The following is a 144,179-nucleotide window of genomic DNA, read 5'->3' on the forward strand; positions in this document are numbered from 1 at the left end:
GAGTCGCCTGGGCCCGTCAACAGCGACATTGGACTGTTGATGACTGGAAACATGTTTCCTGGTCGGACGAATCTCGTTTCAAATTGTATCGAGTGGATCCATGGACCATACATCTCAGCAGCGGACTGTTAAAGCTGGTGGTGGCTCTGTCATGGTGTGGGACGTGTGCAGTTGTAGTGATTTTGGACCCCTGATATATCTAGATCAGACTCCGACATGTGACACGTACGTAAGCATCCTGTCTGATCAACTGCATTCATTCATGTTGTAATATTTCTGGCTTAGTCAGCCATCATATTAGGCTCCAAGAAGCTGATCCCAGAGCAGTGGAGATGCAAGAAGTATATAGATGACGAAATGTGGTGTGAGGTACATGTGACAGATGTTAGATTCGGTACCATTCCCGTGAGAAAGACCGCCTGCATAATGCTACTGCTCTGTGATTGGCTGCTGTGGTCGGAGTAAGGGCGCCAAAACCTTAAAGTACAGTTACTATTATTAGTTAAACTACTCATTGGAACGACTTCGCTTTTTAATATAAATATCTCTCAACAGCTGACTATCAATAAGTCATTTTAGAATTATTAAAAGAATTTAAATCAAAAACAAAAGACTAACGAAATTGCAGACGAAGCACTTCGGAAGCAATCGCGTCACGCCTTTTCTGGTATGGCGCGTGAAGGGTTTCGGGCTGTTAGTCACTCTGGATTAGGCATTCGAGGATGTGTTTCAAATTTTTATTGAAGTTCCTGTTCGTCACTCTGGATTAGGCAGTCGAGATGTACAGTCATGTTGTCTGTGGCAGGATGTGTTTGTCATTGTATCCAGTATTAAAAGATTCACTCCGGTAGTCATGAGGCACAGACACGTGCCACAAATAGTGTAAAGATACATTTTCGTAATCATTGTGTTTGATCATGTACTTTGCTGTATCAGAAGGTGTTGTATTAAGATCATGTAGTCTTCTCGTGTGGCTATATTAAAATACGCGATTGGCATCCCAAAGAAGTGATACATTATTTCAGAACAGAACCTCGCTAAAAGTCAGTTTCAGCCTCAAGGTACAGAATCTACGACCTGCTTGCTGTTTTCTGCGCTGGGGACATGAACTTGAAGAAAGCAGGTTAGTGAACAGTAACAGAACCTTCGTATTCAACACAGTGCAGTGGAAACAACTAGGCGCCCTACGAGTACTGTATGCACAGAAAAAATGTGCTCAGTGACACGTCATCTGCAGTATTGCAGAGGAGGTAAAGGAGGATGATCGTTATTAACACCAACAATCAATTCATTCTTCCGTTCTTGCCGTAATGTATGATATGCATTCCGACGGACTGGGGCAATTCCAGCAGGACAGTGCGACACCCGCACCCCCAGAATTGCTACAGAGTGGATCCGGTAACACTCTTCTGAGTTTAAACACTTTCACTGGCCACCAAACTCCCCAGACATGAACATTATTGAGCATATCTGGGATGCCTTGCAACGTGTTGTTCAGAAGAGTATTCCACGCCCTTGTGCTCTTACGGATTTATGGACAGCCCTGGAGGATTCAAGGTGTCAGACATTTGTCGAGCCCATGCCACGTTGTGATGCGGCACTTTGCATCCTCGCGGAGGCCCTACAGGATATAAGGCAGGTGTGCCAGTTTTTATGATTCTTCTGTTGCTACTTCGACGTATCCTTAACATTGTCTACAAACACCAAATCTGCTCAGCATACGATCTGCCGTTACTAAATCCTACTCGATGTTAATATTATTAATTCTTTCCTTTCTCAGACGTTATGTCTGGTTAAAAATGGAAAGTGACGCGGACCTTGATCAAGCGTGACTTCCTTTTATCTGTACGGTATATGTTACATTGCATTTAGGAACTTTCGGGTAATTGAACATGTATCAATAATTACAGATTTCTGTAGTTGTATATATACTTTTAGATGTAGCTGTATTGCGTTGATGTACAGGTGGATATTGTGTGGTATGACTCCTGTAGCTGATAGTATAATTGGTATAATGTCAACTTGATCCTAATGCCACATGTCCTTGACTTCCTCAGCTAGTTCGATGTATTTTTCAATTTTTTCTCCTGTTTTCTTCTGTATATTTGTTGTATTGGGTATTGATATTTCGATTAGTTGTGTTAATTTCTTCTTTTAATTGGTGAGTATGATGTCAGGTTTGTTATGTGGTGTTGTTTTATCTGTTATAATGGTTCTGTTCCAGTATAATTTGTATTCGTCATTCTCCAGTACATTTTGTGGTGCATACTTGTATGTGGGATTGTGTTGTTTTATTAGTTTATTTTGTATGGCCAGTTGTTGATGTATTATTTTTGCTACATTGGCATGTGTTCTGGTGTATTCTGTATTTGCTAGTATTGTACATCCGCTTGTGATGTGATCTACTGTTTCTATTTGTTGTTTGCAACGTCTGCATTTATCTGTTGTGGTATTGGGATCTTTGATACTATGCTTGCTGTAAAATCTGATGTCTATTGTTTGATCCTCTATTGCAATCATGAATCCTTCCGTCTCACTGTATATATTGCCTTTTCTTAGCCATGAGTTGGATGCGTCTTGATCGATGTGTTAGATGATACGGGTGCTTGCCATGTAGTGTTTTCTTTCTCCAATTTACTTTCTTTGTATCTGTTGATGTTATGTGATCTAAAGGGTTGTTGAAGTGGTGATGAAATTGCAGTTGTGTAGCCGATGTAGTTATATGAGTGATTGCTTTGTGTATTTTACTAGTTTCTGCACGTTCTATAAAGAATTTTCTTAAATTGTCTACCTGTCCATAATGTAGGTTGCTGATCCGATTTAAGAAAGATTCTGGTGGCTCTAATCTGGTCAGACCAAATATAGAAGCAAATAAATACAAATTACTAGATCTAGTGTATCTAGCAGATTGTAGATCGCTACTCATGCTGTAGTTTCCAAATAGTGGTTGTTAAAGTGACAAAGAAGATTCCCCGGATAAAAATGTCGTCTTTTATTCATGAACCCAACACATGCACAAATACTAAGTGCAAGGGTAAAAAATCGCGCTCTCAATTATTTATTGTTTCTTAAGGAGTAATCTGATTATCATTGATCCTACAAACAGTTTCTCTGTTTGAATTGTAGTCAATTCTGGTGCAAAGGGCATGCTTTGTTTTTGTTTACAGTCCAGAACACTTTCCTACAAAGGAGCTGAGAACGCAAGATTTTTATAAAACGTTGCATGCAACATGGCGCTAACAACGCTGAATCGAAGTTCGCGAAGTAAACTCAACTTCTGGAACATGAAATAATTCTACTAGAACGTTGAAAGTAACTTCTCGCTTACGAAAACACGTGTATGTTGTGAAAATAATTGTTGTGGAAAGAATGGTCATGCTGATGGCCCACGATGGTAATTAACTACCGCTACTGCGCGGTATAAGTGTACCTACCCTAATGCATTTCAAACACAAAAATTCGTTTGTAATTCATTTGATAGGAAAATGAGGAAAACGACACACAAGTAAACGCAAGAGTCATTTTATTCGTATCCCGTCTGTTGTGACTGACAACTCGCGATTTTTCACAAACACAACTTTTATTTATCTAAGTTCAAAAGGTTTATGACTGAACATACAAACGAAAGGTAACAATAACGATGCCCATAAAAGTCTCCTAATTGATACAAACAAAAGTTCACTTCTAATTCTCCACAAAGGTTCATGGTAACACACACACACACTAGTAACAGTCCAATTCCGAGACGAAGACGTAATCTTCAACGGTAGCAGTACACGAGGTCGGCATCCGGCGTGAACTGAACTTCCGGCTGGTTCTAGCCCCTGTATAGCTGTCTCCAGGCAATTAGGTTTTGGCGTAGTGATATTTCCCGCAAGCCGTGGCTCGGAATGTCCGTTTCCATCATCTTGCATGTAAAAAGCCGGTGTTTAATATGGTGCTTTTGGTACGCCTTGGGTATAAACCACCTCGTCCTCTGTGGTGTAATATGGGTTGCCGTCCCTCAGGGGCTACCTTGGCTCCGATATAAAACCGTCGTTTCTCAGTTCCTTCAAAACTTGTGGAGAGGTATTCTGTCTATGCCACTAAATGAAAGACAATTTTTGCCATACGCGTTTCTTTTCTTTTGTTCGTTAAGTGTCTTCAGTTGCCTTTAATACATGTTTGTGTCATGTATATAATGATTGCGATACATGGTAGTTACAAAAAATCACTATATTATTTTTCTGTTGTTATTCTCTTGTTTTTCAGGCTAGAAACAACTTTTGCAGCACAATTTCCGTGAGGTTAAATTATGATTTGTTATTGCTTAAGAGTTTTGATGTTTTCAATCCACGTGTGTCGCCCTGGAGATGTATTTATTCGGTCTGCATACTGATGATGGCAGATTTCGGCGTTTAATCGGCCACATTTATTTCAGCATTTCATTTCCACTTTTGATAGTGTGTGGAGTGTGTGTGTGTGTGTGTGTGTGTGTGTGTGTGTGTGTGTGTGTGTGTGTGTGTGTTTTGTTTGTTATTGTGTTAGTGGCTAAGACGGTCAGTGAGTTATTGCTTATACTGACATGATCGTTAACTATTTTCTTCTTTAGTGTAAAGGCTCTATGTAAATGAAAGTTTTCCTGTCATGTCAGGAGCTTTTTCATTGTAATTACGCACACTAATAATTATAGTGTCGTGTTCCATGTCCAGGTAGGTGTTCGGTAGAGGCAGATTGGCTGTATTATCATTTCTACATTCTTATCACATTTAAAGAAAAATGAAACCAAGCAGAGAACAGAAACATCACAAAATCCACAAACAAGACAGAGAGTGCAGTACACACAAAAACACCAAATAGCAACGTGTATAACAGGAATAAATGGCATACTTTAACATACAAGCACGAATCAAGACATAGAATTGCTAATGTACTAAAATGCAAGGATTACTGATTGTTTACAGAACAAGAAACACACACCAGTCAAACTTACGAACAGGAATAGACAAACCAGATAAATACCATAGAGCAGCGATGTACTACTTAGAAATTCAATAATGTGCCTCAGTGTATTTGGAAATGACAGGTAGAAATAAACTAGGTCAAAAAAACATACAAGAAGCCGAAAGTACGAAAACAGCCACTCTACTTTTATCGAAACCTGATAAAATATGGGCATGAACCAGACATGGAACAGGACACGAAAATTAGTAGAGTGAGAAATTAAAACGGATCTCTCTTGACGTTCTATTAAAACTTGCATATACAAAGAGCCCTTGCAGTGAAAAAGAAAATATAAGCAATAACTCTGTGATCTTCGTAGCCAACCCCGGATCTGCGATATTCCGGAAAAGGGACCAAAACTTGATAGTGCCCACCCCCTCCCAATCAATCGTTTGAGACAGGAAGTAAAATTTAAAAAAAAGCATAGATTTTTCAAAAATACAATAATTTTGTAGCGCAGCTCCTTCTGAAGGGTTTGATATGTAAAACATATATATTTTAGGAGACCTAAGACATGTTATTCGGTCTTAAGAGTGTGCCAACTTGCAGTGCCATGTTTCTTCACACAGTGTTCATCTATCGCACGTCCCTGTATTCCGCTGTGTATAATTCACCCGTGAATATTTTTTAATAGAAGCCAACAAACCTATTTCCAGGACAGTGGAAATTAAAATTTCCTCTGGTGCCTCTCCTGCTCCCAGTCAGTCGGTTTGACGTCGGATCCCCTTTAAAAAATTCACAACTAGTATTTGGTGGGATTATTTATGACCGGGAGAATAACGACTCTTCAGTAAATTTGCACTCTTTATTGCCTGTTAGATAAGAACTTTCTCTTTCGTGTGACATAAAATTAAAAATAGGAAATACAAAACCAGTAAAGACATGCAAGACAGTAAAAATTTTTTCATTGCTTAGGTCCCAGCATTTTTTTCTCTCTAACCTTGCTACAGCTTTATACGGCGTGCGTTCCTGTCTACGAAAGAACTTGTTACCTCGTCAAAGATCGTCAAACGTTTTGGTAATGAAAAATCAAAATGTCGTCTAATACTAAAAAAGCTGTTAGCACGAATGGTACCCAAGACTAGTGTAGCTTCTCGATTTCATTACATCTACACTCCTGGAAATTCAAAAAAGAACACCGTGAATTCATTGTCCCAGGAAGGGGAAACTTTATTGACACATTCCTGGGGTCAGATACATCACATGATCACACTGACAGAACCACAGGCACATAGACACTGGCAACAGAGCATGCACAATGTCGGCACTAGTACAGTGTATATCCACCTTTCGCAGCAATGCAGGCTGCTATTCTCCCATGGAGACGATCGTAGAGATGCTAGATGTAGTCCTGTGGAACGGCTTGCCATGCCATTTCCACCTGGCGCCTCAGTTGGACCAGCGTTCGTGCTGGACGTGCAGACCGCGTGAGACGACGCTTCATCCAGTCCCAAACATGCTCAATGGGGGACAGATCCGGAGATCTTGCTGGCCAGGGTAGTTGACTTACACCTTCTAGAGCACGTTGGGTGGCACGGGATACATGCGGACGTGCATTGTCCTGTTGGAACAGCAAGATCCCTTGCCGGTCTAGGAATGGTAGAACGATGGGTTCGATGACGGTTTGGATGTACCGTGCACTATTCAGTGTCCCCTCGACGATCACCAGTGGTGTACGGCCAGTGTAGGAGATCGCTCCCCACACCATGATGCCGGGTGTTGGCCCTGTGTGCCTCGGTCGTATGCAGTCCTGATTGTGGCGCTCACCTGCACGGCGCCAAACACGCATACGACCATCATTGGCACCAAGGCAGAAGCGACTCACATCGCTGAAGACGACACGTCTCCATTCGTCCCTCCATTCACGCCTGTCGCGACACCACTGGAGGCGGGCTGCACGATGTTGGGGCGTGAGCGGAAGACGGCCTAACGGTGTGCGGGACCGTAGCCCAGCTTCATGGAGACGGTTGCGAATGGTCCTCGCCGATACCCCAGGAGCAACAGTGTCCCTAATTTGCTGGGAAGTGGCGGTGCGGTCCCCTACGGCACTGCGTAGGATCCTACGGTCTTGGCGTGCATCCGTGCGTCGCTGCGGTCCAGTCCCAGGTCGACGGGCACGTGCACCTTCCGCCGACCACTGGCGACAACATCGATGTACTGTGGAGGCCTCACGCCTCACGTGTTGAGCAATTCGGCGGTACGTCCAACCCGGCCTCCCGCATGCACACTATACGCCCTCGCTCAAAGTCCGTCAACTGCACATACGGTTCACGTCCACGCTGTCGCGGCATGCTACCAGTGTTAAAGACTGCGATGGAGCTCCGTATGCCACGGCAAACTGGCTGACACTGATGGCGGCGGTGCACAAATGCTGCGCAGCTAGCGTCATTCGACGGCCAACACCGCGGTTCCTGGTGTGTCCGTTGTGCCGTGCGTGTGATCATTGCTTGTACAGCCCTCTCGCAGTGTCCGGAGCAAGTATGGTGGGTCTGACACACCGGTGTCAATGTGTTCTTTTTTCCATTTCCAGGAGTGTTTTTTGTCACTGTTTGTTAGGTAAAATGAAATAGGCCTTTCTAATATTGGTGCTCCAATATTGTACACACGCCAAATAAGCGAAACTGTTTTGGCACAAATGGTCATTTATATGTACTTTATTTACAAAAATAACAGGACAGAACATAATTCCCGAAGTACCAATACCAAGTGCCTGTCAGGCCTACAACAAGCAAAAAGTTTTATGTTAGGAAATAGTTTCACATTTAATTCGTACGCTCCTGCTTCTCAAATACGAGATCGAAAAGCAATAGCATGGAATTTTTATATAAATTTGGAATCGTCATATTCTTCTATATAACTTGTGCGATATCCAAGGTTCTTCTCCTTCCTCGTTCTAACAAACAATCTTGTTATCACTAATCTGTAAATATCCCTGTCATTGTCAAACCTTATTCTCCGGTTAACTTTACTAACCCTGCCAGAATCACAGGGTCATTTCTCTCGTGTTTATTCTCCAGGTAGGCGTTATTTCCGCGGTATTCCGAGAATAGAATTTATAGCGGCTGCTAACCAGCTAGTTGACAATAGGTGGTGTAGCGATCTGACGAAAATTTTCTGTCATACTCGTAATTTCATTTTCTTGGATTCACTGAGAAGATAATATGTACTCTTTTTTACCTGTTATTCCTGTTAGTCGTTTATTTCACCCCGCTAGTCTGAGTCTATGGATTTCGCTGGTAATTATAACAACCATCATCATTCGAACACCCAATAACCCACCTAAACAAACAGTGACTGGAATTCACCCGTTCTGGTTTATTCGGCACAATTCGTGTAGCCTCAGCCCCTTTCCTCTGCGGGAAAGCTTTTTATTTGTAGATGAGACAGGGATTTCCGTGGCAGAGGCATCAGGTCCACAAAGAAAGCATTAAAAAACCAACTTATGATTCGTTCACAAATCAACTCCGAATGAGTTCAAAAATGTTCAAAAACCAACTGGGATAGTTTTCAAAATTGTGTGAATAATCGATAGGTCACTGTGGGCTGGATGCTTGGCGCTTTGTTAAATAAGGTTGCTTTCTTCAGGAATATGAATTTAGCGCCCACTGTAATTGCCGCCCGCAGCAGGTACTCCGGTTTGCACCCCCCTTTCGCATTAGATTCTGGTCTGATCTTCACCAAGAACACATTAACAAAAAAGAGATTTAACATATGACCTCACTAAATAAAAGAACTAATCTTCCTCTCTCTCATTCTCTCTATCTGTCCCTCTCTCTCTCTCTCTTTCCTACTCAGTCACATAAACACACACACAGCAAGTCTCGCACCACATACAGAGAGCTCAACAGAAAAAAAAGACAAAGGATCAAACCATAACGACAGTTGGCAACACCAGTAAACACACACACATTCAGTAAATATTAGAATAGTATGCAGTTGAAAAAACGTCGAGAATCGCTCATCTGGCGTATATAGACCTAGTAAACGCATCTGCAGGACGTCACACATGGATTACCAAGATCATAAATCGTAACACCTTATGATAATTTAACCTCGCGAAAACTGTGCTGCATAAGTTGTTTACAGCCTGAAAAACTACAGAATCAGATTAGGAAACGTAATATACTTATTTTTAACGAACATGCAGAATGCTGCAGATGGAAAATAGGTCTGAAACCTGTTTTATAAATGAAATAAATGGTTGCAGCTCTGTCATAAGATGCTTTGAGAAGTATCTTTTCTCATTTCTTGATGGTAACTAGTTTCGGACACCTGTGTCCATTTCAAACCAACCTTATCGTAAGTGTGAGAATACAGGCGACAGCATATACACAGAAACTACCCCTGCAGTGATGATCAAAGCAGCACTGGGACCGATTCAACAACAATTACAAACGAAAAAAAGAACTGTATGGACAGCTTCTGTACATAGGCTATCGTCTGTACTGTCACACTTATAATACGGGTAGTTTGAAAACGGACACATACGTCCGAAAACAGTCACCATCAAGAAATAAAAAGAGATAGTTCTCAATGCAACTTATAACGCAGCTACAACCATTTATTTCACTTATTTGTAACATCTGTCCCGCACATTTATTATATATAAAAAACAATCACGTATTACACGCCACTGAAGGTAATTCACAAATAAAAGAAGCGAAACGTGTGAGGCAAAAAGCGAACTGCCTTTTATGTAGTTGCAAAGTCAGAATACACCTCCATGAATAAATTCATCTCATGATTATTTAAACCCACAAGATACAAACACTTTTACAAACGACGTAATAAATGATGCCACGAAAGCTACTTGGTGCCCATAGCTGCTATAAGACAAAGCCCTCAGTTATCTACGAGTTATTCGTGACACCAAATTCCAGAAATCTTTGGTGAATGGAAAACCCGTGTGCTCAAATTGATTGCTAATCCGTTAAACCATATGAAGAGAATAGAAACTGCCGTAGGTTAATACTACCCGCTAGTACCACATCGTTAATCATGCCGCTTCCGTACAAAAAACCCTTCCTCTTCCAATATGGCTCGCAAGCTCGCAACTGTAGAAAAATAATAACTTCTCCCCAGTGCATACACATGGAGAAACAGTGTGTATAATTCTCAGCGAAACTTCACTTACACAAACCCACGACAGCGTTTGTACATCACAGAATAATTAATGCTGATTAATGTGTTAAACACAACACGTAAATATAGGACAGAAATGAAAGAAGAAACGCTAATTGGTATGAACTGTACCAATAAAAATGAATTTCAACTTATCGAGAAAACATAACTGTTTTAGTAAGACAAAGAACCCCAGATCGTTACGAATTAGCAAAATATTATCCGCATTCGGCCGCGAAACGGTCTGTGTCAACGTTCAGACCAGTCATTCTGGATTACTGTTGCTGACCAACCACGAAAGTGTGCAAATTGAGCAATGCGTGAAGATTCATAATGAAAATCAGTTAAAAATCATTCAGTGCCGCACTTAAGTCAATTCCATTATTGACAGAAGCGGAAAAAGTAGGCAGTAACATGTATTAAATTCTACAAAAGTGTCATATTGACATCCACAGTATAGATTAAAGGTAGCGATAAAACGTATTGGGGCCGCGAGAATTTCTTAAAATTGCTTTGCTGATATTCTACCTGCCTCCATCGAGATTAGAACCGAAAACAAACCAGACCTTCCTTTCACTACACTAGCAGACAACCCAGGCAAACAGCCCTCTATTATTACCCCTGACATGAATAAGCCGGCAATTTCGCAATGAAAATGGCAAAATGAACTGCCATTTTTTGACCTTTCACTTAAACGTTCTTTACATAAACGGCCGTATCTTTAGATTGCGTTGACATAGAAGCTCACATTTTTTACACCACCAAGTGACCGGTTACCGCAAGAAGTGCGATACATCTCCGCTTATTATGTCTACCCGTTCTCGAGGTAAACGGGTTTTAAGGGTTGGGTAGAGCGATAGACGGTCAAGAAAGTGAGACTAGTAGGGTTCCGTTTTTACCGGTTTAGGTAACGAACTCCTAACAACGGAAACAGCTACGACAGTTACTGAAGATGAGGGCTGCATAAATAACACCCCCTGCTCTTTATTCGAAATGTTCTAGTTGCAGTCGATACATCAGCATATTAATCGTAGCTACGCTTTAGATCCAAATCACGTTTACAAGAATGCAAATAGAATCCATTACACGTGGTAATTCACATCCCAGTATTTATGCCACCGCGTTTTAGAAGTGCGAAACACTTCGGCTAATGAACATTTTCTGGCTGTGGCGAGCCAAGTGGAGAATTCTAAACAGTGTAGAATACGTTTGGCAGCTATGTAGCCGTTTATTTTCTGGGGTGGTGCAGAATTATCCTGCTAAATTTACTCCCTAATAACAGTATTTTGTTATTTCGATAAACATCCCGAATGACTGTCACATAAGCGGTAACATAAAAGTAGACAATTCATGTTTTTGAGTCGAGAAAGCTCTATGCAACAGAAACTGAAGTTCATTTTGCCATTTTCATTGCGAAATTGCCAGCTTATTCATGTCAGGGGTAATAATAGAGGGCTGTTTGCCTGGGTTGTCTGCTAGTGTAGTGAAAGGAAGGTCTGGTTTGTTTTCGGTTCTAATCTCGATGGAGGCAGGTAGAATATCAGCAAAGCAATTTTAAGAAATTCTCGCGCCCCCAATACGTTTTATCGCTACCTTTATTCTATACTGTGGATGTCAATATGACGCTTTTGTAGAATTTAATACATGTTACTGCCTACTTTTTCCGCTTCTGTCAATAATGGAATTGACTTAAGTGTGGCACTGAATGATTTTTAACTGAATTTCGTTATGAATCTTCACGCATTGCTAAATTTGCACACTTTCGTGGTAGGTCAGCAACAGTAATCCAGAATGACTGGTCTGAACGTTGACACAGACCGTTTCGCGGCCGAATGCGGATAATATTTTGCTAATTCCTAACGGTCTGGGGTTCTTTGTCTTACTAAAACAGTTATGTTTTCTCGATAAGTTGAAATTCATTTTTATTGGTACAGTTCATACCAATTAGCGTTTCTTCTTTCATTTCTGTCCTATATTTACGTGTTGTGTTTAACACATTAATCAGCATTAATATAGTCTTACAAATTAAGGAAAACAGTCTAAAAAAGTTCAGATAGTTTGTCAATTTCACGCATGTGCATAGTATGTTGGTAGCACTTCGTCGCCTTGCCTGTTATGCTGTGTAGCAGACTTTAAAGCCGTGCGGATCAGCATAACGAAAAGTCGAGGGGTCTCGCTCGTTTTGTCCACGACTGTATATAACGGTCAGTCAGGCGGAAGGGTGGCAGTGAGGCTATCTGAACATGAAAGAAGCTGAATGGTAAAGAACAAAGATTTAAATGTTGTCAATAATCTTTTAAAATAAATCCATTTATATGACGCAGAATGTGAAGTTTTACATTCTGTTACAGAAAGCAGATAGTTATTTCTACTATAAATATTGGAACCCAACAAACACATGACATAAAATACCAGCGCAGCATTAAATTAACAGACTCAGCCTCTGTTTGCCCTTGTGTTAAATTAAGTTTTCATTACAAATACTGGATTCGTACCATAAATTCATTTTGGTTCGCATAAGCGGTTAAATATATTTGCGCATAATTATTTTCCCCCTTTACTTTAGTTTACGTAATTGATTTTTTTTGTGACAAAGGCTGTAATGTACTTATACGTAAAAATTCTATGTCATTTTGTTATCTTCTGTACAACATCTTTGTACGTCGCATATGATGTTTATATCTGTTTGCGATATTCAGTTATCACATTAAGTAGGTCAGAGGAACAGAAAGCCGGCCGGTGTGACCGTGCGGTTCTAGGCGCTTCAGTCTGGAACCGCGTGACCGCTACGGTCGCAGGTTCGAATCCTGCCTCGGGCATGGATGTGTGTGATGTCCTTAGGTTAGTTAGGTTTAAAGTTCTAAGTTCTAGGGGCTGATGACATAGATGCTAAGTCCCATAGTGCTCAGAGCCATTTGAACCATTTGAGGAACAGAAAGTCGGTTCGTAACCAAATCAATATAATATTGCAGAACATTAGAAAGGTTTCTTTTCCCTTTTGAACAAGAACACAATGATACATCAGATTACTTTATTTTATTAATTATCCAACTTTGATTTTTATTTATTTCGCAAAACTTGCCCAACTTATTTAATTTGGACTGCAGAATGATTTACGAAATATGTGTTGTGCAGTGTTGCGCTCGGTGTAAAGAAGATGGTGCACGACTCGACCCTAGCACATTAGCGAGCAACGTACATTCGCTCACCGGTGAGACGCAATTAGTTTGGCTCTTCTGCGAAAAACGACTGTACTTAAACGGTACCGTCCCTTTCAGAAGGGATTATATGCAGAAAATTGTTTTTGTTATGCTGTGTATGTGGCACTTGCGGGTCTAGATGTTAGGATGAAGGCAATATGTGTATTGTTTGATCTAACAAAAGCATTCAGTTGCATGGACCATAAAATACTTAAGCTTAATTTGTAACATAGTCGGATTAGGGAGAAAGCTCAGCAACTTTCAACTTGTTTTATAGTCAGGTTTATACTCTATTTCCTTTCCTCTGCTGTGTTTCTTTCTACCCTGGAACTGAGTTCTATGGGCCACTTTTATCTTCCCCAGCCTGTGTATGTCAATGATTTGCCATTGCTCTATTTCCTGGTGAAAAGTATTATTGTGAATGACGTGTAAAGTATTATAAATGATATAACTAACAGGTTAGTGCGTAGCGTTAGAGCGTGTCTCTCAGAGAGCATTTTAACGCTTGCATATGACAAAGGGCAATGCATAAAGTTTCTGACACGGAACTCTTACAAGACAGAAATATTACTGTCCGGAGGTTGTCAAACAGTCAGTGAAGTCAATCATTTTAAATTCTCGAAGCTGAACAGCTGAGCGTGGGTTGATAGCTTTTTTGATAGTATCACGTTCAAGACCTTGCGCAGAAACTAAAGTATACTACCTTCACTACAGGTGAGAAATATAATGCACCCTTAACATATTTCTCATGGTCTTTGAATGTTGATTTCCATTATAACGTTCAAAACAGGGTACTATCAGTAAAAAGCAGTCTGGGTGAGGACTAGTTGGAAAAGGATATCATGTAGAACAAAATTGGAATTTTACCAAAACGTTAAAGCAGTCAGGCACGAGCTACAGAAGCTCATTAGAAACAGTTCTGTAAAGTACTTAAAAATGTTATTAGGGAGGCAAAGAGTATGTGCTACACAGATAGAATAGCTCATTCACAGGACAAAATTAAAACCATATGGTCAGTCGTGAAGGAAGTGTCTGGCCAGCAGCATAAAGCTGACTTTATTAAGTCAGTAAGTATTAAAAATGTTTCTGTTACTTATAAATCAGATGTGTGTGCAGTATGCAACAATCACTATCTGACCCTAGCTGATGAATTTTATCTCAGCCTAGCTGATGAATTAAATAAAAACTTAGTTTATGCAGGGAATCATATAACTCTCTTGGAAAATGTCTTCCAGATACAGACATCTGAAATACTCTTACTTGATACTGATGAGGGGGAGCTTGAGTCAACAATTAAATCACTGCTGACAGGACTGTCATGGATATGATGGAGTATCAAGCAAAATACTAAAGTAAATTGCTGCATATGTTAGCCGTATACTTAGAAATATTTGTAATTCTTCCTTTAGGAATGGTAAGATTCGTGAACGATTAAAGTTCACAGTAGTAAAACCACTTTATAAAAGGGAGGAAGGTATAATGTAGACAGCTTTACACCTATTTCTGTACCATCAGTGTTTGCTAAAATTACTGAAAACGCTGCGTGTGTGAGGATAATTGATCATTTCATTTCACATAATTTGCTCTCAAATGTACAGTTTAGTTTTAGATGTGGTTTAACAACTTAAAATGCTATATTCTTTGTGAGGTACTGGATGGATTAAACAAAAGGTTTCGAACGCTAGGCATCTTTTTTGATTTAAATAAGGCGTTTGATTGTGTTGATCACAAAATATTGGTCCACAAGATAAACCGTTATGGAACACGGAGAGTAGCTCGGAACTGGTTCACCTCTTACTGTAGCAACAGACAGCAAAAGATCTTTCTCCACGTTATTGACAGCGGCTATGGTGTGGCGTCCAAGTGGAATATGGTTAAATGGGGTGTTCCCCAGGGTTCAGTAATGGGGTCACTCCTGTTCCTTTTTTATATAAATGATACACCTTGTAGTATTACAGCTGATTCTAAAAATTTTTGTTTGCTGATAACAGTAGTTTGGTAGTAAAGGATGTTGTGTGCAACGTTGCCACTGTTTGAAATGGTGTAGTTCAAGACGTAAGGTCATGGTCTATAGGAAATAAGATAACGTTAAATCACAGTAAGACTCAGATTTTTACAATTTCTAATATGCAATTTTAAAAAAAAGCTGACCTTTTAACTACACAGAAATGGCATCTGATTAATGAGACAGAACAATTCAAATTTCTCAGTGTTCAGATAGATAGTAAACTGTCATGGAAAGCCCTGTTTAGTATCTTGTTCGAAGAATCAATGCTGCAATTTTTACTGTTATAACAGTGCCTGTGGTAAGTGACATCTCAACACGAAAAGTATTCTTCTTTGTTTATTTTCATTCCGTTATGACGCATTATACTTGGGGTAACTCTTCCCATTCTCAAAGGGTAGTTTTGGATCAGAAACGGGCGTTTCCGGCAATAAATTGGGTAAGGTCGCGAACCTCTTATCGACCCTGTTTATTAGTCTGGTTATTCTAACATTGGTCTTCCAATATGTCGGCTCTTATTGACAATACCAACTTATTCACAAGAACTAGCACCTTTCATTGGGTTAATGCTAGACAGAAGCCCGATATGCATTTGGATCGCTTGTCCTTGATCCTTTTACAGGAGGGTGTGCTGTATTCTGCTGCATCCATTTTCTGCAGTTTATCACAAGAATTCAAAAATCTTAGCACTAATTCATACGCTTTCAAATCTCACTGAGGAGTTTCTTTGTGGGTCACTCCTAGTGAGGTCATACAAACATACAGCTTGTCGTCTTTTAGGTTTCATAAACGTTTTTTTTATCTGTTATTACTTTCATGTTGTAGTGTCATGTACTGAAACGTTCCCCGACCATAAGGATCTGCTCCTCAGTTTGGTTCTGAGCAACTAGAAGGTGTAAAATGAAAATAAAAAGTAATGCTCTCCATTGTATCTCACAAGGAAAAACGAAGGACTGTCTGCTGTGCTTACTTTCAGCCCATTATCTCGTATGGTGTTACATTCTGAGACCCCTCTATGCACTCACCAAGAATATTCCTAGCTCAGAAGGGAGCGATCATTTTGGTCTGCAACGTCATTTAGCGAACATCGTGTAAGTTGTTGTTTAGAGATCTCAGGGTTCTAATTCGGTAATCCCTATAGAGATGTAGCAGCATGGGATTTGCTGTCGCCAATATTAACTCATTCAGAAGGAAGTGCAACATATAGTTCGTGAACATCAGACAGAAAAACGGTTTGTACTTGGCAACATGTCCGCAAGCATTACAGAGAAAGGTGTGCACTGTTCACCAGGTTTCGCTTTTAGTAGCTTTCCAGTAGAACTGAGAAAAATTAAGTGACAACCACATCACCCAAAAGCCAGAAAGGTTTCCTCGTGGCAAAGTATTTTTGAAACTTTCTATATGATGTGTTATTCATCTGTACACTATCTTTTTACGTGTTTTATTAATTCATTAATTAATCACCTCCATCTACGCTCCGCACGCCACCTTACGGTGTGTACCGATGTGTACCGCTGTCACTTAACCGGTTTACAGTTCCAGGTGGAAGAACGATTCTTGATAGGCCCCCGGGTCGGTTCGAATGTCTTTGATTTCATCTTCACGGTCTTTTCATGAGATATACATAGAAGGAAGTAACATTTTGGTCGACTCTTCTAGAAACGTACGCTCTCAGAACTTTAACAATAGACCACACCGTGATGCAAACACTTCTCTTGCATCATTTGCAACTCGAGTTAGCTGAGCATCTCAGTGATGCTTTCGCGCTTACTGAATGAACCTGTAACGAAGTGTACTGCTCTTCTTTATATTTTCTCTAGTTCCTCATCAGCCCTGTGTGGTACGGAATACGGAATGACGACGGTTTTGTGAGTTACTTCATTTGTTGATGGACTACGTTTCCTAATGATTCTTGCAACGGATATCACTCAGGCATCTGCCTTATTCACAACTAATTGTATGTGTTCGGTTCATATCAAGTCGGTCCGTATGCGTATTCCTAGATATTTTGTGGCAGCTATTGCTTCCAGTGACTGTTCTGCAATTGTGTAATTGTATACACAATACGTTGTATTTCTTCATATTCACAGTCAGGGCCCCTCCCTGATCAAGCATCCACCTTCTGCAGGTCTTCCTGCATTTCGCTACAATTTTCTAGTGTTGTGACTTCTCTATAGACGACAGCATCATACGCGGCAAGCCTAATAGAATTTTCGTTGTTATCTGCTAAGTCATTTACATACATTGGACAAAGTAATAGCCCTATAACATTCCCCCGGGGGAAGGCCGAGGTAACCTTTCAGTCTGAAGACTTCTCCCTATTCAGAATCACATGCTGTGTTCTGTTTGAAGGAAATTTTTCAGTTCAGTAACACAGCCCTTTTTCATCAGTTTTCGAATTAACGATCAGTGAACTATGTAACGACTCTTTCCTACGTAACGACTCTTTCCATGATCAAATAGATGACGCTGGCATGGTCCCACGGAAGACGATAAATGAATAAGGAAATAATATGAAGATTTTTTGTCAGGAGTACTCTTCGAAATCTTCAGTTGTTCTGATGAATGGCGAATCGCGGTCCGAGGACTTTGGGCTACATTCTCATTTACTGTGGCACTATTTGCAGCAGACTGGGGGTACAACGTCACTCTGGTGTCTCAACAACGACATCTGAAGCAAATTCGTCAAACTGCTCAATTACGTTTCGAACTGTCGAAGAATGGAGTACGTTTCGCTATTTTTGAACTGTCTCTAAAGACCTTTACCTGTTTCACTAAACATTGTTAAGTTCACCAATACGTTTTTCTGTCAGTATGTGTAGGTTAATCTAAGGAACTACTATAGGAATTCTGACAGTTATCATTTACGGATAGACTGATTCCGGAGGAAGGTTTTTCTGCATAATTTATTACCTCTACGCGAGACAAATCGTCCGGCCGTTAACATTTGTGTGCCACCAGAGAGAGGCCTTAGCGGGTCGCTAGTTTGTAGCAAGTTTTGGGAATGACAAGCCATTGTTCTACGTTAATGCAATGCTTCTAGAGCTCATATGAGCGATAGAAAGCATTACCAAGCTGTCGGAATGCAAATCGGGCAATTTAAGTTGTCAATTCTTTTTGGGAAACCCTAAACGTATGAGGGTGAGAGACAGAGAGTTGGGGGGGAGGGGGCGGGGGAGGTGGGATGTTGATTAATATGTAAGAATCTTTCAAAATCACAAACACATATCACACCATAACTTTTTTTTCTTTGATTAACTCGCATGTTACTGAATAGTCCATTTGATGTCTTTTGAAGTGGGAATTTGCTCTACCGGAACTACTGAATGTTGGAAAACATTTGCACGCGGGTTCGTACCCGATGCTGGAACGGTAATTTAGAAAACGAAACCGATGGCTGCCTAGCGTGAGTTCGGACGCAGAAAAATTGGTGCTGACCGGAATAGTGGCAGGCATTAAAGCGATGCCCACCGGTAACGGCCGGAATAAACTGCCAGACACATTTCCGGCGGAACATACACGCTTTTTCCCGCCTTTGCCGGATTTTTATTGCTACCGAATGAGATTATTAATCTCATGGCCGAGCTTACAATCCCATTTTTCACGGCCTCGCATATTTCACCCGTCTTTGCCTCCGCTGCTTGTTCGGAAGACAGAAAACAGGCGTGCGTAACTAAACAAAACTGAAAATAAGCCTGGATGGAGAGCGAAATAAAAACAAAATCGCAACGCGACTGAAAACTCGTAATGACATTAACTGCTGGGATGATGCAGGTTAAATCACTTCCGCGGATGAAGCATGCCGAGGTAATTATTCACCAGGGACAGCGGGTTCCGCAGCCACCGTGTGATGGGAAATTCGACCTCCGCGCAGGCGAAGCTCGCGCTGTTATTTTCGCCAGTGCGTGTTGCTGGAGGCAACTGCCCGAACTCAGCCTGCAAGCGGGAGAAACATATCCCTTTAGCCAATCGCAGAGAGAACGGCAAGCGTAAGGGTGTGAAATATCTGAAGCTGTAGTACTGGTATGTAATTTCGTCTGTACTGCGTGAAGTGTCAAGCATACGTTGCAACTGCCCACCCTAGCGTTAATTGCCGGCTATCTGCTACCATTAAGGACACTCATCAGCGCACTTTGAACAAGCCAAGCTAATGGCCTGTCCAGCCCTTCAACGTAGCTACGCTCTGCAACATGACAAGGCCATTCACTTCTATTTCGTAAATATTGCTTCAGCGTGGTAGGTGGATGATTAACAGGATGCTACGGAAGGGAATGATTAAACTTTCAGTATACAAGGTGCGACAATAAAGTAACGAGACTGATTTTCCTTGCAAGATGTGGCGACCCTGCAGGCTTGTGTAGGCACAATATCTTCGACATTGTTGTATAAGCTGTTTTTAGTCCAAGTGGAACATCGATGCAACTATTCAGTCGTGAGTTATGCTGTAATAAGTTAACATGTGTTTGTGTCTCTCGTCACGGAAATGGAACCGCATAATACTGTACAAAGCTATGCCATTTCTTTTCGCGTCAAATTGCATGAAATGCGACGACAATTTACGGTTAGCTTCAGAAGGCTTTTGGAGAGGAGGTTATGTCAAGAGCTCAAGTTTCTCGTTGGCATAAAAAGTTTAGTGAAGGCAGAACGAATGTTGAAGATGAAGACCGCATTGGACGACCATCAACCTCGCGGACGGATGTCAACTTGGCCAGGATGCATGTTCACAAAGAGTGGACAAATACCTAACCAATATTACTATAAAGAAATTTTAGAATGAGTTCGTAAAAGAGTTCTTCGTGTCCATGCCAACATTACCGATAGTTGGATTCTGCATGACGATAATGTGCCATCCAATACTGCTCTGTCAGTACAGCAATTTTTAAGCTCAAAACAAATTTCAGTACCACCACTGCCACCTTATTCACCAGATATCGCTCCGTGCGACTTTTTTTTATTTCCAAGAGTCAAAACGGCGGTCAAGGGACACCATTTTCAAACAACACAAGATGTCCAAAAGGCTGTGACGAGGGTCTTGGAGGATATTACATGAGATGAGTTATAGAAATGTTACCATCAATGGCAGAAGCGCTGGAAAAAGTGTGTGCAATCAGAATGGAACTACTTTGAAGGAGACAACACTAAACTTGACTAAAACGGTACCAACATTTTTTTCACATCAGTCTCATTACGTTATTGTCACACATCGTACATTTATCACAGATTCAAGAAGAAAGTATGTTACACGGATGTGGATTCGGAAGGGCTTTTTCCGTGTTACAAAGATTCTTCTTTACAATTTTTCATATTACACAAATAATTTGAAATACTCAGGAACAGAATGTACCAACACATTACTCCTATATTGCTCGTAACTGTTTCATAGAAGAAATGTTATGATCCCCTTCGTTATCACACACACACACACACACACACACACACACACACACACACACACATATATATATATATATATATATATATATATACATATATATATATATATATATATATGATAGCGTCTACTCTCGCAGGCATACGTTCAATCAGGTGCTGGAAGGTATATTGAGGAATGCCAGCTCATCCTTCACTGAGTGCTACACTGATGAGAGGTATCGATGTCTGTCGGTGAGGCCTGGCACGAAGTCGGTGTTCCAAAACATCCCAAAGGTGTTCTATAGGATTCAGGTCACGACACTGTGCAGGCCAGTCCGTTACAGGGATGTTATTGTCGTGTAACCACTCCGCCATAGGCCGTGAATTATGAACAAGTGCTGGATCGTGTTGAAACGTGCAATCGCCATCCCCGAATCGCTCTTCAACAGTCGGAAACAAGAAGGTGCTTAAAACATGAATGTAAGCCTGTGCTGTGATAGTGCTACGCAAAACTACAAGGGGCGCAAGCAGCCTCCATGAGAAACACGACCACACCATGTCACCACTCCCTCCGAATCTTACTGTTGGCACTACACACTCCGGCAGATGACGTTCACCGGGCATTCGCCTTACCCACATCCTGCCATCGAATCGCCACATTGTATACCGTGATTCGTCACTCCACACAACGTTTTTACACTGTTCAATCGTCCAATGTTTACGCTCATTACACCAAGCGACGGGACGTTTGTCATTTACCGGTGTGATGTGTGGCTTATGAGCAGCCGCTCCACCATGGAATCCAAGTATTCTCTCCTCCCGCCTAACTGTCATAGTACTTGTAGTGTATCCTGATGCACTCTGGAAATCCTGTGTGATGGTCTGGACAAATGTCTGCCTATTACACATTACGACCCTCTACAGCTGTCGGCGGTCTGTGTCACTCAACAGACGATGGCGGCCTGTACGCTTTTATGCTGTACGAGTCCTTTCACGTTTACCCTTCACTGTCACATCGGAAACAGTGGACCTAGGGATGTTTAGGCGTTTTGAAATCTCGCGTACAAATGTATGACGCAAGTGACACCCAGTCACCTGACCACGTTCCAAGCCCATGAGATCAGCGGAGCATCCTATACTGCTCTCTCACGATGTCTAATGACTACCGAGGTCGCTGATATGGAGTACCCGGCAGTAGGTGGCATCGCACTGCACCTACTATGAAAAACGTATGTTTTTTGGGTTTTCGGATACTTTTGACCGCATAGTATATAGTTGCCCAGAATGTAACGCACCACAATTTTTCTTCTACAATTCTTTATAGAACATAACGAGAATTACACACACGAAAGAATGGTGTTTCATCTACACACCCTATTTTTCCACGCAATCTCTATCCCGTTCTATGGCCCTCCTACAGCGCGTGTATGCCCTGTCGGTACCAGTCCTTGTTCTGGTGGTGGAGCCAGTGCTTCACTGTGTGAATCACCTCACCGTCCTCAAAATGTCTTCCACGAATGGCATCCTTTAATGGCCAAAACAAGTGGAAGTCAGAGCAGACTAGGTGAGGTGTGACAGCCATGGATGGTCTCCCTGACCGCTGCAAATTGTGGAGCTCCACCAAACCGCCTTCTGATGACCCCAGCCTCCGTGTTCAGAGCGGCTAACTTTGCTCTTGTCGACAGCAGATGCTCCATAGTCTTCGCATAAGCGTGTGTGAAGTTTCCTCATAGTTGCTTTCTTTGCAGTGATGAATTCAATGACTCCACGTTGCTTGAAACGTACATCACATATAGAAGTCATTTTGAAACTTTGCTGCGGCTAGGCCATCTGTCGGAAGTGACGGAAACTTGGCGCGCTCACTCAAGAGACTTGAAATGATACATGAATATATATATATATATATATATATATATATATATATATATATATATATATATATATATGGAAAGTAATGCCATTTTTTCGTATGGCTCAACGTCATGTTATTCAACTGGGCAACTGGACTTCTCTTCGGTGAACTGCGTCTGCATAGGCAGTTATTAAAATGGGAAAAGGTGACATACCAATTAAAGGTAATCGGAAACACGTTGCGTTGATGGATAATCTCTACATCATTAAGAGATAATAGCTAAATTAGAAAAAAAGCTGAAAAGTTCGTGGTCCATCTGGCATTCGTTACCATGACGTTTTATTACCAAGCTCACTCCTTACCACTTTCTTTTATTCCTCAAGAACGGCAGCAACAACGTTTATTTTACAATGAAATGTAAGGTGACAGCTAACTACAGTCATCAGTCAGAGCATTTACAGAATGATAAATAATATCCAGTCTTTAGCAGTAGCACCTGGAAAATATTTAACAATGTCATCCATTCGAGATGCATCTTTACTGTCACCTTCAACAGGTCGCAGTTCAGCATCCATATGTTCTTCTTCTGTAGCAGGAGGTACCTCTTCATCAGTATCCAGACCCAACTAAATCATGATATATGCTGCTTAGTCTCCTCCAGAGTAAATTATGGGGACAATAGAGCCGTCCCGAAGAGGAACATCGCTTAGTCCTTCACTGCCTTGTCATTTTCGTCAGTTTCAGCCTTTAACAGCATCCTTTGTAATAGACACCACGTGTTTGAGTTCTGTTCTTGTATCTGCTGTACCACTGATTAATTTTTCATGTGTGACCTATGACGCAGGCAAGGGTCGGGAATGCGTCAGAGGCATCGGTTGGTTGGTTTTTGGGGAAGGAGACCAGACAGCGTGGTCATCGGTCTCATCGGATTAGGGAAGGATGGGGAAGGAAGTCGGCCGTGCCCTTTCAGAGGAACCATCCCGGCATTTGCCTGGAGTGATTTAGGGAAATCACGGAAAACCTAAATCAGGATGGCCGGACGCGGGATTGAACCGTCGTCCTTCCGAATGCGAGTCCAGTGTCTAACCACTGCGCCACCTCGCTCGATGTGCGTCAGAGGCATCGGGAGCCTTTATGCGGCACTCCTGGAGCTTCATGGCCCAATCCCCCTCCACGAGGATGTCACGTGTCCCTAACCTATACCCACTCTGTTAAAGACAGCTCAGAACATGTTACGCGTGTATCTTGTCCTGGTCCTGGTACTTAAGTATTTTTTCGAATTCAATTTCCATTTACATTTTGTATTCAAGACGTTCATCACTTCCATTACTGTTAAAGTGTAGCTTGTATATTCATCCATTAACAAGTTCACTGTGTTATTTTCCGCCTGAGGATAGTAACTTCCATCTGGTCTGTAGAAAATATAAGTCGGTACAATGTTTGCGGAAGTTGTTCTTATTTGAGCAATTGTCTCCATGGTCAACCCCCAGTTGATAATCCGATCTCCACACGTAACCGATGAGGCACATTGTCAACAAGGTTGCATTTACTGCCGAGGTTAGTGCCACTTAAACTGAGGACAGAGAGGCGCTCATTAGTGTTGATGATGTTATTAACTAATTTGTATCATGCTGTTCTCACATCAAACGAAAGAACATTACTACCTATGTTTCGCCAGACTAAATTCCATCCTATTCCAGTGTATGTTGTATCTATATTATTTTTCCTTTCGTGTCCCCTCCTTTCTGCTAAATTCGCTATTGTTGTAATGTTTTTGGATTTTAAAAGCTTTTTGCTGAGACAGCTTCGTCCAAGATTAAATTCCCTATTGTGTTAGTTTAAAATTTATTATTTGTAAATGATCAGCTGTTCTACACTTCGGGCCTGACAAGGTCGTATAGTTTAGCTGTAATGTAGCCTGGATTGTTACACATTATGCTCGATGTACGTTTGACATATAATTACATCGCTTTAGACTTGTTGTGGCTTTGTCCCATTTGTCCATTGTTCAGATACAATTTTGCTATCTTCACAGGCACTCGAAACAATTTCGCTTTCCTTAACAAATTTGCTAAGGGGGACTTGATCGTCTTCTCCAAAATTTACGGGATGGGGATAAACTGTGTTATGTAGTAGGCCTTGGATAAAAGATACGTGTTGGTAAATAGTATTCTCCGGAACTAGTGTACGCTACATTGACAATTTCAATCAAAACTCCCTTGATTTTCCTTGGCACCTTTCGCCAATTTATTGCCAATATTCGTAAAAGGGTGGTTGTCGATGCTATTCCTGTAAAAGGGTAGTTGTCAATGCTATTCCAAGAGCCTTGTGCTCATCAACGCTGTTTGCCCACTCAACATGCATAGTTAGTAAGTCCTTTTATATTCAGAACAGAGGCATTGAGAAAGGGCTTCCTTTGGTAAGCCCCTTCTTATTTCTTTTTTTTTTTTTGACATTTAACGGAGATGTGTGCAGTAACAAACACTGCCATATTTGTTATGATGTCTATGGTTTTGGCAGGAAGTCCATTGTGTCTATTAGGTATTTTGATTAATTTTATCAATCGCCTTATGGAAGATTGAGGAAAGCAGCCCACATTTTGTGTCACCTACCTGTGTTAGCGCAATGAGGTAAAAAGTGCAGTTTGTAAACTCGTTCTTCTAAAATCACAGGTCTACTGTTGGTCTATGTGTGGTATAAAGCTCTTATTAATTAATCGAGCTGCAATTTTACAATCTGAATTTAATTGCGAGATCGGCCGTAGCTGTTTATTTTTTGGAACCTCTGTTCTTCGGGATCAACAGTATTTTCATTGTATGAACTCTGCAGGCAGTGGATTTCATCGACAGTTTCGGTGAAATTGTCTCCTATTAGGTTCCAAAATCGTTTATAGAATTAAACGGGCAGTTCGTCAGGTCCTGGACATTTCCTGCCGGGAGAACTCCGTTTGAGTTCCAGTATACTCTTGGTGATGTTGGAAGAAATGTTCTGTTCCTCATCTCGCGATATTCGTTGAAGGTGTATTCCAAAGAACTCATCATATTCTTCTTAGTTTATTCCCCCTATGCTTTTATTTGCATGATGTCTTTTAATCTTGTTGGCGCTGCATCTGTCTGATTGTCGAGGTCCCTTAGCACACAGTAGTAAAATTCTATAATGTGTTTCCTTTCTCTGGTCTTATCTGTACTAATAAATATTAAAACTTTCCTTGACTTCGGTTTCACCCTTTGATCCCATCATTCTATCAGACTTGGAAAATTATTCAGTGAACGGAGATACGTTTCCCATGCTCATCTTCTAAATCTTCTTGTTACAATAACTATATATTTAGATTCCACTAGCTTCTTACTCTTCGGGTGGGGTGTGGTGTTAAATTTACGCTGGTTAATAAAGCACTGTGGTCGGAAAAGCTACCGGGGACAGTTTCTGCTTTCAACACTCTTCCTGCTAAGTTTCCCGACACGTATGTTCTGTTAATCCTACTACAGAAATTCGAAACAATATGAGTGAATTTCACGATTATTGGGTATTTTATTTCCCACTCATCTTATAGTTTAAAGTCAACAGCATGACCTCTCATGCTAGTTGGGTAATTGAAGATGGGAATTTGATCCTTACGAGTCAATACACCATTAAAATCTCCCAGAATATAACAGGGCTCTTGCAGTCCTGTGAGTCTTGCCAGACGGCACATATAAATTGACAATAGTAACTCGTGTTTTATGTATTCCGATACCTCGCCCTGATTCTAATTTATGAACTTTGTGTAAAGGAATACCTTCTACAACTAAAATGGCCCGGCCATCATTCGTTTCAATGGCCATATGGTAAAAACGAACATAACCGTGAAAATTTACTTGTGGGGTCACTACTTCCTGCGGGAGAGCAATGTAAGTCGCTGAATCATATAGGAACTGCATCAGAGCAGCTCTTTTTACAAGCAACTGTATCCTGTTGATGTTTAATGTGATAATCGTATATAACTGTAACACTGAAGAGTGACCCATTTTTTTAATCTATCATTTCATGCCATTCCATGCCGGATCCGTCTTGAAAACCCGACGAGAGACATCCGTCCCGGTTTGCATTTGAACCTTTCTTTTTACTCTTCTTACGTTTTGCGTTGACACTGGAATTCACCGCATCTCTGCACTGTTACTCCCCGAGCAGTTATCAGAGTAGGGGGGTGGGGTGTCGTTGAATATGGTATGTCGTGTGCCAGCATCTCGTCTGCCGTGCTCGGAGCATACGCAGTTTGCAAACATTCTTCCGATGTCCAGTCGCTTCTGCGGTCACTGACGTTTGCTGCTTGTTTGTTATAGCTGTAAAACTCTGCTTGATCTTTATGAGATTTGGGCGGTAACGTCGCCCTTTGTTGACAACTCTGGCTACTTGCCATATTCGATTTCTGTTGCAACCGCAGGTTAGTCTGTTTGCGTTGACTGACATACCAGTACTGCAGTTCGGGGTTGTGACATCAATGGGGACCGCGCATTGCCAGCTGCTGGCGGGTTCAGGACTAAAGAATGGGGCTGTGACGTCGCCTCAAACTTTTCCATTCATGGTGGCGTATTCGATTTGTCTACAGATTTAGTTGACTCTAATTTAGAACTTAGCTTACAGTACTGTCTCAAATGATTTTTTCCAATATTGTTTTCTGAACGTCGTCTACTGCATTCAGCGACAGGTTGATTTCCTCTTCATCTGTGCCACGTCTCTTGTTAGTGACTATACTACTTTTAACAACTGAACTGTCTACAATATATTTCCTAAGTAAAGTTGGAAATGCATTTCTCGTGATGCTGGAACCTCTCACGTGTTATAAATTGTTCTGCAATGCAAACACACTCCTTGGACAGTTTTGCTGGAGAGGCCCGCTTTTGTTACATAAGTGACAAATCAAAGTCTGTCCATTGTAAATCACGTGCACCTTGTAACCACAGACCAATACATGAGATGGGATATTTTGTTTGGCAAGATTATCAACAGACCTAACGCCACCAAAGTATTGCAGTCTATGTTGGCTTGATCACTGTTCATTACGAATTTGCTTGATTTCTCCATAATTAGATAATACGCCTTTCAAGTAGCAGTTTTCTACCTCAGGGACAAAATAAACACTCTCATCTGTTTATAATCAACATCAGAATTTGAAATGGTAATTGTACACACCGAAGTGTCATGACAGCGGAATTCAGTTTTTTTTAAATTTCTGTAAAACCCGTTCGAGCACTAACGGGGATAGTTTCACAGGAAAGCAGTACTGATCCGAGTCGTGATAAGCAGCGTGCGACTGATCCGAAGTAATGCCAATAAAATCAGCGCTACGTCATGCATTTCCAGTGAAGTCGGTTGAACATTACTGGTTGCTTATCAAATCCAAATCCATAGAGCGAACAGAAATTCTCAACTTCCAACTATAACAGCACGGCGTTTGAATCGCCACAGCTGGTCCGCTCAGCACGACTGCAAAAGCTGCTATTCGGGTCCCAGGCAAACAAAACTTTTGTGTCAAATGCTTGTCGAAAGGCTATGAACGACAATGAACACCGCTTAAAGTTGAACTGTCTGTAATATATTTAAAATTACTGCTGAGAGCGAACCAAGCTACGATCTCTGTCTACATTCCTGTTCACTATAACAGCACGCCAGACTCTGATTTTACTCCCGAAAATAACATCTACATTTCAATAAGGAATCTGAGCGACATTTTGCTTCTGGTAAATGTCCACATACTTGGGAGTTGAAGACAGTGAAAAATTTTTGTTCAAGGATATTCTCCGATTTTACAGTTGCAAAAACGTTAAAAAAAGATCAGTGCAGGGCAGGAGAGGCAGAAGAACACATATGCAAACGTTACAAAGAACACAAATGTAAATATTTGCAACTGAATACGTGAATAAATTCTCGAAACACGTTGTGTTATGCATAAGAAAACGAAATTGCTGTAGTGCTCGGTTATTTAAATCATCAATGACATGTTGCAGGATTCACCGGAAATATCGATTATGATGCATCTTACTAGGTTACAGTTTTTGTTGTTGGAAGATACGACATAGCTTGCAATGGACGTGGTGTGCAAGGATGACAAGTGCTGGCCTTCATTTTCTGTCACACATGTCGTCGAACTCAAAGGAACGTAGCAGAGCACACCACAGAATTCCATTCCTTCTTTTTTCTGTCATACGGCCTTGCTGCAGCTCTAGAACTTGCAGGATCTGCCGCGTCCACAGCTGATAGAAATGGTAGCAGTACGGCCAATTTCGGGGATAATGTATTTCTTTCGGGTCCTAGAACCACATCAGTCACTCGGCCTAGTGTAGTTCATCCTCTGCGGGCTGGGTGCAGCTATAGTGCATGTGCGTTCAGGGCAGCAACACGATGTATGGTGCTAGCACGCCGTCTAACTAGAGCAATCGGACGCGAGCGTTGGCACGGCGGTAGACTCAATGACTGCTTTGCACTGTCCTTCAGCGGCCCTCCAAATATACCACAACGTTACTTGAGATAGCTCAGATAACTATTCCGCCAGACAGTGAAAAATCCGTGTTATTTATATTTTCCGATTTTACAGCTGCAATAGTATAAAGAAAAAGTAGACTCCTCGACAGAGAAAAGGTACAGCAGGGGTCAGGGGAGGAGGAAACGATATAAACTTCACACGCTAAGACAGTATGTTAAGTTATTTCAGATTTACAAAGAAGGTGGCAGTACGAACCAAGGTATAATACGACGTTGCACTACCTCTGGCGAGGACACATGCACCGTTTCAGTTGAGAAGGGTGCCATATAGCCGTTGTACCCTCTCCCGACTCTCCCGAGTCAAGCTGGCCCACCATTGTGGTAACTGTTGTTGTTGTGGTCTTCAGTCCCGAGACTGGTTTGATGCAGCTCTCCATGCTACTCTATCCTGTGCAAGATTCTTCATCTCCCAGTACCTACTGCAACCTACATCCTGCTGAATCTGCTTAGTGTATTCATCTCTTGGTCTCCCCCTACGATTTTTACTCTCCACGCTGCCCTCCAATACTAAACTGGTGATCCCTTAATGCCTCAGAACATGTCCTGCCAACCGATCCCTTCTTCTGGTCAAGTTGTGCCACAAACTTCTGTTCTCCCCAATCCTATTCAATACTTCCTCATTAGTTATGTCATCTACCCATCTAATCTTCAGCATTCTTCTGTAGCACCACATTTCGAAAGCTTCTATTCTCTTCTTGTCCAAACTATTTACCGTCCATGTTTCACTTCCATACATGGCTACACTCCATACAAATACTTTCAGAAATGACTTCCTGACACCTAAAACTATACTCGATGTCAACAAATTTCTCCTCTTCAGAAACGCTTTCCTTGCCATTGCCAGTCTACATTTTATATCCTCTCTACTTCGACCATCATCAGTTATTTTGCTCCCCAAATAGCAAAACTCCTTTACTACTTTAAGTGTGTCATTTCCTAATCTAATACCCTCAACATCACCCGACTTAATTCGACTACATTCCATTAAGCCCGTCTCACACGGAGCAAGATTCGCTGTAAGTTTCCTTGCTGGCTTGCGCGGCGGCTACCTTGCGGGCTCCGTCGTCTGCTAGCGGGCTACCTTGCTGGGAACCTTGTAAGATTTCCAGGATAGGTCCGGTGCTATTTTTCTTGCAAGGTTCCCTGCGTGCTACCTGCGTTGGCCAGTCATGAGGCGTTTCGTTTGTGACGTCAGACGCGGAAAGCTTGGGCGGGAAGCCTTTGTTGATAGTTGCTTTTCTGCTGTTGTGAGGTGCGGTAGGAAGTTCTTATAATTATTAAATAATGGCACCGCAGTGGTCCAAGGAAGCGATTGAAACATTGATATGTACTTATAGGGAAGAACAGAGTCTGTACGTCGTGAAAAGCGCAAACTATTATACTAAACACTTGCGGGCAGAAGCATTCGAAAGAGTTGCAAATACTAACGCATCCATTCGTATGAAATTTGCAAAGGATGTACGATCTTCTATCCTATAAAATAAAGTCGTATATAACAGTCATTATTGGTATATTTATAAAATCAAACAGTAATGAAATGGTGATACTTTTCAAACAAAAGTAGGTGTTATGCGAATTAACCTCAACTCTTTATGAAGCATGGAGAGCACACCTTTTTCCAGCGTTTCTCCTCTTAATACAGTTTTTCGTCCATTCTTTCTTTCTTCTTCTCTCATTAGCATGCATTTCTCCATCGTTTACCACCAAAACAGCTAATAATGCCAGTTTGCTCTGAACATCTGTACCTGAAGCAGCCATCTTCGTTCGATACAACATGCATCCGATCACAACACAACTAGCTGCCGATCTTGCACCGTGGGAGAGCTTCGTCATGGAAGATAGCCGGCTCCTTCCCTGCAAGCCGGCAGGCATGCATGCCATCTCGCCAACTTGCGGCGAATATTGCTCCGTGTGAGACGGGCTTTAGCCTCGTTTTGCTTTTGTTGATGTTCGTCTTATATCCTCCCTTCAAGACACCATCCATTCCGTTCAACTGCTCTTCCAAGTCCTTTGCTGTCTCTGACAGAATTACAATGTCATCGGCGAACCTCAAAGTTTTTATTTCTTCTCCATGGATTTTAATACCTACTCCGAATTTTTCTTTTGTTTCCTTTACTGCTTGCTCAATATACAGATTGAATAACATCGGGGAGAGGCTACAACCCTGTCTTACTCCCTTCCCAACCACTGCTTCCCTTTCATGTCCCTCGACTCTTATAACTGCCATCTGGTTTCTGTACAAATTGTAAATAGCCTTTCGCTCCCTGTATTTTACCCCTGCCACCTTTAGAATTTGAAAGAGAGTATTCCAGTCAACATTCTCAAAAGCTTTCTCTAAGTCCACAAATGCTAGAAATGTAGGTTTGTCTTCCCTTAATCTTCCTTCTAAGATAAGTCGTAAGGTCAGTACTGCCTCACGTGTTCCAGTATTTCTACGGAATCCAAACTGATCTTCCCCGAGGTCGGCTTCTACTAGTTTTTTATCATTCGTCTGTAAAGAATTCGTGTTAGTATTTTGCAGCTGTGGCTTATTAAACTGATTGTTCGGTAATTTTCACATTTGTCAACACCTGCTTTCTTCGGGATTAGAATTATTATATTCTTCTTTGAAGTCTGATGGTATTTCACCTGTTTCATACATCTTGCTCACCAGATGGTAGAGTTTTGTGAGGACTGGCTCTCCCAAGGCCGTCAGTAGTTCCAATGGAATGTTGTCTACTCCGGGGGCCTTGTTTCGACTCAGGTCTTTCAGTGCTCTGTCAAACTCTTCACGCAGTATCACATCTCCCATTTCATCTTCATCTACATCCTCTTCCATTTCCATAATATTGTCCTTAAGTACATCTCCCTTGTATAGACACTCTATATACTCCTTCCACCTTTCTGCTTTCCCTTCTTTGCTTATAACTTGGTTTCCATCTGAGCTCTTGATGTTCATACAAGTGTTTCTCTTATCTCCAAAGGTCTCTAATATTCCTGTAGGCAGTATCTATCTTACCCCTAGTGAGATAAGCCTCTACATCCTTACATTTGTCCTCTAGCCATCCCTGCTTAGCCATTTTGCACTTCCTGTCGATCTCATTTTTGAGACGTTTGTATTCCTTTTTGCCTGCTTCATTTACTGCATTTTTATATTTTCTCCTTTCATCAATTAAATTCAATATTTCTTCAGTTACCCAAGGATTTCTACTAGCCCTCGTCTTTTTACCTACTTGATCCTCTGCTGCCTTCACTACTTCATCCCTCAAAGCTACCCATTCTTCTTCTACTGTATTTCTTTTCCCAATTCCTGTCAATTGTTCTCTTATGCTCTCCCTGAAACTCTGTACAACCTCTGGTTCTTTCAGTTTATCCAGGTCCCATCTCCCTAAATTCCCACCTTTTGGCAGTTTCTTCAGTTTTAATCTACAGGTCATAACCAATGGATTGTGATCAGAGTCCACATCTGCCCCTGTAAATGTCTTACAATTTAAAACCTGGTCCCTAAATCCCTGTCTTACCATTATATAATCTATCTGATACCTTTTAGTATCTCCAGGGTTCTTCCATGTATACAACCTTCTATCATGATTCTTAAACCAAGTGTTAGCTATGATTAAGTTGTGCTCAGTGCAAACTTCTACCAGGCGGCTTCCTCTTTCATTTCTTAGCCTCAATCCATATTCACCTACTACGTTTCCTTCTCTCCCTTTTCCTGCACTCGAATTCCAGTCACCCATAACTATTAAATTTTCGTCTCCCTTCACTATCTGAATAATTTCTTTTATTTCATCATACATTTCTTCAATTTCTTCGTCATCTGCAGAGCTAGTTGGCATATAAACTTGTACTACTGTAGTAGGTGTGGGCTTCGTATCTATCTTGGCCACAATAATGCGTTCACTATGCTGTTTGTAGTAGCTTATCCGCATTCCTATTTTCCTATTCATTATTAAACCTACTCCTGCATTACCCCTACTTGACTTTGTGTTTATAACCCTGTAATCACCTGACCAGAAGTCTTGTTCCTCCTGCCACCGAACTTCACTAATTCCCACTATATCTAACTTTAACCTATCCATTTCCCTTTTTAAATTTTCTAACCTACCTGCCCGATTAAGGGATCTGACATTCCACGCTCCGATCCGTAGAACGCCAGTTTTCTTTCTCCTGATAACGACATCCTCTTGAGTAGTCCCCGCCCGGAGATCCGAATGGGGGACTATTTTATCTCCGGAATATTTTACCCAAGAGGACGCCATCATCATTTAATCATACAGTAAAGCTGCATGCCCTCGGGAAAAATTACGGCCGTAGTTTCCCCTTGCTTTCAGCCGTTCGCAGTACCAGCACAGCAAGGCCGATTTGGTTATTGTTACAAGGCCAGATCAGTGAATCATCAAGACTGTTGCCCTTGCAACTACTGAAAAGGCTGCTGCCCCTCTTCAGGAACGACACGTTTGTCTGGCCTCTCAACAGATAACCCTCCGTTGTGGTTGTACCTACGGTACGGCTATCTGTATCGCTGAGGCACGCAAGCCTCCCCACCAACGGCAAGGTCCATGGTTCATGGGGGGTTGTGGTAACTAGTTCATTGATATCCTTGATACTGGCACTAGGACAGATTTGACATCCGAGCTGGTCCCACAATTGTTCTATTGGGGGCAGGTCTGGGGATCTTACAGGGTATGGGAGTACCTCTAATTCAAGCAGACATTTCATAGATACGCGTACCATGTCCGGACAAGCATTGTCCTGCTGAAAAATGTCACCAGTGTTCGGTCGCATAAAGGATAACAGATGAGGACGCAGGATATCCGTGAACCATCGTTACACTGTCACGGCTTCCTCAGTCACTACCAGCCATGTCCTGGAGTCATTTCCGATAGTTCCCCTCACCATTACACCAGGAGTAACACGGCGGTGCCTCTCAAAAAGACTGATGACCTTAGCAGTTAAGTCCCATAGTGCTCAGAACCATTTGAACCTCTCCAAAATATTGGAAGCATGGTACTTCTCCCCATGTCATCGTAATACTCGTCAACGTCGCTCATCCAGGATAGTATAGAACTGCGGTCCATTGCTGAAGACAATTCGAATCCATGCATCGGCAGCCCATGTTTCTCGCACACGGTACTTCAAAGGCCGCCTTTTTTGTTGTGGTGTTCACGGCGGGCTGTGCATGGAACATTAATTCCATAGTCCATCTGCTGCTAATCCCCGGAGATTGACGCGGCTTGACACAGAATGTGCCTAGCGTCCGTTCCTTGGTCTCCATTGGCAGGCGCAGGTGTGAAGGTGTTATGATATGCCTGGTTCATAACAACGTACCCTTCATTGTGATGGTCAGATTTGGTCCACCGGAATTTTGATGAGTCTGAATGTCCTTAGGTTTGTATGCAGTCCGACATCTCATTCAAATGCTATACATATCTAGGTACTGCACAATTCGTCCAGGCGGCCAAATGGACACCCACAATGAGACAGTGTCTCAAAGATTAACCGACAACTCCGTGACCTTCACAGTGTTGCATTCTCACGCTGTTGACGCCCCTAAATGGCTTACCAGGTCTGAAAACAACACTAAAACCGGATTAATGTACTGTGGTGGCCGTTATACGTACCATAGGGAATTTTAACTCTCCTTTAAATAACCACGTGTGTACGTATACGAACTTTCATTGTCATGTGTTCAGGTGTTTCACTTTTTTCCTCGGGCAGTGTAGAGACGTCACTATAACGGCACCACTACCATGAGACATGGAATCAATCTCACCTTCACCAGCATTACATGAAGTATAAAAGGTGATTCAGGAGGAATAATAAATATTTTGGGGAGTGGTAGTATATACTAATTCGAATGAATCATTCTATATGACATTTATCCTATTTTTGTCGGTTACCGAGATTCAACCGCTATTATAGTCCTAGAAGATGTTAAGGAGATGCAAATGATTAAGTTAGAAGTAGGTTTTATAAGTTCTGCCTCCGACTTCAATAAACCTTAGAATTCTTGACAACATCACGTGTAACTGATATGAGGCCATCTTAGCATTCTTTTACGAGGGCAGTACCATTCATGAACATAACGAACAATTAGTCTCTTGTTTACTTTTTGTACAAATGCATGTTTTCACGGCGATATATATGAGAGAGCGAAGTACATTGGAATACTTTTCATATTTTGACCTCTAACCAGCCCTGTAATGGAAGTTAGATGTATTTCTATATTAACTATTTTGAAACGGCATCATCACTACTCACTGATGAGGCAAAACATTATGACCACCTGATTAATAGCTTGTTTGTCGTCTTTGGAACGAAGTACTTCACTGATTCTGTTATAAGGGATCTGACAGTTTGTTGATAGGTTTGTGGATGCATGTGGCATTAGACGCCTATGGACATGCCATGTAATTCACCTAAACAATGGGCTGCTGATCTGCACTCGATGGTGGCACCCGATAGCGTCCCAGATGAGTTCCATAGTATAATAGGACGACCAGAGCGGGTGACGTGGTCAGTGTTGTAGGGCGTCGCTGGGTAAAAGAAGGTAGCTGTTTCTAGCAATCTCCCTCTTCATTGTTGGTTCCTCGAATACATTTTCCGGTAGCTCAGCCCAACCACTCGTGTCGTGGTGGAGACGTGCTGATGCGTGCAGCCCGAGGAACGCAACGCCATGCTCGTTCAGCGGCTGTGCAGGTGGTAGGAGGTTATTGGCATGAGGCCCAGCCTAGCTCGCATCCTGCAGACACTGCAGCTCGTGACGACGCCAGGAGTCGCCGGTGCAGATGGGGGCAATGCCCTCTGCCGGCCGGTCCTCGGGGATAGCGTCACTGATGATGACGACGTAACAGCGAATGAACGCCCAATCGGTTGAACCGATGCTGACGCCCACCTCTGAGGCCCTTAAATAGTGCAGACCGATGCTGAACCCGCTGGTTACGCCGCGCTGTGTTTATTAGAATGTTCTCGATGAGTTGGCTAACGCAACCGCGCCACACGCGGCCCGCGCCTGCGTAATTCTGCTAATGCTGCGTTCTGGCTGTTGATGGCAGCCATGCACGTACACACATGCCGACGCTCGTTGCAAACCTGTGTCACCTGCATAACGTGCCGGCCTGCCTTCATCCGCCGTCTGCCATGAGGCTGGCGCATTGCGCACTGAAACACACTAAATCACAATTTCTCACAATATTTCCTAAAAATACCCCCTTGTCCTCTACAATAGGATTACATCAGGTGAATATGATCTTCGAGACATTACCTGTTTTCACTATAATGCTCCTGAAAAACCTGTAGCATAGTTCTGGCTCCAAACCCTGTCGGAGGTTCGAGTCCTCCCTCGAGCATGGGTGTGTGTGTTGTCCTTGTGTAAGTTACTTCAAGTTTGATTAAGTAGTGCGTAAGCCTAGGGACCGATGACCTCAGCAGTTCGGTCCCACAGTCTTTACCATAACTTTCCTTTCCGGCTCCAAGATACAGGCAGTTCACTGCTGAAAGATGACATCGCCATCGGGGAAGACATCAAACATGAAGGGATGCAGGTGGTTTGCAGCTGTCAGCATGTCTTCGATTGCTACCATGGGTCCCATGCAAGAGTAGAAAAATGTCTTCCATAGCATAGTTATTGCTCCCACCAGCCTGGGTCAGTGGCGTGCAGCAGGTTTCGCGTCGCCGTTCACCTCGATAATGGCGTTTGTGGAGACGATCATCGACCTAGTGTAGCATAAACTTGATTCACCCCAAGAGGCGACACGTTTCCATTGATCGAGAGTCGAATGCCGATGGTCCCGCACCCAAGGCAATCATAATTGACGATGTCGTTGGGTCAACATGTGAATACGTAGGGGCGGTCTGCCGCGGAACTCCGTGTTCAATAGCGTACGATGAACGGTGTGCTCCGAAGCACTGGAGCGCGCACCCGCAATGTGCTCTTTCTGCAGAGAACGCCACAGATCACCATCAGTCCTCCTTTAAGGGGCTCCGGAAAGGCTCAAAATCATTAAAAGTTCAATTTTTACTTTTTTGCGTTTTCTGAATCTGCAGACTATTACCTTTTAATAGATATATAATTTATTCAATTCCGAAGACTACAACTATTTTTAAATTTTTTTTGAAATGTGTTCTACATGGGCGTGACCCACTGTGGCGCTGTTAAACTGCTGTCAAATGGTGTTATTATTAACGTCCGTGTTCATCAGGTACATTTTAGTGATGTGAGATAAAGTATGTGTTGTGGCTAACCTGTGATGGTTCAATATATATCGCTGGTGTGATTGTCGATTGTTTCATGTTTATTTACTCTGTCGTTATCTCGAAAATATTCGTAATTAATTCTGTTTCTTGAGTCTCTGTTTTGTTGAAGTATAATAATGAGTAAAAGTAAAGTTATTAGAAATCCTCTGAAGGCTTTTAAGAAAAGGAGAAATGTTGGAAAGCCAAAGGTATGTGTTGTTACTGTAAATAATAACATTCTAACATGGTACGAGCGATGCTTGCTTTAGACAAGGAACGCCTTCGGGCTGCAGACAGGGCTGTAAAGAGTCTAGAAATACAAGCAAGAGTAAACAGGAGGAAAAACAAGAGGAAGCTGGAGGAGGAGTTTGCAGAGGATGAAGATAATCCATCCTATGGACCTGGAATGCACTAAAAAGTTAATCCAATCTTTGTCGCTCGATTCCCAAAACTTTTATTTTCTCATACTATTTACATGTTTTCTAAGGATCTTCCAAACATATTTGTTTCAAACTTTCAGTAAATGTTACACAGTACCTTCTGCATAATTTAACACAGCGTTTTTCCAAAAAACTGTATATTTTTGAATATATAAATAAAACATTGCAAAAAAATGTTGTGAATTTTCATTACAATTGAAAAAAAATAATCTATAATAACTGAACTAAAATTTTGTAAAATCCCTGTGTTAAGTTGTAGCCCATATTCCAATAAATATTCTGTAAAACGTTCAACTTCCTACCTAAAATACTTTGTGAGGAAAGATGTAAATTATAAGCGTTATTTTAACATTGTAAGTATAGGGCGTTCCGGAGCCCCTTAAAGAGCAGACAATCCTCCGTACACCACGTTCTGTGAAGAGTCGTGGACGTCCAACGATTTAGCGCCTAGTGGTAGTTTTACTGTCATTCTACCTCTTTCCACAGATGCTCACGACAGTAGTACGTGAACGTTAGGCCTGGTTCGCCGTTTTCGAGGTACTCTTCCACTCTTCCACTCTTATTTGCGTAATAATAATCTGCCCTTTGACAAAGTCGCTTATCTCAGTGGATTTTCCCGTTTGCAGGGTGAGGCCCCATCCGTCTCTGCTGCGCTTGCACAACTTTCATTGTACGTCAAGTGCTCGCAACGTAATAAGGCGTCATGCAGTCTCGTGGTAGGTGGTGGCCACAATATTTTGGCTTATCAGTGTATGTGCCATCAGTCTTTTTCTGAAATTGCAAAAGGTGCTCCGCAAACATTGGGTTTCTCTAAAAGTGAAAAACTTGTAAAGGAGAGCATGTTCATGTACTGAAGGACCAATATTCTACTCAAAATCAAAAAGTGATTCAATCGAAAATATAAAAAGTGTATTGAATAGTCTTGTATTACATTATTACTCTATTACACACGAATAATTTCTCTGAATAGACAGCTGCAGCCTGTATGAAAGTGTCAGCGTCACTTCATTTATTACAAAAATACTTAAAGCATTTCCTTTCGAGTTTAAAAAAGCTTATAGAGTTACTAATACTCCATACACTGGATATGGTCATGCTGTTTACCAAAGAGTTAAGTACGAAAGCTCAAGCCAGGTGAAACTGGCGACGCATCTGATGTACGATACATTTGTGACATACATTATTATGACAACGTCATTACTGCCTACAAACAATCATCATGACTACGCGTCGGTAAGCGTGAAGACTACCATTATCAATGTTTAATCCGTCATCTTCTCCATCTTTGCACTCCGTGTTACTTACCTTCAACTCTAATTTCTGTGTGGCACATCAGAAATATTCCTTATCATAAACGTAAAACTGTCTCTGCACGATTACATATAACTACCACGTTCTGTAACTGATCTTCTGTATCAGGAACCCAACTTTGGATTAATCTTCTTCAAAATATCAGAGACATTAAATTCCTTTCAAACTTCAAAAGACAGCTAATATTCCACTTTCTATCACAACAGCTGCCTCCCCCATATAACAGTCTGCAGCTCGCTCTCTTTAATCCCACATTCATACAATTTTCCCCCTCCATCTGTCGACAGAGTTCTCTGTTTAAGTTCTGTTCTTTCTTACAGCCACTGATACTGTATTTTCTACCCTCACTTCTTTCCCTACCTTTTTGGCTTATGATAATGCTTCACATGGCTTCAAACGTGGTAAACTAATATATGTCATACTTAATGCCCTTTACTACTACTATTAAAGTGTCATTATTATTATTATTATTATTATTATTGTTATTATAAATAATAAGAATATTATTATTAACCCTGTGAAAGATTTGTAATATTTTTGGTATGTGTTGTTGCTGGTCAGATGTAAAAGTGGATTTTACGGCCATAACCTGGTGAAGCTATATAAGCATCGCATAAATGAATAAAACAATCAGGAATTGAAGTCAGTTTAAGAAAAACTGTTACCAAAATTCAGTTATAAGTCAAACATATTTTGAAATAGACGCTTTTGTGAAATTCATACAAATCTCCATTTTCAAAACAGAGAATGCGGTTATGGCATTAATGAAACTCAATTAATTTGCAAATATCAATTGTTTCATGGTGGAAGACCTTCTTCAGTTTATATAGGGGGTGCACAACCGATCAAGTAAGGTTTAACCGTCCACACGTTTTGTAACTCATTTTAAACACACACAGAACTAATCACCATAAAAGTCTGTAACTGAAGAATTGGCGATAGCCTCTAAACAGCTTTCAAATATTATGCAGCACTTAAATACGTAGAGATCGTAATATTTACAAACCTATGCGCAAGACACAGCCTCGTGTCTTACAGCAACAAAAACTGTACATATTACCGGAGACTGCGTTTCGTGTTTTATACTCTACATTCCTTCTTGTGATTCTAAAATCAGTAACTCAAGTGAAACACCAATCAGGGAATGTCATGTTTTAGTAGGTACAGTGTAGTCTAGTTACAACACTCTCCCCTAGCAATAAATCATTCTCGAGCTACCAGCCTCGTAAAATGGTTAAAAACCCGCGAATCTTTTGGTTGAGTGCTTCACGACCATTTTCGAGTGCCGCTTGCGTGTGGTTGCTGTTGGCCTCCTTTTATAGCCAAAGTACCGCCTTTGACGTCACTGGACTCCATTCCAGCGCAATATCAGGTAATGTTTTCGTTGTAGGAACACCAGGCCTCTTCAACCTGCCTATGGCTCTTGCTAAGCCTAGTTGCTTTTATTGGTATATCGATTACACAATAGTTGTCTGTGCTTATGAGCGTGAAAAGCTGTGAAAGATTTCGGACCACATGAACAGTATCACGTGCACATAAAATTACCTATGCAGGTAGAGAAAGACCGTGCCTTGCCCTTCCTTGACGTCCTTGTACACCGAAAAGCAAATTGGAGTCTCGCTGTGAGTGACGCTGTGACCAAAAGACCACACGGGTCGATATCTTCATGCTAGCAGCTACCACAAAGCAGCAAAGTAACTTTCTGTTCTGAGGGCCTTGGCACATCTAGTGGGAGCCATTTCAAATGCTGAAAATCTGCTGGAGGAACCGAGCCGCTTATGGAAGGTGTTCAAAGAAATCGGCTACAACAACTAATAAGTTTCATAAGCTATTTTTCCAAAGACACGTAAGCAGAGGACCTATATGGAGAAAACTATGAATCTTGTGTTTTTGCCGTTCTGCGGTTCGGTAACAAGAAAGATTAACCAACTCCTAAAGAAAGATAAAATCCATACAGTATTTAGGCTTCGAGCAAAAATTCGTCAGCGTATGATGCCTTTGAACGCCAGACAGATATTTTGTACACTATTGAACAGTATCGTGTAGAACAGGAGAGGTATCTCCTCCTCCGGTATTTCGAGAGATTAGCTGTATCAGAATATGATCCGGAAAACGAACATCGAATTTTATTCGACTAACCAGTGGATTTTCATCGGACCATCAGTGTCACAGCTGCAAAATAGTAACACGAATTATTTACAGACAAATGGAAAAACTGGTAGAAGCCGACATCGGGGAAGATCAGTTTAGATTCCGTAGAAATATTGGAACACGTGAGGCAATACTGACCTTACGACTTATCTTAGAAGAAAGATTAAGGAAAGGCAAACCTACGTTTCTAGCATTTGCAGACTTAGAGAAAGCTTTTGACAATGTTGACTGGAATACTCTCTTTCAAATTCTAAAGGTGGCGGGGGTAAAATACAGGGAGCGAAAGGCTATTTACAATTTGTACAGAAACCAGATGGCAGTTATAAGAGTCGACGGGTATGAAAGGGAAGCAGAGGTTGGGAAGAGAGTGAGACAGGGTTGTAGCCCCTCCCCGATGTTATTCAATCTGTATATTGAGCAAGCAGTAAAGGAAACAAAAGAAAAATTCGGAGTAGGTATTAAAATCCATGGAGAAGAAATAAAAACTTTGAGGTTTGCCGATGACATTGTAATTCTGTCCGAGACAGCAAAGGACTTGGAAGAGCAGTTGAATGGAATAGACAGTGTCTTGAAGGGAGGATATAAGATGAACATCAACAAAAGCAAAACGAGGATAATGGAATGTAGTCGAATTAAGTCGGGTGATGCTGAGGGAATTAGATTAGGAAATGAGACACTTAAAGTAGTAAAGGAGTTTTGCTCTTTGGGGAACAAAATAACTGATGAGGGTCGAAGTAGAGAAGATATAAAATGTAGACTGGCAATGGCAAAGAAAGCCTTTCTGAAGAAGAGAAATTTGTTAACATCGAGTATAGATTTAAGTGTCAGGAAGTCGTTTCTGAAAGTATTTGTATGGAGTGTAGCCATGTATGGAAGTGAAACATGGACAATAAATAGTTTGGACAGGAAGAGAATAGAAGCTCCCGAAATGTGGTGTTACAGAAGAATGCTGAAGATTAGATGGGTAGATCAAATAACTAATGAGAAGGTATTGAATAGAATTAGGGAGAAGAGATTTGTGGCACAACTTGACTAGAAGAAGGGATTAGTTGGTAGGACATGTTCTGAGGCATCAAGGGATCACAAATTTAGCATTGGAGGGCAGCGTGGAGGGTAAAAATCGTAGAGGGAGACCAAGAGATGAATACACTAAGCACATTCAGAAGGATGTAGGTTGCAGTAGGTACTGGGAGATGAAGAAACTTGCACAGGATAGGGTACAACGGAGAGCTGCATCAAACGAGTCACAGGACTGAAGACCACAACAACAACATCAGTGTCAGTTACATTCGTTATTGATACCGCCATGAGTGAAAGTAGCGTAACAAGTAAACAGTGTTAATTGCACTAATCAATGTTTTGTAATCACCCAAGGAAGAATACCAATCGCATACTTTCACCTCTTTCTCGAATTCGCTGTAAATGACAAGGATAGAGGCCTTACATGTGGGAAACTGATACGAGTGTGCTCGTTGAAGGACTGCCTTCTGCCAAGTGAATAAATTCTACTTCGTCCACACTCCCTTCAGATCGTCTACCGCATTCTCTAAAAGCAGTAGCAGCGTTTCCACGATACATCACGTACACAAATACCGCGGTGACACACTCAGCATTTGTAAGTAAGTGACACATTCTTAAACGACACGCCAGAACTGGACAACAAAATAATCAAGGTCAGACCTGAAAAATTCAGTTACGTAAACTCAGGCCGAACATCAAGAATAGAAGTTCAAAACAATAATAACAATTGATAAACGAACTCATTAGGAAAGTAGGCAACGCACATCAGCACCACAGAATCAGCGAAGTCTCGCTGCAGTCGGTAACAACGAATGGGAGAAGACATATCTCTCTCTCACCACAGCAGCATCCTCGCACAGAGTCCAGTACAGAGCCGAGTTTGGAAGCACGCTGCCCCAGTTCGTGACATCAGCGGAAGCAGTCAACATCAGCGAATAGGTCTGAAGAGCTATACAAGGACCAAATGCGAATGTACTTTTCTACATGTTAAACACTATACGTCTAGAAAACGATTTGTTAAATAGCGCATCAGGTGATGCCTTAATAGTCATTGACAGTCGTAAATTACCAAGCACTTCAGTGTAAAATGTTTGTATCACGTTAAGTAAAATCCATTTATTCATTCACGTAATAAAGTTAACAAATATTTCACGTCAAATAAAACTATATGGTTCCAGAGACCTTTTCGAATAAGAACATCCATGACGTATTCATACAGACCGAAGAGATATGCAGACTGAAGAGACGAATGAAAATTTGTACGAAGGCCGTGGGTCTTCTGCTAACTGACAGCGGCTGAAATGCGAAGATGTGAATGGGAATCTGGAATGAGAAGGGAATTGTTATACGGTAGTTCGTGCAGATGAGCAAAGTCACAGTGCCAGGATGGCGTAGTGATGAGCTCATCTGGCTAGCGAGCAGAAGACACGGGCTTGAATCCTGGTGTTCGTACAAATTTTCATTCGGCGCTTCAGTGTGTATAAATAACATTTCATATGCTTTAATACCAATAAGATAGCACCCAGAACAATTAAAAGAACCCACAGTTATAACCGGACGATTGTAGTTTCGTTTGGTCATATCATTTGTAACCAACTGTATCTCTGTTACCAATAAGCACTGGATACTATACTTACACTACTGGCCATTAAAATAGCTACACCAAGAAGAAATGCAGATGATAAACGGGTATTCATTGGACAAATATATTATACTAGAACTGACATGTGATTACGTTTTCACGTAATTTGGGTGCATACATCCTGAGAAATCAGTACCCAGAACAACCACCTCTGGCCGTAATAACGGCCTTGATACGCCTGGGCATTGTGTCAAACAGAGCTTGGATGCCGTGTACAGGTACAGCTGTCCATGCAGCTTCAACAGAATACCACAGTTCGTAAAGAGTGACTGCCGTATTGTGATGAGCCAGTTGCTCGGCCACCATTGACCAGACGTTTTTAGTTGGTGAGAGATCTGGAGAATGTGCTGGCCAGGGCAGCATTCGAACATTTTCTGTATCCAGAAAGGCCCGTACAGGACCTGCAACATGCGATCGTGCATTATCCTGCTGAAATGTAGGGTTTCGCAGGGATCGAATGAAGGGTAGAGCCACGGGTCGTAACACATCTGAAGTGTAACGTCCACTGTTCAAAGTGCCGTCAATGCGAACAAGAGGTGACCGAGACGTGTAACCAATGGCACCGCATACCATAACGCCGGGTGATACGCCAGTATGGCGATGACGAATACACGCTTCCAATGTGCGTTCACCGCGATGTCGCCAAACACGGATGCGACCATCATGATGTTGGAAACAGAACCTGGATTCGTCCGAAAAAATAACGTTTTGCCATTCGTGCACCCAGGTTCATCGTTGACTACACCATCTCAGGCGCTCCTGTCTGTGATGCAGCGTCAAGGGTAACCGCAGCCATGTTCTCCGAGCTGATAGCGCATGCTGCTGCAAACGTAGTCGAACTGTTCGTGGAGATGGTTGTTGTCTTGCAAACGTCCCCATCTGTTGACTCAGGGATCGAGACGTGGCTGCACGAATCGTTACAGCCATGCGGATAAGATGTCTGCCATCTCGACTGCTAGTGATACGAGGCCGTTGGGATCCAGCACGGCGTTCCGTATTATTCCATATTATGCTAACGGTTATTGGATCTCGACCAACGCGAGCAGCAATACGATAAACCGCAATCGCGATAGGCTACAATCCGATCATTACCAAAGTCGGAAACGTGATGGTACGCATTTCTCCTCCTTACGCGAAGCATCAGAACAACGTTTCACCAGGCAACGCCGGTCAACTGCTGTTTTTGTATGAGAAATCGGTTGGAAACTTTCCTCATGTCAGCACGTTGTAGGTGTCTCCACCGGCGCCAGCCTTGTGTGAATGCTCTGAAAAGCTAATCATTTGCACATCGCAGCATCTTCTTCCTGTCGGTTAAATTTCGCGTCTGTAGCTCGTCATCTTCGTGGTGTAGCAATTTTAATGGCCAGTAGTGTATGTACTTCGCAAACCACCGTAGAGTGCATGACAGGGGGTACGTACCACTGTCTTTCCTGTTAGGGTCTTTTTCCGTTCAATTTACGCATGAACCGCGACAGAATGGCTGCTTTAAATGCCTTTACGTGTATCTGTTTCAATTGATCTAACCTTGTCCTCATGAGTCGTATGGGAGCAATACGTAACTGGCTTCAGTATATAATTATGGAGTAATAATTTAAATCGGTTTCTTGGAACTTCTTAAGCAGACTTTTTCGGAATAGTTTACTACTATTTTCAAGAGTTTGCCAGTTCAGTTTTTTCAGCGTTTCTGTGACATTCTCGCAAGGGGCAAAACACGTGACTATTCTCCTTGCCCTACGTTGTATAAATCCAATATTTTCTGTTAGTCCTACTAGGCACAATTGAGCAGTATTCTAGAATGATTTACATGTAGTCTGCTTTGTAGACCGGTTGCATTCCCCTATCATTCTACCAATAAACCGAAGTCTACTACGTGCTGTACCTACGACTGAATCCTCGTTTTCATTCCGTTTCATATTCCTAGAAAGTACTACAACCAAGTGATTCTATGAGTTGACCGATTGCAACTGCAACTCACTGGTAGTTATCGGACACAATGACTTTTAGTTTCGTGAAGCGCACAATTTTACATTTCTGGAAATTTGCAACTAGTAGTGCAACGTTTTACCGCTTTGAAATCATAATAGGATCTGAATAAGTAGCTTTACATCTTGTGTTGGGTATTGTTGTATTGTTCATAACTGTATCTTCGGCAAAAATTTGGGGTTACAGTTACTACTGTTCAGTAGGTCATTAATATACGACTTGAACAGCAAAAGCCCCGACACACTTCTCTGAGGCACACTCGAATTAATCTCTAGATCTGTCGGTGACTCTACAACCTAGATAAATCATTGGTCTTTCCAAACAAGAAATCCTCAATCCAGTTACAAATTTTGCTTGATACCACATACGATCATACTTTCAGTAAATGTTCAAAGTCAAATACTTTTAGAGATATACTGCATCTACCTGAATTCCTTGATCCAAGGCGACGGTTCAAACCAGCGTCCAGTCATCCTGATTTAGGTTTACTGTGATTTCCCTAAATCGCTTCAGGATGGTTCCTTTGAAGGGGCACGACCGACTTCCTTCACCATCCTTTCCTAATCCGATGGGGACCGATGATATCACTGTCTGGTCCCCTCCCCCAAATCAATCAACTAACCATTTTTAAACTACGGAAACTTGGAGCCCTGTTGCCGGCTGTTCTGGACAACGCATGACCGCGAATGCTTTGCCTACCGGAGATCGCGATGTATGTGTGAAACGACAACTATAGCGCTGCCCGACAACCGAAGAACATCAACAGGGCAATCCCACGGCCAATAGGAGCGCGTGGCGCCAAGTTTTCGTAGTTTCAAAACGGTGTGTTGTCGGCCTATACAACATTAGTAATCTTAGTTCCTACAGGCATCAGCTATCCAGGGTTAAAATTTCGTGACAATTTTTCTCCACCCTGTATACGTTGCCATCCCTTGTGCCTCTTTCTGGCTATATATGAAGGCTAAACCCTGGAACTACGATAGGGATTTTGATAAGGTTCTCAGTGATAGATATATTGATTCACAAGTACGGTCGGTGTACATGATTTATAATCATTCCGTGATAATTTTCTGAACTATGACGAATTACCGTCCTCCGCAGCGGTTATTTTGGTCCGCGCGTGAAGGCTGCTATCAGGAACTACTGTATGGAATTTTACACTCGTGGCGGGAGTGACAGTCCAGTCAATAAATGAACGGCCGCGGAGCCTTTGATGTGAGGCGCGCTTTGTTAGCGGTTTGCAATGGAGCAGTCCGATACTGCACGCATGCAAGTGGCGTATGCTGCTTAAATTGTTTAAATTATATGGAAATTATGAGATTCACTTACCTAACGTTGTCCTGTGATTTTGAATCATAACTCTACGCAGAGCTCCAAAAACAAAATTGGCGCTAAGCCAGACAAGTAATGCATTCTGCTGATGTTGCATCTTTGAAGATAACGAGATGCTGCTAGAGTACGTTCCGGTCCAGCATTGTCATCGACTAGGATGGATTTGTCACTGACTGCACGTCTGTTGGAGCCATACAATCTTATGTAGGACCTCTTGGAGATTTTGGGGACCAGTCAAATTGCCGTAGATGGGAATTAGAGCTCTCCGCCATCCGTCATTACTGCCTCCCAGAACGCTACACTTCCACCTGCGAGCGGATAGACTTTCTGAACGTATCGGTGTTCCTGATGTCGTCTAGCCCCTCTCCAAACCCTAACAGCCGCGCGGAATTAGCCGAGCGGTCTTAGGCGCTGCAGTCATGGACTGTGCCCTGGTCCCGGTGAAGGTCCGACTCCTCCCTCAGGCGTGGGTGCGTGTGTTTGTCCTTAGGATAATTTAGATTAAGTAGTGCGTAAGCTTAGGCACTGATGACCTTAGCAGTTAAGTCCCATAAGATTTCAACCACATTTGAACATTTGAAACCCTAACACGTCTAGTGTCCGGGCGACAAACCAATCCTGGTCCCGTCAGCAAACGTGACATTGATCCATTCTGCAATGGTCCAATATTGATGTGTAAGAGCGCAGACACTTCGACTGCATCGGTTCCGCTGGTTCAGTACAAAACATCTTATTGGTCTACTGGAATGAAGACCACACTGATGTAATCTCCAGCGCACTGTTTGGTCTGAGATACGAATCCCTGTTGCCGTCCGCCCCGATAGCCACCTTCAATAATTGTGCTTGGGTAGCTCACATGGTAGAGCACTTGCCCGCGAAAGCCAAAGGTCCCGAGTTCGAGTCTCGGTCCGGCACACAGTTTTCCGGCATGGTAGCTCAGCGTGTTCGGTCAGAGGGCTAGCTGCCCTCTGTAATAAAAAAACTGAGGTAATGGATCAATAACGAATTGAAACGGGTGTCTTTCGACGTCCACTCCGAGCAGATGTAACGAACGAAAACTAACAAATTGAGATTTAAAAAAAAAAAAAAAAAAAAAAGATAGCGGAATGGTCAGCGTGGCGGACTGCGGTCCTAAGGGGCCCGGGTTTGATTCCCGGCTGGGTCGGGGATTTTCTCCACTCAGGGACTGGGTTTTGTGTTTTCTACATCATCATTTCATCCTCATCCGGTGTGCAGGTCACCCAATGAGGCGTCGAATTTAACAAGACCCGCACCCAGGCAGCCGGACTTGCCCCCTCAGGAGCCTCCCGTCCTATGACGCGAAATGCTCATTTCCATTTTCCATCCCTCTTGCCCCGTTGATATCATTTCCAATATTTCTGGCATTTGATGTCGGACGCCTGTGAGCCGACAGGAGGAAACGAGCCGCATAGGTGTTGTCATACGAGGACGACCACTGCGATGTCTATCATTCACATTTATCATCTCCCTGTACTTTCTCCACACCTTAGACGCACCACCTTGAGTCACACGTAACCGATTGGCAGTATCTTTCTATGGATGACCTGAAAGTAAGGCCACTATCCTGACTCTATCAAAGTGCTGTATGCTTCCACTTGGCCTGTTACTGCACTGCTGAACAGAAACTGAATGAAGCTTTGTTGATCCTGGACTGCTCGCAGTGTGTCGCTGCGGCAGCCGTGTGTGTACATGACTGTTAAAAGGGCCACAGAGCATGCCAGTAGTAAGCAACCCCCAGTATATGGGATCTAACTGGAGAATGCAGCCGGCCGCTGTGGCCGAGCGGTTCTAGGTCCTTCAGTCCGGAACCGGGTGACTGCTACGGTCGCAGGTTCGAATCCTGCCTTTGGCATGGATGTGTGTGGTGTCCTTAGGTTAGTTAGGTTTAAGTAGTTCAAGTTCCAGGGGACTGATGACCTCAGTTGTTAAGTCCCACAGTGCTCAGAGCAATTTGAACCATTTTTAACTGGATAAGGCAAGACGTTCCTAGGTCAATGAGACCGATAATATCGTAGATTACATTTGTTGATTTGTGACGGTACTGATCGGTACGTTTTTGTAACTATGACGAAAAATATTCAGAACTGCAGATTTTGAAATGTGGTACTATAGAATTTTATTTTTCACCTGTACAAACGCAGATCAGCGCTAAAACAACGTTTTAAGAAATCTGAATTTAAAAACTCTCCCCCTCTTTGGAAGGTCACAACACTACCGTACACTGCAGCTTCCCTTTTCACAAATTAAGAAATATATATGTATAAGGGAGTACGGTACGATGATTGAAGGTAAGGAAGTGTCAGTTTAAATAAATTAAACGTAAAAGAGTATTAGCACATTTAAAGAGAACTTTATTCCCCACATCTCTGTAAAAATGGGTCAGGTCGTACTCTGTACTTAACATCAGCAGCTTAAGGTGTCCGAAGGGGTGAGGGCAAGGGGTGGTGCGAAGCCCCCACGCAGCGCCGTGTTCTGTATTACTGGAGGGGATCAGGCCGGCCCGGTCGCCTGGTGAACAAGGCGTGCAGCAGGTAATTGGGCTGGATCAGCCGGCGGCTGTCAGCCCTGTTAGCGGGGCTAGAGTTAGCGCAGCTGGTAATGGGGCATCGTTAGCCGCCATTACCGACACCCGAGTGCTGGCCCGTCTTCAGCCACGGCCACCGTCACAGTAGTGTGAACTAGTAGTGACTGGAATCTTCATAACTAACCCAAGCTGCTGACAGTAACTTCTGTTTCCTTCCACATCACACCTGAACTAAGGGTGCGTGGTTAAGCCAACTGTCCGCGACAAGCGGGAAGTCCGTGTCGAGTCCCGGTCCGGCACAGATTTTCATCTGTTCTGAAATATTCTACGGCTGATGTTGAATCATAATAGCAGTTTGTGAGTCCTTTCGTGATTATTGGTGCTGAATGTGTGGTGTATCCATCATGTCGCTATCACATGTCCCGTGGGATGTATTCCTAAGATGCAGCAACATACATGTCAATGACCTTATATACCTATGACTGTTTAGAGCACGGGTGGGCAGTCGGCGGCCCAAGCACTGTATCCGGTCTGAAATGGAGTTCATTACAGACCGCGGAGAAATATCCGGGAGAGAAAGCAAGACCATTACACTGGAATCAGAGTTTGATCTGGTTTAGGATATTTCCGCTGACAATTGGCTCCTCTCGGGTTTGGAAGTTATGCGTGGACCACTAAATGTTTTGCTTCCTCTTCACATTCTGAATCCTGATTCAATACCGTTGGATTTGGAGAAACACATTTCCAGTCCTGACACGAAGTTACGGTCAATATGCTCTTTTGAGTGTGGACTTCATAGGGAACAGCACACTGTCTCGAAGGGGAGCAGGAAGAATTATCCTCGGCCGGCCGCGGTGGTCCAGCGGTTCTAGGCGCTCAGTCCGGAACCGCGGGACTGCTACGGTCGCAGGTTCGAATCCTGCCTCGGGCATGGATGTGTGTGATGTCCTTAGGTTAGTTAGGTTTAAGTAGTTCTAAGTTCTAGGGGACTGATGACCACAGATGTTAAGTCCCATAGTGCTCAGAACCATTTGAACCATTTTTGAATTATCCTCGCTTCTGGATCAGTGCTGATAACACACACATAGATTATCTCTCTCTCTCTCTCTCTCTCTCTCTCTCTCACACACACACACACACACACACACACACACACACACACACACACACACACACACATATATATATATATGTACGACTCGGCAAGCGAATGGTAACGAGATGGGGAGCCATTAATATCAATTGGGGGCTACTCTGCGAAGAAGGTAGAGCTGGCAGAGGCTGCAAGTAAGATGGGGTTGGACGTTTTAGCTGTTAGTGACATTCGGGTAAGGGGTGAGAAAGAAGAGGAAGTGGGAGAATACAAGGTCTACCTGTCAGGAGTCAAAGCAGGAATAGCACAATGGGGTGTAGCGCTTTACATCAGGAAAGAAATGGAACCCAGCGTAGTTGCAATAAGGTATGTAAACGAACGACTGATGTGGATAAATTTGACAGTGTCTAGCAAGAAAATTAGGGTTGTGTCAGTATGTTCGCATTGCGAAGCAACAGATCAAGATAAGATGGATAGTTTTTATGACGCACTCAGTGGTGTAGTTGTTAGGGTAAAGGAAAAGGACAGTGTTCTGCTCATGGGTGATTTTAATACCAGGATTGGAAATCGAACAGAAGGGTATGAAAAGGTTATGGGTAAATTTGGAGAGGATATGGAGGCCAACAGGAACGGGAAACAACTCTTGGATTTCTGTGCCAGTATGGGCTTAGTAATCACAAACTCCTTTTTTTTAAAACATAAGAACATTCACGGGTATACTTGGGAAGGCAGAGGAAACAGATAAGTCATTGACTATATAATAACAGATCAGGAATTCAGGAAGGCTGTGAGGGACGCACGTATATTCAGGGGATTCTTTGATGACACTGATCACTATTTAATCTACAGTGAAATTGTTGTTGTGAGGCCGAAAATGCACGAGGGCAGGTCCATATGTAGGGGATAAGAGTGGAGAAACTTCAGGATAAGGAAATCTGGCACAAGTACATAACAGTGAACTCAGAAAGGTAGTTATTTGAATGTAGTCAATTACAGTCATTGGAAAAGGAATGGACAAGGTACAGGGACACAGTACTAGAAGTGGTTAAAGAATGTCTTGGAACAGTAGTGTGTAAAGGTAGGATGAAGCAAACAGCTTGGTGGAATGACACAGTCAAGGCAGCCTGTAAAAGGAAAAAGAAAGCGTATCAAATGGCTACTTACTAGAACCCACGGAGACAGAGGAAGTTATGTTGAAGAAAGAAACAAAGCCAAACAGATAATTGCAGCATCCAAAAAGAAATCTTGGGAAGAATTTGGAAACAGGTTGGAGACTTTTGGTCAAGCTGCTGGAAAACCATTCTGGAGTGTAATTAGCAGTCTTCGAAAGGGAGGTATGAAGGAAATGACAAGTATTTTGGACAGGTCAGGGAAACGGCTGGTGAATCCTGATGATGCCTTGGGCAGATGGAGGGAATATTTTGAAGAGTTGCTCAATGTAGGTGAAAATACGATCATTAATGTTTCAGTTTTCGATGTACAGGAGGAGGAGGAGGAGGAGGAGATTAGTGTTTAACGTCCCGTCGACAACGAGGTCATTAGAGACGGAGCGCAAGCTCGGGTGAGGGAAGGATGGGGAAGGAAATCGGCCGCGCCCTTTCAAAGGAACCATCCCGGCATTTGCCTGAAGCGATTTAGGGAAATCACGGAAAACCTAAATCAGGATGGCCGGAGACGGGATTGAACCGTTTCGATGTACAATGGGATAGTAATGATGATGGAAATATGATCACATTTGAGGAAGTGGAGAAAATGGTCAATAAACTGCAGCGCAATAAAGCGGCTGGGGTGGATGAAATTAAGTCGGAACTCATCAAATACAGTGGAATGTCAGTTCTTAAATGGCTACCCAGGATAATTGAAATGGCGTGGGGGTCTGGACAGGTTCCATCAGACTGGACGAAAGCAGTAATCACACCAATCTTTAAACATGGAAACAGAAAAGATTGTAACAACTACAGAGGTATCTCTTTAATCAGCGTTGTGGGTAAAATTTTCTCAGGTATTGTTGAAAGGAAAGTGTAAGTATTAGTTAAGGACAAACTGGATGAAAATCAGTATGGGTTTAGGCCTCGTAGAGGTTGTCAGGACCAGATTTTTAGCTTACGGCAAATAATGGAGAAGTGTTACGAGTGGAACAGGGAATTGTATCTATGCTTTATAGATCTAGAAAAGGCATATGACCGGGTTCCTAAAAGGAAGTTAATGTCTGATGGTCTGTTCTACGAGATTATGGAATAGGAGGCAAACGTTTGCAAGCAATTAAAGGTCTTTACATAGATTGTCAGGCAGCAGTTAGAGTTGATGGTAAATTGAGTTCATGGTTCAGAGTAGTTTCAGGGGTAAGGCAAGGCTGCAAACTGTTTTTACTTTTGTTCATATCATTTATGGATCATATGTTGAAAACAATAGATTGGCTGGGTGAGATTAAGATATGTCAACAGAAAATAAGCAGTCTCGCATATGCAGATTCGATTGAAAGTTTGCAAAGTAATATTTTAGAGCATCAGAAATGTAAGGGCTAAGGTATGAGGATTATCATCTCCAAAACGAAAGTAATGTCAGTGGGAAAGAGATAGAAACGGATTGAGTGCCAAATAGGAGGAACGAAGTTAGAAAAGGTGGACGGTTTCAAGTACTTAGGAGGCATATTCTCAGAGGATGGCAACATAGTGCAAGAAATGGAAGCGAGGTGTAGCAAAGCTAATGCAGTGAGCGCTCAGCTACGATCTACTCTCTTCTGCAAGAAGGAAGTCAGTACCAAGACTAAGTTATCTGTGCGCCGTTCAATCTTTCGACCAACTTTGTTGTGTGGGAGCGAAAGCTGGATGGATTCAGGTTACCTTATCAATAAGGTTGAGGTTACGGATATGAAAGTAGCTAGGATGATTGCAGGTACTAGTAGATGGGAACAATGGTAGGAGGGTGTCCACAATGAGGAAATCAAAGAAAAACTGGGAATGAACTCTATAGATGTAGCAGTCAGGACGAACAGGCTTAGATGGTGGGGTCATGTTACACGCATGGGAGAAGCAAGGTTACCCAAGAGACTCATGGGTTCAGCAGTAGAAGGTAGGAGGAGTCGGGGTAGGCGAAGTAGAAGGTACCAGGATTCGGTTAAGAATGATTTTGAAGTAATAGGCTTAATATCAGAAGAGGCACCCATGTTATCACTGAATAGGGGATCATGGAGGAATTTTATAAGGAAGACTATGCTCCAAACTGAACGCTGAAAGGCATAATCAGTCTTAAAATATGTAGGGTGGTCCATTGATATTGACCAGGCCAAATATCTCACGAAATAAGCATGAAACGAAAAAACTACAAAGAACGAAACTCGTCTAACTTGAAGGGGGAAACCAGATGGCGCTATGGTTGGCCCGCTAGATGGCGCTGCCATAGGTCAAACGGATATCAACTGCGTTTTTTTAAATAGGAAGCCCCATTTTTTTTTTACAAATTCGTGTAGTTCGCAAAGAAATATGAATATTTTAGTTGGACCACTTTTTTTTGCTTTGTGATAGATTGCGCTGTAATAGTCACAAACGTGTAAGTACGTGGTATCACATGACACTCCGCCAGTGCGGACGGTGTTTGCTTCGTGATACATTACCCGTGTTAAAACGGACCGTTTACCAGTAGCGGGAAAGTTCGATATCGTGTTGATGTATGGCTCTTGTGATCAAATAGCCCAACGGGCGTGTGCTATGTATGCTGCTCGGTGTCCTGGACGACATCATCCAAGTGTCCGGACCGTTCGCCGGATAGTTAGGTTATTCAAGGAAAAAGGAAGTGTTCAGCGACATGTGAAACGTCAACCACAACCTGAAACAAATGATGATGCTCAAGTAGGTGATTTAGCTGCTGTCGCGGCTAATCCGCGGAACAGTAGCAGACAAACTGCGCGAGAATCGGGAATCTCAAAATCGTCGGTGTTGAGAATGCTACATCAACATTGATTGCACCCGTACCATATTTCTATGCACCAGGAATTGCCTGGCGACGACATTGAACGTCGTGCACAGTTCTGCCACTGGGCACAAGAGAAATTACGGGACGATGACAGATTTCTTGCACGCGTTCTATTTAGCGACGAAGCGTCATTCACCAACAGCAGTAACGTAAACCGGCATAATATGCACTATTGGGCAACGGAAAATCCACGATGGCTGCGACAAGTGGAACATCAGCGACCTTGGTGGGTTAATGTATGGTGCGGCATTATGGGAGGAATGATGATTGGCCCCCATTTTATCGATGGCAGTCTAAACGGTGCAATGTATGCTGACTGCCTACGTAATGTTCTACCGATGTTACTAGAAGATGTTTCACTGCATGACAGTATGGCGACGTACTTCAAACATGATGGATGTCCGGCACATAGGTCGCGTGCGGTTGAAGCGATATTGAATAGCATAATTCATGACAGGTGGACTGGTCGCCGAAGCACCATACCATGGACTGCACGTTTACCGGATCTGACGTCCCTGGATTTCTTTCTGTGGGGAAAGTTGAAGGATATTTGTTACCGTGATCCACCGTCAACCCCTGACAACATGCGTCAGCGCATTGTCAATACATGTGCGAACATTACAGAAAGCGAACTACTCGTGGTGAGACGAATGTCGTTATACGTTTTGCCAAATACATTGAGGTTGACGGACATCACTTTGAGCATTTATTACATTAATATGATTTTTACAGGTAATCACACTGTAACAGCATGCCTTCTCAAAAAGATAAGTTCACAAAGGTACATGTATCACATTGGAAGAACCGAAATAAAAAGTTCAAGCTTACCTTCGTTGTGTATTTTAATTTTAAAAAATTTACGTGTTACCAGCTGTTTGCCTAAATTTGTGAGCCATATGTGACTATTACAGCGCCATCTATTATAAAGCTAAAAAAGTGGTCCAAGTAAAACATTACTATTTATTTACGTACTACACAAATATGTGATGGAAAATTGGGGTTTATGTTTAAAAAAACCCAGTTGATACCCGTTTGACCTATAGCAGCGCCGCCTGTCGGGACAACCATAGCATCATCTGGCTACCCCCTTCAAGCTAGACCAGTTTCGTTCTTTGTATTTTTTTCGTTTGACGCTTATTTCGTGAGATATTTGGCCCGGTCACGATCAATGGACCACCCTGCATAATATATATGCTACAAATCGATAAATCGATAGATCGGAAACATTGATAGTAGACGACTATGGCACAGAAATCAGAAATTATCGGATACTTTTGAAATATGCCGATCTGAACAACTGCAGTAGGGTACCAGTCACATCGGTTCGTCATTCCATAAACTTAATGTCACGGACGCTATGGGTTTGACTTTATGCACCACGAACGCTGCTATCGCGTCACATGGCGGGGCAGCCCGCGAGCTTAAAGTAAGTAAATGAATCAGCCCCACGGGTCACCAGAGGTTTCCCAGGCCTGATTTAGGGTTTCATCAGTAACACAGGGACTGTCGATGTGAGTCTTGAAAATCCCCTACCACACCATGACAGACATTTCGCTCAAGCATCATGGATTTTCTACTGTCCAGCAGCTTATATTTTGATGAATGAAAGGTCATTGTTTGCCAATAATGCTTCATAAGTAAACCAGCTCTTGCATGTAAACACTGCATAACTTCGTAGTTTTCGTAGACACCGTTCGCAGAAATACAACTGATTCTGTAAGTCACTGACATGAATCTGGTGACTGAGCGAAAGGCATTGGAATGCAATGAGGTTTTCGTTGATAGTCTGTGGCTCTTCTTACGCCCACATTCAGGCTGTCTCAGAGTGACATGCGGACTGTTTGTCACCGCTGCTAAAATGTTTGTTGCATTTCTGTTATCTAATTCCAGAAATAATTTTTACTCTACAGTGGAGTAGTGGTGCGTAGAAATATCCAATCGGATTCAGACTATTAAGATTACCAGGATACGAACCTGGGACCTTTGCCTTTCGAGGAGAAGTGTTCTACCGTCTGCATTATCCAAGCACGATGTATGTCCCGACCTCACACCTTTACTTCCGCCAGTACCTCATCTCCTGCCTTCCAAACTTAATAGGAGGTCTCTAGTATTACTTGCTGGACTAGGAGTCTTGGAATGAAGGATACGAGGTGACAAGGCGTATGCACAGCGTGATGGATGGTTCCCAAATTGAATTTTCAGTGTGCAGAGGTCTCTGCGCTCCTCTTAAGTTTCGTGGAAAAGATTAAAACTGTGTGTCGGACTATATTCGGGTCGCCGTATGGCAAATACTTTTAGTCAACCAGGAAGTTTCTCTCATCGGTTGCATTTTTTGTTCTTGGCGTATTTTATTCTCCACACTTACAATGTCTGTATTTTATTTCTTATGTTTGCAACGACCGATAGCTAGGGTTTGGTACGATCAGGGTACCTTTCAGCACACGACCACACCATTGCTCGAATCGTTTCGCGTCAATCGGCACCAATGAAAATCGTATTTTTGTTTTCGACTATCTCATACATTGTGAAACTCTGAACAACATTAGGACGAAGTTGTTTGGTCACTACAGAATCGTAGCAGAGAAGGACGGGCTTCGAACCTATGGGTAAACACACAGCAATGCCTAAGTTACGTGTTTCCATACATTTCATTCAGTAGAACAGGTGTTTCTCCAGTCTGCGAGACACAGCTTGTCAGCGCGTTTATCTTAATACTGTTTGATCAAGTTCTACACGTGTTATTTCACTTATATATTCTTCGAAGAGTATTTAGTTCTATTAGATAAAATGTAGGTGTCATAATTCGGCAGATATAAACTGTAAAAATTATTTGCTTGTATCAAAAGCTCCATCATGTTTAGTCGGAGAAGCGTCACCCCGTATTGGGATGAACCTTTATCTTGTTCTGTTACGATTCGAAAACCTTGATTGGGAAATAAAGTGTAATTTTTTTATTACGTTTAATCTACATCTACAAGATTACTCTGCAATTCACATTTAAGTGCTTGGCAGAGGGTTCATCGAACCACAATCATACTATCCCCCTACCATTCCACTCCCGAACAGCGCGCGGGAAAAACGAACACCTAAACCTTTCTGTTCGAGCTCTGATTTCTCTTATTTTATTTTGATGATCATTCCTACCTATGTAGGTTGGGCTCAACAAAATATTTTGGCATTCGGAAGAGAAAGTTGGTGACTGAAATTTCGTAAATAGATCTCGACGCGACGAAAGACGTCTTTGTTTTAATTACTTCCATCCCAACTCGCGTATCATATTTGCCACACTCTCTCCCCTATTACGTGATAATATAAAACGAGCTGCCCTTTTTTGCACCCTTTCGATGTCCTCCGTCAGTCTCACGTGGTAAGGATCCCACACCGCGCAGCAATATTCTAACAGAGGACGAACGAGTGTAGTGTAAGCTGTCTCTTTAGTGGACTTGTTGCATCTTCCAAGTGTCCTACCAATGAAACGCAACCTTTGGCTCGCCTTCCCCACAATATTATCTATGTGGTCTTTCCAACTGAAGTTGTTCGTAATTTTAACACCCAGGTACTTAGTTGAATTGACAGCGTTGAGAATTGTACTATTTATCGAGTAATCGAATTCCAACGGATTTCTTTCGGAACTCAGGTGGATCACCTCACACTTTTCGTTATTTAGCGTCAACTGCCACCTGCCACACCATACAGTAATCTTTTCTAAATCGCTTTGCAACTGATACTGGTCTTCGGATGACGTTACTAGACGGTAAATTACAGCATCATCTGCGAACAACCTAAGAGATCTGCTCAGATTGTCACCCAGGTCATTTATATGTCCCAGGACGCTTCCCTGGGGAACACCTGATGTCACTTCAGTTTTACTCGGGATGATTTGGCGTCTATTACTATGAACTGCAACCATCCTGACAGGAAATCACGAATCCAGTCGCATAATTGAAACGGTACCCCATAGGCCCGCAGCTTGATTAGAAGTTGCTTGTGAGGAACGGTGTCAAAAGCTTTCCGGAAATCTAGAAATACGGAATCAACTTGAGACCCCTGTCGATAGCGGCTATTACTTCGTGCGAAGAACGATGTTTTGTGAAGCCATGCTGATTGCGTGTCAATAGATCGTTCCCTTCGAGATGATTCATAATGTTTGAATACAGAATATGCTCCAAAACCCTACTGCAAACCGACGTCAATGATATAGGTCTGTAGTTCGATGGATTACTCCTACTACCCTTCTTAAACAGTGGTGAGACCTGCGCAATTTTCCAATCTGTAGGTACAGATGTATCGGTGAGCGAGCGGTTGTATATGATTGCTAAGTAGGGAGCTATTGTATCAGCGTAATCTGAAAGAAATAGGTATACAATCTGGACCTGAAGACTTGCCCGTATCAAGGGATTTGAGTTGCTTCGCAACCCCTAAGGTATCTACTTCTAAGAAACTCATGCTAGCAGCTGTTCGTGTTTCAAATTCTGCAATATTCCATTCGTCTTCCCTGGTGAAGGAATTTCGGAAAACTGCGTTCAATAACTCCGCTTTAGCGGCACAGTCGTCGGTAACAGTACCATTGGCACTGCGCAGCGAAGGTATTGACTGCGTCTTGCCGCTTGTGTACTTTACATACGACCAGAATTTCTTCGGATTTTCTACCAAATTTCGAGACACTGTTTCGTTGTGGAACCTATTAAAGGCATCTTGCATTGAAGTCCGTGCCAAATTTCACGCGTCTGTAAATTTCAGCCAATCTTCGGGATTTCGCGTTGTTCTGAACTTCGCATGCTTTTTCCGTTGCCTCTGCAACAGCGTTCGGACCTGTTTTATGTACCATGGGGGATCAGTTCCATCTCTTACCAATTTATGAGGTATGAATCTCTCAATTGCTGTTGCTACTATATTTTGAATTTGAGCTACATCTCGCCTACATTTGCATAGTCAGTTCGGAAGGAATGGAGGTTGTCTCTTAGGAAGGCTTCTAGTGAAACTTTATCCGCATTTTTAAATAAAATTATTTTGCGTTTGTTTCTGGTGGATTTGAAAGAAACGGTATTGACCCTAGCTACAACGACCTTGTGACCACTAATCCCTGTATCAGTCATGATGCTCTCTATTAGCTCTGGATTGTTTGCGGCTAAGAGGTCAAGTGTGTTTTCGCAACCATTTTTTCGCGTGGGTTCGTGGACTAACTGCTCGAAATAATTTTCGGAGAAAGCATTTAGGACAATCTCGGAAGATGTTTTCTGCCTACCACCGGTTTTCAACAAGTATTTTTGCCAACTTATCGCGGGAAGGTTGAAGTCCCCACCAACTATAACCGTATGAGTGGGGTATTTATTTGTTACGAGACTCAAATTTTCTCTGAACTGTTCAGCAACTATATCATCGGAGTCTGGGGGTCGGTAGAAGGAGCCAATTATTAACTTAGTTCGGCTGTTAAGTAAAACCTCCACCCATACCAATTCGCACGGAGTATCTACTTCGACTTCACTACAAGATAAATCACTACTGACAGACACAAACACTCCACCACCAATTCTGCCTAATCTATCTTCCCTGAACACCGTCTGAGACTTCGTAAAAATTCCGACTGTTCCTTGATCCAAGCACGTCCAGTATTTGCCATGCACCCTTTGATATTGCAGCCCACTCCGTACTTTCCCGAGGCCTTCTAACCTAAAAAACCGCCCCGGCCACGCTACCCGTGTAGCCGCCAACTGAATGTACCGTTTAACGACTATTGCAATTAAACACTTTATTTAGGATTATAAGCACAACATTAATATTAATGTAGAATAAAGCGCTTGCACAACTACATATGAAATTCTGGCGACCTATGTAGAGTCGAAAGTCGAGTATCAGGTTAGCGGATTTTATTTACTTTTTTCTTGTGTGTGTGTGTGTGTGTGTGTTTCTCATGTCTGTCGGGTGTTGGAAAATGAGTAATGAGATGCGGAATCTGATGTATCGGTAAGTTAAATTCTTTTATACGTTGACATTATACACTACTGACCATTAAAATTGCTACACCAAGAGGAAACACAGACGATAAACGGATATTCATTGGACAAACATGTTATACTAGCACTCACATGTGATTACATTTTCACGCAATTTGGGTGCATAGACCCTGAGAAAACATTACCCAGAACAACCACCTCTGGCCGTAATAACGGCCTTGATACGCCTGGGCATTGAGTCAAACAGAACTTGAATGGCGTGTACAGGTACAGCTGCCCATGCAGCTTCAGCACGGTAACACAGTTCATCAAGAGTAGTGACTGGCGTAATGTGACGAGCCAGTTGCTCGGCCACCATTGACCAGACGTTTTCACTTGATGAGAGATCTGGAGAATAAGCTGACCAGGGCAGCAGCAGAACATTTTCTGTATCCAGAAAGGCCCGTACAGGACCTGCAACATGCGGTCGTGCATTATCCTGCTGAAATGTAGGGTTTCGCAGGCATCGAATGAAGGGTAGAGCCACGGGTCGTAACACATCTGAAATGTAACGTCCACTGTTCAAAGTGCCGTCAATGCGAACAAGAGGTGACTGAGACGTGTAACCAATGGCACCCCATACCATCACGCTGGGTGATACGCCAATATGGCGATGACGAATACACGCTTCCAATGTGCGTTCACCGCGATGTCGCCAAACACGGATGCGACCATCATGATGCTGTAAACAGAACCTGGAGTCATCCGAAAAAATGACGTTTTGCCATTCGTGCACCCAGGTTCGTCGTTGAGTACACCATCGCAGGCGCTCCTGTTAGTGATGCAGCGTCAAGGGTAACCGTAGCCATTGTCTCCGAGCTGATAGTCCATGCTGGTGCAAACGTCGTCGAACTGTTCGTGCAGATGGTTGTTTTGCAAACGTCCCCATCTGTTGACTCAGGGATCAAGACGTGGCTGCACGATCACTTACAGCCATGCGGATAAGATGCCTGTCATCTCGACTGCTAGTGATACGAGGCCGTTGGGATCAAGCACGGCGTTCCGTATTACCCTCCTGAACCGACCGATTCCATACTCTGCTAACAGTCACTGGATTACGACCAAAGCAGAAATGTCGCATACGATAAACCGCAATCGCGATAGGCTACAATCCGACCTTTATCAAAGTCGGGAACGTGATGGTACGCGTTTCTCATCCTTACACAAGGCATCACAACAACGTTTTACCAGGCAACGCCGGTCAATTGCTTTTTGTGTATAAGAAATAGGTTGTAAACTTTCCTCATGTCAGCACGTTGTAGGTATCGCGAGCGGCGCCAACCTTGTGTAATTGCTCTGAAAACCTGATCATTTGTATATCACAGCATCTTCTTCCTGTCGGTTAAATTTCTTGTCTGTAGCACGTGATGTTCGTGGTGTGGCAATTTTAATGGCCAGTAGTCTAATTTGGCTGCATTTGCGTCCTAAACGAGTAAATTATTTGTTGAGCCATGACGCTCAATACTGTGGTTGTTGCATGCCGCTGCTATGTCTGAACCCAACAAACTGTCTTTCGATGCAAGATTGTTGATATGTAGAGTCATTGTTATTATATCCACACCATTTTCTTGCTATGCTTGAAAGATACTTGCGTATCTATCGCTACATAGATCGACCTGTCGATGACCTATGATTGAGAGTATTCAGAAATATTATTGTAAGTAGGCTGTTTAGGTTTTTATATTGGTAACGCCACGTAGCCCTCTGCATGAAACTCACTGGCTGTGCTGTGTGCAGTCTGTTGCTGGGTGACATTGTTGTAATATTCGCTATTGCAGTGTTGGGCTGTTGGCTGTTAACAGCGCGTAGCGTTGCGCAGTTGGAGGTGAGCCGCCAGCAGTGGTGGATGTGGGGAAGTGAGATGGCGGATTTTTGAAAGCGGATGATCTGGACGTGTGTCCATCAGAAACAGTACATTTGTAAGAATGGATGTCATGAGCTGCTATATATATATATATATATATATATATTTATTATGATTTTTGAACACTATTAAGGTAAATACATTGTTTGTTGTTAACCAATTAAAAAAATAATGAATTACTGTGCTGATAATCCGCTTACACTATTTGATTTTCAAACAGGTCAGCAAAACTGAACGAACACAGACATTTCGCTCTTTACCTATTCTGATCAACACTAAACTGACACACAATATTTTTAGCGCAACGTTATCTGACTTTCAATAATCCCTACAAAAGAATGGCCCTGACTAACAATAACCTATACCTTTCACAAATCATTTACCTCACAAAAATCTTCGTTAGTCGAACTACTGCAATACAGCGAGCGCCAATACTGCCAGCTAAATAAAAGATTCAAACTAATGAAGGCACTAACTACTGATAGGCATAGTTAGCAAATAAAAGATTTTGATAGAGAACAAACAATGTATTTACCTTAATAGTGTTCAAAAATAATATATATATATATATATAGAGCAGTTCATGACATCCATTCTTACAAATGTACTGTTTTTGATGGACACACGTCCAGATCATCCGCTTTCCAAAATCCGCCATCTCACTTCCCCACATCCACCACTGCTGGCGGCTCACCTCCAACTGCGCAACGCTACGCGCTGTTAACAGCCAACAGCCCAACACTGCAATAGCGAATATTACAACAATGTCACCCAGCCACAGACTGCACACAGCACAGCCAGTGAGTTTCATGCAGAGGGCTACGTGGCGTTACCAATATAAAAACCTAAACAGCCTACTTACATAGCCCCCATGCTCCCCACAAGAAATTTTACAAATTGTTTTGGGCAGTGGCCAATACAGATTTGAAAACATTTTTCATAATTACAATAACTAATAAATCAAATGCACACACTTATTGATACCATGTTGGTCAAAATCTAAAATATTCTCGCAGTCCATAAAGACAGTCCTGGTCATTCATCACAGTAAAATTGCAGTGTGTTTTTTTTCCGAGGTCTGAGCAGTAAAAGAAAATGCACACGGAAATAGTGGATTTCCATGCAGTCTTGAACAAGTAATGTTGTCCTTCCAACGGAAAGACAGTGCTGACTCTTGACATGCAGACAGGTAATGGGCCACAACAGAGCAAACCCACAGCAGAGTCATTCGAAGTTTTGAAGAACATTGGTAGGTAGGTCATCACAGACCAGATCCACTATAGTCTTGGTAGAGAGTATGGTATTGGTGGGCCACCATAGGTGCCGACACACTGCAGTCCTTGTAGAAATAATGGTATTGGTGGGCCATCAAAGATGCAGACCCACTTTAGTCTTTGTAGAGACGGCCAGCAGCCATCTGTTGCGACTGTGCAGGTGCACAATCACCATCGAAGAGTCAGCCTACTTACAATATTAATGCAGTAGATTTTCACGATTTAAAGATGCGATTTACTCGGGTGTGAGGACAATACCCAATAATAACGAAATGATACTCACTCGCATCCTGACTTGCACAGCAAAGACCAATGTGGAACAGAAGCGCACGTACCTGAAACATAACGACAGAAACGGAATTAGTCACATGGTTCTGAGATTAAAGACTGTTCCACGACTATTTATGCTGATAAAATTATCTCGACCTTCCAGTCGTAGCAATTGCTTAAATACCCACAAGCTTTTGGCGGAGTGTTTGTGGGCCATTGTCAAGTGGTGACAATGGCCGAGGAGCATTTGGCCAAAAACTCGTGGGTATTTAACCACTTGGTGCCGCTGAAAATTTGAGAAAACATCAGATATGGTATGTTACATATTGTACACATGTTTACATGTTCTCATATACGTTCTTGCCAAAATCTGACGTTAGGATCAACTGATATTACGGAGAAATGCAGTTCCAGTCTCCGTTCAGCTGTCGGTAATTAGATTCGTTTTCCCTGAATCATTACGGTGGTATGAAGACACCTTTAACAAAGTGAAAGTTGATTTTTCTCCCTCATTCTCGTCTACCTGAACTCGTGCTTTCTCTCCAATGATCTCAGGAGTGAGAATTTGTTCTGCAGTTTCACAGCAAAGGCGCCGAGAGCAGCATCATCGGACCAGTGAAATTCGTCACCGAATTATCTACATACGCAACTGACCATTAAAACTGCTACGCCATGAAGTTATTCTTGTTGTGCGCATTCAGTTTGTTACGAGGACAACACTGCTAAAAAAATGGCTCTGAGCACTATGCGACTTAACTTCTGAGGTCATCAGTCGCCTAGAACTTAGAACTAATTAAACCTTACTAACTTAAGGACATCACACACATCCATGCCCGAGGCAGGATACGAACCTGCGACCGTAGCGGTCGCTCGGCTCCAGACTGTAGCGCCTAGAACCGCATGGCCACTCCGGCCGGCAAACACTGTTAAATTTGTAGGTTATTTGTATTCAGGACGGCTGTAACAACGCTTCAGACCTGGTTGATCATCGAGTCAACCTGAACTTGGGTGGCAGGTATAGGTATGTCATGATGTGCTGCTCCAAGTGTATCGCGGAGTTCATGGATCACAGTTCCTGCCTAGCGGTGGTGTGGTCTGTCTTGGGAATCCATAAACAGATGTTTTCGGAGTGTGACAGATCTGGACAACGTAGAGGCTAGGGGGCCAGTCGAGCAGCCTCTGTATGGTCGATCAGGAGCGGATGGGGAATTGTGGTCCTGCAAATTCTTGTTGAAAGACAGCGGCACGGGGAGGTGAAAGATAGGCACTGTCAACGTCCTTTGCACACCAGAAATGTAACGGCAGCATTCCAGATTATCTGATTTCAGAACCAGAAGTGATCGCGTTATGTACTCTATCGCATCCCACACAGTAACGCAAAGTGTTGGGCTTGTACGATGATAACAAATGCAATATGACAACGTTAATACACTCCTCAACGCCTCCACATGCAAATACGTCAATCTTCATGCTGTGCCCAGACCAAGGATTTGTCTAAAATGATGACTTGGCGTCTCTACTTTGTCCAGTCTTGTCTTTAGGTGCATCGCTGTCTGCTCCAGTCACTGTGCTGTGGCATTAAGGTAGTGGTTCCAAACGTTTCTGATGCCATTACTCCTGAGTGGAGTCAGTCATTAAATAGTGCCCCTGCCCCCCCCCCTCTCTGTCCACACCACCACAACTACCTTCAGAAACTAAAGTTTAGAACGAAAAAGAATTTTCTTTGACCACTTCTATTTTTAAAGTCACAAATAATAATTGATGTTTAGTTTTCTACGTGTTTTATTAAACTACGGACTAATGAGTGAATAACACAGTTCATAATGTGTATTTCTAACTACTTTTTTCTCAGTGCATTGCATGTGATACCTACACCTCCTTCTCAGAAGAGAAGGCTAACTATTCACATTGAGAATAGACACTTGTTGTAAATTATGTATTCTCGGTAGGTTTCATCTTCCTATTGACACGTGCTTCATCGTTATCGTACACACCTGCATCCCCGCACTCCCAAACAAGTAAAATCCGTACGCTGTACTTACTTACTGCAAATCACATGATTGCTGGACTCCTTACTTTTGAAATGAAGGAGGCTATAAAACCCTGTTTTTCAACATGATCTCCGTTTTTAATGCAACGATCTTACGCCGCCGTACTAGGAGGGCCTGTGCGCTCGATGGTACATCTACATCTAGATGTACGACATCTACGTGATTACGCTGCTATTCACAATCAAGTTCCTGACAGAGGGTTCTCTTCTGGTCGACGTCGGATCCAACGTGTCCTCCCTATCACCCACGTTCTGTTTCCCGCGGAGAGCATCCTTCACTGGGCGTAACAGGTGGAAGTAGGAAGGGGCGAGACCTGGGTTGTTGGGTGGTGGGGGAAGAACAGTGCAACGAAGTTTAGTGACCTCCACTAGGGTGTGCAGACTTTTGTGAGGTCTTACGTTAACATGGAAAAGGAGAAGATCGTTTGCATTTTCGTGTCGGAAAATACGCTGAAGTCGTTTCTTCAGTTTCCTAACGGTAGCACAGTGTTGCCCAGAGAGGATCTTTGCAATATGAGGGAGCACATCAAACAAAATAAGCCCTTACGAGTCCCAGAAGACCGTCACCTTGACCTTACCGGCTGAGGGTACGGCTTTTAACTTTTTCTTTGGGTGAGATATGGCGTGGTGCCACTCCGTACAGTAACCTTTTGTATTCGATTCGAAGTGATAAACTCATGTTTCACTGATAGTAACGATTTTGGACAAAAGAGTGCCACTATCAGACTCGTGATGCACAGACGGTCCTTCGCTCCTCTTTATGGTCTCCTGTTGGGCGGACAGGAACCCAGCCAGCACATGCCTTTAAAAACCCCAATTGGTGATCGAGTGTGTCAGAACTACCGGCAGAGGCGTCCAGCTGAGCAGCGAGGGGTGTGATTGTGACCCATCGATCCCCTCGAGTGTCCACGCGTTCCAATCCGCCGGAGTCACAGCTTTGTGCGCGACCTAGTTGGAATGTGACAAACACCTCGGCCATCGACTCACCTTGCTTTTGTTCATTAGCGGGTCTCCGTAGACATTCTGCAATCGCCTATGAATATCTGTGATGTGTTTTTTTTTTTCACCAAAAGAAACAGCTCTATGCTATTAACGCACCTTCGTTGGAGATGCCATTTTAAAGGCTATGTAAAGCGCCGCCACGCACCAGAACTTCATGGAAGTGAAGCGGGAATATTACACAATTTAACACAACAAATTCCACGGTTTTTTCAACAGAAACTGACCGAGAAAAAGAATGTAGTATCTCTTATTGAAAGCGCATCGCATGTATGACCTGTCCGCCGTATAATAGCCAATATACAGGGTGCAACAGTGTAGTAGCCAAAATACAGGGAGAACATTAAGAAAAACGGATTCCTGACTGAAAATGGAGGAAAACAGGTCCTACGAACATATTTCCGGAAATGCTATCTTGCCACGGCAGACTGCGCCGACATATTAATTATTCTGTGAGTACGTGCCTTGGGTTCCTTAAGTGCTGCAGGCTGTGCGATTGATTTATCTTATGTAAGCAGTAGAATGATCCAGTATTCATGTTGGTAACAAGCCGATATAGTGTTTGTGTACGGTCAAGTAGATTGAAACGGTCGAGAGCCAGCACGGCTACACTAAAACAAGCCGGCCGCGGTGGCCGTGCGGTTCTAGGCGCTCCAGTCCGGAGCCGCGCTGCTGCTACGGTCGCAGGTTCGAATCCTGCCTCGGGCATGGGTGTGTGTGATGTCCTTAGGTTAGTTAGGTTTAAGTAGTTCTAAGTTCTAGGGCCTGATGACCACAGCAGTTGAGTCCCATAGTGCTCAGAGCCATTTGAACCATTTGAACACTAAAACAAACACCCTCACAGACACCAACCACATCACACAACGTCTCTAACTCTTTTTTGGTATTTATGTGATCATGTGTCCTCTCAGAGAGGTGAACATGCAGGGAGTGCGTATACCAGATTTGGAGGACAGCGTTCTATATGATATTGAGACGAACCCTAGTACAAGCGCCAGGCAAAGGGCTCCGCAGAATAGTGTAAGCCGAAGTACGATTATGTGTAGCATGCAAGACAAGCGCTACTATCCCCATCACGTACAATCCCTGGGAGGCCACTATGACCATCTGTTGTGACGTGGATGCGATGCAGCTCTGTACTCTGTTCTGGGACGATTTGTTGTCGCACGCACAACGTCCTTTTCCGGACACCTGTTCATAGGACTTTTTTTCTATTTCCAGTTGGAAATAAGTCCCTGCTGTTTGTTGATTTTATTAATGTTCACCCTGCATAGTTACTGTCTAATTGTCTCCAGGATAATAATGAAGCAATTCCGGGTTTATTTTGAGAAATATCTACGACTTCGAGAAGGCATTTTCATGAGATGTCTAGGGAAATATCATTTACACTGAAAAGCCAAAGAAATTGATACATCAGCCTAATATAGTGCATCGCCCACGCGTGCACGCAGAAGAGTCGCAACACGATGTGTCTGAAGTACTGCTAGAGGGAATTGGAGCCGTGAACCCCGCAGGGCTGTCCATAAATCCCTAAGAGGGAGTGGAGATATCTTCTGAACAGTACATCGCAAGGCATCGCAGACAGCATTCATGTCTGTGGACTTTGGCGGCCAGCGGAAGTGTTTAAACTTAGAAGAGTATTCCTGGAGTGACTCTCTAGCACGTTTGGACGTATGGGATGTCGCATTGTCCCGCTGGAATTGCCAAAGTCCGTCGGAACGGTTCAAATGGTTCAAATGGCCCTGAGCACTATGGGACTTAACTTCTGAGGTCATCAGTCCCCTAGAACTTAGAACTACTCAAACCTAACTATCCTAAGAACATCACACACATCCATGCCCGAGGCAGGATTCGAACCTGCGACCGTAGCGGTAGCGCGGTTCGCGACTGGAGCGCCTAGAACCGCTCGGCCACTCCGGCCGGCCAGTCGGAACGCACAGTGCACATGAATGGATGGAGGCGATCAGACAGGATGCTTACGTACTTGTCACTTGTCAGAGTCTTACCTAGACGTATCAGGTGTCCCATATCACTCCAACTGCACACGCCTCACACCGTTACAGATCGTCTACCAGCTTGAACAGTACCCTGCTGACATACAAGGTCCATGTATTCATGATGTCTCCATATCCGTACACGCCCATCCGCTCGATACAATTTGAAACGAGACTCGTCCGACCAGGCAACATGTATCCAGTCTGCAGCAGTCCAATGCCAGTGTTGAGGGGCCCAGGCGAGGAAGAAAACTAGGTGCTGTGTAGTCACGCGTGGGCCTTCGGCTCCAAAAGCCCATATCAATGTTTCGCTGAATGGTTCACACGCTGGCACTTGTTGATGGCCCAGCATTGAAATCTGCAGCAAACTGCGGAAGGGCCGCACTTCTGTCACGATGCACGATTGTCTGCAGTCGGCGTTGGTCCCGGTCTTGTGGGATCTTTCTCCGGCCACAGTGGTGTCAGAGATTTGATGTTTCATCGTATTCCTGGTGTTCACGGTATACTCGTGAAATGGTCTTACTGGAAAAGCCCTATTTTATCGCTGCCTCGGAGATTCTGAGTCCCATCGCTCGTGCGCCGACTATAACACCACGTTCGAACTCACTTAAATCTTGATAACCTGCCATTGTAGCAGCAGTAACAGATCTTAATAACTGCTCCAAACACTTCTTGTCCTATACAGGCGTTGCCGATTGCATAGACATATTCTACCCGTTTACATCTTTGCCATTCAATGTATACAGGGTGTTACAAAATGGTACGGCCAAACTTTCAGGAAACATTCCTCACACAGAAAGAAAGAAAATACACTCCTGGAAATGGAAAAAAGAACACATTGACACCGGTGTGTCAGACCCACCATACATGCTCCGGACACTGCGAGAGGGCTGTACAAGCAATGATCACACGCACGGCACAGCGGACACACCAGGAACCGCGGTGTTGGCCGTCGAATGGCGCTAGCTGCGCAGCATTTGTGCACCGCCGCCGTCAGTGTCAGCCAGTTTGCCGTGGCATACGGAGCTCCATCGCAGTCTTTAACACTGGTAGCATGCCGCGACAGCGTGGACGTGAACCGTATGTGCAGTTGACGGACTTTGAGCGAGGGCGTATAGTGGGCATGCGGGAGGCCGGGTGGACGTACCGCCGAATTGCTCAACACGTGGGGCATGAGGTCTCCACAGTACATCGATGTTGTCGCCAGTGGTCGGCGGAAGGTGCACGTGCCCGTCGACCTGGGACCGGACCGCAGCGACGCACGGATGCACGCCAAGACCGTAGGATCCTACGCAGTGCCGTAGGGGACCGCACCGCCACTTCCCAGCAAATTAGGGACACTGTTGCTCCTGGGATATCGGCGAGGACCATTCGCAACCGTCTCCATGAAGCTGGGCTACGGTCCCGCACACCGTTAGGCCGTCTTCCGCTCACGCCCCAACATCGTGCAGCCCGCCTCCAGTGGTGTCGCGACAGGCGTGAATGGAGGGACGAATGGAGACGTGTCGTCTTCAGCGATGAGAGTCGCTTCTGCCTTGGTGCCAATGATGGTCGTATGCGTGTTTGGCGCCGTGCAGGTGAGCGCCACAATCAGGACTGCATACGACTGAGGCACACAGGGCCAACACCCGACATCATGGTGTGGGGAGCGATCTCCTACACCGGCCGTACACCACTGGTGATCGTCGAGGGGATACTGAATAGTGCACGGTACATCCAAACCGTCATCGAACCCATCGTTCTACCATTCCTAGACCGGCAAGGGAACTTGCTGTTCCAACAGGACAATGCACGTCCGCATGTATCCCGTGCCACCCAACGTGCTCTAGAAGGTGTAAATCAACTACCCTGGCCAGCAAGATCTCCGGATCTGTCCCCCATTGAGCATGTTTGGGACTGGATGAAGCGTCGTCTCACGCGGTCTGCACGTCCAGCACGAACGCTGGTCCAACTGAGGCGCCAGGTGGAAATGGCATGGCAAGCCGTTCCACAGGACTACATCCAGCATCTCTACGATCGTCTCCATGGGAGAATAGCAGTCTGCATTGCTGCGAAAGGTGGATATACACTGTACTAGTGCCGACATTGTGCATGCTCTGTTGCCTGTGTCTATGTGCCTGTGGTTCTGTCAGTGTGATCATGTGATGTATCTGACCCCAGGAATGTGTCAATAAAGTTTCCCCTTCCTGGGACAATGAATTCACGGTGTTCTTATTTCAATTTCCAGGAGTGTATATTATGTGGACATGTGTCTGGAAACGCTTACTATCCATGTTAGAGCTCATTTTATTACTTCTCTTCAAATCACATTAATCATGGAATGGAAACACACAGCAACAGAACGTACCAGCGTGACTTCAAACACTTTGTTACAGGAAATGTTCAAAATGTCCTCCGTTAGCGAGGATACACTCATCCACCCTCCGTCGCATGGAATCCCTGATGCCCTGATGCAGCCCTGGAGAATGGCGTATTGTATCACAGCCGTCCACAATACAAGCACGAAGGGTCTCTACATTTGGTACCGGGGTTGCGTAGACAAGAGCTTTCAAATGCCCCCATAAATGAAAGTAAAGAGGGTTGAGGTCAGGAGAGCGTGGAGGCCATGGAATTGGTCCGCCTCTACCAATCCATCGGTCACCGAATCTGTTGTTGAGAAGCGTACGAACACTTCGACTGAAATGTTCAGGAGCTGCATCGTGCAGGAACCACATGTTGTTTCGTACTTGTAAAGGCACATATTGTAGCAGCACAGGTAGAGTATCCCGTATGAAATCATGGCGGTGAATCGAGTAAGTACCGTATATACTGACGAAACTAAAATTAGCTCTAACATGGAAATTAAATGAATTACCGTTTGAGTTCAATAATGGCATGACAAGAATGGAGACAGCCAGAAACATTTGCCCGTGTTATTGGGATAATGCCAACGGACAGAGTACGGCAATGAAATGGTTTTCTCGTTTTGACATTAGTGACTCTCTACGTTGAGAAAGGCCTTTGCGGTTTGATGAAAATCATTTAATCGCATTTATCCACAACTATCCCAATCAGTGTACTCTAAACTGGCAAATGTGATGAACTGTGATCATTGCACCGTCTTGCGACAATAGTGTGCCGTGGGGAAGGTTCGAAAATCGACTGCATAGATACACCATGTTCTAAGCCAAAACCACAAAAATGAACGAGTGGCAGCAAGTGCATCTCTGCTTGCTTGTCATCATACAGTTTTGAACATGGCGGTGTTACAGTAACAGTATATAAGTTTCAAAGGAGAAATATCACAGCCAACGAGTTGCAAATAATTTCTAATACATTGACGTTGGTTTCGACACCTCTGAGGATGTCTTCATCACAATGAAATTTTGTCAACCGTAAATTTACATTGCGAACAGGCGACAGTTAAAATTACAAGAAGACACGCTCAAGACAAATATTAAAAATTAAAAATGTTACAGCGTTGGTACGTATACCTCGTAATGAACAACATCAGAGGAAGAAAACATCAGCCAAAATGTGCCTTTTACGGATGTGATAAATTTAAGCTAGGCGAGCAAAGCTACGTTTGTTCGGTTGAACGAAAACGAAAAAATAACACTATTGGCGATACTGTATCTGGAAAGCTGCTCGAGTTTGCGTGCACAACGATCTGACTGGATAACGTCAGCGGTAATGAAGTTACAAAAAATGCAACGTATTGAGATCTCCTCTTAACAGCTATACTGACGGAAAAAAACCAACAGCGAGAAGTAATTAATGTAGAGTAATGAAATTTCAGGAATACATTTATCTAGGTAAAGGATTTAACTCTGAAAGGTCATAAGTTAATGCAAGCACGAGGGAAGCCTTTGCAAATTAGACATGCTACTAGATTAATAAATGGTGTATTCGCCAGAATGTTGAACGCAAGCATGCAAACGTGGAAGCATAGTGTCATACAGGTGCTGGATGTCACTTTGTGCGCTGCAGTTGCAAGCATTTTGCGTTTGGTCGGTCAATACAGACTCTGCTTGTGGATGAGGCTGGAGATGTTGTCCGATGATGTCACATGGGTGCTCGATTGAAGACAGATCTGGAGAGCGAGCATTGCCAAGGCAACGTGTAGACACTCTGTAGAGCACACTGGGTTACTACAGCGTTATGTGGGAGAGCATTATCCTGTTGGAAAACACCCTCTGGAACGCTGTTCATGAATCACAGCACAACAGGTCGAATGACCAGACTGATGTACGGTTTTGGAGTCAGGGTACGTGGCACAACTGCGGGAGAGCTCATGCTTTCATACGATATTGCACTCAGGCCACAGCTCCAGGTGTATGTCCAGAGGTCCATCGCGCAGATAGGTTGGTTGCAAGCCCTCCTCGACCGGCTGCCTTCTAACCAACGCACGACCATCACTAACAGTGAGGCAGAACCAGCTTCCATCAGAAAGCATGGTAGGCCTCCATCCTCCCTGCGAATGAGCTCTCGCTTGCCACTACTGAAGTCGCAAACGGCTGTGATTTGGGGTCAATGGACGCGTGCTACAGGGACTCATGCTCGGAGGTGTCTTTGAAGTAACCGAAAGTTCGTTGTGTCACTGAGGTGCCAACTTCCGCTCAAATTGCTGCTGCAGCTGCAGTACGATGCGGTACGATGCCCTCTCGGTAACGCCACGTGAACGTCTGGAGGCGGGTCATCTTGTGACCGTAACTTCCTGTCTTTCTGCAGTATCGCGGTAGGAACATCCAGCTTCTCGTATCCCTATTACACGACCGCGTTCCAACTTAGTGAGTTACTGATAATGGCGTCTTCCTCATCTTTGATTAACATCATCTCACTGTGTCCAGTCTCAAAGGTAACTAACGCCTATGGCCCTTAAAGCACGTATTTAAAGCAAACCTGATATGTCTACATCTACATCTACATACATACTATGCAATCCACCATACGGTGCGGGGCGGAGGGTACCTCGTACCACAACTAGCATCTTCTCTCCCTGTTCCCCTCCAAAACAGAACGAGGGAAAAGTGACCGTCTATATGCCTCTGTACGAGCCCTAATCTGACAAAAAGCAGATTTCAGAGTACCTGTTGGCTCAACACAAAAGTTTTGTCTCAAGTACAGATAGTGTTGAGGATCAGTGGACAAAGTTCAAAACCGTCGTACATAATGCGTTAGATGAGTATGTGCCAAACAAGATCGTAAGAGATGGAAAAGAGCCACCGTGGTACAACAACCGACTTAGATGATGATGATGATGATGATGATGATGATGATGTTTGATTTGTGGGGAGCTCAACTGCGTGGTTATCAGCGCCCGTACAATTACCCAATCTTTGCTCAGTCCAATTTCGCCACTTTCCTGGATGATGATGAAATGATGAGGACAACACAAACACCCAGTCATCTCGAGGCAGGTGAAAATCCACCGAGTTAGAAAACTGCTGCGGAAGCAAAGGGAAGTTCACAGCAAACATAAACATAGCCAAAGCCTTGCAGACAAACAAAAATTACGCGAAGCGAAATGTAGTGTGAGGAGGGCTATGCGAGAGGCGTTCAATGAATTCGAAAGTAAAGTTCTATGTACTGACTTGGCAGAAAATCCTAAGAAATTTTGGTCTTATGTCAAAGCGGTAGGTGGATCAAAACAAAATGTCCAGACACTCTGTGACCAAAATGGTACTGAAAAAGAGGATGACAGACTAAAGGCCGAAATACTAAATGTCTTTTTCCAAAGTTGTTTCACAGAGGAAGACTGCACTGTAGTTCCTTCTCTAGATTGTCGCACAGATGACAAAATGGTAGATATCGAAATAGACGACAGAGGGATAGAGAAACAATTAAAATCGCTCAAAAGAGGAAAGGCCTCTGGACCTGATGGGATACCAGTTCAATTTTACACAGAGTACGCGAAGGAACTTGCCCCCCTTTTTGCAGCGGTGTACCGTAGGTCTCTAGAAGAGCGTAGCGTTCCAAAGGATTGGAAAAGGGCACAGGTCATCCCCGTTTTCAAAAAGGGACGTCGAACAGATGTGCAGTACTGTAGACCTATATCTCTGACGTCGATCAGTTGTAGAATTTTGGAACACGTATTGTGTTCGAGTATAATGACTTTTCTGGAGACTAGAAATCTACTCTGTAGGAATCAGCATGGGTTTCGAAAAAGACGGTCATGTGAAACCCAGCTCGCGCTATTAGTCCACGAGACTCAGAGGGCCATAGACACGGGTTCACAGGTAGATGCCCTGTTTCTTGACTTCCGCAAGGCGTTCGATACAGTTCCCCACAGACGTTTAATGAACAAAGTAAGATCATATGGACTATTAGACCAATTGTGTGATTGGATTGAGGAGTTCCTAGATAACAGGACGCAGCATGTCATTCTCAATGGAGAGAAGTCTTCCGAAGTAAGAGTGATTTCAGGTGTGCCGCAGGGAAGTGTCATAGGACCGTTGCTATTCACAATATACATAAAGGACCTGGTGGATGACATCGGAAGTTCACTGAGGCTTTTTGCAGATGATGCTGTGGTGCATCGAGAGGTTGTAACAATGGAAAATTGTACTGAAATGCAGGAGGATCTGCAGCGAATTGACGCATGGTGCAGGGAATGGCAATTGAATCTCAATGTAGACAAGAGTAATGTGCTGCGAATACACAGAAAGATAGATCCTTTATCATTTAGCTACAAAATAGCAGGTCAGCAACTGGAAGCAGTTAATACCTTAAATTATCTGGGAGTACGCATTAGGAGTGATTTAAAATGGAATGATCATATAATGTTGATCGTCGGTAAAGCAGATGCCAGACTGAGATTCATTGGAAGAATCCTTAGGAAATTCAATCCGAAAACAAAGGACGTAGGTCACAGTATGCTTGTTCGCCCACTGCTTGAATAATGCTCAGCAGTGTGGGATCCGTACCTGATAGGGTTGATAGAAGATATAGAGAAGATCCAACGGAGAGCAGCGCGCTTCGTTACAGGATCATTTAGTAATCGCGAAAGCGTTACGGAGATGACAGATAAACTCCAGTGGAAGACTCTGCAGGAGAGACGCTCAGTAGCTCGGTACGGGCTTTTGTCAAAGTTTCGAGAACATACCTTCACCGAGGAGTCAAGCAGTATATTGCTCCCTCCTACGTATATCTCGCGAGGAGACCATGAGGATAAAATCAGAGAGATTAGAGCCCACACAGAGGCATACCGACAATCCTTCGTTCCACGAACAATACGAGACTGGAATAGAAGGGAGAACCGATAGAGGTACTCAAGGTACCCTCCGCCACACACCGTCAGGTGGCTTGCGGAGTATGGATGTAGATAAAGATGTAGATGTAGATATCTTATCTTCGTGGTCTTTCCGCGAAATATAAGTTGGCGGCAGTAAAGTTGTACTGCAGGCAGCCACAAATGCTGGTTCTCTAAATTTCCTCAGTAGCGTTTCACGAAAATAACGCCTCCTTTCCTCTAGAGGCTCCCACCCGAGTTACTGAAGCATTTCCGTAACACTCGCGTGATGATCAAACCTACCAGTAACAAATCTAGCAGCCCGCCTCTGAATTGCTTCTATGTCCTCCCTCAATCCGACCTGATAGGGATCCCAAACGCTCGAGCACTACTCAATAATAGGTCGTATTAGTGTTTTATAAGCGGTCTCCTTTACAGATGAATCACATCTTCCCAAAACTCTAGCAATGAATGTATGAGGGTGCTTTAGAAAATGAGATACACACATCGTCTCACGCTAATGGAACTGGGCAACATGAGTGCATCCTGATAGTGGCGCCATTAGCACCACTATAATGCGACTATCGCAAAATTTGAATACCTGTATTCTTTCAGATGTAGAAACACGCATAACAGCTTTCGTTTATCTTACACTACTCCTTATTGGTGTTGAGATTTTTTTCGCATCAGTGTATTTCTTAGCACAATCTACCCTGCAACACCCTTATAAGCGTTTCAGCCTGTTCCTGAGCACCATTCAGACGGAATTTGTTAACGACGTAGCATATCCGTAAAATTATCTAATCTAGGAGGGTGCTTTAGAAAAAGAGATACACACATCGTCTCACGCTAATGGCATTCGGCAACGTGAGTGTCGCATTGCCAGAAGAGAGTTCACTCCCTGAATATCCTGCAGTCACAGTTTTGCTGCAGTACGGTAACATGTACAACGCGGTGTAAGAAAGAAGTCGGACAGCAACTGGAAACGTACGCCAAAGTTGAAGCACGCGGGACGCGGCAATTATTGTGAATACAATGTCTAAATTCCTCACAGATTCACCGTGAAATTAGGCGGGTACATGGACCAAATGCAATGTCGCGTCCAGTCTTATTTTTGAAATTGTACAAAAAATTTGACCAAGGGCGAACAGACGTATGTGATGCTCATACGGGACGAAGGTCATCGAAGTCGACCACCGACGACTATTTATAGTTAGCCGAAGAACTTATTTTCAGCAATCGAAGATTTTTCCAATGATAAGGAATTGCCCTGTGACCAAGAAGAGGATTTCTGTCGCCAAGGATTTCAACAAGGATAGCGTTCCGACAATTGTTTACAGAAATATGCTGACTATCTGGAAAAATTCTGTCACATACGTGTATCAATTTCAAATGTCGTGCAGCATTCACAAAAGATTACTTGGCCTTAACCGAAGTCCCCTCGAGCAGTCCCACATATGTATTCCTCCGGTATAATTTGAAATAATGTATAAACTCGATGTGATATTGTTCGATTGCCATTGTTCTGTCTGCTTACATAATTTTGGACTGTGATGTGATGAATGTCAGCCTTGATGTAATTTGTGTTCCACAACTATGACAATATTAACGTTTTGTGACTGGTGTCTAGGCTACATTATTAACGTCGGTTTAAATTAGAATTGGTGCTTCCGTACACCGAGCAGAAGTGCTCCCCAAAACGAAATTTTTGGAACCGGTGCCTTTAAAGTACGCAGTTCTAACAATGTTACAATACACACCATTGCTGTTGTATATGCCTGGGTGGTTTTGACATCTTCGTGTCTAATTGACACAACATAAAACTGTTGATACCCACGGATTGTTAACATTGCAAGTATGTTTCCGGAAACTCTAGTTTGCCGGAAGCACCTCAAGCTTACGCTATGCATATTACAGTATATATGACAAAATAATGGCAGATGCTGTAAAATGACAAAGTGGTTTACCTAAAGAAATCTTGAGGCACGTCCGCACGATGCCTCTTTCCTATTGGGAGGGAGCATAAGCATGAGCAGAAAAGCGCATGCTCAAAATCAAATGAAAAGATCGCACAGTACATATGCGCACTCTCGCGTCTTCAGGCAGCCTTAATGTTCGCGCAGTCTTCTATACATCCCTTCTTTGCTCGGCAATTCGTGCAGTGTGTATTGTGATGAAAATGAAAACACCAAGGCGACCATGGGTTCAATGGAATCCAAGTAACAGACGTACTATGAGCGAGAAATACAAACTGCTGGGACCGTTTTGTTTGTAAATTTCAGAAGACTGTCTCAGCTAGATTTTGATTTTAAAGCTGGGCAGACAGGGAACATGTCTCTCTCAAGGCAAGATACTGTTATGCATAATGCAACTGCATTAAAAAGCATGGCTGGAAATTAGATTTCGTTATGAAGCAACCGGCAACTCCTACACCAATTTGAAGCTATTTGTCTCGCATTAGAAAACAATGCGTTTCAGTAATGGTGCCTGAAAATGGAAAATACTTAATAGATATGGTTACGTGAATGTTAGGCTTTAATTTTGTCATGTGTATATTACTTTATAAAAAGGGAGTATGCACAACTTCACCCCAAAAAACTATGGTATAAAATCCTCCGACTAGACAAATTTGGAAATATCATACACCCCAGAATCCACTACAACGGAGGTCGTGTCTTCCATATTGGTAGCTTCCGTATACCCAGTGTTATTCATTTTAATTTGTTGGAGTTTATTGAAGAGCTCCAACTGTGACAACTTTTTGAGTTATTCAGGTACAGGCTCCTGAACTATCACGCTATTAAGTCACCGAAAACTGAAAATTCGTGCGCAGTTTTAGCACGCACTTTTCATAAATTTATAGGTTGATATTCCTCTCTTTTTCTACTTCAATATTAATATTATTTTCCATTTTTTTCAGAACCCACCAAGTCAAGCCCGTACTTGGCACTCAGGGCAGCGCAACTCAAATTCCGGATCAAGTAATCTTTAGAAGCGGAGTTCGACTTGATTTTTCTCTCTCTATAATGATATGTGTATTTTAGCATGCTTTTTTTGCGTGGTCGGCAGCCGCCTGCCGTCTGAAATAACGCAAAGGATTTCCACGTATGTTCTTTGACACGCGCTTTCCTATCCGAACAAATTACGCAAGCGTGTTCGCACTTTTCGAAATATAAGCATATGCGAAAATTTGAGCAGAGAAAAGGTGTTTTGTGGACGCGCATTTACAAGGGTTTTCAGATGAATAATTACAATGTCTTTTGCAGACGCAAACATACTGCACCAGTCATAAATATGACGGAATTACAATGAGGAATCAAGAAATCTTTGTAATCTTAAAATACCCACGGAACACGTCTACTTCTTATACTTCATTGAAGGATACTAACGCTATTCTGACAATAAATGTCGGATATAATAAGCTTTTCCTCGAATACGGTGCTGCTTTAAAAAAAGAATAAAAAACTGTTTGCAGATTCCCTATGGTAATCGTCGGAATCATATATACATGATAAAGAAGAAAAATTTCCTGTTCAGTATAGATAAAAATGAACTTTGCTGGGTTGTGCAAATTTAGTCTCGAAGGAAAACAAAATGCTTGCTACTAAACCTTAAGTTATTATTCATTGGTTGCAATGCAAATTTGGAAGCAATACATTCATTATTACTCTTGAGCTTCTACCGATACATGAATATTCATCAAAAATACTTTTTTTTCGTCGTGATTGGGTTCTATCCAACTTTTCGGAGCAGAGGCAGTTTTTTTTATTCTCGACCTATAAAAAATAACGAACTGCGTAGGAAAAAAATTCAGACCGTTCGCATGCAATGTTAATGCACGTTTAGGACGAATGAATTTTTCAGAGGGATTAAGTTAAAAACATTTCATTTATACGCCACCAAAAGAATGAAGCAGTGGCATTCGGCAGTAGGCGGTAACATACAAAAGAAAATGTTAAAAAAATATATTAATGGGAAATTCGCCAGGGTTTCTATTTTTTCTTGGCCAGAATGGCTTCTCCGTTCAGCCACTTCCTTGATGTGACTTCACTGGTTATTTTTGTAACATTACTATAGCCGAAATCTTCAAAATATCATTATTTATTACATTTAAACTAATGTATTACAAAATATTATAGAGAGAGTTAAGCGTCAAGAAATATGATGGGGTGAAAGACCCTGTTCAGACCATCTTAAATAAAAAATAAAATAAAGACAATACGAACAAATAACTGAACTACTGGTGCTCTTGGTCCACATCTGTGATTAAATGGGGCACATTCTGAAAATGTTGTTTTGCTGCAAAATACTTATTTGTGTTTATTCTTCTGTCAATCAGCGTGGAAAGTACACACCTCCTTGGGAATGAAAGCAACGTGCTGCTAAGATCTATCAAATGTTGATAACGTCAGCTACTACAGTTCCTTTTAATTTTAACTATTTCACATTCAGATTCTTAGTCGATTAAAAGTTTCAGGATGTTTTTGCAACCGCACGACTGCTACGGTCGCAGGTTCGAATCCTGCCTCGGGCATGGATGTGTGTGATGTCCTTAGGTTAGTTAGGTTTAAGTAGTTCTAAGCTCTAGGGGACTGATGACCACAGATGTTTAGTCCCATAGTGCTCAGAGCCATTTCAACCATGTTTTTGCAAGGGATTAACAGTGGAAGTCCTGTTACATTACTCTCGAGTTATCGCAAATTACCAAGTCTTTACAATCATAAGAATAGAAATATGGTCCACATTGAACATGCAGGTTGTAATCTATTTGCTGTCTTTGCTATTAACTAATTTCGTCCGTGGGTCATTTTCAAGTAATTATCACAAGTCTGAAGCTTCACCCATTTGACGGAATAACCAATACAGATGTAACGCCAAGCATCGTTTTCATATGGGTATTTAGCACAAATACATACTTGTATTTGTACTGCGCATGGACATGAGGCCGCGCGGGATTAGCCGAGCGGTCTCAGGCGCTGCAATCATGGACTGTGCGGCTGGTCCCGACGGAGGTTCGAGTCCTCCCTCGGGCATGGTTATGTGTTTGTCCTTAGGATAATTATGATTAAGTACTGTGTAAGTTTAGGCACTGATGATCTTAGTAGTTAAGTCCCATAAGATTTCATTCACATTTGAACATTTTATGTACATGAAAACGTTGTGTGCCATTACATATGTACTGGCAATTTAGTCAATTGCGATGTGACGCTTCAGGCTTGTGATACGTATTTGAAAATGACTCAAGGTCGAAATTAACTAGTAGTAACACAGACAGTAAATAGAGTACAGCCTCTATGGACAGCGCATTCGTTCTCGAAACATGATAAGGTTGTGAACTCTAACGAGAACAAAGTTTCTTACTGTTAGTTTGTCCGCCACAGCATCATCAGTAAACAGCCGCTTGCCGCGCGGGTAGCCGTGCGGTATAGGGCGCCTTGTCACGGTTCGCGCGGCTGCTCCCGTCGGAGGTTCGAGTACTCCCTCGGGCATTTGTTCGTGTGTGTGTGTGTGTGTGTGTGTGTGTGTGTGTGTGTGTGTGTGTTGTCTTTAGGGTAAGTTAGATTAAGTAGTTTATAAGCTTGGGTTCCGATGACCTCAGCAGTTTGGTACCATAGGACTTATCACAAATTTACAAACAGCCGCAACTGCTGCTCACCGTGTCCACCACATCATTTACGAATGTAGAAAATAATAGCTGTCCTCACGATAGCCTTCTCTCTTGTGAACACCCGCCGCCGAGGACAATGTACTACGTCCATTTAGTTAAGGAGTCTACGAGCCACTCACATATCTGGGAAACTTTTCCGATTGCTCCTATCTTCGTTAACAGTCTTCAGTGCGGCACAGTGTCAAATGTTTTCCGGATATCTAGGAATATGAATCTGATTGTTGTTGTTCATTCATAGCTCGCAGGATATCATGTGAGAAAAGGGCTAGCTGAGTTTCGCAGATCCTAGGCTTTCTAAAACAGTGCTGATTCGTGGACGCACGTTTTCACATCTCAAGGAAAGTTACTATATTTGAAATGAGAATACGTTGAAGAGTTCTCCAGCAAAGTTATACTAACGACATTGGTCTGTAATTATGTGGGTCGGTTCTTTTATTGTTCTTATATGCAAGAGTCTTGTACCGCAAGGAAGCAAGGGAGAGGGTGTTGTTGTGGGCTGCCAGTGCCCTTTTTCTGTAACACAGCAGCACACCTGGACTAATACGGTTCTTTATTTACGTGAACATTTACTTAAATGTAATAGAGTCCACGTGTTGTGGTACAAGCTAATCAGTAGTAGTCCTCTCGTAGGAAATATCGGTAATCATGCTGTAGTCAGTAATCAGGTCGACATGTACTGTCGTTGCCTGTGGCGTGAACTGAACCTGCTCAGTGAGGAAACTGAGGCCCCAACCTAGGATGAGTGAGTCAGTGTCGGCGGTGGCCTAAATACATGGTGTCGAGGTGGCGTTGGCGGCCTGTTGCTTGTCGGTTTGTCTCTGCCCTCTCTCGTGACCGACATGCTTGATCCAGCGCTTATTATCAATATGATCTTCATCTTTTCCGACCGATATGCAGGCGACACCTTACGCCAGCACAGAGCCACCTTCATTTTTTCGAGTCACTTGGGACTTTCTGCTGGGTGAGAGATATGTGATAAATGTAAGCTAAGTAAGTGACCATTGCCGTAGAGCATTGTTTGTAAAGCTGAACTGAGATTCAGTCCGGAACTGGGGACTTGTCTGCTTTCAACTTATCCTCTTGTTCTTCTACGTTAGGGATGCTTCTTACTATCTCACCCATATGGCAGTCTGTGCAATTATCAGATGATGGTAGTTTCATACGATTCTCCAGCGTGAACGAGTTTTTAAATGCTAAATTTAAAACTACAGCTTTTCTCTTGCTGTCTTCTACTGCTTCACTATACTGGTCAAAGAGATACTGGATAGAAGCCTTAGACCAATTTAGCGATTTAACGTGGAACCCGAATTTTCTCGGATTCTCAGCAAGATCTATTGCCAAGGTTTTTTAATTTTTTTAATTTTTTTTATTTTATTTATTTATTTATTTTTGTATACAGGGTCGGGCAAACGTTGCACGCGGCTCTTGAGCGCACAGTGCTGCACGTGTGGTGCTCGCGTGCAATCGTCGAGCGGGGCAGTGGCGACAGCTGGCATATTAAAAGGAATGGGAGAATCATTTTTTCTTTGTGCAAAAACGTGAAAATATGAAATGTTTAATATGTGGCAGTATTTTCGCTGGTCAGCGGAAGCTTAGTATTGAACGCCATTATAACAAATTTCACAAGGATGAGTACAATTTATTGTCTGATTCTGAGCAGATGGCGAAATTGACTGAGCTTAAAAAGAGCGATGTAACGATACTAGATGAATCTGACGTATGTTACTGATGTCACGAGAGATCTGCGACTTTCTTTCGTCATGTTTCTCATCTAACTGATTTACATTTTATGGAGCAATGTTTTCAATTTTTCAGGACGACAACAATGATAGCCCAGCGGTAGGTGTAAGTTATAAGATAGCGCTTAATATAGCGATACCTGGAAAACCAGTTGCTGAAGGTGAGTTTATAAAGGAGTGCATCAATGACACTGCTGATTTACTTTGCCCACTGAATGCAAATCAGTTTCGAGCTATCACTCTTTCTCGGCGGACTGCAAGTCGTCGAATAAGTGCCATGGCAGGCACGTTTGCCGTCAATTAAGGAGTGCAGTGCCGGAGTTACTGCATTTTACATCACACTTGATGAGTCCACAAATAGTTCAGACACCGCGCAATAAGTAATTTATGTCCGCGGCGTGGACACTGCTCTGCACATAACAGAGGATTTTTTTTTAGATATGGTAGCTTTAAAAAGCACGATCACCGCCGCGGACATCCTAAAAGCCGTTGAAGAAGCTGTCGATTCAGCTGCCTTAAACTGGGAACGTTTGGTGTCAGTGACAACAGACGGAGCACCTGCAATGAAAGGGGAACAAATGGGATTTGCTGGATATCTAAGAAAAATGCAACGGCGTACAGAAGACTCATTATACAGCATCCACTGCATTTTGCACCTAGACGTACTCTGTGCAAAAGCAGCAAAACTGGGGGATGTCACGCAAGTGGTTATTCGGGCAGTTGATTATTTGAGAGTACGGTGACATACCAAACCACAGCTACGGCCGCTCGCTTAGTCGCGGTAATGTACTCAGACGATTATTTGAGCTAAGAATACCAATAAATCAGTTTTAAAAGGACAAAGGAAGGTACGAACCCAAGTTAGAAGATCCAGAGTGGGTTATCGACCTTGTATTTTTAGTGGAGATTACCGGACAAATGAATGCATTGAACACAAGTTTGCAAGAAGAAAACCAGCTAATTGGTGAAATGGCTGTAAAGGTGCCAGCTTTCACTAGCAAGCTTGCGCTGTGGGAACGACATCTCTCGTCAGGGAACGCAGTGAATTTCCCTACTCTGTCTATTGTGCGAGAACAGAATTGCAAAGAATATGTTTCCGTACTTAGTGCAATAAAAGAGGAATTTCTCAAGCGATTTGGGGACATATATTTATCCCAAGCTTTTGAATGGTTCTCGAGACCATTTGCTGTTTCTGTAGACGATATTCATCCCAGTTTGCAAATGGAATTAATAGATCTACAGTTTAATTCTCGTCTGAGAGATAAGTTCCTTTTGGCATGAAGTGTAATAGACCTTTACCACGACTTTCCACTGCAAGAGTTTCCTCGTCTCCATCGTGAAGCCGCGAAGATAATGTCAGTGTTTGGCTCGACATACATTTGTGAGAGATTTTTTTCTCTTATGAAAATTAATAAGTCTCGGATAAGAGCAAACATCAGTGATGAAAATTTACGTAACTGTTTGCGTTTGTCTGTACGTAGAAATTTTGTTCCAAACATTAAACGTATTGTAAAACCCCCGGTGATAATTGCATAAAACGAATCGTACGTAATAGGTACTCTTTCAAACCTTGATTTCTCTGAAGCACTCCTACTAACCTTATTCCTTCATTCAATAAAGCAAACTAGGAAACAAAACGCATTACAGAGAAAGGAGAGGAGTGACGGTAAGGCGGGGAAAGGAGAGAAGCGGGTGGCCAGCCTGCCCCTCTGTGCACGCAGAACACCTGTTAACTGCACACGAGCAAGTGCACCGCACACGTGGATTCCTGCCAGCCCTTCGCAAAGTATGATAGTGGTAGTGGTATGCTTCTCCTATCGATATTTTTACAAACACGAATTTCTACAAACTTTTGACTGTTGTCATTTCCACGTTCTCTTTTGCAGCTAGAGGACAACAGGCCTTTGATTTTCGAATTTCATTGTTAAAACACGCCGGCCGATGTGGCCGTGCGGTTCTAGGCGCTTCAGTCTGAAACCTAGCGACCGCTACGCTCGCAGGTTCGAATCCTGCCTCGGGCATGGATGTGTGTGATGACCTTAGGTTAGTTAGGTTTAAGTAGTTCTAAGTTCTAGGGGACTGATGACCTCAGATGTTAAGTCCCATAGTGTTCAGAGCCATTTGAACCACCTTGTTAAAACACCGTGAGTCTCTTCCGTCCTTAATCTCCTTACTCGCCATATAGCTCTCCAGAGCACGATTTACCATCCCTTTGGACTTTGCCCACATTCCTCTACGTCCACCGTACTGCGAGTAACAGATGTCAGTTCATTGACTGAGTGGGATGGTAGCAACTGCTCATCTGCTCTATCCAACAGAAATACTCTCCTCGCCTTCTTAATTCATTTAGTAACGTCAGTAATCCTGGTCAATACTATTACACCGTCATCATTAATCCCTACCTTTATACTGTCGGCCACTCAATCATTGGGCGCCAGAGTTCCACGCTATCACCAGCAGCATTTGTTGTTGCATTAGTAGATGATCATTTGATGGGTAATGTCCTCCCTTATATCTTTCCGTACATTCAGCGATAGGCGCCTATGTTACATTAGTCGATCATAAAAGGTGTAGGTTCTCTGGTCTCATGGTTAACAGCAACGAGTATCCTCGTCGTAATTACGTCTTCCGCATTAATTTTCTCGATGGTCCTTTTGTTTGTTTGCCAGTGTTGAAGTCATCTTGCAACGTCCTTCATTTCTTAGATGGCCAAAGAAAATTTCTGAAAAGTCCATTAAGAATTTAAAGTCGATAACTCTCTGAGCAAAGCTAAACAAGTATTATACAGTGAGTATAAACGTTCAGTCCCAGATGTTTTGAACCTTTTATTTTGGTTTTGAAGTTAAACAAAATTATTTTTTTTATTTAGCTATCCAGCCAGTCGTTTTCTTTTTCAGAAGAGCAAGAAACCGTTCTTATGAAAGACCTGAGTCACAACAAAGCTCCGGGAGTAGACAACATTCCATTAGAACTACTGACAGTCTTGGGAGAGCCAGTCCTGACAAAACTCTACCATCTGGTGAGCAAGATGTATGAGACAGGCGAAATACCTTCAGACTTCAAGAAGAATATAATAATTCCAATCCCAAGGAAAGCAGGTGTTGACAGATGTGTAAATTACAGAACTATCAGTTTAATAAGTCACAGCTGCCAAATACTAGCACGAATTCCTTACAGACGAATGGAAAAACTAGTAGAAGCCGACCTCGGGGAAGATCAGTTTGGATTCCGTAGAAATATTGGAACACGTGAGGCAATACTGACCCTACGACTTATCTTAGAAGCTAGATTAAGGAATGGCAAACCTACCTGCCTAGCATTTGTAGACTTAGAGAAAGCTTTTGACAATGTTGACTGGAATACTCTCTTTCAAATTCTGAAGGTGGCAGGTGTAAAATACAGGGAGCGAAAAGCTATTTACAATTTGTACAGAAACCAGATGGCAGTTATAAGAGTCGAGGGACATGAGAGGGAAGCAATGGTTGGGAAGGGAGTGAGACAGGGTTGTAGCCTCTCCCCGATGTTGTTCAATCTGTATATTGAACAAGCAGTAAAGGAAACAAAAGAAAAATTCGGAGTAGGTATTAAAATCCATGGAGAAGAAATAAAAACTTTGAGGTTCACCGATGACATTGTAATTCTGTCAGAGACAGCAAAGGACTTGGAAGAGCAGTTGAACGGAATGGATAGTGTCTTGAAAGGAGGATATAAGATGAACATCAACAAAAGCAAAACAAGGATAATGGAATGTAACCGAATGAAGTCGGGTGATGCTGAGGGAATTAGATTAAGAAATGAGACACTTAAAGTAGTAAAGGAGTTCTGCTATTTTGGGAGCAAAATAACTGATGATGGTCGAAGTAGAGAGGATATAAAATGTAGACTGGCAATGGCAAGGAAAGCGTTTCTGAAGAAGAGAAATTTGTTAACATCGAGTATAGATTTAAATGTCAGGAAGTCATTTCTGAAAGTATTTGTATAGAGTGTAGCCTTGTATGGAAGCGAAACATGGACGATAAATAGTTTGGACAAGAAGAGAATAGAAGCTTTCGAAATGTTGTAACCTCCCCACAATAATACATTCTCATTTAGTGTAACCTTAAAACAGAAAAATTCCTAAACTCCTCAACAGTAAAAAATTATAATTAGGTCGTTCACATTCAGTGTAACGTCCCAACAAAAAATAAATTCAATAACCTGGTAACAATACAATGTAACTAACCTCTCAATTAAATTGTCGCTCACTTATAACTTTTCAATAATTGACTGTGAATTTAACCTGGTAAATTTTGGATGTCAGCAGTGCTGCGTCATGGGCCTGGAAGATCATTCTGAATAAAAAAAGAAAAAATTCTTACGTCAATGAAGATTGCCGGAAAACGCATATATATCTGCTCTTACAATAAATTTTTCTGGCACAGCCCTGTGCAATGCTGGCCGATAGATTTGTCATTTATGAAAGGAAACAACTGATTTTTTTTCTTTTGCAATAATCGGGAAGATCATGGATTGGAGAAATTAGTAAATTCTTTAAATTGAAATGAATGGTTGTTAAAAGTTACATATTATGAGAAAGATTATTATTAGGAGATTTTTAAAACATTTACATGGGAATTGAGATAACAATACTACATATGCGCGAGGCTGCTTTTTACCTTATACAATAATGCTCAGGCTCCGGCATCGCTGCACCACGACCGGCCCAGCCAACACGATACACCAGACCAGACTGCTCGCTAGCAACAACTTACTCCTACTGCTACACAGTTCCTACTGCAGTCAACACTGCTCTCTGGTCTGAGATTCTCTTATACCTTAAAATGGTTCAAATGGCTCTGAGCACTATAGGACTTAACATCTGTGGTCATCAGTCCCCTAGAATTTAGAACTACTTAAACCTAACTAACCTAAGGGCATCACACACATCCATGCCCGAGGCAGGATTCGAACCTGCGACCGTAGCAGTCGCGCGGTTCCGGACTGCGCGCCTAGAACCGCTAGACCACCACGGCCGGCTCTTATACCTTACATATCGCAGGCAGCGCGTGAACAATACATCTGCTCGGACCTCTTACAACGTGGTGCTACAGAATATTGCTGAAGATTAAATGGGTAGATCACATAACTAATGAGGAAGTATTGAATAGGATCGGGGAGAAGAGAAGATTGTGGCACAACTTGACAAGAAGAAGGGATCGGTTGGTGGGGCATGTTCTGAGGCATCAAGGGATGACCAGTTTAGTATTGGAGGGCAGCGTGCAGGGTAAAAATCGTAGAGGGAGATCAAGAGATGAATACACTAAGCAGATTCAGAAGGATGTAGGTTGCAGTAGGTACCGGGAGATGAAGAAGCTTGCACAGGATAGAGTAGCATGGAGAGCTGCAGCAAACCAGTCTCAGGACTGACGACCACAACAGCAACATGAATTAGAATTATGATTTCATTGTCAATTCTGGATGTGATGATAAAACGCTATTTTAATGTTTCTTTTTACAATTCCAGATCTGTCGGGATCCAGGAAAAAACTTCATTGATACTTTCCGATCTCGAGTAGCACGTGTGGAGAAATCATTCATTTCGAGCTAAGATTTCTCGTACTTTGTTGAGACTTGGCAAGACAGCCAAGCCACTATGATTGGTAGCCGAAAGGCACGCGGTTAAGCTCACGCAGGCTGGCGTGAGGTCTGGAACAGTTAAGGGAATTTATAGTATCAAGAAAAGTACGTAGCTTCTGGAATACTTAACTTTAATCCATAATTGGTGAACATCGGTCTGACGGTACATGCATCACAAGATAAATAGCAAATGATAATGGCGCCTTGCTAGGTCGTAGCAAATGACGTAGCTGAAGGCTATGCGAACTATCGTCTCGGCAAATGAGAGCGTAATTTGTCAGTGAACCATCGCTAGCAAAGTCGGCTGTACAACTGGGGCGAGTGCTAGGAAGTGTCTCCAGACCTGCCGTGTGGCGGCGCTCGGTCTGCAATCACTGACAGTGGCGACACGCGGGTCCGACGTATACTAGCGGACCGCGGCCGATTTAAAGGCTACCACCTAGCAAGTGTGGTGTCTGGCGGTGACACCACATACTTTATTGCAATACGGAACGAGACACTTAAAATAGTGCATGAGTTTTTCTATTTGGACATAGAAGTAAATTATGATGGCAGAAGTAGAGGGAATATAAACTGTAGTCTGGCTATGGCCGGAAAAGCGTTTCTGAAGAAGAGGATTTCGTAAACATCGAATACAGATTTGAGGATCAGGAAGCCTTTTTCAGGAAGTATTTATAAGGCGTGTAGCCATGGGTGGAACTGAAACATGGACGATAAACAGTTTAGAGAAGAACAGCATAGAAGCTTTTGAAATGTGGTGCTACAGAAGTAATCTGAAGATTAGATGAGCAGGTCACGTAACTAATGAGGAGGTAATGAACAGAATTTGGGATTTGGGAAAAAAGAAATTTGTTGAACAACCTAACAAAATAAAGGGATTAGTTGGTAGGACATATTCTGACACCAAAGGATCACCAATTTTGTACTGTATAGGCGTGTCTGGGGTAAAAATTGCGGAGGGAGACCAAGAGATGATTACAATAACCAGATTATAAAGGATGTAGGTTGCAGGAGTTATTATGAACGATGTAGGTTGCAGGAGTTATTCGGAAACGAAAAGGCTTGCCCAGGATAGAATAGCGTGGAGAGCTGCATCATAACAGCCACCAGACTGAAGAGCACAATAACAACAATAATAGTCATTTCTTCTTGAGTAGCTGCGAGTCAACAAAATATTTTCTCATTGCGAGGAGGTAGTTCCTGATTAAAATTTCTAGCAAACGTCTGGTCGCAATGAGAAACTCCTTTGCAGTAAATGATTGCTACTCCCATCTCGATTATCATATTTGTCACACTCTCTTCCTTTTTCGGATACTAAAAAAACGAGCAGCCATTTCGTGAACATTTTCGATGTTCTTTATCACTCGTATCTGGAGAGAAAGTAACACAGCTCAACAATACTCCAGAAGAGGAGGGTGGCGCGTAGTATAGTATGTCTGTTTAGCAGATTTGTTGCTTCTTTCAAGTCCTCTCTCAACAAACGTTTAGGTTCACCTTCTGCTCAAAATTTTCTAAGTGATTTAAGTTGTTCGTTATTGTAAGAGGTGCGTCCTATAAGTAGTGCAACATATTTTTTCGGAAAACAAGTTGGTTTTATTCAGTATTACAACATACCATAGTCCCCACTGTCTTGTCTACAAAACCCTATTTTTCAACATAATCTCCGTTCATTGCGACGGCCTTACGCCACCTTACTGGGAGGGCTTGTCTACCCGCATACTACCATTCTGCTGGACGACGTCAGAACCGTCTTGCAGCATAAATGACCTCCCCATCATCCACGTACTGCTTCCCGTGGAGTGCATCCTTCCTCGCGCCAGACAGATGGAACTTGGAACGTGTGAGATCCTCTGCTAGGTGGCGAGAAACTGTCGGCGTACACATTTGGCTTTCCCAATTGATGGACGAGTGTATGAGCATTTCCAACAGAAACGTGAAGCTGTGCAGCGTATTGTGTTCCGCCAGTCACCTCGACTGCAAGTGTCCGCTCGTTCCAACACTTCCAGGAGTCTTAGTTGTGTGCAGCCGGTCGGCACGCGGGAGATTGGACGGGTTTGCGAGAACTTTCACGCCCTACGACTCACAGTGCTTTTGTTCACTCCAAGGTCTTCATAGACATTCTGTAAGCGTCTAGTGAATATCTACGGTTTTCTGGTATTTCGCCAAAAGTAACTCAACGACATCTCCCTGCTTGGAACGCACCTCTGTTACAGACGTTTAGTGCCACCTCCTATCGGAAGTTCATGAAACTCTAAGGTCTGACGGGGGAATATTCCTCCTTGTCGAAGAACAAATTCGGCTCATTCTTCAACCTAATTGGCCGGGAGAAAATTCTGATGCATTACTTATTGAAAGCCCCTAAGTTATTTAGTTGGATCGACAACCTTCAAATTTGTATAATTTATCGCCTAACCGATATTTAACGGATTTTTGGTAGTCCTCATGTGAAGGATCTGACACATTTTACTCTTTCGGGCCAATTGTCACGTTTCGCGCACTAGAGATTTCTTGTCTGAATCATTTTACAATTCGTTTCCACTGGACAGAACCGATAGCATAATATGCAAATAGTCCACAAGGGTTATTCACATCTTATCTTAAATCGTTTCTCCAGATTACGAACAGAACAGGACTTGCAACATTACCTTGACATGCACAAGATAACACTGCTGTTTCAGTAGCCGACTTCCCTTTAGTTACATTCCCCCACTTCAAGAGACGCTGTTGACAGATGCCGCAAATCGCACCCACGCGCTTGGAAAATACTGATAGTGAATAGCACCTCCACCACCAGGGCTCGAACTAGTAACCTCCAAGTCGGACGCAACCGCACAGGCAATTCTTTCTACGTTCACTATTTACACATAAATAAAACTTAAGTCTCACCATGCACGTTAATCCAGTAGTTCCTCTTATACGGTACAACTTTAAGTGTCAAATAATAATATTTACACTCTGGAAATACCAGCCGAAAGAAATTAATGGTAAAAGACGTAGATCGTTATGCATTATAGTAACTGCATCCACGCTGACGCTACAGAGAATAGTGCCTCGTATTACACGTAGGCAGACACTGTGTCTGACTGCTGCTCCAGGGTTCAGACGTACCCGCTCTGTGGTCCCACTAGAATAACCGGATGCAAAGAGCGTGGTTGGTTCTGCTCAACACAAGACAGTTACTGCAGCCGCTGTTGCTGATGGGGTGATGGGAGGGGGAAGCAATGTCTGCCGTCTGTATTTACTCTAGCACTGCACTTGCAAGCGAGCTAGATGCAAAATCAGTCGCATCTGTGTGTGACTTGCCTGAGAACAGTTCTTCCAACTTCGCCTATATCTACATAGGTAAATACAATCACATGACGAAGTATATCAGGGTCCATATTTACTTTGAATGTGAGGAATTGAATAAATGATACTGCAGGAAAGATAGCGTTTTATTAGTTATAAGCCAGTGCAAAGTAACCTATAATACTGAAGATATACTATGAGACTTCTAGAAAACTATCATTCATACTGTTGGGAAGAAAGCGAGGACGGGTAAGTGTGAGAACTATTGCACAATATGCTCATACATCCAACTAGCAAATACAAACGAATACGATATGAAACTGAGGACTTGTTAGATGACGATGCGTTTAGCTTACGGGAAGTTAAACACACCAGAGAAACTGTTCTGGCGTTACGATTAATATTGGAAACAAGACTGACAAAAATTAAGGCACGTTCGTGGGATTTGTCCACGTAGAAATGTATTCGACAGTATAATTGATGCAAGATCTTCGAAATTACGAGAAAAATAGGAGTAATTTAAAGCATTGATACGTGAGCAGAATGCTAAAAAAGTGATTGTAAGCACAGGGCACATAACGTCAGGGAATGACGATGAAGTCCTCTTATCAGTTTGTTTGTGTGTACCGGTAAGTGGGTTATTTGAGTGATTCCATCTTCACAGTTACGTTACATCTAAACGGTACTTTTCTCTCGTAGGTCCCTCATCAAAATATTATGCACGAAGTCCTTTCTACAACTCTCAGACACTTGCGATAGCAATTTGAAACACCCTGTCTGTTTGCTAATTAATGATATGCGGTAGCCACAAAGTGGCAGTTTATAACGTGAAATACAGGAAAAAATAGTTGAATCAAATTTCATCCTCTCTGTCATCATTCCTTGGCAATAATGTATCCATGGAGCTTCTGGTGAACTGTTGAAGTGACCACTACTAGCCGGCAGTCAAGTTGCCGAATAATCCCAGAAGGTGGTGACGTGAAATTTAAAACTCCAAGATGGCAGTGGCATGAAATTTAAAGAAATTCAAGGTGATGGTGGCAAGAGATTGGAAAAGGAAATCCACGATGGCAATGGTGAAAAATTTACAAATGCTACAAGGTGGAACTAGCCCAGTTATGCTTTGCAAGTCCACAGAAATTACAATCCAAGATGGTGCCATGTTCAAGAAAGCATCCAATCTACTTAAATTTTTGCGCCATGTTCAAAAGCATTTATCAAAAAAATTACATAATTAGACTAACATGCAGCATTTTTATGTCTAAAAACCATAAGCTTCTCTGTAACACACACACAATATGTATGTCAATGTAAGTACAACAGAAGCTGACAACATACAGTGTGTAGCTAAAACTTCAAAGTGGGCGTCAGCTACTGGATCCGAAAACTTTGCATTAGGAGCTGACAGCATATGTGCCATAACCCAATTTAATAAAGACCTTGCTTATCAAAATCCTGTCCACAATGAAAATTAAACGTGTTGCTTTTCCGTACATAGCAGTTTTACGTATAAACATCAAATAAAATTACAACAAATTGCCGATATGTCAATGTGTAACAGTAAACTGTAATAGCACATTACATCACCACATTATAGCAAAATTATAGCAAATTTCCGCACATACAGAGAAAATGTAACAAACTGACCCATGTCACAAGAATGCTCTTAGAAACTGTCCATATTACAGCGAAATCGTAACAAATTGCCTAAACTTCAGCAAAATTTTTACAAATTGCTCCATGTTACAGCAGTATCATAACACTGTGAACCGCGTTAGAGTAAAATAGTAACCAATTGCCTATTGCTACAGCAATTGTAACTAATTATCCTTTGTTGCTACAAAGATATAAGCAACTGTCCTGTGCTACAGTGAAATTGGAAGAATCACTCAACTGCAAATGTCTGTGTATTCATGGTTGCAACAGTCAGGTGTCATTTGAGTATGGTTGCAGAACCCTGAAATTAGATTGTGATTAAACAACCATTACTTGCACAATATCTTTTGCTTATGTCCTTGTTTAAGCTTCTTGGACAGATCATGGCATTTACGACCCATTTGCGGATGATGCCGGTACCCTGGCACTTTTGCACAACCAGTTTTGCAGTGTGGCATTTCCAGCCAGAACCTCCTTCACTGTTGTGGCTTCCTTCGAAGCTGCAACAGACACAGGGATTATCGTACTTAACAGTAAAAACTGTCATGGATGAAAGTATTCAACAGTAACACCAAAAATCTTCCAGGAATCATGTGTCTGTACACAAGCCATTTGGGAGATGATGGCAATGCATGGTTGAGAGCTACCACTAAATTCAGCATGAAGTATTTACCTAATTAGTGCAAGTGCATGTGAAATGGAGACTTTTCGATCAAATTCACACTGAACCGGGCTGAAACTTTACCCACAACCTGTATTAACAAAAGATACAGCGCTACTTCAGAACATTCCATGTTCCAATATAATGCACACTCACACCTGTTAAAGAAGGTACTCCACGAGTCATTCTGACGTTTCGGTGCAATACTGTACTCATCTCTGCAGAAGTTACGAAAATGATAGGTCAGATAGTTTCAATGCAGGTGGCTGCTGGCATGTCTTTGGCAGAGACTATGGAGTCTGTAGTATACTCTATGTCATGTATCGCCTTGCAGTGCATCACTGCATGTCACCTACACTGTGCCCCTTATAATTCATTTGTCAGTTCGACTGAAGCTGTTGGCGCTTGTCTTGCAGAGTCTTTCACGTATGACATGCTTGTTGTTGACTTCGTTACATGTAACAATATTTCTCGTTACGACAATCGTTTTGGTCGCAGAAATACTCCATCTAGTACAACGTTTTCAGATACCAGTTATATAAAATGTGTTTGAGAACTATATGCCCTTGTAGACATTAATATTACTTTAACATCAACAGTGGCATGTTTATTTTAATGAACTGAGAGCTATGTTGAAAAGTATGTGGACGATATGAGTTTTTCGTACCGTGTTCTAAAGTATCAAAAAGACCTGAATTTTGCAGGTATTGGCTCCATGTTCAAAAGTATCTGACACACCTGAAATTTATGCAAATTGAACCATGTTATAAACCATACAATTCATCTGAATTTTGAATCAATTAGTGCCAAAATTCAAGAGTATCCGAACGATCTGAATTGTGTTAAATTACTGCAGTGTTCAATGAACAGCAAATCAAAACTTGTCAACTAATCATTCTGATTACTGGAAAAAGTCTTTTCTTACTGACATCCAGGTGTCGGAGCTTGGCGACTAATCGGTTAAGCTTGTCGGATTAAATTGTAATTTTTCGGAACTCAGTAAAAGAACGGGTAATACTCGTAATAGAACGAGCAGCCATTCCTAGTAAATGATTGATGCTAAACAGTCCCCCCCTCCCCCAGCCCTCCAAAGAAAAGTAGGTCTGATATACATTAATGTTAGCAGTCGTACATCTTTTATGTACGGTACTAATTAAGTGCGGTAACACAGGGATTCTTCTTTTTCATTCAGTGTTACAGCATATAAAGCACCTCCTTCAAAAATATCTGATAATGACGAAATTCAGAGCAGCGATCATCATTTATCTAAAGGATTGCAAAAGGCTGAAGACCAACATCTCTAAACAAGATCTGTAAAAACACACCAAATGTCATAAAGAAAGCGTGTAAACCGTCTGAGGATGAATCACAACGATTCGAAACCGGTAACGGTTTCCTTTGTATAAAGGAACTGAAAGTAAATTTGTGGCTGGTTGCTGTCCTTAACACCATCAACATTTGTCTTCAAACAACAGCCACGGTCTTCATCATGTCATCACATGACGAAATTGCAGCAAGTTGCAATTGGTTGAAAGATGTGTACACTGTCGACTGTTTACGTAAATATTAATGTAGCAATATTATTGTATTGGTGAAATGTCTGGGAAAAGTAATTAAAGAAAGCAGAATCCGTGTTAGTAAAGAGTCTTTTCGAAAACAGTTGGAGAACATTTTGAGGCAAGTTAATAATTTTCTTTGTACTGAACATTTTGTCTCTTCTTTGTAATAATGGGTGAATCATCTCTAGAGCCCATTAAATTAAATCCAACCAATGATGTGGGATTGCTTTGTGCTGAATGCACATCAAAAACTTGGATACGTAACGTACATGTGTGACAGCTAATCGGGTTTGGTTTAAGGATCCTGGACAAGTCTTGAATATCTGAACTTTTCACATCCCTCAGAACAGATACATCAATTTGCCAAACTTTTAAAATCAGTTTTCACTAGTCCGAAACTTTCTCTTGCCGAAATTAGGAAAAGTAAAAGAAATGTGCCTAAAGACAGAGAACATAAGTTTAATACCATCTGAAATTAATGATAAGCGATACTCAACTAATGTTATTGAAAAGCTGTTAAAGAAACTGAAGACTTTTCACGGGAAAGCTTCCAGCTGGACATCACAGGAAATAGTAAACTGCATGTTAATTTTGATGAAAATAAAGGGTTTTATGCAATAGTGTACACAAAACTGCTGAAGTGATAGCAAATAAACATGCTGTAACAAACGCTCATTCAAATGACAATGGACGTTGCATGTGGGCACGCTTACTGGCTTTATATCTATAAATCAGGATACAGTATAAATGTCTAAATATTTGCCACACAAACGTTGCTAACATGCCGCTTCCTACTGAGCTGAATCATGTACAGGTATTTGGAAAAGAGGATGAAAGCATCTTTGTTAACGTCTATGGAATCCAATTATCTCATTGTGAGTAGATGACTACCGGAGATGAGGAAGATGAGAAAGAATTTCGAACTGTACCGCTATCTGTCACAAAGCACCACTGTGAGAAACACGTAAATCTGTTAATGTTGCAGGTTGTTCGTACAGATATATATCGTTTCTACCGTATAAAAAACAAACTGAAGTTACCACATTATAGCGTTACTGCTCCTGATAGTTCCATTGGTTTATGTCAATGTTGTCAGTGTTATTTTCTTTCCAAACAGATGTTAGATGCACACTTGGTTGAGTGCACACAGTTTAAGTTAGTCAACGGAGTCACACTTAGTGGCAGGAATGTATACATAAAATTTACCAATTATTAATAAATTATTGCTGCCCTGTATAATTTATGCTGAGATGGAGCGCGTGGAGTTTTGGTTGGTATTCCGATCAGGTTGCATAAACCACTCGTATAGCCTATTGCATTCACTGTGTCTATGACAAAGGCTATTCAGTGTTTAAATTGTACAAAGGCAGCGCTTACAGGGAACGCTGGAATGAACAGCTTTATGTAAGAGTTGATACTATGAATGGGCTATATTGAAGAGTGAAGAGACGGACATGAGACCTAAATAATAAGTCCTAAATAGGAATTACCGTTTCAATTAATAGAGGTGTGCCATACTTGCTGACAACCACTTACGGAAGGAGACGTGAAACACAGAGACCACTGCTGTTTCGTTGACACGTATTGGGGTGCTGCAAATGGCAGCTGAAACTTGAACTATGGGCAACACCTGACAGTTCCAGTCGTATTTCACAGTCTGAGCAAACGTTATGGTCATTTCTTGATCACAAACGTATGAGAGCTAATGACGACAGATGGTGCCGAAGAAGTTATACTAACGGAGAAACATAAATTATTTACGAAGAGTAGGAGATGTAATATAGATTTCCGAATTAAAGGTACGCTTAATTTTTTGACATCTTCCGTGCATAAGTGTGATTCATACTTCAAATCACATGTACTGAAGATAATGGCAGATTTTTCTGACAATCGTAAACCTCATTCAGTAAATCAGAGAGGTGTGTTTCCATATGAATAAGCGAGTAATGAATCGTTTTCACGGTAAGATCATTTACCCCCAATAGAGAAGTTTGAAAGTCTATTACAAGATAAAACTTTAACAGTATGTCAGTACCCAAGAGCTTGCAATGTATGGATTTATTCACGTGTAAGACACTGGAAGAGTATTCCAATCTGTATTTGGAATTTGACGTGCTACTGCTTCCTGATGCTCTGGAAAACATTCATAGCATATATCTTGGAAACATAGGAACTCCATTCTGATCATTACCTAACTTCATCTGTCTTTGTATGGGAGGCTCTACTGAAAATTACTAGCGCTGAATAACAACCTCTTTCTGACACTGAATAACTTCCATTTCCTGAAAGAGGCGTTATTGGCGGTATTGTTCGTAGTTCATACGGACTTGCCATTGCAAACAACACGTCCATGGGTGGTTATGACGATAAAACCGATGAATCCTACTTCACATATCTTGATGAGGATAGCCGTTCCAGGTGGGCAATGTTACTGTATTTTCAAATGTTTAGTTTTCCAGAAAGTTTTGAAACTTTTGACGTGAGAAGCATACTAGACGATTCTGACATGGGACACATTTTAGAAATAGATGGCGAACGTCCTGTGAATATTCACGATTTTAATTCTGACTATTCCTCATGCCATGCCGCCAACAACAGATAGTAAAAATCCAGGGACATTAATTTTGTCTTTATATGACACAACAAACCTTGTTTATCACTCCACAAATTTGCAACAATTTTTGCATCATAAAATGGTATTAAACATGATTTATAGGACTTTATCTTTTAGACAAGCTTCCTAGATGAAGCCATATATTGAGATGAATGCACGCAAACGTTTGAGGGCCAGCAATGCTTATGCAATAATGAATATGCAATAAAGTCATAGATAATAATACGTTCTGTAAAACTACGGAAAATGTGTGAAACATGAGAGCGATAAAACTAGTGGCTCTCTCCAAAGGTAGATGTGGAACTGCTGATATGAATGCAAGACCGAATTTAAAATATGTTGTAGCATTTAATGAAAATTTAGTTGCTGTTCAATTACGTAGAGTTAACATTGATTTTGATAAACCTATAGCTGTGGGAATGGCTATTTCATATATCTCTATTGCACTGGTTGTAGATTTTCGTTGTAAGAATATGTTGAAGACATTTCAGTCCAAAAGTGTTGAAATGTCTTACAGTGACATAGATTTTTCGTTAACTGCAGCACCGACTGTCGGTAGCCAGTTGAACTGCGCACTAGAATCCCCGTAGATGTACTACTCTTATCACATCTTTCATAATCTGGAAATAGACAATCGCTACTCCAATCTCTGTATGCTTTCATCACAGTCGCAGTCACTGGACGGTTTACACTGGAAAGGATTGCACGATGTGGAAGCCGGTAAATGTGCATGAATGTAAGCAACTGGCTGCAGACGATGAGTAATATAAATAAACAAAACATGAAATCAAATAAAGTATCACTCTCTTTTTTTCATTTTAATAAACAAGTACACTTGTGCTCTCTGTAGTATCTCAAAAGTACGGAACTTGTATGTGTACAACGTGTTCCCCTTTTTTGGTGTGTTGCAGCCCGAAGGAAATTCTGTATAGAGGTTGTTTTGAACATCGTAGTGGTTTTGCGCGTATGGTCTACCAAATCAGTTATATAGCCAGTAACAGATTAACAGAGACACTGAACCACTTCAGAGCTCGGAATCTTAAAAAGAAATCTTTAACAGAAGAACGAAACGCCAATTAACAGAAGAAACAGGATTGCTATCTGAACACTATAGTCATACAGTTATCGAGAACCTATACGTTTTTCTTTCTCTTTCTGCACTGTGTTTAAAACGATTAGTTAACAGTACCATAGGTTTTAGTTAAATGGAACGATATACTTGTAAACGATACAGTTTTGATGTATAAACTCTATTCTTTGTAATTTAAGCCTGTGGTCGATTGAGGAGGATTATCGATAGTACTAGGTGAAAGTTGGACACACGTGTGCATGATGAGGGCGTGGAGGGTGTGGCTGCCTATTGTTCGTGTAACATGATGCGGCGAAAAAAATCTCTCGTGTGAAGTGAACTAATATCGACAGCAGGAAGATAGTGACTATAACTGTTGAAGGTTGGTTTCACGGGTGCTATTAAAATCAAATGCTTACTCGTATTTAAAACGAGATGAGAGGGGTGATATTATCTGCGAATGAAGTACACTAAAGCACCAAAGAAACAGATATAGACACGCGAATCCAAATATTCAGATATACGAGGTGCATTCAAGTTCTAAGGCCCCCGATTTTTTGTCTCCGGACTGGAAAGAGATAGAAACATGTGCATTGTTTTAAAATGAGGCCATGTTCATTGTCAATACGTCCCAGAGATGGCAGCACCGTACAGCAGATGGAATTTTACCGCTAGCGCCTAGAATGAGAACTGTTTTAAATACTTAAAATGGCGACGTTTTCCTTACTTGAACAGCGTGCAATCATTCGCTTTCTGGATTTGCGTGGTGTGAAACCAATTGAAATTAATCGACAGTTGAAGGAGACATGTGGTGATGGAGTTATGGATGTGTGAAAGTGCGTTCGTGGGTGTGACAGTTTAATAAAGGCAGAACATCGTGTGACAACAAACCAAAACGACCTCAGGCTCGCACAAGCCGGTCTGACGACATGACCGAGAAAGTGGAGAGAATTGTTTTGGGGGATCGCCGAATGACTGTGGAACAGATCGTCTCCAGAGTTGGCATTTCTGTGGGTTCTGTGCACACAATCCTGCATGACGACCTAAAAATGCGAAAAGTGTCATCCAGGTGGGTGCCACGAATACTGACGGACGACCACATGGCTGCCTGTGTGGCATGTTGCCAAGCAATGTTGACGCGCAACGACAGCATGAATGGGACTTTCTTTTCGTCGGTTGTGACAATGGATGAGACGTGGATGCCATTTTTCAATCCAGAAACAAAGCGCCAGTCAGCTCAATGGAAGCACACAGGTTCACCGCCACCAAAAAAATTTCGGGTAACTGCCAGTGCTGAAAAAATGATGGTGTCCATGTTCTGGGACAGCGAGGGCGTAATCCTTACCCATTGCGTTCCAAAGGGCACTATGGTAACAGGTGCATCCTACGAAAATGTTTTGAAGAACAAATTCCTTCCTGCACTGCAACAAAAACGTCCAGGAAGGGCAGCGCATGTGCTGTTTCACCAACACAACGCACCCGCACATCGAGCTAACGTTACGCAACAGTTTCTTCGTGATAACAACTTTGAAGTGATTCCTCATGCTCCCTACTTACCTGACCTGGCTCCCAGTGACTTTTGGCTTTCTCCAACAATGAAAGACACCCTCCGTGGCCGCACATTCACCAGCCGTGCTGCTATTGCCTCAGCGATTTTCCAGTGGTCAAAACAGACTCCTAAAGAAGCCTTCGCCGCTGCCATGGAATCATGGCGTCAGCGTTGTGAAAAATATGTACGTCTGCAGGGTGATTACGTCGAGAAGTAACGTCAGTTTCATCGATTTCGGGTGAGTAGTTAATTTGAAAAAAAAAAAAAATCGGAGGCCTTAGAACTTGAATGCACATCGTATATGAAGAGGCATAATACGGTGCTGCAGTCGGCAACGTCTGTATGAGACAACAAGTGTCTGGTGCAATTGGTAGATCGGTTATGCAGCTACAATGGCAGGTTATCAAGATTTAAGTGAGTTTGAAAGTGGGGTTATAGTTGGCGCGCGAGCGCTGGGACACAACTTTTCCGTGGTAGCGATGAAGTGGGGATTTTCTCGTATGACCATTTCACGAGTGTACCGTAAAATCCGTGAACCCTGTTAAACATGAAATTTCCGACATCTCTGCGGCCGGAAAAAGATCCTGCAAGAACGGGACGACTGAAAAGAATCTTTCAGCGTGATAGAAGTGCAACGCTTCCGCAGATCGCTTCAGATTTCAATGCTGGGCCATCAACAAGTGTCAGCTTGCGAACCACTCAACGAAACATCGTCGATATGGGCTTTCGGATTCGAAGGCCCACTCGTGTACCGTTGATGGCTACACGACGCTAAGCTTTACGCCTCGCCTGACTCCTTCAGCACCGACATTGGACTGTTGATGACTGGAAACATGTTGCTTGGTCGGACGAGTTTCGTTTCAAATTTTGTCGAGCAGATGGACGAGTACGGGTATCGAGACAATCTCATGAATACATGGACGCCGCACGTCAGCAAGCTGGTGGAGACCCTGTAATGTTGTGGGGCATTTGCAGTTGAAGTGATATTGGACTACTGATACTTCTATCTACGATTCTGGTAGATGAGACTATGTAAGCATCCTGTCTGATCGCCTGCACCTATTCAAACGAAATTAGAATTATTACCTTCAGCTACTGACAGGCGTTGATATATATCAACGGGGCCGGGTGAAAATGTGTGCCCCGACTGGGACTCGAACCCAGCATCTCCTGCTTATATGGCATAAGCTCTATCCATCTGGGCCACCGAGGTCATAGAGGATAGTGCGACTGCAGGGACTATCTCGCACACGCCTCCCACGAGACTCACATTCTCACCTTACTTGTCCACACACTACATTCGTAGTGTCCCTGCCCAACACACTCATTACTCGTGGAAGACATTCTTTCTACCAAGTCCCGTAAGAGTTCTGGTAATATTGAAACGTCCCCTTAGAACAATTATACATGACTGTGTTTAAACTGACCCGAAATATTTTTAGCGCAAAGCAATCTGACTTTCAAAAATCCCTACAAAAGAATGGCCCTGACTAACATTAACCTATACCTTTCACAAATCACTTACCTCACCAAAAATCTTCGTTACTCGAACTACTGCAATACAGCGAGCGCCACTACTGCCAGCTAAATAAAAGATTCAAACTACAGAAGGCACTAACTACTAATAGGTATAGTTAGCAAATGAAAGATTTTGATAGAGAACAAACAATGTATTTACCTCAATAGTGTTCAAAAGTCATAATGCACATAGCAGTTCATGACATCCAGTCTCAGAAATTTCAAAACTCCGCCATCTCTCTCCCCACATCCACCACTCCTGGCGGCTCATCTCCAACTGCGCAACGCTGGCCACAACAGAGCAAACCCACCGCAGAGTCAGTCGAAGTTTTGAAGAATATTGGTAGGTAGGTCATCAGAGAGTAGACCCACTGTAGTCCTGGTAGAGATTATGGAATTGGTGGGCCACCAGAGGTGCAGGCCCACTGCAGTCCTTGTAGAAATAATGGTATTGGTATGCCATAAAAGATGCAGACCCACTGTAGTCCTTGTAGAGGCGGCCAGCAGCCATCTGTTGCGACTGTGCAGGTGCACAATCACCATTGAAGAGTCTTGCGGATAATATAGCAAGTCCATAACCACCACTTGTGCACTCACAAAGTTTTTGGAATTGTCCTTAGAACCAGCAATGCTGTTATCCAGTCCCTTGCTGAATTATTAACACACGTGCAAACACTATCAGTCCCTACTTCTCACATATTGTCCATATACTATGACCAACAGAAACGTGTGCAGTGAAATGGAACTTGCAAGTTAATAATATGATTAACTGGTGTCAATTACAATTTTATAACATAAGAATACAATTACAAATGTACAAAATACATCATTAAAGAACATAACAATACAGATAACATTTGTAGTACAAGAAATAACATATACATCAGTGTTACAGGAATTATGACATGAGTACATACATAAAAGATCAGGATAACTTTCGAAACATCAACTTCACTCATGAGCACTAAAACTGAACAGAATAAATAATGTCTAAGCATACTTACAAGGTAAATAACATATTATCAGAAAAATTCTACAACATATTTCTTATTAGCTAGACACATAGAGACAGGAAAAACACAAATACACAAGGGAACATAAACACATAGAGGGATAACGCAAAAGGAAAGGTCAGGGTTCGTTTTACTGCAGTATTTTGCATGGAGATCTCCCTTCGTTCATCATTATTCCCAAAAAGTCATATCTAAGCCTGATTTCTGTATTCTGTTCACATCCTCTATCAAAAGTAGTTTTTCTCCACTGTACACTACTTTCTTTTGCTAAACCATTCTCTTATAGCTTTTCAATGCATTTCTTTCCATTCATCACACACGTTCTCTTATATAGCCTACCTCATCTTAAGCTAACTTAAATCTACTGAGCTCCGATGCTAAACTAAGGGACAAGGCAATGCAGCAGCACAAAACAATTAATACAAACAGCAATGAAAAAAATGGAAATTGTCAAAGCAAGCAGCATAAATTAGCAAAGCAAATGCAATATTACAACTAATATAAGGCAATGCGTGGCAAACAAGAAAAATAAATCCGTAGTAAAACTGGCTTAACAGAGTAATACAAAGTCAAATTCAATAACATTATGCCTGGCAAACAGCAACAGCAAATGCAATAACTTATATCTAAAGATGACAAAGCTCAAGCAGAAAAAATATTACAGTAAAAATGGCCATGTTTAATACCTATGTCACATCTTAACACTAAAGTGATGCATCACGAGAACTTACTCTAGCAGACAAGTTACCAAATCATAAAAAAATTATTTATGCAGTTCCTGTGAAGGGAAATGATTATTTGTGCTCTCTTTTCTAAGAAAGTACATCATAAACGTATTCTTTACAGGGTCTGTAGACAGAAAATAGTGATATTAGTACATCTATTAAATTTTATAACAACCAATGCTGCAGTGCAGCTAGAAACTAGATATTAAAGAAAATGAGCAAATATGTACAAAGGAAGGCATGAAACATCATTCATTAGCCATATGGCATTTCATAAGGTAGTAAAAAAATCTCTCAACTAGAAAGACAGTAGTCATAATCAGATGTATAGACATAAAAATATTTCTCATCATTTCATTAGGCATTTCAGTAAATATCATAAATTAAGAGCTCCATAGTGTTATCATATATTTTCAAGTTTGAACGTGTCGTATTTGCGATGCTTTCTACAAAGGAATGTCAATAGCGAGGATAATGGCTCCTTTTTTTCCACCTGTGCCTCTGAAAGGCACACACTAATAGCGTTTCTTGTAGGCGACTGTCGCGCAGCTGGGTGCCCACGACTCATTACGTGAAGGTGGTCACTTAACTTTCTTACTGAAATATTTACGACACCAGTTTGCATTACAGTGACAGTCTCAAATAAAAAATTTCACAGGTCGAGAATTTGCGTTGCAAATGTGTAGAAACAAAATCCTATGAATATAACAGTGTTCAAAAAGTTTTCGTCGGCATTGTGATACATTAGCGCATTTACACACATTTCATAACCCTGAAAGTACGGTTCTTGGTTTCCAACATCCTTTTCCACGAGTCCCTAACTGCTACTCCTTATTCCTTACCTTATTACACATATACATATTCATCAACACGTCAATCTTGCAATGACACTTCAATATTTCATCATAATAAATACATAGCATAATCAAATTCCTTATATAGCATCAGCTTATTGATCATAAACATACCTCAACAGCATAATATACATTGTCATCGTAATAATAACAACATAACACCTCAGTCAAATCTCAAAATCGTCGTAGCTTTTTGCAATAATTTCAAAACCTAAAACAAATTCTCTGCTCATTTCAATAGTGTCATCTACCTCAAACGTACTTTAAAAATCATGATCACATACCAAATACATCAGTCAAAGCTCTCATTGTATCACAATGGTTCCGAAAAAATATGAACAGTTCACAAAGTACAGATAAAATACAATTTCGTAAGTGTGAAGTTATCCAACTGTGTAATTGCAAAAACGTGTGTCACTGATGTAGTAAAAAAAATGTTTATCTCTCAGTTAAATGATCAGATAGCTGTGTAATGTGTGTGTTAGAGAAATATGGTACCGATGTGTAAAGTTGTATAAGCAAATACCATACTAGCTAGGGCTTCTTGTGCTTGCCAAACACATGGTACACAAAGTAGGCGTGTACCCCTGAGGATTAATGTAATTATACCCTCAGGTGTTACAGACTACAGCAATGGAATGAAATGTATCACAGAAAACCTTTGTATCATTGTACTTCCAATATCTTTAAAAATAAATGTTTTAATTACAAAATTAATCACTCAAACACGTGTACTGTAGCGCTAAACTGTGCGTCTTGTAAGATAATCACTGTGGAAGTGTCGTAGTTATCGTCCTCCGAAAGCTACGTTCTGCAGAAGTCAATGTACTTACCTAATGATACACAAAAGTGAAATGCTTTGCGTATAGATATCCTAGTTATTACGCTTATTGCCGTGATGAAGAAAGTACTGTGCTGTAACGTATTGTTGTCCTATGGAAAAGGCTGTCTCCTTGAAGCTATACCACAAAAGTTACTACTAAAACATGTTTTACTTTCCAGAAGAATTCAGAAAAACTTTGCAGATATAAAACAGATACACCACGAAAGCAACATTGTAAATTGTCACTCATTAGTAGCGTCGTGATAAAATCGTGTAGCTGTCACATAAGTTAACCACTGTGTCATCTGGTATCTCACAGAAAGTACTTTAAATCCAGAATGTATTTTCAAGTAAACCAAAATGATGCATTAAAATCTCATTAGCAGTACTGGTAAATGTTCTAAGTATGTGAGCCTTATAGTCGTTACGTAATCGTGCAACTAACAAGCAAGAATGTACACACACAATAACACTGTGTCGCCTGTTCACAATAACAATGCATTCGTAATTTCTGTTGAAATAAGTTCTCTTGGTTCTTGACTGGATATTTAACTTCAAACTTTGTTGCATGTTAACAGATTCTAAATCTGACAAAGCATACTAGCAATGTAAAAGTGAAAAGTTATATGGCAAAGACAAAGTCAAAAAGCAGATTATCTTTCAATAAACGGTTTTACATGTGAAATGTGGTGTAAACCTTTACTCTTCCTAGTACGCAGAGTTTCAACTTCAACGCAATTATCATGTGGTATACGTTGGATTCTGTAAGGTCCATTGTAAACTAGAAAGAATTTGTGACTCAAGTGTTTCTTCTTATGTGACAATGAATGAGCTTTAATGAGCACTTTCTGACCAATATATAATTTCTTTGCATTTGCTTTACCGTGTAGTTTTCTCCTTTTGTCTGCTGCAGATCTTATATTTATAATAGCCAAATCAATTATGTCTTTGCGTCAAAGTTTACGTGTATTCGGGAAAGGTACAAGCTCTCTGATTCTGTTCGGTGGTTCTTCATTCTTCAGTACAAGAGTAGGTGGTAAAGCAGTGGAGTCAAGAGGCATTTCATTCAGCACATTTTGAAATAAGTGTAAATATCCGTCCCAATGCTGATGCTTTCTGTGACCTTAAAGTCTGCAAAGCTTACTGATTTCCTTCATAATACGTTCGGAGGGGTTACAATAGGGTGAGTACAATGATATAAAAACAGGTTTGATTTTATGATTGCGAAGCATGCGTGACCAGACAGCAGATCTGAATTGCGGTCCGTTATCTGAAATGACTTTACTAACGTGTCCAACTTCACGTAAGAAATTTTTAATATAGGCGTTGGATACAGACCTTCCAGTGGCTTTACGTAACGGTGTGAAAGACACAAATTTTGAAGTAAGTTCAACAGCGATTACAACGTACGAAAATCCATTAGATGTTCTGACAAGCGGTCCCAAGAGATCAACATCAGCAAATTCTTTTAATTTAGAAGGAATGATAGTAAACAGCGGAGCACGATGGGAGATAGTAGATGGTTTCGCCTTTTGACAAAGTTTACAAATAGACAAGACTCTTCGAATTCTCTTTTCCATATTGTTAAAATAACAAGTCGTTCGAAGAATATGATAACATTTTCGTGGACCAAAATGTGCGTAGCTGAAATGAATGTACCAAATGAGCTTATTAACAAAATCGTCAGGAATGCAAAGTACCCATAGCTCGTCATCAACAGTGCAGCGTTTGAACAGTATGTTGTTTCTAACCAGGTAATAATGCCGAATCTGAGTGTGTGTCTTTTAATGCCATTTACTTTTGATGTCTTTCCAAATCGGATCTTTATCTTGTTCATGAGCAATGTCCTTTAAAGATGTGGTGATGAAGTTTTCAAAGGCGACTTTGTGAATGTAAAGAATACTGAAATTTTTCTCGAGGTTGCCTTCTGTGTTATTCTTCTCAAGCCAAGCCGGTGCGCGTGACAGTGCGTCCGCAACAATGTTCTCCTTGCCGGGAATGTAGACTATTGTGAAGTGGAATTCTTGCAGAAACAACGCCCAACGTTTTAACCTGTTATAATTTAATTTTGAAGACATAAGAAATTGTAATGCACGATGATCACTGTATACTTTTACGTGCTTACCAGAAAGAAAGAAACGGAATTTGTTAAATACCCAAACGATAGCTAAAGCTTCTAATTCAGTAACGGAATAATTTTTATCAGATTTTGTTAGCACTCGGCTAGCAAAAGCAATGGTTTTCTGGACGGTAGTGTCATTTTCTATTGCTTCTTGAAATAAATGGGCACCAAGACCGTCTTTAGAAGAATCCGTGCTAAGGCAGAAATCTTGTGACAGATCTGGATGAGCTAGTATTGGCGCTTTAAGTAGCGATTCTTTCAAAGAATTGAATTCCAACTGTGCTTGTTCGTCCCAGTTCCAAATAGTATTTTTTCCAGTGAGAGAACAAAGTTTTTGTGTAACAAGAATTTGCATGTTCAGAAAACGACGGTAAAAATTTACGAGACCTAGAAAACTGCGGACTTGTTTTTTTGTGGATGGAACTGGAATGGCTCTGATTGCTTCTAACTTTTCAGAATCCGGCTGAATGCCTTCAGAAGAAATAATATGTCCCAAAAATCTGACCTTTGACCTACCGAATTCAGACTTTTCCAAATTAACTGTAATTCCAAGCCCACATCTCATGGTCGTGCGGTAGCGTTCTCGCTTCCCACGCCCGGGTTCCCGGGTTCGATTCCCGGCGGGGTCAGGGATTTTCTCTGCCTCGTGATGGCTGGGTGTTGTGTGCTGTCCTTAGGTTAGTTAGGTTTAAGTAGTTCTAAGTTCTAGGGGACTTATGACCACAGCAGTTGAGTCCCATAGTGCTCAGAGCCATTTGAACCATTTTTTTGTAATTCCAGATTCTGCAAAAATACGTAACAAACTGTTGTGGATGCGATTATGTTGTTCCCATGAAGCTTCTGCTATTAGAATATCGTCCACATATAAGGTGATGTGACGTTTTAAGAACTCAGGTAATATGGAATTTAGCCCACGAATGAATGCTGCCGAAGACATGTTCAAACCAAAAGGAAGTTTCCGAAACTGATAAAAACGCCGAAACAAAGGAAAGCTGTGTATTTTCTACATTCTGGATGAAGTTCGATCTGATAAAAGATGGATCTGAGATCAATGGAAGACAAAACTTTTACACCATTAAAATTTTGAAGAAGTTCTTCCAACGTTTGCGGCCTGTCTGTTTCAGGAATAATATTAGTATTGATTTGTCTCGAATCTAAGACAAGCCTGATCGATCCATTTTTCTTCTCAACAACATGTAATGGATTGTTCTATGAGCTTACTGCAGGCTCAATAATGCCCTCGTCAAGCATAGATTGTATTTCTGTTCTAACACGGTCCCTATAATGTGCTGGAATTACGTATGGTCTAACACAAAATTTAGTATGCTCACGAACACGAAACTGGTATTGAAATCCCTTGATTCTTCCTGTTTTGTGAGTAAAAACTGTGGAATGTGCTTGTAAAATCTCAAATGGTCCTGCCTATCAGTGTCATTAAAATTCTCAATTGTTTGAATTTTATTCTGAATTAACTCATTAGTTTCAAATATGCCGTCGATATCATCCCTGTCAGTACTTGCAGAGTGATTGTTAGTGTCTAGTTCCATAGAAAATTCCGAACTGTTGTCTAACAGAAGGTAAAGCCGATTAATTTCCTCGAGCCAATCATCAAATTTCAAAGCTATTGACTTACCTTCTTTCTCTAAACTTATTTCAGCATCGTGAAAGTTTAAGATCGCTTTGTATTCATTCAAAATGTCTACTCCCAGTATAATTTCCGTCGACAATAATGGAACAATAAGAAAGTTCATAGAGAAGCTGTAGCTTTGACAAAAGAATTCTAAGTTGGTTTGTTGGCGTACATCTACACTTTTTCCAATGATCGCACCTTGTAATTTAATCTTACATAACGGAAGTGTGGGGCAATCGTTTGATTTGTTGCATTTGCTAAAGGCTTTTTCACTAATTACTGAAATGGGACTGCCAGAGTCAAGTACTGCCGTAAATTTTATGTCATTTACTGTAATGTGAATCACAGGATATGCAATGTTGTTATGTTTTACGTCGTGTTCCTGGAGTAAGATGTCCCTAATGTCTTCCATTCTTACGTAATTACTAGCTATGGCAGCTGCGTCGTCAGTTTCATAAGTACGTTTTGTGGCTGCCAGCGGTATGAGTCATTACCTATTGTGTCTTTGTTGGCGCACCTCGTTATTGGGATTTGGAGACCTAACGTCTACAAATTCACCTCGTCGAGAGGGCCCTGCTCTGTTTGAATCCCGCCAGTTCTGATACAATTCAGGTCTACTGTTACAATCAAATCGTCTGTCGTCATGTCGGTAGATTCCATAGTTTCTTTCTTGTCGTTCATGTAGTGGAGAACTTCTCCCTGAATCGTATCTGCGTGCTGGACCATTGCATCTGAAGTTATTCTGTCTCCCTTGATAATAATTATTTTGGTTCCCATATTGTCTGTTTCTCTGATTGTCTCTGTGATAGTCATTACCGTGGAGAGGTGATCTTTCCCTGTAATTATTACTACTCTGCCAACGGTTGTCATACGGGTGGTGTCAGGTTTGGTCACGATTTACATTGTAAGAATAGCCTTGTCGTGTATTATTTTTGTCTTCGTGGAATTGTGACAGATGTGACCTGTAATTGTTGTGCTCCTGTTTTCGCGTTCCGTGATTGTCAGTGTCAATTTCCAGTTCTTGTAACAGTCCCTGAAAAGCTTCAATGTCGTCTTTGCAATGTCTTGCTAAAATAATATGTCATAAATGTTCAGGCAGTTTGATTAAGCAAATGTGGATGAGTTCTGTTGGGCTGTATGGGTTTGAAAGATACTGATTCTTATGCAACATGTCTTCAAAATATTTCATAAGACTGGAAAATTCAGATTGTTCGAAACGTTTCATCATTATGATGCTGTGTTTTACTCGGTCTTGTGTAGCTTGAGACCAATACGCTGAGAGGAAGGCATGATAAAATTCTCCTTCACTGTGACAACAGTGAATGACTGATCGCATTCTTACAGCTGGTTCATTCTCCAAGTAGCCACACGTAAATTCTAACCTGTGCTCCAATGACCAGTTGGGAGGCAAACAATGAGAGAATTGATGAAGCCATGCTTGTGGATGAATGTCGTTGTCAGAATTCTTAAATGTTTTGAATTTACGTGTAGTAATGAACAGCTTATAGTCAAAATCATCGTGTCAGCGAGTCGCACATCGCTCATTGTTACTTCGTTTCGGCGGTTCCATCTCAAAATCCAATGCGCCTTGCCAATTTCTTTCATAATATCCGAAGTGTCCTGTGTTATTATTTTGTGGTTGTTCCGTATTTCTATGTCCCTCTTCCCGTACTGGAGCGCGAGTGTCCTCTGAAATATGTAATTCTTGTATTACTTGTGCCAACTGATCTTGTACTTCCCGGATTTGTCTTTTGTACTGTGTATTGATTTGATTTTGATTTTGTTTGAATTTTCTAATTTGTTCATACTCTTCAGTGTCCGTGAAGGCTACAGGTCTTGTGTCATTCAGATCATCATCTACCTTTGTAGATACGTTAGTGAACTGATCTGAAAGTTCTGCTACTTTATCCGACAGTGAAATTATTTCCTCTGTGTGTTTTTCTGAACCAAGTTTCAGAGTGTCCATTTGTGTTGAAATCGTATCTACTGTGCCCTTTAAGTTTACCTGAGTTTTTGCAAGTTGGGTAACCGAATCGGTAGATGTAACTGAGTCAGTTTTAGCTTGCAAGGTGTCGTGATTTTCAAGAACAATAGTTTGCAGTTCTCTTATGGCTGCTTCGTGATTCTGTAATGCATTTTCATGACGCGAAAAAATAGGTTGGAAATGCTCACAAATTTGTGTTTTTACATCATTACAGACTTTTTGACATTTCGATTCAATGTTATGTAACTCAGTAGTTAAATCTTCACGTGTTTGTTCAAGTGTGGTGTCTAACTTCCGAAGATTTTGTTCCATTGTGTCTAACTGTTGCTGTGTTTGTCTCTGGTGTTGTTCCATTGTGTCTAACTTTTGAAGATTTTGTCCCATTTGTTTCTGATTTTGTTCAAGCGTTGCGTCTAACTTTAGTAGCCTTTGTCCCATTTGTTGCATTAACTGTAATAACAGTGCACTGGTGTCTGAAACATGTTCCTCAGTGCTATTCGGCAGTGCACTTGAACCGGCAATATTCTCATTTTGAAAAGCAGAAAATGTGTCTTGAGTTATTTGACAAAACGGTGAGGACGCAAAACCTGAATCTACAGTATTTGCAAGATTGTGTCCTGTCATTTCGGAATCCTGAGGCGAGCTGTTGCCGACCGATCGATCGATAATGCTTCCCTGTTCACTAATTGTTTCACTGCCTATACCATTATTTGCAGCCTGCTCCATTTCCCTTTGCACAATTATCTAATTAATACTTTGAAGATTAGTTAATTCATTACATGGTGGCGCTAACACACTGCTTTCGTCTTCACTGTCATTTCTCAGTTTACTTTGGAGCCTAGTATTACGTTTTTCACACGCCATTATTGTCACAATATTTCATACGACAACACAGAAAAACACAATTTGAAGAGCAAAATAAGAGAACAAAAATAACACAGCACTGAAAATAATATCTAGTTAATTGCAAGCGCAGCTGCGAAATACTTGGTGCAAATTTACATGCGTGCCACACCTGTTTTACTGTAGAACAGTGAAAGACTGCTACTACAAAGGAGATTCTCTCTACAATTACGCGCTAGCAATAAACAAAATCTACGCTAATTACACAAACTGCAAGAAAAAATCAGAAGATTCCAGTGAGGTATCCTCGGCTAAGGGTCGACATATGAAACGTCCCCTTAGAACAATTATACATGACTGTGTTTAAACTGACACACAATATTTTTAGCGCAACGCAATCTGACTTTCAAAAATCCCTACAAAAGAATGGCCCTGACTAACATTAACCTATACCTTTCACAAATCACTTACGTCACCAAAAATCTTCGTTACTCGAACTACTGCAATACAGCGAGCGCCACTACTGCCAGCTAAATAAAAGATTCAAACTACAGAAGGCACTAACTACTAATAGGTATAGTTAGCAAATGAAAGATTTTGATAGAGAACAAACAATGTATTTACCTCAATAGTGTTCAAAAGTCATAATGTATATAGCAGTTCATGACATCCAGTCTCAGAAATTTCAAAACTCCGCCATCTCTCTCCCCACATCCACCACTGCTGGCGGCTCACCTCCAACTGCACAACGCTACGCGCTGTTCACATCCAGCTGCCCAACACTACAATGGCAGAGAACAATGCAAACTAGCCACAGACTGCACACAGCACAGCCAGTGTTTTCCATACAGAGCGCTACGTAACGTTGCCAATAAGAAAACATAAACAGCCTACTTACAATATGCGTGCATCCGCACAGAAGAGGAAGGTAATGGCCGGTATTGCCAGAACTATGTACTTTTAAATTAAAGAGTTCAAAAAATGGCTCTGAGCACTATGGGACTCAACATCTATGGTCATCAGTCCCCTAGAAATTAGAACTACTTAAACCTAACTAACCTAAGGATATCACACAACACTCAGCCATCACGAGGCAGAGAAAATCCCTGACCCCGCCGGGAATCGAACCCGGGGACCCGGGCGTGGGAAGCGAGAACGCTACCGCACGACCACGAGATGCGGGCAATTAAAGAGTATTTCTTTAAGAATAAAATATAAATATAGTATTTTCTGGTTCTCCAGCTAACAAATTCCAGTTATCCATTGCCGCCCTTTATTTAACAAACGCTATTTAAGCAATGTTTTAAACCGAAATGAAATCATACGGAATAATAGTTCATTGTGTTAGTGCGGCTAGAGTCATTTAAAGACGTACACACACTTCACGTGGCTTCTATCAATACTAAGATCATAAAATATTTTCTGTTAAAGTGAGATTTCATTAAAACGTTATTTAAGAGTTACTCTCCTTTAGGATTCACTGCGAAACTAATACCACTAAATTGAAAGTACACAACAGCACTGAATGCACACCAGCACTGAACATTTCAACAACAAGGTCCCACACACCGTAGCACACAGTTACTAAATCTTACTGTAATACTAATGCATAGTAGAAACTATGTAGTACTTTTTAATGCTATATTCGCATTGATGAAGAGCTGCAATCAGCGTAATAAAAAAACTGAAGCTAGCTTAGATGAGTTTTGTTCTTTATTTTTATGTTTAATCTGTTTTATTGTATTTACATGGGTGTTCATGGTTTAAATAATGAAAACTGCACCAGTTACTCATTTTTTTATGCTTAGCGTCCGCCCCCGGTAGCTGAGTGGTCAGTGCGACAGACTGTTAATCCTAAGGGCCCGGATTCGATTCCCGGCTGGGTCGGAGATTTTCTCGGCTCAGGGACTGGGTGTTGTGTTGTCCTAATCATCATCATTTCATCCCCATCGACGCGCAGGTCACCGAAGTGGCGTCAAGTCGAAAGACTCGCACCAGGGGAGCGGTCTACCCGACAGGAGGCCCTCGTCACACATCATCATCATCATTTATGCTTAGCACAACGAGTTTCGAGAATTTATTCTCATTTTCAAATGCATTTAAACGTTTATTTATTTTTGCATAGAATCACACATACAGACATCACATACCATATTTAGTCGGCCGGAGTGGCCGAGCGATTCTAGGCGCTACAGTCTGGAACCGCGCGACCGCGACTGTCGCAGGTTCGAATCCTGCCTCGGGCATAGATGTGTGTGATGTCCTTAGGTTAGTTATGTTTAAGTAGTTCTAAGTTCTAGGAGACTGATGACCTCAGAAGTTAAGTCTCATAGTGCTCAGAGCCATTTGAACTATTTTTGAACATACCATATTCATGTAAACAAATGTACAAAATCACTGGGAAATCATAATCAATTTTCGAAATGCGTTGTGCTAAGCCTAAAAAATAAGTAACTGGTGCAGTTTTAGTTATTTAAATCATGAATAACACAGTTTCAGGCTTTCCTAAGTCATCTAGTGTGATGAACAAAATTAATTTACATGGATGTTTTGTCGTAAGCTACTCAACTTATGGTTACTTGACATCATCTTACCTCTGAATAATCCTGATAACTGTCTATGTGTAAAGAAATTGAATGGTACTGAGGTACAATTTTTTACATTTTTGGTCCCATATTTACATGGTCAAGGAAGCCTTTCGGTTGTTCGAGTACGAGTACAAGAACAGTTACTAGTTAAACAGTAAATAATTTCATTTTATTGCTTATGTTAAATTTGAGTTTTCCATGATTCTTTAAATATTATTGAAAGATTTAGAAAATATCATTACAAAAAACATAAATTTAGGTCATCCGGTGTCAGTTCTACTTTTAAATTACATAGACCAACCCCTTTTGTTACAACAATCATTGGTCACCAATAAAATTGCTCGTTTTAATAGAATGTCGTTCTCTCCTCTCTGTTCTCAGGGGAGAAATTAGCCATAGTTACTGTAATTACAGTGATCGGTAGAAACACACCGATGTGCCAAGTTAGTTGACCATCTTACCGCGGTAGTATGGCTGTATGACATTATGGTATACTTCGGCAAGCAGAGCAGGGAGTGTGATATGTAAAATAATTATTGGTTTTTGTGCATCGCATCGGGACCCCTTTTTTTCTTTCGTATACAGCACGTCATCCGTGTCGACATGTGACGTTTTTGACGTTGATAATACAGATCCGCAGTGACGCTAGAGCGCCATGTGACGAACGAACGTTAATGGCGCTGATGGGGCGTGTCAGTTCTGTGATCCGGGGTAAATGGGGACCAGCCCTGAAGGCGGTCTCTCAGTAAACATGTCTGTCCCAGCGTTGCAGGACTGACGAGTTTTGTGTTTGGGGAAATTTAGGGACATAAGCATTGCTACTTTAAACAGAGGAGATGCTACAACTCAGATAGTGATAAACATTTAAATTAATAGTGCCTCGAGATAGTTGCAAACGAACTACCTGAAGTACAAATTGATAGACTAATAATACACAGTGATATTTCAACTGATCCTTCTACACGACATTGTGTACCGGAAAATGCACTGTAGTGAAATTAGATTCGAGGCGTTTGAGATTTTGTACTAGAGAAAGATGTTAGTGGACTAACAAGAAGTGACGGCCAAGCTTTCCGGAAACATTCCTCACACACAAAGAAAGAAAATATGTTATGTGGAAATGTGTCCGGAAACACTTACTTTCCATGTTACAGCTCATTTTATTACTTCTCTTCAAATCGAATTAATCATGGAATGGAAACACACAGCAACAGAACGTACCACCGTGACTTCAAACACTTCGTTACAGGAAATGTTCAAAATGTCCTCCGTTAGCGGGGATACATGCATCCACCCTCCGTCGCATGGAATCCCTGATGCGCTGATGCAGCCCTGGAGAATGGCGTATTGTGTCACAGCCGTCCACAATACGAGCACGAAGAGTCTCTACATTTGGTACCGGGGTTGCGTAGACAAGAGCTTTCAAATGCCCCCATAAATGAAAGTCAAGAGGCTTGAGGTCAGGAGAGCGTGGAGGTCATGGAATTGGTCCGCCTCTACCAATCCATCGGTTACAGAATCTGTTGTTGACAAGCGTACGAACACTTCGACTGAAATGTGCAGGAGCTCCATCGTGCATGAACCACATGTCGTGTCGTACTTGTAAAGGCACATGTTCTAGCAGCACAGGTAGAGTATCCCGTATGAAATCATGATAACGTGCCCCATTGAGCGTAGGTGGAAGAACATGGGGCCCAATCGAGACATCACCAGCAATGCCTGCCCAAACGTTCACAGAAAATCTGTGTTGATGACGTGATTGCACAATTGCGTGCGGATTATCGTCAGCCCACACATGTTGATTGTGAAAATTTACAGTTTGATCACGTTGGAATGAAGCTTCATCCGTAAAGAGAACATTTGCACTGAAATGAGGATTGACACATTGTTGGATGAACCATTCGCTGAAGTGTACCCGTTGAGGCCAATCAGCTGCTGATAGTGCCTGCACACGCTGTACATGGTACGGAAACAACTGGTTCTCCCGTAGCACTCTCCATACAGTGACGTGGTCAACGTTACTTTGTACAGCAGTAACTTCTCTGACGCTGACATTAGGGTTATCGTCTACTGCACGAAGAATTGCCTCGTCCATTGCAGGTGTCCTCGTCGTTCTAGGTCTTCCCCAGTCGCGATTCATAGGCTGGAATGTTCCGTGCTCCCTAAGACGCCGATCAATTGCTTCGAACGTCTTCCTGTCGGGACACCTTCGTTTTGGAAATCTGTCTCGATACAAACGTACCGCGCCATGGCTATTGCCCCGTGCTAATCCATACATCAAATGGGCATCTGCCAACTCCGCATTTGTAAACATTGCGCTGACTGCAAAACCACGTTCGTGATGAACGCTAACCTGTTGATGCTACGTACTGATGTGCTTGATGCTAGTACTGTAGAGCAATGAGTCGCATGTCAATACAAGCACCGAAGTCAACATTACCTTCCTTCAATTGGGCCAACTGGCAGTGAATCGAGGAAGTACAGTACATACTGACGAAACCAAAATGAGCTCTAACATGGAAATTAAGCGTTTCCGGACACATGTCCACATAACATCTTTTCTTTATTTGTGTGTGAGGAATGTTTCCTGAAAGTTTGGCCGTACCTTTTTGTAACACCCTGTATATGGGAAACACTATGAGAGCGCCAGGATGGCAGAGCTTGTTGAGACATCATGGAGTAATATCCATGGTACCTTAGGGAGTCGAAGAGGGTAAAATCTGTAGTGTAGGCCACAGATTGAAATATCCGTGATAAATTAAAGAGTCGAAGAGGGTGAAGTCTGTAGTGTAGGGCACAAATTGAAATATGTGCAATGAATAAGGACGATGGATGTAAGTGTCGCTCAGAGGTGAAGACGTTGGCATGGTAGATGAAATCGCAGTGGGCTATACAACAACAGTCAGAAGACTGTTGATTGGAAAAAAGACTATCTGTCTTCATGAAGAAAGGCTGTGCAAGTCAGTTCCACATCAAGTTTCAAACGCTTTCGCCCGACAAGGACTGATAAGTCATGACTCAAAAAGAGTAGTAATAACAGGTAAAGTAAGAACTGTATGAATATCAGCATCTATTCTACCATTCACAACGTTGGTCTACAATTTTGCTATTTGGAGAGCAAATAAATTCACGATGGCCGAAGTAGAGAGAATTTAAATGGTTAGTGAGACAAACGTATGTGAGAAACAAAATTTGTTAACATAAAATATGTACTTACGTGTTAAAAAATCGTTGCTGGATGCAGACTCATAGGAAAGTGACAAATTGAGGATAAACACTTAAGACAAGAAGAGAATATCTATAAATGTAGTGCTACAGTTGGATGCTGAGTTTCAAATGACTGGATTGCATAACTAATGGAATGACATCGAATGAAATAGGGGAGAAAAGAAAATTATGACAGGACATTACTGAAAAATGTGACTGAACAAAAAATTAAAAGAGAGAGAGAGGGACTACACTACAGTAAGCAGCTGAAAATGGATGTATGTTGCAGTAGTTACGCAGAGATAAAGATGCTTGTACAGCATAGATTAGTGTGGAGATCTGCACCGAACCTGTATTTGAACCGAAGATGAGACAACATGTAATGTGGACGCCAATATTTTGTGTTACCAGTGTATGTGACAGTGCTCGATGTTTATGAAGTGATGAATATTTTTCCAAAACTTACTTTTAAGCGTATATGTGAATACCCAGTCCAGACTGTGTTTTGTCTGCTGCCATTACGTGACCGTATGGAGTGGCAATTTCGAACTGCAGAAATAATCAAATTATTTCGATCGATATTACAGTATTTGAAGTCCGAGGACAAAAACCCACAGGAATTCATTATTTTTCTATTGTAACAGTGAAAAATCATATTCAGGAGAACAATCTTAGACTTTACGTAAATGAAGTAATTTTTGTGGTTAGTGCGGAAGATTAATTTTTCCCAGAGTAATTTATCAGTGACTTTTAAAAACCATATTTATGACAGCAGTGTTCTTATGGGAAGAGGCTTTGGTGTGATGTATTAATTATTTGGTCCATGCTAGTTAATGTTACTTACTGAATCAATGAAACAGCATTTCAATATTTGTTTGTACTGATAAGATATGACAAAATAATTCATTATAGTCAGGCTCAGCAGCACATAAATAAGAACTATCAGAGAATATTTATTTCTTTTAAATAATACTGTTATTCTTGCTACTATACGTTTCATACGTTTTATAATAAGGCGTACACACTATCACAACAACTTTAAACAAACAGAACAAAACCCATCACAAACAACAACAACAAAAACGTGATTGTATTTTTGCGAACTACATACAGGGTGTAGCAGGTCTAAGTGCGGTTGTTTCTGCTGGTGACTGAGGACTGTGTACTGAACAACATTACATTAGTATTTACGTCATTTTCAGACTAATAATGATAGCCATTAGAAGTCGTATGTTTTAGGCTGGTTAGTAGTTCCAGGTACATGTGGGATGAGCAAGCCAATAATGCTTATATTCCCATGGGCAGCAGGGCAGGTGTTGAAGGGTGGATGAATGGATGCTAGACAGTCTATACTGACAGGAGGAAGGAGCTGGACAGATGAGTGGGAAAAGAGAAAGGGGGAAGGAGAGGAAAAACGAAGTGGGGGGAGGAGCCGACAGAGGGAGAGGATTCATAAGGGGGAGGGGCAGGGCAGATGGGAGAGGGAGTGGGGAAAGGCAGAGGAGGGGAATGCAAAAGATCTCAGGGGAGAGAAGGGAGACAGAGCGAAAACAGGGGAAAAAACAAGATGGAAGGGGGTGGGAGAGGGAGCCCGGGAAAATGACAGAGGAAGGGAGGGGTAGGTGAGGATCAGAGTTGACAGGAGGGATAAATGGAGGGACAGAGGGCATCATCCGGGAGGAGGAGTCGACGGAAGCCACTTTGGGAAATGAGATGAAGGGTGTACAGGTGGAGGATTAAAGCTTACAAATTAGTGTTGTTATATGCAATAAAAACTTCAATCACCACAAAAGAAGATTCAGATAACTTTTGATCTTTGAATGGAAAATCGTGGGGAAGATCTTTTGACCAACCCGTGAAAAGAAACACCTGGAGACGTAAAAAGACCCAGGAACTCTGCGAGCTGCCAATGAAACAACAGGACAACCTGCAGAGAATGAAAGTGCGATAATAAGCCATCGCCATCTACGGAGGAACACTACAAGGTCAGCGCACGATTTCCAGCGTGCGTGATCGCCGATATGTGCGTATATAAAGATGTATGCTGTTACGATACAGAACGCAATGCATACCAATTAAAATAATGGCAAGTACACTGCGCACAGACCCTATGGCTTAAGTGGAAGCTTGTGGAGTATACGAGAACATCACCAAACCAAACCACAGGGCTCACAGACGTACTGACAGCAGACACCTCTTAAACTGAGGCAGTTATATTGCACGAGTAAATCAACAGACAACGACTTTGAGTGGCGGATGTGTGAGAAAACACTCTGCATGAATGAAGTGTTTATACTGATCTGGCATCTTACTTAATTCAATCTGAGTATTCCCACTGCGCTAATTTTAACCGTTGATGTTTCTTTCACACTCTTCAGTTTTTCCCTGTAGGTTGTTTTCTGTGAAGGTAGGTACGCCGTTTGTTTGCCATGTAGGGGAGCAGGTACGAAGCGGTGTCGAGGCGCGGCACTGCTTAACTAACAGCGGCACACAGGGACGCAGATAAACATGCGCTGCCTAAGCTCCAGTCAGCTCCAGAGTCTCCTGGAAGAGGCCACGTGTTTGCAGAGTCACGCTCGGCGCGCCGTAGCCCCTTCTGGAACGATAGGCGCGACTCGCATGCGTGCAAACAAGCGGGCCCGTAACGCAGTTATCTGCTAGAATACGGCCGCTCGGCGTAAAAGACACCGTGGCAGAAGAGTAGGGAGGCGCGGCTCCTTTTGGCAGGCGGCGGCGACAAAGGAGCGTGGGCGTGTATGCAGATGAGGCGGCGCTGTTTGTAATAAACTCCAGCCGCAGGGGGCGGAAGAGAGCGGCTCCTCGCTTTTTATTTTCCTCACCGCTGCGCCCGCCCGCAGATTTCTCGCTCGCTGACCGCGCAGCTCTTCCTGTATGAAATACTCTCACATTGCTCTAGGGGTCATATGTCTGTCGTCCTACAGCTCTTTCTCCTGCCCCTACTAGAAGAACACCTCCTCCTCTTCCCATTTTTAATTCCCCTTATCTTCCTCAACACCCTATTTGTTCTTCTGAACCTCCAGCAAGTAACCCTCTTCCTGCCTCTCTTCCTCGATCTCCCCATTCTTCATCTCTTCGTTATTCTATCTTCTCATCGTCTCATCTTCCTAAGTCTTCATCTTGCCTTTTAACAATCCTCTCTGTCTCTCTCTGTTCTTTCTGTTATCTCTTAATCTCCTATTTCTCCTATCCTCTCATAACCTCAAATACTTCCTACTCTCTCTTCATTTCCTCTTTCTCCCTACCTCCTCATAATCGCCTGTTCCTCCAACTCTTCTTCCTCCTCCACATATCTTTCTCCTTCTTATCTCTTCCTACTGCTGTTACTACTTTTCTTCTTTTAATTTTATTTATCCATGACTTCTTTTCCTTTTTTCATGTCATTCTTCTTCCTCTTCTACTCTATTACTACTACTGCTACTACTACCACTATTACTACTCTCTATAAATTATTGCCCTCATCATCCTTCTCCTCTTCCTCCACTTTAGTCCTCCTCCTTATACATTTTATAATCTTCCTCCCATTCAGGCTCCTCTGATTTCTTTTTGGCGTTCCATACCTCAGTCAGTAAAAATGGAACTCTTGTTATCTGTACATCTGTCTGTCTGTCTGACTGATGAAAAGTATTTTTCTCAGGTATGGGTAGAGGTATCATGTTGAAATTTATGTCACATACTAATATCAACGATTCTTTGGCGGTATAAAACATTGGAAGTTGAAAGCTATTCTAGTCAAAAGACACAGTCATTTATGTAACGTATTTTGGCACTCGCAAACTCACTTATCGAAACCACACGGTACTTCCTGTTGACATAGAATCACGAAATTTGGCATGAATGAAGTTTCTACAGGACAAGTAAAGGCGAAAACTTGGATAATTGTTAGTCTGTAATTATACCACAGGAAATACTATGGCATTTGTTATCTAATTACAGTCCTGAAATTAAGATATTTTTAGAAGTTTTGGAATCCCTGGGACTAATGTCTAGCCAGTATCAATGTCAAAAACATGCAAAAATCGTCGAGGCTTTCGATTTCTGGAATGGATGAGCTGCCTATATACATAATGATCAGAGCTCGAGTCCTACTCACACCTGGACAATATTTATTTTAACACTCTTTCTGATCCTTATTAAGTTTATCATTCAACTTCTCAATATTCTTGTAATGCCCTTCATCTCTATCGTAAAAGTCTTACTTAAGCTCTTCCCCCTCCTTTTTCATATTATTTTAACTCTTTTGTTTGTCATCTCACTTTTCATCTTTTGATAATGCTTTCTATGGGCATTAAAGACAACAAGATAAATATAAAGTAATATTCAAAGAGGTAAAACTATCTATTGTTTTTCTGAGTGGTTAGGTATGAGGAACGTTGGGAAAGAAGGACGATGAAATGACTAGCTAAAATGAATTTAAACTCTGACTCATACAGAAATAGTCACCATTGTAGAACAGGCGTTCTATACGCATCAGAAGACTAAGTTATCATTAACACAATCGGAATGCTCGATATACAAACCAGAAGAGAGATATTACTATCTGCTGAAAAACTAGGAGTATGAGGACTCAATGGAAATGAAGTTGTCCGTAAGGAAATGGGAGAGATAACAGACACATCATTAATATCATTCAGCGTAGTCCTGCAACTACAACGAGCAAGCTGGAATACGTGTTGGGACGCTGGACCCATGTTCGATAGAAGTGAAGCTCAGTTCTCCTAGGCCAGGTATCCGGTTTTAGTCCACGCCACGAGGAAGGTCGCTGAAACGTCGCCGAAACGTCAGTTATTTTAGTGTTTTATGTATCACATAAGATGACGATACAGCATACACAGGAAGATTGTAACTAAGAGCCGTATTTAGGCCTCTCTGTACCAACTGAGTAAAATGCCAAGATGGCTCTTCAGATACAACACAGTTCATTTCCTTCCCCTCCCTTGTCATTAACAACTTCCAACCAATGTGAACGTGTGACCTCAAAGAATATTAGTGAAAGATGAGACATATTTACTCGAGATGAAATCAAAAACACGGGTAATAACAATTTATGATAGTGGGACAACCCACTCGGTTATCAACATAAGCAACATTACTGAAATGTTCTAATAATACGTTATTTTGGAGGTACGAATGACGGACTCAGTTACTTGAATTTTGAGGAAAATATGTTAATTCAAAAACTGCAAGACACACTGGGGGCCATATTAATTTCTATGGAACTGCCTCATGATGGAACCCTTTCCCCTATACAATGCTTGCGGTGCGACATCTTGTCATCCACTACCAATGGATAGGTCGTGGAAGTTACGTAGCCTTGTCTGCGAAATAACCACACCAACATTGGATATTTTATGTACCCAGATGAAGCGTAGAAAGAATATGTAGCTACGTGAGACGAACTGCTGAGTAACACATGGACATCATTATGCACAAAAATCAGCGTAATGGTACAATAAGTCATGCATCGTATCATGTTCTGCGGAGAGTACGATATGTGCTGACGTTAATGTTGGACAGTTCCAAAATTGATTGTGAGATGTTGACTGATAACTGTAAATTGTTGTAAATGTATTATTATTTGGCTGAATGTGTTGAGAATATGGTAGGATATTTAACTTTGTAGCTAGCAATCCAAAAAATGTTACCGCCTACATTACATCGTCGAATACTGGCTTCCACTCCTGGTACACCCTCGATTCAGGCTGTTGGAAAATCAGTACAAGATATCGTCCGAGGGACCTGCCAGTTCTTTCCTTGCCATGTTCACATTTTACAAGTAGAATAGCAAGAATGAGATTCCGTTCGTAAGCTCAAAAAATTGCACATTTTTTCTGGCTCTGTTGCTAGCAAAACACCGTTCGTTTCCGTCACTGCAACTCTTTTCAGTGGACTACATGATACGTCCCCAGTTTTTCAGGAAATATAAAGCCTGAAGGCTTGGCCCTAGGGACGCCCAGAGCAGCGTACTTTGCTTTTCATTTGCAGTTGACACGCCGCACGGCACAAAGCACCAAGGTTGAGCGGTTGCACGGGGCGGTGTGTTTTGTGGTCTGGCCGTCACACGCACGTCGCCAAATAGCATCATCTCACGAAAGTGCAGAGCGCCCTGCAGTAACACCAGGGAATGAACCGCCACCCCGTACGTGATGAAAACACGTCAGAGAGGTCGTGGAGAAAGCCGTAAAGTTGAATTTCATCCGGTGTGCAAAAGGTCATCACTTTTATATAAAATGTAATAGTGAGCCAACCGGTTGCAGACTACTTTTTAAAAAAAATAACACATAAATCATGTTTCCATAGGTCTAAGACTATCTTCATCAGAATGGTTTTTATCATGGTAAAAGTACGGAAACGTGGTGAATGTGTGATATATATATATATATATATATATATATATATATATATATATATATATACATATATATACATATATATATATATTGTGCAACCGGTTGACTGAATATTACATTTTATATAATTGGATACACAGTTACTGAGCTCAGCTCACAGCAACAAAATGATCAAATTCACCACTTTGTTTGACGACAACATTCGTACATGTCACAGATTCAGTATTATTGTCATTTACGATTTCTTTACACTGTCCTTCAGATTTTATGAAGTCGAACTCTGTAATACTACGCGCATGTTGGGAACTGTTCTCTTGGAGTTTAGTTGATATGCAGTGCTGATCAGTATATTAAGACTAAATCTGTCATTACAGCATGACTCAACTTTCGATGAACGTTTGATCGGCGTGATCCCCCTAGTCACAATATTCTGTTGCTGCGGATATGGAAAAGGTGTCAAGATGGAACTGTAAAGGCAAGTAAACCTGCAAGACGCACTCTTTCGGTGCCTACTCCGGAGAGAGAGAGAAAAATGTAAGGGGAGAGATATTGTGCAATACTCAACCGTGTGGGGTTGCTTGCCCCCCATCGGGCCCCTCCCCAGGTGGCGGATAGGTGAAAGCCGCTCAGATATGGGTGGCACCGGGGAAATGAAATACCCGGGGTGGACCAAAACTAGCAACGTGTTGGCGTCTGTACTCTAGTGGAGCGGCCTACCAAAGGCGTCTGTACCCCATGTCAGGGGCGGCCTGGAAACTATATCGCCAATCCGTTCTGAAGCAAGAGTGGCGATTATGCTTCTCACCTTCGAGTTCTGTTGTGTGACATTAATATTAAATTTTCCGGAGTAATAGCCCCACAGTCGGATCTCCGGGTGGGAGCAAATTTGATGTCCCAAACACAAAGAGGTGCTGAGAAGAAGATACACACTCTTCAAGTCTGTACATATAACTTTCGCTCTCTAATAGGCAACGACAGACTAGAAGAGATCGAGAAAGAGCTTACAAAAATCAACTGGAGTATTGTTGGTTTAAGCGAAGTACGCCGAAAGGGGGAAGACTTTCTCCGTTTGCACTCTGGCAACTTGTTTTACTTTTGTGGCGACGCAGAAGGAAAACTCAATGGAGTTGGGTTCTTAACCAACAAGAATATTGCTGATAGAGTATCTGTCTTAGAAGGAACTTCCAGTAGGATAGCGCGAATGGTCCTGAAGGTGTCGAATAGGTATAAAATACAGATTGTTCAGGTGTACGCTGCCACCTCAAGTCACCCTGACGAAGAAATTGAATCCTTTTATTAAAGTCTGGATAGCACCTGTAAAAAAGGTAGCGATTGTCACTTCCAGATGGTCATTGGCGATTTCAATGCAAAAGTTGGCACCAAGAAACAAGGCGACACAGTGGTGGGCAACTGTGGGATTGACGACCGAAACGATAGAGGTGAGAGATTAGTCCAGTTCGCTGAGTACACCAATATGTCCATCATGAATGCGTTCTTTAAGAAGCACCCTGACCAAAAATGGACTTGGAGGAGCCCAAATTTCAGTGTCAAAAACGAGATTATTCTGTCAAACATTCCACAGATTGTAAAAGACGTATCAGTGCTAAATCAGTTCGACACTGGCAGTGACCACCGTCTTGTGAGAGCAAGGGTCGAACTCAATGTAAGAAATGAAAGGAATAAACTTATGAAAGGGAAGAGAAGGGTAATCAACCTCAAAAACCTGGAAGATCATTCTTCAAAATTCCAATAAGTCCTCCAAAGCAAGTTCCACGTAACTAAAGATGGTGATTTGGCGCAAATGATTGTTTCAAGTGCACAAGAAGTCGGTGGCCTGCGCCAAAAAAATAAACAACCAAACAAATTCAGTGCCAAAACTGAAACCCTTTTACAACAGAGGAGATAAATGAAAATCCAAACCGATCGTGACGTGGTAGCGTATTCTGAAATATGTAAGGCAGTGTGAATAGAAATGAAAACTGACATATAGAAATTCACTGAAGACACCTTACGTGCAAGCTTGGAGAACAAGACAAGTTTAAAGTCAGCCAAACGCAAACTCACAATCGGTAAAAAGCAGATTATCGCACTCGATGGAAATGACAGTGGAATCACTGAAAAGGAGGAGGTTTTGAAGTTCATCAGAGACTTTTATAGCAATTTGTATAGAAATCCAAGGGAAAATTTGAGTGTATCTAAATTAAATGATGTACCTAGTGTTACAGATATACTCCCATCGGAAGTCAAGTGTGCTCTAGATAGCATGAAGAAGGGAACAGTGCCGGGTGATGATGAGCTCAGTGTTGACATCCTCAAACTGGCAGGAGAGGAACAATATATCACTTGGCAAAAGTATTTACTTCCTACCTGCACTATGCTTCAATCCCACTATCGTGGAACAAGGCTAAGATTATTTTGATACACAAGAAAGTAAGTATTCACAATATTAAAAACTGCCGTCCTATCAGCTTTCGCTCAATTTTGTTCAAAGTTTTCACAAAGATCTTGTTAAACCGAATTAGTTCCCCCCTAGACTCAGCCCAATCTATAGAACAAGCAAGATTCCGAAGCAATTTTAGCACTATGGACCACATTCTGACCGTTAGAGAAGTGATCAGCAGAGCGAATGAATACCAACTGCCTCTCTGCATTGCCTTTGTTGACTTTGAAAAGGCATTTGACTCCGTTAGCCATGTAACTGTCCTCCAAGCTTTGAGTGAGCAAGGAGTGGGAGCAGCATACATTGAAGTGCTCAGGAAAATCTACGAGAATTCTTCAGCTTATGTTAACATCGGCAAATCAACTCAAGAATTCCGCATCATGAGTGGTGTCAAGCAAGGCGATCCCATCTCCCCAAAACTGTTCTCTGCTGTATTGGAAATGGCTATGTAAAAGCTGAGCTGGGAAGGTAAGGGAATTAGAATTAATGGAAGAAGGCTTACCAACTTGAGATTTACTGATGATATTGCCTTACTTGCCAAAGACTTCGCAGAGCTCCAAAACTTAGTTACAGATCTTGCATCGGAATGTCAGCTGATTGACTTGAACATGAACCTTTCCAAAACAAAAGTAATGTCCAACAAATGGGTCCCAGCTGGAGATGTGAAAGTCAAGGACAGTGTACTAGAAGAGGTCAGTGAATATGTCTACCTTGGCCAGATTATAAATATGAAGGGAGATATAAGGCCAGAAAGCTATCGACGCATCAAGCTTGGCTGGCAAGCATTTGGGAAGAATTCAACAGTATTCAGATCAAAAATGCCAGTAAATCTGAAGAAAGGAGTATTTGATCAATGCATTCTTCCTGTGATGACGTATGGCTGCGAGACATGGACACTGAACTCATTTACAAAAGGGAAACTTAGGACAGCACAGAGGGCCATGGAGAGATCAATGCTGGGCTATACAAGAAAGGATAGGAAAAGGGCAGATGACATCCGGTCTGTGACGAAGGTTAATGACATTTTAGAGACAGTAGGTTCCTTGAAATGGCAGTGGGCTGGCCACGTCGCAAGAAGAAAAGACAACAGATGGACGAAGTTAGTACTGGAGTGGAGTCCGAGAGAGCACCGGAGGCCTAGGGCCTAGAGGAAGACCACCAGACAGATGGGACAAGATCAAGAAGATCGCTGGTAGCACCTGGCAGAGAACTGCCCAGGACCTTTCCACTTGGAGAAGACTACTGAAAGCCAACCTAAATCCACGACTCGAAGAGACCACATCATTCAATGATTCAATTGGCTGATGATGATGATGATGATGATGATGATGACTCAACTGTCCATTAAGAGGCAAATTACCGCACTTTGGTCGGCAGATAGCAGCGTTCGCCGTATCCCGCACAGACATGTTCACTGCCGTATGTACAAGATCCAAATTGCTTATAATCTTAACGAAAGTTTACCAAAAGGGAGTTGTTGGAGCTCCTGTAAGTTGAAGAGGACATTTCGAAGAGGTTACTGAAGTCGGACGAAGACCATTTGTACTTGTCTGGAGCAGCACATGAAAGTACACCATTTGGTTTATGAGTTGACATTACTTCTGATACGAAGTGACTTACTTCGAATTTCTTCTGTGCTCTTTAAACTCCTACATTTTGTGCATGATTTTGTGTTTATCAGGCACAGTTACTTCTTTTAATAGCAGTGAAGAGTATATTTAGTATGGATAGGAACTGTGATTGTTATGTTCAGATGTGACCTGATTTAGTGACCCTTCGCTCAAGTTCAAGGCGGTACTGCTTTCGGTCATGTGAAATAGGCTGTTGCCATTGGGAATCACTGTGGCAGAGCCAGACGTGGGAATCTGAGGGACATCCACCACATCCCATTTGTTCCCCGAATGGTCCATTTCTATGGCCACCCTGGATACTGCCTGCATAGAGGTTGACTACTAACCCGTCGTTCGAATGTGGGGCAGGCAGCAAAAACTTTCCGGGGTGCCCATCAGAGGGACTCCCAGGCTAGTCCGACGAACAGGGTTCAGGCGCTGTCCATGTCTGATAAACATCTTGAGCCAGATGCAGTCGCTTGCCCTGTTTCAGGGGAAGCATCTCGGCCTGCAAGATAGGGGCCATCACAGAGTGTGGGTTTACCAGTAGTTGGAGCTCAAATGTTAGGCGTATAGTGACGCCCGTTAGGGATGTGGCTGCCAAACAGGGGAATGAACCCGGGGATACTGTGTGTGCATACCGGGGAGGGTCATTCCATATGTGGAACGAGTGCTTCAGGATGCCATGAAGAGCACAGGGGGCAGCCAACTGCAGTTGGTGGCTCACGTCGGTACTAATGGCGTATGTCATTTTGGATCAGAAGAAATTCTATCAGGTTTCGCGTGGCTAGCTGAAGTAGACTGTCAGTTTTGCTTGTGAGGTGAAGGAGGGGCTCACGATATATAGCGTCGTCGACGGGACCGACTATGGTCGTTTGGTACACAGCCGAGTGGAGGAACTTGGTCGGAGGCTCGGACGGTTCTGCGACCGAGTGGGCTGCACAGTTCTCGACTTTCGCCATAGTGTGTTACGTTCTCCGGTTCTATTTAATAGGTCACGAATTCACTACATATAGGGAGCGCCTATACGTGTAGCAGGACATGTGAGGATGGGATTGGGCAGTTTTGTAGGTTAGAGGATATCGAGAAAGAGTAGAAAAGGCTTAATTTCAGGGGGTGCAGGACGAAAAAAGGAATAGGGCGGACTTACCATTAATCAATATTGTAGTTGTAAATAGTCTTAACTGTATTGGGAAACAACCAGAGCTCCAATCGCTGACACAAAGCACTGAAACTCAAATCAGTATAAGTACGGAAGGCTGGTTAAAGCCTAAGATAAGTTCAGCAGAAAAGCTTTGGATGGACCTAGCCCTATTCGAAAAGGATAAATTAAGTATAATTGGCAGTGAAGCGTATATTGCTGTCAGATGTAGTTTACCTTGAAGTGAAATTGAAGTAAATAGTTACTGTGAGTTATTATGGGTAGTGGTTACACTTGACCACCAGAATAAATTAATAACTGGTTCCTTTCACTGACCCTCCGACCCACACAAAACAGTTGCTGCACAGCTCATACCAAATTTGACTCCCGTTTTCAAATAGGTACCCCACTTACAAAATTATACTTGGTGGTGACATCAATCTACCCGATAGATGTTGACAAAAAATAAATGTTCAATGGGGATGGTAAGCATAAAACGCCGTCCGAAATCGTATTGAATGCTTTCTCAGATTATTATTTCGAACAATTATTTCGGGAGACCAATCGAAGTATAAATCGTTGCGAAAACATACTTGTCCTCTTAGCAACAAATAATCATGAGCAGTTAGGAAGCAGCATAACGGTTACAGGGACTAGTAACCATAACGTCGTTATAATAATACTGAATACATTAACATCAAAATTCATCACAGTTAAACGCAAAATATATCCAATCAAGAAATCAAATAAAAATTCGCTTTACGCCTTCCGAACAGAAAATCTCCGCAACTGCCAGTCTGATTACGTAGGTGTAGACCGGATTCAAAGGGATAATATCAACAACAGTTGAGAAATATATGACAAACAAATTAATATGAGATGTTACTGATCCCCATTGGTACACAAAAAATATCAGAACGCTATTGCAGAACCAAGGAAAAAGCAAGCCAAATTTGAAAGAACGAAAAATCCCCAAGATTGGCGAACTATTACAGAAGCTCGAAATTTAGTGCAGTCTTCAAACCGACTAGTTAATAGTTTCCACAACGAAACTCTGTCTCTAAGTCTGACAGAAAACCCAAAGAGGTTCTGCTCTTATGTAAAGTTCACTAGTGGCAAGATGCAATCAATAACTTCACTTGTGATAGCAATGTTTATGTTAGCGATGGCAATGTCACTAAGGCAGTGTTACTGATCACGGCTCTGCGAAACTCCCTGACGAAAGAAATATTGTAGAATTCGGATCAAAAACCAATGCCAACGTAACTTACATACAAATATCATCGGTGTAGCGAAGCAGCTTAAATCAATTAAGGCAATGCCTCCGGTCCAGATAACACTAGCCAGGTTCCTTACAGAGTAATCTCATACAACAGCTCCATACATACCAATCATAATATACAGCCGCTCGCTCGTTGAAAGAGCCATACTAAAAGACAGGGTAGTATCACAGGTCACTTCAGTACTCAAGAAAGAAAATAGGACTGATCCGCTGAATTACAGTCCCGTATTGCTAACGACGATTTGCAAGAGGATTTTGTAACACATACTGTGTTCTAACATTGAGAATTACCTGGAGGAAAACGGTTTATTCGCAAGGGTCCAGCGCGGATTAATCACAAGAAGCAGTGAGTTCTGTCGATAGAGGATCTCAAATGGATTCCATATTTCTTATCTCAAGAAGGCTTTTGACACTGTTCCTCTCAAGCGACTTCTAATCAAATTGCATGGTTATGGAGTATCGTCTCAGTTCCCTGTCAGAAACGTCACAGTTCGCAGTAACTGAAGGGAGCGACAATATGGTATGCGAATTCCTCCAGACGTTTTATCGATATGTATTTCTTGAAACTGAGAGACATACGTAACAATAAATTCTGAGCTCTTCACGGCCACTTTGCAAACATGTCTGCGCAGTGAAATCAATCCCCACCGTCACATGTTGTTCCAGAAAGATGGATGTGACAGCCCGAACTGCATGTCTTTTCATAGGAGATCAGAGTAAAATCTTTCGAGGTGGAGTCATTTCCCGTTTCTGGGACAATAACTGGCCTTCTCGTTCGTCCGACCTGACACCACTTTATTATTTTTTTCTGGGGCTATTTTAAACAGAAATTTTGTGAGCAACGCTCAGCTATTGTGGACGAGCTAAAAGACTGAAGCAGCGAGTTCATACGGGAGATTGCAAACGACATGTTGCGACCGTTCTCTCTTCAAAACAGATTGAATCAAAGTGTTGTTCAGCACTGTGGTGACTTACCTAGTCTTATTTTCAGGAAATGCCGATACATACTAACTTTCCGTGAAAAAGAGAATTTATCTTTACCAAATATAAATATTTATACTTTCCCCTGAATTGTTTTATTTTCAAAACCATTACTTGTTTTAGGCGCACCTTGTATAATTCTTTTTTCATCACGTAACGTTAATTACTAACAAATGACTGTGCCACAATTATTTAAGCCTTACCAGTCTTTAAATAGAAAATCCTAAATACGTAATTGCTTACTGTTTCCAGTGTCCGAGTACGAGACATTGGTATTAAAATCAGATTCTCGGCAACGCTACATTTATTCTCTAGAGTTAATTAAAAACTGTTAGCTCGTACATGAAAACAGATGACTTGAACACCTCTAACTCAATTAACTTGGAGGCCGTTGATCACACTGTTGACAATATCTTGATCAGCAAACAGCATAGCCGGTATTTTGTAAACTGTGCCTTAATTGGCTGTTTTCGTAATGGATTTCCAAGGCAGGGCCCTAACTAGGCTGGAGAAGTCGGGACATTGCTTCCGGCGCCCCCACATCCTCCATCCCAAAAGAGAGATGAAATAATAATAAAATACATCATGTGAGGTCTTACACTACACTGAAATAATCAGTGTTGATTTTCTTCATTACTCTGACAAAGAGACGGCTGAACCATCTAGTCAAATTTAGCTAGAAGTGGATGTGTGTTCAGTGCTATTGCATAACTGTAAAAGAAAGCTCACTGAAATGTTACATGTAATTGAGTTTGAAATGGTTTAAATTTACTGATACGTGCAGTGAAGGTTCTTTTTCCGTACGTAACTGAAATCTAAGATTGGTAACGATCTGAACAAGTTAACATTATCCCCAAGTCATATGCAGTCTGCAGACTGCCACCTAAATTGTTGCTCCCGCCAGCCACTGTTCCCAGAGTCTTGTGAGAGTGAACGTTAAACACCTGTTTTTTCAGACCGCAGGGTACACAACGGCGTAAGGAGTCATGTGCAAATGATACTCACGAATATAAATTACGTATCACGGAGATGAAACACAGCAGCAAACAATGACGATCGTATAATCAGGCCTATGGCGCTCACTTTGATGTGATTGACAAAGTTGGCAGCGAGAAAAATTAACGCAGCAGCAGCTCGAATCCCAGTGACCACCGCCGATTGACTGATATGGGGAAAGGAAGCCACAAATATTCTGACGCACTGTACTGGGATTGAGGATACGAAATGCACTGAAAAAGACTGAAGCTGACTCACATTATTAAACTGAAACTAGGCAAAAACACCTATTACAAGTCACATTTCATTCCGTTTATAAGACGAGGCAAGTTAGTGTTTTGACAAAAATATGACCTGAAGTTTCTAATTCGCCTGGAATCGGTAGGAATTCATAAGATGCGTTATTTCATCCATAGAGCTGCGTAGAATGCATCTGTTAAGGCACCATGGTTACAAACTCGACTCATGAAGAAACATCTATACAGAGGGATACAGAAGTTACTTCAAACGTAAGTATCGTAGAAGAATGCATAATTTGTAACAATCTGATTTTCCTGTAGTTAGAAGATTTATATAATTCAGACTATTTCAATACAGAATGCATCACATGAAACTTGATGATGATTTTGAAAATCAGATTATCCTTATTCTAACTGCATTGTGGAAAACATCCAAATTTTTTAATTTTATATTCCTGTGAAAATTTATGTTATGTGTCTGCAGAAAAGTGCAGTCGATTTGACGCCTATGTTTTGGATATAAGAACCTGGCGAACTAAAATGTCTGATGATACATTACCTTTTGGTTTCTGCCGTTCTTCCCTGTTCTTACACAATTCCACGGTATTCTTAAGATTTTACTGATTGCGGAACGATATATTCATGTTGCTCGCCACTTCTCTTCTCAAACTGTTGCTAAGAAACGACATGAGCCGCTGTATCGAGCCCTGTATTGTTGAGAAGTGCGTCACGTCCTGATTGATACCACCTTGAATACTCTAAGAGCGTATGCAGTAAATAATAGCAGCAAAATTCGGAAACTATTCAATGATACTAGGAAAGGTGTAATTAGGCTTGGACTATGTGGCCAAGTCCCTCGAGAATAAGCTTCCTCTGGAAAGAAAATAAACACGAAAATTAAAATGAGAAGGAAACGTGAAAAAATTAGTAAATCGATCAGTCAAGAGAAGCTCTTTCGAGACGTCGTAGTAGGTCATATTCGCAACTGCGTAGCCCGAATTTGAGGAACTACACCTCCCATATGTTTACGTGTTGACAGATGTCCGAAGGCATGATCCAGTTTTGCACTCACTGGACTACGTTGCACGTCTCAACAAGAACAACGTGCAGTGTTTCCGAATATTTGACGGGGCTGTTATTTTCTGGGACTTTTTTATGCTTATTATCCCATGTGCATAACACCATCAAATATCTGAAGCAGGCGAAACGCATCATTGACAAATAAGTAATAATTTAGACCCTGCAACCAAAACCGGTTTTTTTCGTAGCGTATTACTAGTTGCTGCACCATCTCCCCCATGAGCTGGAAAATGTTGTATGGTAGAGAATTATGAACTGTAGGATAATCGGAAAAGATGAGAATCCCGGAGTTTGAGATGTGGCACTATAGAAAAATGTTGAAAATCTGGTGAGCTGATAAGAACGGAATGAGGAGTTTCTCCGCAAAAACGGCGAAATAATAACATACGGGAAACAGTACGAAGAAACAGGGACATGATGACATTCCATGTATTAGTGGAACAGGGAATAACTTCCGTCGGACTAGAAGGGACTATAGACGATCCACACTGGAGGAGAACACAGAGATTGGAATACATCTGGAAAATAACTGAGTATATACGGTGCAAGTGCCACTCTGTGATGAAAAGATTGGCACGGGAGAGGAATTCACGGCGTGCCGCATCAAGCCAGTCAGGAGAGTCATGACACAACTGTATGAATGCCTTACCGTTCCATGTACCAAACAAAGGCAGGTACAGTGTACGCATGGGCGGCCTCAATCGCTCTCAACGTTGATGATTGCTTGGAATGATGGTACCGTTAATCACTGAATAATTTTTCAGCTTTTAGGTTTTGCCTCTGTTTTTTGAGTTTTCTGTTATTGAGAAACTAATTTTGATATACAGTTAGTGCTGACATTGCTTGGTTGACAGATACACACACAGTAGTGTAAGGCTATTTCATATGATCAACTCGCGACTTTTAATTTGAACGACGATAGTTTTTCCTAAAGACTACGCTGACTCTCATCTATATGAGTTATGGTAATTTTATACATATAGGGTGAATTACCTAAAACCTGTCGGCCGGTGTGGCCGAGCGGTTGTAGGCGCTTCAGTATGGAACCGCGAGACCGCTACGGTCGAATCCTGCCTCGGTCATGGATGTCTGTGATGTCCTTAGGTTAGTTAGGCTTAAGTAGTTCTAAGTTCTAGGGGACTGATGACCTCAGATGTTAAGTCCCATAGTGCTCAGAGCCATTTGAACCATTTTGGAACCTAAAACCTTCACCGCAAATATTGCGGAAATAGAAAATGCAACTGACGTACGGTTTTCACAGAACTGTTTTTCAGATTGTTAATCATCGGCTTGTACTGTTAGCCAAAAACAGTCAATAGTAATACTTAGAAAGTGTATTTTTTGTGCAAACACACACATTTTTAAGAAATGGAACTCCAGGTATTGATATTAATAAACTAAAAGTAGGATAGACGGGAATGTGATAGGTGTTTGATGCAGGATTTAGTGCGAGTCGTATACGAGATATCGTACTTTGAAAAGTTCTCACTCCGACACTTGTACAACATCTGTGGCACGGTATCCCAGGACAGTATTCGCCATCTTGACGATATTCTGGATACCAGAGTCTGCACCTGCGTTGCCGCCCGTGGAGGCTACACCACGTTCTAATACGAATTCTGCAGGACGGGTCCATACCTGATACCTCAGAACCACTTGCACTATTGATCTATAAATGTAATCATTACGTTGCAACAATAAATTTGGAGTGAATTGGAAATCTCTAAAAGGATGTTCTAATTTTTCTCCAGCAGTGTATTTCATGTACTAATTTTTTCCCGTAGTATCTTTTGTAAGTAGGCTGTTTATGTTTTCTTTATGTAAGTTTGATGTTTATGTTTTCTTATTGGCAACGTTACGTAGCGCTCTCTGTATGAAAATCACTGGCTGTGCTGTGTGCAGTATGTGGCTAGTTTGCATTGTTGCCTGCCATTGTTGTCATGAACTGCTATAGCTGGATGTGAACAGCAGATAGCGTTGGGCAGTTGGAGGTGAGCCGCCAGCAGTGGTGGACGTGTGGAGAGAGATGGCGGAGTTTTGATAATCTGTAAGACTGAATGTCAATTATGAATATTAAGGTAAATACATTGTTTGTTATCTATTAATATCTTTCATTTGCTAACTATCCCTATCAGTAGTTAGTACCTTCAGTAGTTTGAATCTTTTATTTAGCTGGCAGTAGTGGCGCTCGCTGTTTTGCAGTAGCTTGAATAGGGAAGATTTTTGTGAGGTAAGTGATTTGTAAAAGGTATAGGTTAAAGTTAGTCAGGGCCATTGTTTTGTAGGGGTTATTGAAAGTCAGATTGCGTTGCGCTAAATAATATTGTGTGTCAGGTTAAGCACAGGCTTGTATAATTGTTCTAAGTGGACGTTTCACATGTACAATTGTTCTAAGGGGACGTTTCATGACTTCTACAGAACTTAGCTTTCGGAGGACAATAACTACGACACTTCCCAGAGATTATCTTACAGCAAGACGCACATTTAGCGCTACAGGACACGTATTTGAGTGATTAATTTTGTACTTAAAACATTTATTTTTAGAGATTTTTGAATTACAAAGACAGTTTTTCGTGATACATTTCATTCCATTGCTGTAAGCTATTATACCTGAGGATACAATTACAATAAACCTCAGGGGGGTACACGCCTACTTTGTGTACCATGTGTTTGGCAAGCACAAGGAGCCCTAGCTAATATGGTATTTGCTTATACAATTTAACACATCGGTACCATATTTCTCTAACACATAAATTACACAGCTATCTGATCATTTAACTGAGAGAGACAAATCTTTTTTACTACGTCAGTGACAGATGTTTACGCAATTGCACAGTTGGGTAACTTCACACTTACGAAATTGTATTTTGTCTGTACTGTGTGAACTGTTCATATTTTTTGGTACCATTGTGATACTATGAAAGCTTTGAATGATGTATTTGGTGTGAGATCATGATTTTTAAAGTACGTTTGAGGTAAATGACACTACTGAAATGAGCAGAGAATTTTCTTCAGGTTTTGAAATTATTGCAGGAAGCTACGACGTTTTTGACATTTGACTGAGGTGTTATGATGTTATTTTTACGACGACGATGTGTATTATGCTGTTGAGGTATGTTTATGTCAATAAAATTCTTGACCTGTGAAATGTTTTTATATGAGACTGTCACTGTAGCGGAAACTACTGTCGTAAATATTTCCGTAAGAAAGTTAAGTGACCACCTGCACATAATGTGACGTGGGCACCCAGGTGTGTCAGACACCTGGAGAACAAGCCTTTTCAGACGCTCAGGTAGAAAAGAAAGCCATTAGGGTGAGCCAGAGGCACAGGTGGAAGAGAAGGACAAAGAGAGGCCTATAACCTGTTAATGACATTTCCTTGTAGAGGGCATCGCTAATGCGACACGCTCGCTACTTGAAAACATATGATTTTTGTAATGCGTTGTGGGTACACAGCTGTGTCAAACACCTGGAGAACAAGCCATTAGGGCGTGCCTTTCATCGCTAATGCGACACCCTCGTTACTTAAAAACATATGATTACTCGCACTTTGTGCTAATTATTGAAATGCTTATGAATTGACAAGAAATATTTTTACATCTGCACACCTGATTATGACAAGAGTCTTTGTACGAGAGTTGAGAGCAATTAACTTATGAAATGAAATGTCACATGACTACTGAATGATATTTTTATGCTTTGCTTTTCGTAGTTGCTTATTTCATTTGATGTCTGGTTTCCAGCTGTGTTGCAGCATTGCTTTTATAAAATGAGATGCATTTGCTAATGTGAACTCTTTCTGTCAACAGATCTATTAAATGATAATTTTGTAATCCACATTCTTTAAAAAAGGAGCACTTGAAAAGGAAAGAACAATAAGAAGTAACTAGTAACAGTAACACTTAATTTTCTTTTCAGGTACATGGTAATATTTTTTTTACAATAAGTTGTTATGGTGCACCACTTTAATTACATAGACATTAAGATGACCACTTTAATTACATAGACATTAAGATGTGAATATGCATTTCCCTTGTCTGCATTGTTGTTTTTACTGTAATATTTTTTCTGCTTGAGCTATGTCATGTTTAGGTATAAGTTGCTGCTGTTTGCCAGGCATAGTGTTATTGAATTTGACTTTTGCTAATTTATGCTGCTAGCTTTGCCAATTTGCATTTTTTGTCATTTCTGTTTGTGTTGATTTGTTGTGATGCTGCATTGCCTCGTCCCTTGGTATATATATCTGAGCTCAGTAGATTTAAGTTAGCTTAAGAGGGGGTAGACTATATAAGAAACTGACTATGGAGAATAGGTAAAGAATGCATTGCGAAGAAAGATTTGGGCCCCAATGAGTATTGTACAATCAGAAATAATTATTTTAAAAGAAATATGAATAGAATACAGGAACGAGGTATAGGTAGGATTTTCTTGGAAATAAATGATGAGGTAAGCAATGTGTGAACATATAAATACAGAAAGCATGCTTAGATAGAATTTTTTGGTGGAAACAAAGGTTGAAATAAGATGAAAGATGTACGGTATATAGTTGTGGGGTGGACTGCAGTACCAAATGTTACATTGAAAACGAACCCTGTCCTTTCCTTTTGGTGTTATCCCACTATGTGTTTGTGTACCCTTGTGTATTAGTGTTTTCCTGTCTTTATGTGTTTAGCTGATGAGAGCTATGTTGTAGAATTTTTCTAATACTCTGTTATTTTCTTTGTAAAGATGCTTAGACTTTATTTATTCTGTTTTGTTTTAATGCTCATGTGTGAAGTTGAATTTTTAAAAGTGATTCTGATCTTTTATGTATGTACTCATGTCATCATTCCTGTAACACTGATGTATATGTTTATTTCTATTGTTTTGTAAAGCCTGTACTACAAATATTATCTGTATTGTTATGTTTTTAATGATGTATTTTGTATCTTTGTAATTGTATTCTTATGTTATATAATTGTAATTGACACCAGTTACTCAAATTAAGTAACTTGTAAGCATTCATTTCACTGCACACATTTCTGTTGGTCATAGTATATGGACAATATGTGAGAAGTAGGGACTGTTAGTGTTTGCACGTGTGTTAATAATTCAGCAAGGGACTGGATAACAGCATTGCTGGTTCTAAGGACAATTCCCAAAAACTTTGTGAATGCACAAGTGGTGGTTATGGACTTGCTCTATTATCCGCAAGACTCTTCAATGGTGATTGTGCACCTGCACAGTCACAACAGATGGCTGCTGGCCATCTCTACAAGGACTACAGTGGGTCTGCATCTCTGGTGGCCCATCAATACCATACTCTCTACCAGGACTGCAGTGGGTCTGCTCAGTGATGACCTACCTACCAATATTCGTCAGAACTTCGAATGACTCTGCTGTGGGTTTGTTCCATTGTGGCCCATTACCTGTCAGCATTTCAAGAGTCAGCACTGTCTTTCCGTTGGAAGGACAACACTACTTCTTCAAGACTGCATGGAAATCCACTACTTCTATGTGCAATTTCTTTTACTAATGAGACTTTGTGAAAAACAAAAACTGTAATTACTATTATGATGAACAATCTGGACTGTCTTTATGGACTGTGAGAAAATTTTAGCTGTTGACCAACATTGTATAAATAAGTGTGTGCATTTTATGTCTTTGTTACTGTAATTGTGAAAAATTTTTGTCAAATCTGTATTGGCCAGTGCCCAACACCATTTGTAAAATTTTTTGTGGGGAGCATGGGGGCTATGTAAGTAGGCTGTTTATGTTTTCTTTATGTAAGTTTGATGTTTATGTTTTCTTATTGGCAACGTTACGTAGCGCTCTCTGTATGAAAATCACTGGCTGTGCTGTGTGCAGTATGTGGCTAGTTTGCATTGTTGCCTGCCATTGTTGTCATGAACTGCTATAGCTGGATGTGAACAGCAGATTGCGTTGGGCAGTTGGAGGTGAGCCGCCAGCAGTGGTGGACGTGTGGAGAGAGATGGCGGAGTTTTGATAATCTGTAAGACTGAATGTCAATTATGAATATTAAGGTAAATACATTGTTTGTTCTCTATTAATATCTTTCATTTGCTAACTATCCCTATCAGTAGTTAGTACCTTCAGTAGTTTGAATCTTTTATTTAGCTGGCAGTAGTGGCGCTCGCTGTTTTGCAGTAGCTTGAGTAGGGAAGATTTTTGTGAGGTAAGTGATTTGTAAAAGGTATAGGTTAAAGTTAGTCAGGGCCATTGTTTTGTAGGGGTTATTGAAAGTCAGATTGCGTTGCGCTAAATAATATTGTGTGTCAGGTTAAGCACAGGCTTGTATAATTGTTCTAAGTGGACGTTTCACATGTACAATTGTTCTAAGGGGACGTTTCACTTTTCTATAGCTTGGCTGGAAGGCATAATAACTGTAACGGTGTGCGACCCACCCCTGCGGCAGTTAACTACCAAGCGTTATTCGAAGTCGTGCATTTGCCTATCTCTGCAAACAGCAAATCGGTTCATTTGTCGGCAGAAGCACCCAGAAAAAGAGAACCAACCATACCTGTATTTGGAGTGCCGGATCAGTAGGAAACGCACACACTGTAGTCAACAAACCCAAACGAAAAATATAGGAACGCCATAGGAAGTCCGCGAACTGCTAAAAAATGGTGAATTCACCGAATACTATGTAGCTGTGGAGACTTGCACATCGGTACTGGAAAATGAAGGTGGAGAAAAGACGGCAACTGTAGAAGAGAAGTAGCAAAAATATATCAGCTCTTGCGAAACACACTTTGCACCCACGAGCCTTTCAGATTCGATTTAAAAAAACTAAGAAAAACAAAAAAACAACAAAAAAAGAACTCTCGTCCTAACTGTTATGACAGTGCATTACGATTGGCTATACCAACAAGCGATAGAGATTACGAATCATGTCAGTATTTTCAATCGGAAAGTGTAGGATCAGTCTCTATATTCTTGTCTGAAGAAGATATGTTCCAGTCTCCCATCGTGGAGTGATAGCAAAAGCGATCTATGGCAACCAACAACTACCAGTACAGCTCCAGTTCTGAAAACTTATGACGTCATGCTTCTGTGCAGGAACCAACGGAAGCGGACTGTTACTCCAGTCAGCAGTGAGCCACAGTGAGAACAGGAATAACATAAAGTTACAGCCTACATTGAGGATGTCCTCTGCTGATGGGGACCACACTTCGACTGCCTCCAGAAATTTCATTCGAATACAGCACAATAACCTTGAATATTTTCAGAAGAATGAATGTTGAGCGCCCACTGTAAGCAACATTTCTAAACCGATACACTGTTGATAGGAGTCCTGTGATCACCAGACACACAATACATTACATGTAGTGAGCGCAATATAAACACGTGTTGTTGGTATACCTGCCGTGGTGCGTACATGCGTGCGGAGTACGAAGGTTCTGGGCGTAAGCCATTCGTGTAGGCCTACAGCGCGATTCTACTCAGTGACTGAAAAACTGAGCACAGAGACCGATTTTTATGAAGACATGAGTCTATTTTTGCAGATCAAACATGCGTCATACAGTCAAGTGGGAGAATTTAGCAAATTACCTCAAAGACAGCTGCTTTCGTTGGGATTTTTGACCAAATTGGTAGGACACACGCATTAACATATCTCAACAGTACTCGGAGTGACGCCTCACGGTGCGATTGTACGAATACGTTGACAGGAGTTCCATCTCGAAAAGCAACGTTTATTGTTGCACATAGCACAGCTTTATTGGTACCGTTTCTATTTCATTCGATGTTCCTGAATGAAGAGTATCGTGCTTCTTGATCTACCTTATTCAGTGCTCACCATACCTCGTTCTGCTCCAAAAAAATCTGGAATACCTGAGAAGATGTGCTGCTTGCAAATACGACTATCATGCAGCGTAGCCCATGCAATCGGCTCGTATTGGCCTTAGGTACCTCAAAGCAGACGTAAAGGAGGAAACGAAGTGGACTTACCTATAACGGTTGAGCCGTCGCTACTGTGACGTCAGTACTCGATTTCGTACACAGACATGACAATAATAATAAGTATTAGTGATCGAACTCGTATTTAAAATCCATCGCGAACTCCTTTAATAGCCTAGTATCCACGCAGCTAAAAACACTGAAGAACTTTGGAAGTTAGACTTGTTTTCATTCTTCTTTTTTTCACTTCTCCCGCTGACGGTGAAGATTATTTGCACTACTCAACGGATTCTAACGTATCTGCACAGAAACTCTACGACGACTGCTGGAGAAGTAACATGCCCTGAGATGTGAGGTTTCGGAAACAGAGAGAGAGAGAGAGAGAGAGAGAGAGAGAGAGAGAGGTGGCGGTTGGGGGGGGGGGGACACGGAACGTTGGAGTTTCAAGCACCATCAAAACTGTTACACCGCACACACTCAGTATTGATTTTTTATTTAATATTGCGGTCTACTTTATCATTTCTAAAAAATTTCAGCTCTACATAACTTTCTCCCTTGAATACGTAACACCTAATGGAAAATACGTGTACGTATTTGCGCCATGCTTTGTGAAACTTTGAGAAAGGTAACTTTCTAAATAATTTTTCATATAGCATTCAATTCCCTCCTCAATGTCTGCCAAATGGTAGCCTCCCGTCCACTCAAGAGAATCTATTTAGGTAGTTCCAATATTTTAAATACTTTCTACTAAAGGCTGAACTGAAACATCACCATTTAAGGTTTATCAGTTCTTTTCTGTGTGCTGTTCCCCTTACGATAGGTATTTCTCCATACTTTATTTGCGTTTACACACTTTATTCAAGAAGTAAATGTCCCTACAGATTTTCAGATTTAGATTACCACATGTTCGATTTGCCTGCCATCATTTGCGATGATGCTGTCGATGACCTCCTGAATAGCTGTTTTCAGCTCAGCAATGGTTTTGGAGTTATTACTGTACA

This window comes from Schistocerca cancellata, chromosome 9 (genome assembly GCF_023864275.1).
Source record: "Schistocerca cancellata isolate TAMUIC-IGC-003103 chromosome 9, iqSchCanc2.1, whole genome shotgun sequence".
NCBI lineage: Eukaryota > Metazoa > Arthropoda > Insecta > Orthoptera > Acrididae > Schistocerca > Schistocerca cancellata.